The sequence below is a fragment of the Scyliorhinus torazame genome, chromosome 8 (assembly GCF_047496885.1).
Source record: "Scyliorhinus torazame isolate Kashiwa2021f chromosome 8, sScyTor2.1, whole genome shotgun sequence".
NCBI classification, from domain to species: Eukaryota; Metazoa; Chordata; class Chondrichthyes; order Carcharhiniformes; family Scyliorhinidae; genus Scyliorhinus; species Scyliorhinus torazame.
This window is the reverse complement of record NC_092714.1, coordinates 14,101,662-14,212,656: the sequence shown is the minus strand read 5'-3', so window position 1 is coordinate 14,212,656 and position 110,995 is coordinate 14,101,662. Positions and strand designations below refer to the sequence as shown.

Here is a 110,995-nt window from a genome sequence, read left to right as displayed (position 1 = left end):
AAATTTAAATTCACCATGTGAGAGAGATGTGCATTCGTCAATATACAACTGACAGGTTAGATGTACGCTATCATGGTTCCTTTATGTTGAAGCGAGTTTCCTGAGGCAAAGGCACCCGCAATAAACATTATGTCTAGATAAATATATATATTCACAACTAACTATCAGATGTTTGCATGGCATCGGAGAAGTTAGCTAACTGACTTGACCACATTCCTGATATGGGCTGTTTCACCAGAAGCAGCCACAACAAGGCACACTCAGCAAGGATGTTCCTCATCAGCAGTCCTCGGGCAGATGCTCTTGTGACATGGGGACAGTGGCACCAGCCTGTCACGAGATTAAGACAAGGGAACTCCGTAGGCATAAAGACCCAAGGACGGTGAATAAGGGGGTCTGGAAGATATCATAAGGCCATGAGTAAGCCGCCTAAGTGTCCATGAGATGATCACGCAGTTCCTTGCTGCCCAATAAACAATTTCATTGCTTCTAACAGTCAATATATGTCATCTATAATCATTAAGATTGAATTGTGTCCAGGTGGGATGGGCTGGGTAACTGTTTGAAATGGTATAAATATTGATGAATTTCTTTGTTCGGTGAAGTATCTGGATTGCCCAGAGACTTGCTCTCCGCCAGTGTAACTACAATAAACTGATTGACGATTGGAGCAGACCCGAGTGTCGAGTGATTCTTTTGGATTCATTCCTGCTAACACTTCACATAGTGTTCAACTTGTGTAATTGGCTCTCTGGCTCTAACTTGCTCCCTATATTAATGTATGACAATAATGTAAGGAAGGCAAGAGTAACCTTACCCTGGCAAGGGAATAAGAATATGTGAATAAATAAAGTCACCTCACCTACCTATCCTCTCACCCAACAAATACCGATGCGGTGAAGGGCTGGGAAGGAGGAGTCTTAAAACAGAAGGAAAGAAACCAACGCCAATTTTGTTTTCATCAGGCATTTTTTAAATTCAAGCTTAGTGAACCAGATTAAGATGGCTCCTTTAAGATACAGGGTAAATATTTGGCTTTCAGTCCTCCATCTTTGCTCGTCGCTTTGGCCTGGTGTGCTCAAGAACCATCATTCTAAGTTTTGGCACATTTCCGAGTGGACGATCCTTGTTTATCAGCCAGCGTGAATGGATTCAGGTGACAGTACTGGAGGTACAGAAGGAAAGAGTTTGTTGGAGTTAGAGACTGTGTAAAAACAAAACCCTGGTTATAAAGAACTCTGTTTTAATCTGAGGGAGGTCAATGTTAGTGGTTGAAATATCCCCTTGTGTTTTGTCATCCATCAGCAAGTTAATAGTTGCAGCTTTAATGGAATTATACAATCCTTTTTAACAATCAGACCACAGTTGCTCTTAGCATCCAAAGGATCTCAGTATCCCTTCTTCACCAACTAGTAATTCCAAGTGACTATCTACAGCACTTTACTCAGTTTCTGGAAAGTTTCTGAACAGAACCACCATTCTGGTTATTCTTTTCCTCCCGGCCATGCCTGAACAAATGCCCAGAATCCATCGAAGCCGACAGGATCCGCCTCTTCGACCAGACACCTCCCCCCTCCTGTATCGGTTGCGGTAGCTTGCAAAAGCACACCAGCCCTTTCTCCTCTTCTGTCAGCTGAGCAGAAAGAGCTGCTGTTTGTTTGTGGTAGTCACTGGTTTGTAAGGAAGCCTGTAACCTGATCTCAAAAATGGATTTCTCTTCCCCATGGCAACATGATATATATTAACCTTGCATCCAGATAGAAATGGTAATTATCTACCTTTAATCCTGAAACCTTTTAATCTTGAAAGTAAAATGACAGTTTACAGCACAGCAGTTCTCAGTGGCCAACCTGGTAACTTTAACACCTTTCTGGGACATTGAGTAACTCAAATTCTATTCATTGTAAACTCAGACACAGCTGCCATTGTCTCCATGTGCCTTGCAGGTTCTTCTGTGTAAAGCAACCTCAGCCTTCCTTTGATCTCTAATAATCAAAATACCTAGGTCTCCTGTTGGGCAGACATCACATGACCCCTTCATTTAGCATAAATTCAAAGCTACAATCCCAAAACGTAATAATCTTATAAACCTCATACTTGCAATGACATCGAGGAACAGTTAGTCATCAGTCTTTGAGTAAAGAAGGTTTTCTCAATAAATTAGCTGCTTTCAACACATTTTTCAGTTTTATGTTGATTAATTTCTCGCCCTGCAATACATATCACCCAGAACTGGAATTAATCGACGTAAACTGAATGAAACAGCCCTGTATATAACCAAGATCCAAGCTGTGAAAGACTAGCTCACGTCACCCTCCAATATTCTCATCAATGTTTCCAGCAAGAGTTCAGTCCATGGAGAATTAGCAACAAGAATTGGGACAAAGGAGAACAGACATTGGATGTGCGAGGGGAGGTCAAGAGAAACTGTTTATGCTGGTGGAGAAGTCCAGAACAAATGGGCGTAATGTTATAATCAGAGCCAGGCCATTCCTGAGTTATGTCACAAAGCACCTCTTCACACAAAGGGTAGTGGAAGACCTACCAAGAATGATAGAGTCTTGAAGGTTATGAAAACTAGGCAAGTTGATGGAGTTAAGAGACAGAGCAGCCATAAATAATACTGGATAAAAGCGAATTACTGCGGATGCTGGAATATGAAACGAAAGAGAAAATGCTGGAAAATCTCAGCAGGTCTGGCAGCATCTGTAGGGAGAGAAAAGAGCTAACGTTTCAAGCCCGATGACTCTTTGTCAAAGCTCCATGAGCACCCATGATCTAACTGAAGGGCGGAACAGGCTCAAGGGGCCGAATAGCCCTCTACTCTTTCGGGGCAGCACGGTGGCACAGTGGTTAGCACTGTTGCTTCACAGCGCCAGGGCCCCAGGTTCGATTCCTGGCTTGGGTCACTGTCTGTGCGGAGTCTGCACGTTCTCCCTGTGTCTGCGTGGGTTTCCTCCGGGTGCTCCGGTTTCCTCCCACAGCCCAAAGATGCTCAGGTTAGGTGGATTGGACATGCTAAATTGCCCTCAGTGTCCAAAAAAGGTTAGGCGGGGTTACGGGGATGGGTGGAGGTTTGGGGACAGGGTGGAGGTTTGGCCTTGGGTAGCGTGCTCTTTCTAAGGGCCGGTGCAGACTCGATTGACCGAATGGCCTCGGTCTGCACTGTAACTACTATGATCTTCCTGCGTATAATACCTCCACACCGCCAGAAAAGGTTTGAACAGCAACACCAATGCTGGAATATGTTAGTGCTGAATGACTGATTTGGGTTTCAACGGGCAACACAGTTGGATAGAGAGTGACATTTTTTCGCCAATGTGTCAAATGCAAAAGCAGTCAGAAGGAGAGATGCCTGGCAGATAGGAGGAGGAGAAAAACATGACAAAGCTCCAATGTACTTTGCTCCTCTCAGTCCACTGCAATTCATACAGAGAGGAGTGAGTACTACACCTGTCTTCTCAAAATTAATCTAGTAATTTTTAAAGGGCAAGCTCCTTGAAATAAATGTATCCAAAGACAGTTAACCATTTGGCCTTGAGTAAAGACTTGGGAATTTACGGGTAATTGTATTTAATCTTGGGACATGAGTGTTGCTGGCAAGACCAACATTTATTGCTCCTCCCCCTGATGGTGACCCTACTTCTTGAACTGGTGCAGTCTGTGTCACGGAGGCATTGACCATAAAAGAGGTTCCTCTCTCCAAAACTCACTGGGAGCCTACCAGGTCTCACCTGGCAGTCTTCCCAGTTTACACCCCACTTCCCAAAACCAATTTGAGTGTGCAAGGGGTCTATCTATGGAACAGTTATCGAGGGAGATGATGGAAGCAGATAGTGCTGATTCATTCAAATGCAAATCAGATAGATTTTTTTCAGAAATTAACATTTTGCAATTAGTTCACTAGCAATTTGAGACATGATGTGTGATTAGTGTAGCAGCTCAGCAGGGTCAGGTGCTAGCTTAGCATAGACCAAGATCAAATCCAAGACCTATGTATCTCAACGGTGCGTGCTCTCTGGATAACTTTTGGAACCGTGTACAGGTTTTTTGTTGTTGAGAGATCTAGACTGAAACTTTTCCCCTTACCTGCTGAATGCCATCATTTACTGGTGCCTCACACTCAGTGGGTTGAATAACAAAATGAGTGGCAAAGCGGGAGGTCTTCAGAACCATGGCCAGCTCCCCATCAACCTCCACTGCTTTGTCCTTCTGTAGAAACAAAGGAAAGAGACAATGGAAAATGAGGGATCTCAAGTAAAACTGAAAGACGGACGATCAATTTGTTGTCTTCATCTCTGTATTTGGAACCTCCTCTTTCGCGATGACCTAACTACGTTATTTAATTTTTCTAACTCCTGTGCCACATTCACTCTTAGCTGCCCTCTAGAATGCTCACTGAGTTGTATTGAACCGCCATTTGCAGTTCAAGAATTCGGCTCCCCACCTCTGCCCACAGTCAGGACAAATAGGGATGGATGATGCCAACGGTGCCCACATCCTGCAAATGAATTTGTCAAAAATATCGATAAGATGTACTCTCTGAAATAGGGTTTGACGATTGTGTGCTTGGGCCCCACTCTAGGCACTTGCAAAAACCCAGGCTGACAGTTTGGTGCTGAGGGAATGCTACACTGTCAGAGGTACTGGGCGGGATTCTCCACTCCCACGCCGAAGTGCCCACACCGTCATGAACGCCGCCGAGGTTCACGACGGCGCGAAATGGCTCCGATCCCGACCGATTCAGGCCCCGACAATGGGCTAGGATTGGGGCCGCGTCATCTACACGCGCCAGGCCTTGTCGCCACGTAAAGGCGGCGCCGCATAGATGACGTGGCCGGCGCCGCATAACTGGCGTCACCCGCGCATGTGTGGTTGCCGTCCTCTCTCAGTCCGCCCCGCAAGAAGATGGCAGATGGATCTTGCGGGGCCGCGGAAGGAAGGTGGTCCTCCTTCAGAGAGGACGGCCTGACGATCGGTGGGCACCGATCGCGGGCCATGCCACATTTGAGGTACCCCCCGGTGCAGGATCCCCCCCCCCCCGCAGGCCACCCCCCCCCCCCCCCCCAGTGTTCCCGCACTATTCCCGACGGCAGCGGCCAGGTGTGGACGGTGCCGGGGGGAACCCGCCATTATGGCCCGGCCGCTTGGCCCATCCGGGCCTGAGAATAGCGGGGGTGCCGGAGAATCGCCATTTTGGGTGTCTCTGGCGATTCTCCGGCCTGCGGCCCGCGAAACTCGACGGGGCCGTACTCGCCGCTGGGGAGAATCGCGGGAGGGTGTCGGACCGGTGTCCCGGGAAATTTTGGAGGCCCAGGCGATTCTCCCAACCGGAGCGGGAGTGGAGAATCTCGCCCACTGTCTTTTGGATGAGCTATTAAACCCTAAGTCCCCATCCACCCCTCCCAGGTAACCAAAAAATATTCCATGTTGTGGTTTTCTGTGGTTCGCTCTCACACTGACTGTAAAAAGGACTGTTATTCTTTTAAATTGATTTTTATTTTTTAATTTAGAGTACCCAATTCATTTTTTTCCAATTAAGGGGCAATTTAACGTGGCCAATCCACCTGTCCTGCACACCTTTGGGTTGTGGGGGCGAAACCCACGCAAACACGGGGCGAATGCGCAAACTCCACACGGACAGTGACCCAGAGTCGGGATCGAACCTGGGATCTCGGCGCTGTGAGGCAGCAGTGCTAACCACTGCGCCACCGTGCTGCCCTAAAGGACTGTAATAGCAGTAAGTTTATTCATTTAACTGCAGCTGTAAGAAAACACCTGCCTGAGTTTCTGGGGAAATCTGGTGCCTATCTGCCACGTGATGGTAGGCGTGACTGCATCATCATGTAGTCACGTGATGACCCGGTCTACATCCTCCCTGATTACTTTGGGCCTGTGGTGGTGGGCGGCGTAACAGTGTACACAGTGAAAACTATATACAGACCTGTGTGTTTTGTTTCGATTCGATCCAGCGTCGCTGGCTGGGCCAGCATTTATTACCCATCTCTAATTGCCTTTGAACGGAGTGGCTTACTGGGCCTGGGAGAGCAGTTAAGAGTCAACCGCATTGCTCTGTGGGTCTGGAGTCACATGTAGGCCAGACCAAGTAAGGATGGCAGATTTCCTTTCCTGAAGGACATTCGTGAACCAAATATTTATTTTTATGACAGTCAACAATGGTTTCATGGTCATCATTAGATTTTTAATTTTAGATTTTTATTAATTTCACATTTCACCACCTGCCATGGTGGGAATCAAACCCGGGTCCCCAGAGCGTTTTCCAGGGTCTCTGGTTTACTGGTCCAGTAACAACTGCACTGCCATCACCTCCCCTGTACAAAAGCAATTAGTTGTCCAACTGTGTGGAATGGTCTGTGTGTACAATGAAACACAGATTGGGCTCTTGCAAATTGATGCATATTCTCCCCCTTCTTGCAGCATGTGGTGGGAGGGAACAACAGAAAAGGCAAAACAGAACCACCTTCGCCAGCCCAACCAGTCGACCTGGTGATGGAATCCCAATATCGTGTGTTGGGCCTGCTCCGACGCCCAGAACTTGTGATAAGACGAGCTAGTGGAGGGGAGACAACATGCCTGTGTCCATGTTGCTGGACTCACAGGACACATCATGTGTGTGTTGTACAGACGTAGGTCCCGCCACAACAAACTCGGCTGGGGTCTGGACGAGCATGGGTGTGGAGAGCTTGCAGTCAGGGCAAGACCACTGAGTTGCAGCATTGGCTGCCGATGATGGCCCTGCCATTTGCCAGAGGTGACGGCGATTACATCTGTACTAGTTGCCATTGGAAGCAAGCAGGTAGCAGCTGGGTTGTGGGATCTGGCTGTTGAACACGGTCACCTGGTCATGGCCACGTGCAGTCTGGATCCGGAAAGTTTGGCCTGGTGCTCAGGGCTGTGAGCATGTCAATCGTAATGCGCCTTGTTGCGTAGTCTGTATGGCAACAGTGCACTTTGTACATTAGATTCAGGTTTGCACTGCAACAGAGCTTTGACAGTGGGAATCTTGGCCCTCGTGCGCCTCGAAAGGATTTGCTATGCGGACGAGGGCAGGCCCTCGCGGAAGAGTGCGCAGGATAAGGAATGCCAGGGGCAGCACGGTGGTGCAGTGGGTTAGCCCTGCTGCCTCACGGCGCCGAGGTCCCAGGTTCGATCCCGGCTCTGGGTCACTGTCCGTGTGGAGTTTGCACATTCTCCCCGTGTCTGCGTGAGTTTCGCCCCCACAACCCAAAGATGTGAAGGCTAGATGGATTGGCCATGCTAAATTACCCCTTAATTGGAAAAAATGGATTGGGTACTCTAAATTTTTTTTTTAAAGGATGAAGAATGCAGCATAGTAATCAGCGTGGTCCCGTGCACATTTTTTCAAGAGGTGTTTGGCTGAGCACATCACTCTTTCTGCTAACCTATTTGACTGTGGATGGGCGGGTGTTACGGATGCTTGGTCAGCTCTCAACAGTGGCTAAGAACCTGGACCAGAACCATAACATTTTAAAGTTTTATGGCGGTGCGGAAAGATCGATTCATTCCAGGAGTGATAACATAAGAAATAGGGCTTGGTTATTTTAGAAGCAAATTTTATTAAACAGAAGAAAAACAATATTTAAACTTTTAAACTTCAACCCTACCAATAACAGATTACAGGTAGTTTCTCTCTTAACCTTAACACATAAGTTCCCATTAAACATCACTTCAAATGAACATATAGCTCTCATTCCACTTCTTAAGCAGTCAAAGATGATCCTTGTATTTACGAAGCAATTTTCTGCTAAAACCCAAGTTCCTTTACAAACCCTTTCAAAAGTCTGTCTCTGGGGCAGTTTTTTCATGATCTCTCTCGGTGGCTTTTCAAATCCTCCTCTTCAACTGTTCAAAACAGAATTCTTTCGCTGTCTCTCAGAGCTCCGCCCATCCCCTAAAACAAAGGTTCCCCCCTGGGGAGCCTGCACTTGAACCCATCAACTTTATCTTGTCTGTTTGTGATTTCCCACCACCGTTTATACAAAAGAACAGAGCCATGCTATTGATATGCAACTAACCTCCCTTTGACGGACAAATAGGCCATCAGGCTCTGTAATGGGCTAATGGCTGGTCAGACAGGAATGGCCCGAAGAATAATGGATCTTGAATGACTCACTCTTTCTGAACAGGGACATACTATGTATTCCCTCTCATGAGTTTAAGTCTGAATGTGACAATGTAACTCAGGCCAGGTGTGGGCCTATCCCTCTGACTCCATGCTAACAGTTTTTTTCCCCTCAGTCTGTTTAACCCCTAACCCGGGCAGCATGGTAGCACAGTGGTTAGTACTGTTGCTGCACAGTGCCAGGGACCCGGGTTCGATTCCCGGCCTGGGCCACTCTCTGTGCAGAGTCTGCACGTTCTCCCCATGTCAGCGTGGGTTTCCTCCAGGCACTCCGGTTTCCTCCCACTAAAGTCCCAAAAGACGTGCTTGTTAGGTGAATTGGACATTCTGAATTCTCCCTCTCCGAACAGGCGCCGGAATGTGGTGACTAGGGGATTTTCACAGTAACTTCATTGCAATGTTAATGTAAGCCTTCTTGATTGATGTACTTCAACTTCATTGAAGCCTACTTGTGACAATAAGCAATTATTATTATTATTAATATTATTATTACTTGTGACAATAATAAAGATTATTATTATTGAAACACCATCACATTCAAGGATATGCAGCATTCATCCTCAGTTCGTCACATTTATCACCTGTTTTGGACCCCGCTTCTTTTGCTGTCTTGTGGAGTTTGGCCAAAAATAATTGCTAACAGCTGGTGCATTTGGACAGTATCAAACACCAGTTTTGCAGGTTGACAATTGGCTAAATATTCTGGCTACACTTGTACCAGCTCTTCAGCCCCCAGATTCCAGATTCCACCATGAAAAGCCCCTAGTCGCCACATTCCGGCGCCTGTTCGGGGAGGCCGGTACGGGAATTGAACCCGCGCTGCTGGCCTTGTTCTGCATTACAATGCCAGCTGTTTAGCCCACTGTGCTAAACCATCCCCTATGTCTTTTCTTTTTATTATGTTTTTTCTTTTGAGTTTCTTTTCCTTTCATGTATTAAATGATCTGTTGAGCTGCTCGCAGAACAAGACCTTTCACTGTACCTCGGTACATGTGACAATAAACCAATCCAATCCAATGCCACTTGATGAATCTTTGCCCATTTCTCATCTGCTTGAATATGCAAAGGCCTCCATTTTCTCATCAATACATTATTTCTAATGTAATGATATTCCGGTGTAACATCTGCTCCATCCACCAATCCACCACCTCCTCTGGTTCTTTACTACCCATCTGATCAAACATGGTTCCTGACAATTGAATCTCAGCCCATCTATCGGCATTCCTCAAGTTCTTTACCTCCCGTGTCAGCCTGTGGCTTTGTGATTGGGTTACCTCACAATCAGGAAACACTCCCGGATATACTCCTTGCAACATCTCAGTTCTTTCACTTTCCACTGGCTGTTCAACCTCAGTAGGCTGCACTCCCACCTGTGATCCGCTATATCATTACCCAGTATAAATTGTACCCCTGGTAATGGTATTCCTTCTATTATTCCTACTACCACTTCACCACTTTTCAACGGGCAGTCTAACCAGAGTGACACACTGCTTCTCACACTGGAAAGTAGCAAACGTGACACCACTGTTTAAAAAAGGAGGTCGGCAGAAAGCGGGTAATTATAGGCCGGTAAGCTTAACTTTGGTTGTAGGGAAAATGCTGGAATCTATCATTAAGGAGGAAATAGCGGGGCACCTGAAGGGAAATTGTCCCATTGCGCAGACGCAGCATGGGTTCATAAAGGGTAGGTCGTGTCTGACTAATTTGGTAGAATTCTTTGAGGATGTTACCAGTGCAGTAGATAACGGGGAGCCAATGGATGTGGTATATCTGGATTTCCAGAACGCTTTTGACAAGGTGCCACACTAAAGGTTGCTGCATAAACTAAAGATGCATGGCATTGAGGGTAAAGTGGTAGCATGGGTAGAGGATTGGTTAACTAACAGAAAGCAGAGAGTGGGGATAAATGGGTGTTTCTCTGGTTGGCAACCTGTAACTAGTGGGGTCCCTCAAGGATCAGTGTTGGGCCCGCAGTTGTTCACAATTTACATAGACGATTTGGAGTTGGGGACCAAGTGCAATGTGTCAACGTTTGCAGACGACACTAAGATGAGTGGTAAAGCAAAAAGTATAGAGGATACCGGAAGTCTGCAGAAGGATTTGGATAGGTTAGGTGAATGGGCTAGGGTCTGGCAGATGGAATTCAATGTTGCCAACTGTGAGGCTATCCATTTTGGGAGGAATAACAGCAGAATGGATTATTATTTAAACGGTAAGATGTTAAAACATGCTGCTGTGCAGAGGGACCTGGGTGTGCTGGTGCACGAGTCGCAAAAAGTTGGTGTGCAGGTGCAACAGGTGATTAAGAAGGCTAATCGAGTTTTGTCTTTCGTTGCTAGAGGGATGGAGTTCAAGACTAGGGAGGTTATGCTGCAATTGTATAGGGTGTTGGTGAGGCCGCATCTGGAGTATTGTGTTCAGTTTTGGTCTCCTTACCTGAGAAAGGACATATTGGCACTGGAGGGAGTGCAGAGGAGATTCACTAGGTTGATCCCAGAGTTGAGGGGATTAGATTATGACGAGAGGTTGAGTAGACTGGGACTGTACTCATTGGAGTTTAGAAGGATGCGGGGGGATCTTATTGAGACATATAAAATTATGAAGGGAATAGATAGGATAGATGCGGGCAGGTTGTTTCCACTGGTCGGGGAAAGCAGAACTAGGGGGCATAGCCTCAAAATAAGGGGAGGTAGATTTAGGACGGAGTGTAGGAGGAACTTCTTCACCCAAAGGGTTGTGAATCTCTGGAATTCCTTGCCCAGTGAAGCAGTTGAGGCTCCTTCTTTAAACGTTTTTAAGAAAAAGATAGATGCCTTTCTAAAGAATAATGGGATTTGGGGATATGGTGTACGGGCCGGAGAGTGGAGCTGAGTCCACGAAGATCAGCCATGATCTCATTAAATGGCGGAGCAGGCTCGAGGGGCCAGATGGCCTACTCCTGTTCCTAGTTCTTATGTTCTTTAACCCTGCTGGATACAGGGTTAAAGGCAGGATTCTTGGAAGTGTGGAGGAACAGAGGGATCTTGGCGTCCACGTACATAGATCCCTCAAAGTTGCCAGCCAGGCTGATAGGGTTGTTAAGAAAGCGTATGGTGTGCTGGCTTTCATTAACAGGGGTATTGAGTTTAAGAGCCGCGAGGTTTTGCTGCAGCTTTATAAAACCCTGGTTAGACCACACTTGGAATATTGTGTCCAGTTCTGGTCCCCTCATTATAGGAAGGATGTGGATGCTTTGGAGAGGGTACAGAGGAGATTTGCCAGGATGCTGCAGGTTGAGGGAGCTAGGGTTTTTCTCACTGGAGCAAAGAAGGAAGAGAGGTGACTTGATTGAGGTGGACAAGGTGATGAGAGGCATGGATAGAGTGGATAGCCAGAGACTTTCCCCCAGGGCGGAAATGGCTGTCACGAGGGGAAATAGTTTCAAAGTGATTGGAGGAAGGTATAGAGGAGATGTCAGAGGTAAGGGGTGAGATTCTCCGACCCCCCGCCGGGTCGGAGAATCGCCGGGGGCTGGCGTGAATCCCGCCCCCGCCGGTTGCCGAAGTCTCCGGCACCAGAGATTCGGCGGGGGCGGGAATCGCGCCGCGCCGGTTGGCGGGCCCCCCCACTCGATTTTCCGGCCCGGATGGGCCGAAGTCCCGCCGCTAAAATGCCTGTCCCACCGGCGTAAATTAAACCACCTACCTTACCGGCGGGACAAGGCGGCGCGGGCGGGCTCCGGGGTCCTGGGGGGGGGCGCGGGCCGATCTGGCCCCGGGGGGTGCCCCCACGGTGGCCTGGCCCGCGATCGGGGCACACCGATCCGCGGGCGGGCTTGTGCTGTGGGGGCACTCTTTCCCTTCCGCCTCCGCCACGGTCTCCACCATGGCGGAGGCAGAAGAGACTCCCTCCACTGCGCATGCGTGGGAAGCTGTCAGCGGCCGCTGACGCTCCCGCGCATGCGCCGCCCGGAGATGTAATTTCCGCGCCAGCTGGTGGGGCACCAAAGGCCTTTTCCTCCAGCTGGCGGGGTGGAAATTCATCCAGCACCGACCTAGCCCCTCAATGTTGGGGCTCGGCCCCCAAAGATGCAGAGCATTCCGCACGTTTGGGGCGGCGCGATGCCTATCTGATTTGCGCCGTTTTGGGCGCCAGTCGGCGGACATCGCGCCGTTTCCGGAGAATTTCGCCCAGGTTCTTTACACAGAGAGTGGTGGGTGTGTGGAATGCACTACCAGCAGAGGTGGTGGATTCAGAGTCATTCGGGACATTTAAGCGACTCTTGGACAGGCACATGGACAGCAGTAAATTGAAGGGGTGTAGGATAGGTTGACCTTAGATTAGGATAAATGGTCGGCACAACATCGTGGGCCGAAGGGCCTGTACTGAGCTGTACTGTTCTATGTTCTATGTTCTCTCACTATTAATCCCACATATTACCTTTTCCAACAATGTGCCTTCTAAACCTCTTGTCTCCTTATCTATCACCATTAAAAATTGATTTGCTCCTGTATCCCTTAAGATCTTAATTGCCTTCCCTACTCCACCTTATACACAAGTAAACTCTACCCTCACAAAAAGAAGTTAAAATTGATAGACACAAGCAGATCCTTCATACTGTACAGTAACGAACATGAACTGCAATGTATATAAAACTGGAAATGCCAATAGAAATATATGTTTTTTAACAATTGATTAAAAATTCTGATATCTGCTTATCCACCAACCTCTGAACAGTTTGCACATTCTGTGGCATCTCTTCCACTGGGAAAATGTTTTTCTCTGCCACTTTAATCAACTCCATTGACTTATTGTGCTTTACCCAGTCTTTCTTCCCAGTACTTCCCTTAAGCCACTAACACTGCAACGTCACATGACCAACTTTATTACAATGAAAACACTTGAGTTCTCTATCTCTCTACCACTATCATTTTTACTCTGGGAGACACCCTCCTCAACATCACCAACTACACCTCCTTTGCATGGACCCCCGTGAACTTCTCATGTCCCCAGTTTTCTGTCCTTCACAGATTGCAATTGACGTTGGACACCAGACTTTACTTTAGGACCAATTCAAAAGTGTCAGCCATTTTTGTGGCCTGTCTCGCTGTTTTAACTCTCTGCTCTTCCACACGAGTTCTCACTACTGTTGGAAGCGAATCTTCAAATTCCTCCAAAATAATTATCTCCCGAAGCACCTCATACATTTTGGTTATCTTTAGTGCTCTTGTCCACTTATTAAAATTAGCTTGTTTAATTCTTTCAAATGCTAGGTAGGTCTGACCTGGTTCTGTTCTTAGATCTCTAAACTTCTGTCAGTAGACTTCTAGCACTAGTTCATAGGAACTTAGTATGGCTTTCTTCACCACATCATAATCTCTAGGTACCTCCTCTGATTGTGATCCAAACACATTGCTAGCTCTACCTACCATATTTGTTTGAACCAACACCACCCACATGGTCTTTGGCCAATTCAATTGTTTAGCTACTTTCTCAAAGTATATAAAGTATGCTTCCACATCTTTCTCATCAAATCTCGACAAGGCTTGCATATATTTAAACATGTCCCTACTAAACCTTTGACTAGGGGGTATTTCTTCTTCCCCTAAAACTTCCTCAGCTCCTGTCTTTCCGCCTCCAGCACTTTACTTTGTTTCTCTCGCAGTGCCAGTTTCAGAATTTAACATTCTCTCGCTTCTCTCTCCTTTGCTATTCTTTCCGTTAACATTTCACTTTGAAAAACCCCTCTCTTTTTCTCTGGCTTCTGCCAGTGCCAATCTCTCTCTCTCTCTCCTTTTCTTTATCCCTTTCTTCATTTGCCATCTCCATTTCCCTCAGTTTTTGCTGCATTTCCAATTCTTCCGTTTTTAATTGGATTTGAGCAAATTCTTCTTTTTTTTAATAAAATCTTTTGATTCGCCATATTTTCAACATTTTCACCAGACAAACAGAAAGAAAAGAAAAAAAACCCAGAGAAACAACAACAAATCGACCCACCAATATTCAACCGAACACAAATAGCAAACAACGAACCAAACCCCCACTCCCTCCCACCCCCACTTCATCTCCAGCGGCAACCAACTCCCGAAAGTGAATGATAAACAAACCCCATGAATTGTAGAACCCCTTCTTCGCCCCCGTTAACTCAAACTTCATCTTCGCCAGGATCAAAAGTTCCAGCAGACCCCCCCCCCCCCCCCCCCCCCCCCCCGCCACGTCGAGAAGCTGACCTCCACCCCAACAGGACCTGCCTCCGAGCAATCAGTGAGGCGAAGGCTACAACGTCTGCCCCCGCACCCGCCTGCAACACGGGCTGATCCGACACCCCGAAGATGGCCTTTAGGGGAGCCGGCTCACAGTCCATGTGCAGCACTCCTGTGAGATGATGTTAAATACCTCCCTCCAAGACCTTTCCAGCTTTGGGCAGGACCTAAAACATACGCATATGATTTGTGGGGCTCCACCCACACTGCTCGCAGACATTCTCAACCCCCTCAAAGAGCTGGCTCATCCTTGCGTTCGTGAAGTGTGCCCTTGAAGGCAGCATGGTAGCATTGTGGATAGCACAATTGCTTCACAGCTCCAGGGTCCCAGGTTCGATTCCGGCTTGGGTCACTGTCTGTGCGGAGTCTGCACGCCCTCCCCGTGTGTGCGTGGGTTTCCTCCGGGTGCTCCGATTTCCTCCCACAGTCCAAAGATGTGCAGGTTAGGTGGATTGACCATGATAAATTGCCCTTAGTGTCCAAAATTGCCCTTAGTGTTGGGTGGGGTTACTGGGTTATGGGGATAGGGTGGAGGTGTTGACCTTGGGTAGGGTGCTCTTTCCAAGAGCCGGTGCAGACTCGATGGGCCGAATGGCCTCCTTCTGCACTGTAAATTCTATGATATCTATGATCCTAAATCTTTCCAAGACCACCATCAAATAACCCCACTCTACCCGATCAAATGCCTTCTCTGCATCTAGTGTCACCACCACCTCCATCTCCTTCCCATCCATCAGTGACACGATCACATTTAATAACCTTCTCACATTCAAGAACAGATACCGTCCCTTCACGTACCCTCCCTGACCCTCTCCTATCACCTTCGGGAGGCACCCCTCCAACCAAGTCACCAGCACCTTTGCCAGTATCTTGGCATCCACATTTAATAGGGATATGGGCCGATGCGACCCACACTCCCTGGATCCTTGTCCTTTTATAACAGCAGGGAAATCAAAGCCGGTCCCAATGTCTGCGGAAACCACCTATCGCCCCCTCAAACATTCCCACCATCAGCGGTGCCAACTTGTCCTTAAACTTATTATAACATTCCACTGGGAACCCATCTGTCCCTGTCGCCTTCCCAGACTGCATCATCCCGATTTCCTCTTTTACATCCTGTTCCCCCGCCGGCCCCTCCAGCCCTGCCCTATCTTCCTCCCCCAACTCCGGATACTCCAACCCAGCCAGAAACTCCCTCATCTCTCGCTCCTCTCCTGGTGGCTCTGACCAAGTCAACTTCTCATAAAACTCCTTTAAACTTTTTTTTTAAACTTTATTTTTTAATGCGGGAATCGGAAGTTCGACCAGCGGACTTCTGGGAAGGTTCCCCCCCTCACCAATAAATTCTGGTTGAGAGGAAACCCGAGACACTACACGTGTAGTGTCTCCCACCCGCCCTTCTCCTCTAACCTAATAATAAAACCCATTGGTGTGAGGTAAGTACCATATTATATTATTATTTTTTTATTAGCCAGATCTTGGTTGAAAGTTAGAGGGATGGCAGGGAAGGGAGTGCAATGTTCCTCCTGCAGGATGTTTGAGGTGAGGGATACCGTTAGTGTCCCTGCTGATTTTACCTGCAGGAAGTGCAGCCATCTCCAGCTCCTCCAAGACCGAGTTAGGGAACTGGAGCTGGAGTTGGATGAACTTCGGATCATTCGGGAGGCAGAGGGGGTCATAGATAGCAGCTTCAGGGAATTAGTTACACCAAAGATTGGAGATAGATGGGTAACTGTAAGAGGGACTGGGATGAAGCAGTCAGTGCAGGGATCCCCTGCGGTCGTTCCCCTGAGTAACAAGCATACCGCTTTGGATACTTGTGGGGGGGGGGGACTTACCAGGGGTAAGCCATGGGGTACGGGCCTCTGGCACGGAGTCTGTCCCTGTTGCTCAGAAGGGAAGGGGGGAGAGGAGCAGAACATTAGTAATTGGGGACTCGATAGTCAGGGGCACAGATAGGAGATTTTGTGGGAGCGAGAGAGACTCACGTTTGGTATGTTGCCTCCCAAGTGCAAGGGTACGTGATGTCTCGGATCGTGTTTTCCGGGTCCTTAAGGGGGAGGGGGAGCAGCCCCAAGTCATGGTCCACATTGGCACTAACGACATAGGTAGGAAAGGGGACAAGGATGTCAGGCAGGCTTTCAGGGAGCTAGGATGGAAGCTCAGAACGAGAACAAACAGAGTTATTATCTCTGGGTTGTTGCCCGTGCCACGTGATAATGAGATGAGGAATAGGGAGAGAGAGCAATTAAACACGTGGCGACAGGGCTGGTGCAGGCGGGAGGGATTCAGATTTCTGGATAACTGGGGCTCTTTCTGGGGAAGGTGGGACCTCTACAGACAGGATGGTCTACATCTGAACCTGAGGGGCACAAATATCCTGGGGGGGGAGATTTGTTAGTGCTCTTTGGGGGAGTTTAATCTAATGCAGCAGGGGCATGGGAACCTGGATTGTAGTTTTAGGGTACGGGAGAATGAGAGTATAGAGGTCAGGAGCACAGATTTGACGTCGCAGGAGGGGGCCAGTGTTTAGGTAAGTGGTTTGAAGTGTGTCTACTTCAATGCCAGGAGTATACGAAATAAGGTAGGGGAACTGGCAGCATGGGTTGGTACCTGGGACTTCGATGTTGTGGCCATTTTGGAGACATGGATAGAGCAGGGACAGGAATGGATGTTGCAGGTTCCGGGGTTTAGGTGTTTTAGTAAGCTCAGAGAAGGAGGCAAAAGAGGGGGAAGTGCGGCGCTGCTAGTCAAGAGCAGTATTACGGTGGCGGAGAGGATGCTAGATGGGGACTCTTCTTCCGAGGTAGTATGGGTTGAGGTTAGAAACAGGAAAGGAGAGGTCACCCTGTTGGGAGTTTTCTATAGGCCTCCAAATAGTTCTAGGGATGTAGAGGAAAGGATGGCGAAGATGATTCTGGATAAGAGCGAAAGTAACAGGGTAGTTATTATGGGAGACCTTAACTTTCCAAACATTGACTGGAAAAGATATAGTTCGAGTACAATAGATGGGTCCTTTTTTGTACAATGTGTGCAGGAGGGTTTCCTGACGCAATATGTTGACAAGCCAACAAGAGGCGAGGCCACTTTGGATTTGGTTTTGGGTAATGAACCAAGCCAGGTGTTGGATTTGGAGGTAGGAGAGCACTTTGAGGACAGTGACCACAATTCGGTGACGTTTACGTTAGTGATGGAAAGGGATAAGTATACACCGCAGGGCAAGAGTTATAGCTGGGGGAAGGGCAATTATGATGCCATTAGACATGACTTGGGGGGGATAGGTTGGAGAAGTAGGCTGCAAGTGTTGGGCACACTGGATAAGTGGAGCTTGGTCAAGGAACAGCTACTGCGTGTTCTTGATAAGTACGTACCGGTCAGGCAGGGAGGAAGGCGTCGAGCGAGGGAACCGTGGTTTACCAAAGAAGTGGAATCTCTTGTTAAGAGGAAGAAGGAGGCCTATGTGAAGATGAGGTGTGAAGTTTCAGTTGGGGTGAGGGATAGTTACAAGGTAGCGAGGAAGGATCTAAAGAGAGAGCTAAGACGAGCAAGGAGGGGACATGAGAAGTAATTGGCAGGTAGGATCAAGGAAAACCCAAAAGCTTTCTATAGGTATGTCAGGAATAAAAGAATGACTCGGGTAAGAGTAGGGCCAGTCAAGGACAGGGATGGGAAGTTGTGTGTGGAGTCTGAAGAGATAGGCGAGGTACTAAATGAATATTTTTCGTCAGTATTCACTCAGGAAAAAGATAATGTTGTGGAGGAGAATGCTGAGACCCAGGCTATTAGAATAGATGGCATTGAGGTACGTAGGGAAGAGGTGTTGGCAATTCTGGACAGGCTGAAAATAGATAAGTCCCCGGGGCCTGATGGGATTTATCCTAGGATTCTCTGGGAAGCCAGGGAAGAGATTGCTGGGCCTTTGGCTTTGATTTTTATGTCATCATTGGCTACAGGAATAGTGCCAGAGGACTGGAGGATAGCAAATGTGGTCCCTTTGTTCAAAAAGGGGAGTAGAGACAACCCCGGCAACTATAGACCGGTGAGCCTCACGTCTGTTTTGGGTAAAGTCTTGGAGGGGATTATAAGAGACAAGGTTTATAATCATCTAGATAGGAATAATATGATCAGGGATAGTCAGCATGGCTTTGTGAAGGGTAGGTCATGCCTCACAAACTTTATCGAGTTCTTTGAGAAGGTGACTGAACAGGTAGACGAGGGTAGAGCAGTTGATGTGGTGTATATGGATTTCAGTAAAGCGTTTGATAAGGTTCCCCACGGTAGGCAATTGCAGAAAATACGGAGGCTGGGGATTGAGGGTGATTTAGAGATGTGGATCAGAAATTGGCTAGCTGAAAGAAGATAGAGGGTGGTGGTTGATGGGAATGTTCAGAATGGAGTTCAGTTACAAGTGGCGTATCACAAGGATCTGTTCTGGGGCCGTTGCTGTTTGTCATTTTTATCAATGACCTAGAGGAGGGCGCAGAAGGGTGGGTGAGTAAATTTGCTGACGACACTAAAGTTGGTGGTGTTGTCGACAGTGCGGAAGGATGTAGCAGGTTACAGAGGGACATAGATAAGCTGCAGAGCTGGGCTGAGAGGTGGCAAATGGAGTTTAATGTAGAGAAGTGTGAGGTGATTCACTTTGGAAGGAATAACAGGAATGCGGAATATTTGGCTAATGGTAAAGTTCTTGGAAGTGTGGATGAGCAGAAGGATCTAGGTGTCCATGTACATAGATCCCTGAAAGTTGCCACCCAGGTTGATAGGGTTGTGAAGAAGGCCTATGGATTGTTGGCCTTTATTGGTAGAGGGATTGAGTTCCGGAGTCATGAGGTCATGTTGCAGCTGTACAAAACTCTGGTACGGCCGCATTTGGAGTATTGCGTACAGTTCTGGTCACCGCATTATAGGAAGGACGTGGAAGCTTTGAAGCGGGTGCAGAGGAGATTTACCAGGATGTTGCCTGGTATGGAGGGAAAATCTTATGAGGAAAGGCTGATGGACTTGAGGTTGTTTTCGTTAGAGAGAAGAAGGTTAAGAGGAGACTGAATAGAGGCATACAAAATGATCAGGGGGTTAGATAGGGTGGACAGTGAGAGCCTTCTCCCGCGGATGGAAATGGCTAGCACGAGGGAACATAGCTTTAAACTGAGGGGTACTAGATATAGGACAGAGGTCAGAGGTAGGTTCTTTACACAAAGAGTGGTGAGGCCGTGGAATGCCCTACCTGCTACAGTAGTGAACTCGCCAACATTGAGGGCATTTAAAAGTTTATTGGATAAGCATATGGATGATAATGGCATAGTGTAGGTTAGATGGCTTTTGTTTCGGTGCAACATCGTGGGCCGAAGGGCCTGTACTGTGCTGTATCGTGCTGGCGGGAGCGGAGGGGGTCCCACTGGCTCGATGGGCTGTGACACCTGCCCACTATCTCTGGTGGTCAGAATTCTTCTTTAGAAATGTAAAATGTATATCTTTGGAGTTTGATTGTCAGCAGTCGCAGAGAGAATGAGCACATTGGCATCTCTTCAAAGATAATGAGGTTCCTGATGGTTTTCCAAAAGTTAGCAATTCCTCTGGTATGTCATGGCTAGGCAGGGTAAAGCATTGTCCATTAAAAATAATCATAATTTTATAGAGTACCCTATTGATATATATATATATATATATATATATTCTTACTGCATGCAGCCTGGGCCAGTATTCTTAGAACCATTCAGCCCGTCGAGTCTGCATTGACCCTCCGAAAGAGCACCCTTCCTAAGTCCACTCCCTCTCCGAACCCCACATCACCTTTGGACACCAAGGGGCAGTTTTTATCATGGCCAATCCAACTAACCTGCACATCTTTGGACTGTGGGAGGAAACCGGAGCAACAGGGGGAAACCCACGCAGACACGTGGAGAACGTGCAAACTCTCCACAGACAGCCACCCAAAGTTGGAATTGAACCCGGGTCCCTGGCGCTGTGAGGCAGCAGTGCTAACCACTGTGCTGCCACCATGCCACTGCTATAATGCAGGAAATCCAGCAGGCAACTTACACAGCATTGAAACGAACGATCAATTAAAAGATATTAGTTGAGGAATAATACCCCTTTCTTCCTCCCCTTTGGGATCTCTTGCATTCGCCGCCGTAAAGGGGCGATGGAGCCGTGGTCTGTTGTTCCATTTGAAAGATGGCACTTGCAGTAGTGCAGGCCTTCCTCAGCATCGCACCAGGTGAGTCAGGTGAGATGTTCTTGTTCAGGTCTCAGTCTAGAGGGGGCTGTGAACCCAAGCCTCCTGACTTAAACCTTTGAGCCACACCCATTGAGACTTTGTCACCCTCTTGCTTCACCTTTAGGCCTAGTTTTTTCCCCCAGAGGTCTCAGGTAACGGTTGACCAGGGGCAGAGGTTGTGTGATTTGGTTCGGGTGCAGAGGGAATTTCCCCTGCACCTCCTCTGACACACAGATCATCTGTTCCAGGAGCCGACTGAAGCGGAGCTGCATTTGTGCGTGACATGTTTTTGTAAGGAACTGGTAAACCAGTTCAGTGACATGACACATAATATTTACAGCACAGAAACAAGGTCACTTAACCCAACATTCACGCCAGTCCAAACGAGCCTCCTCTCACCTGTCTTTCCATAACGTCGTGCCTCTATTCCTTCCCTTCCCCCCCGGTGTATCTGACTTCCTCTTAATGTTTTCTATCTTGGTCACTGCAACCTGGTATAAGCCTCACATTCTAGGTAAAGAGGTTTTTCCTGAGTTCTATGGGATTTAATAATGACCACCTCATACAATGACCACTAGTTGTCTGTGTCACATTAAAGTAGGAATGTATTCTCGATGCCTATCCTAATAAACCCTTTCATATTTATATTAGGCCACCTCCCCAGCCTTCTCTTTCTGAAAACCGGTGCTCCGGTTTTCTCCCACAAATCCCGAAAGCCGTGCTTGTTAGGTAATTTGGACATTCTGAATTCGCCCACTGTGTACCCGAACAGGCGCAGGCGTGTGGCGACTAAGGGATTTTCACATTAACTGTATCAGCACATGAAAGGGAAAGGAACAGAAAGAGATGTAGATTGTCTACATAGGAGGCTCATGTGGAAGATAAAGACCGATACCCAGCTGGAGGGGCTGAACGGGCCGTTTCTGTGCTGTGCGGTTCCATATATGACCAAAGCCCAAATTCAGCAAAGGCAGGAAGACATGAGACCGACAATCAGCAAAGAGAATTGGAAGCATCCATGTCCAAGTTTACTCTTGCCCACCACCTGCTGGCCAGCTGAAGCACAGGCTTGGGGAATAAGACCATAAGACATAGGAGGAGAATTAGGCCACTCGGCCCATCGAGTCTGCTCCGCCATTCAATCACGGCTGATATTTTTCTCATCCCCATTCTCCTGTATTCTCCCCGTAACCCCCGATCCCCTTGTTAATCAAGAACCTATCTATCTCTGTCTTAAAGACACTCAGTGATTTGGCCTCCACAGCCTTCTGCGGCAAAGAGTTCCACAGATTCACCACCCTCTGGCTGAAGAAATTCCTCCTCATCTCTGTTTTAAAGGATCGTCCCTTCAGTCTGAGATGGTGTTCTCTGGTTCTAGTTTTTCCTACAAGTGAAACATCCTCTCCACGTCCACTCTATCCAGGCCTCGCAGTATCCTGCAAGTTTCAATAAGATCCCCCCCTCATCCTTCTAAACTCCAACAAGTACAGAACCAGAGTCCTCAACAGTTCCTCATACGACAAGCTCTTCATTCTTGTAAACCTTCTCTGGACCCTTTCCAGGGCCAGCACACCCTTCCTTAGATACGGGGCCCAAAACTGCTCACAGTAGTCCAAATGGGGTCTGACCAGAGCCTCCTACAGCCTCAGAAATACATCCCTGGTCTTGTATTCTAGCCCTCTTGACATGAATGCTAACATTGCATTTGCCTTCCTAACTGCCGACTGAACCTGCACGTTAACCTTAAAAGAATCGTGAACAAGGACTCCCAAGTCCCTTTGTGCTTCTGATTTCCGAAGCATCTCCCCATTTAGAAAATAGAATGAATTGGCTAACTATGAATCTCTGTGTCCATGCCAAACCAGGGGCCATTAAGCTGTGAGGAGCAAAAGAACGGAGTGCAACCTCACAAAGAAATAGCTCAAGAAACTAAACAATCCCCGAAAACCTGTTTCTTAGAAAGAGTCCAGGAGGCCAAGGAAGGCCTGACCATCGTGTGACAGTCGACCTTGATTAGGGCAAAGTGTGGGGGGATGGAAATAGCTTTGTACGGTGGAATCGCTTTGTATGGAGCAATCTGGGGCAACTTGGTTCTGAGCGCATCTCGGTCAGCAGGCAATGGCTCCAGTCTTACAGCAGAAGGAGTGGTGGTTCGAAGCCCAGAGCCTGCCCATTGTGCCTGCTGCGACCCAATGGGCAGCACAATCACCTCTCAACCAGACCCTTGCGGGTTCGCAGACCCACTCCTGGAGTCCTGAGCACAAAACCCGACGCTGACTTTCGTGGTACTGCCACGTTCACCCAAGGGACGGCAGCTCCGGCAGTCAGACTGGATCCACGTGCTCAAATCCCGGGAGCGGGACACAAAATCACAGCCTTCTGACCCAGCAGAGAGAGTGACACTCATCGGAACAGGACTGGCCAAGGATGAGTATATCGATGTGGCAGGGCAAGGTCTGCCTGCTCCAAGGATATATCGCCGAGGTGGATGATGTGGAGATGTTGGGTGAAACCATTGCTAAGGGGTGCTCCATAAGACATAGAAGCAGAATTAGGCCACTCAGCCCATCGAGTCTGCTCCGCCATTCAATCATTAATCCAACTATTAATATATAAGAACGAGGGAAATGCAACAAGGACAGCCCCCCTGAGGAAAGAGTGGATGAGTACAGTGTGGCTGACTGATGGGTTATGAGAGTCACAGAGGATGTGTCTGAGTGCTGTAAAGGGATAACCTGATTGAAGCTGCATATTATTATTACGTGTCATACACAGCATTCCTGTAATGGGAGAGATAGAAGGATGAGGTCAAATCAATGTCTGGACGGGGGAAAGATCACTCACCCACAGATTAACTCAACAATCTAACTCAACGTCCATTCTGAGCTTTGATACATTTCCAGGTGCTGTGAGCTAACGGAATGCACATTATACAAATCTGTGCTTTCATTGACGCCATCTTACTTGGAAAGTGTGACTGGAATCAAACATCAGCTCGTCCTGGTGATCCGTCACTGTCCCTCTGTACGCGACACAGGCTTTCCTGGTTTCCCCATCAAAAGGCAGTTTGAAAAAGCGGTAAGTGCCAGATGCGTACTTCACAACTCCTGGGTAAAAGTATCGTCATAGAGGGTCAAAGGGCAATCCAACATAATAGGTAAGATTTCCAGAGAACAATGTGTGGTATTCTCGTAACTATCAGCATTGCCAGGGTTAATGTAGTGTCGAGAGTAGCCAGTAGTGGGAGCTACAGTTACTATATAAGGCAGTGATGCTAAACCTTAGGGGAGGAGTGTGTGCAGGAGTTAACGAGTGAAGGTCGGAAGAGCAGATAAGCTATTTTGTGGTCCTTGTTGACATTACGCCAACCATCCTGAAATAAGCAACACAAAGAACATCACACAATGGAGGGCTGAGAGCATCAGAGTGCAATAGAAAACTGAGAGTGTTACTGACATACTGGCAGCGAGTTCTTCACAGAGTAAGAGCAGAATGACGCTAACATAGACACTTACCAGTCTTTTGGAGAAGTTCATCCTTGTGGATTTTGATGTGGCTGGCCGTAACGAGATACGGTGTACTAAAACCACACTCCTTCACCAGGCCGATTAAATCCTTCCAGTAGAGAGCGCCTGCCAGCCCCTCTCCTGTCCACAACAAGATAGTGTCCTTGAGAACTGTCACCCCAGTCTCATGTCCCTCAGCCAGGGCCACAGTTTCTGGAGTAAGGATTCTTGCAACGTATCCCGTTAGTTAGAATTCTTCCCTCACCCTCCAGTTTGACAAATGTACACGCTCTAATTTGTAGAAGTGTGAGCTGATATTGGGGAACGTGGGACCTGAGTTCAAATCAGAACCGACAATCTCCTCAACCGCCGAGATAAACATTAAGGGCAAAACATAAAGAATGACTGAAAAGGAAATCAGGTGAATTTGAGTCAAGTTGGGGAAAGGGAAATATAGGGTGTCATTTAGTGGTGTCCCCCTGGAACGGTGGGAGCGCCGGGAGAATCAGGCCGGAATCCCCACATGTCTAATTCCTGATGGCATAAAAATGGTCTCGCTTTTAGTAGGGGAGCAGGTGGGCAGAGCTTGCCTCGTTAATCCTGTCCACTGCTGATGGGATGTCAATGGGATTCAGTAACTAGCCAACTGAGAGAAAATATCCCCTCACTGCGACCAGCACCCTGCCCAGGGATCTGGAAGTGCCGTTGGTGACCTCTGAAGGTCGGCAGCTCTCAAAGGCAGGATTCCAACCCGACTCTGGGAATTGATCAAGTGGGACGCCTGCTGCTGTCTCGGTGTGGCACAATCGATCACTCACGAGGCGAGATGAGAAGGAGTCGAACGATGGCTTTATTACGCAGACTTGTTCCCCAGCAGCACAGTTACAGAATGCGGCTGCTGGGAGAACCCGGGCTCTTATACTCTGCCTTGCTGGGTGGAGCCAGCAGGAGGCTGATCCAATCGGGATCCAGTGTCTATCCACCAATAGCCTCTCGGCATCTCAGGGTACCTTAATATCCCTAATACATACCACCACACTCGGTAAGTGCCCGGTTGCACTTAAATAGTGCAGGACCTCCTGGTGAAAAGCCACACAGCTTTCCCAACGTTTTCTAAACAGTAGACAGGACCCCCAAAAGAGATGGAAAGGAAGACTGAGTTAAGAGAGAAAGAAGAAAGAAAAGGAAAAGTAAGAAAAAAATTCAAACGTTTCAAATTTTAAATATCTCAAGCAACACTATACTACCTGCACGAATTAGACTGCAGTATCAGTTGTTCGCTTTCTGAGCTGAAGAGGTTGATTGGCATTGCAGGAACATAAAAGGGTCCTTCCGCTGTTAAATAGCAGCCCTATCTTTCTGTGACGAGTTCAATGGACAATCACCTTGTAAATACAGCGGTTTCCTGGCACTCGTGGGAAAATGTGTCTCCTGGCACAGAGGGGCAAATTATCCAGCAAATTCTGGTGATTTGTAACTCACAGCGTATCTCACCCCCGCCCACAATGCTGGAGACATTAAGAATGGAAAATGCCATTAAACTCTCCATCACCTTCCCAGCAAGCTCTGAACCTCGTAGAGATTATGGGCAACGGTGATAGGAAATAGCCAATGAAAGTTGGCTCCCCTTTACGCTGCATATGTTGCTGGGGTTTGGAGTCAGTATTGCCTTAGGATCAGTCTAACAAGCGACTCAGCCATGTGAGCTACACAGTGCATTGCACCTAGAGGGGAAAGTGATCTAGATAGAGAGAAAACAGTTACCCCAAAGCATTGAATCCTCCTTCAGTTTTTCATCCAGGGTTTCACTGGCATACATGTCGCTGAAATACATCTCTCCACCTTCCTGTAACAGACACGATAATGCTAAATAATTATTCTTTGCAGATATCTCCTCCTCTTTCTTCAATTATAATTCCCCATGAACCGGCAGTGTGAGAAGCAGGTAAATATTCATTCATTATTCTTTGTGTTCATTCATTTCTGGCTTGATAAAAATATAAATATTTATGGGACATGGGTGTCGCTGGTAAACCAGCGTTAAATTCCTCCTTGCCAACTTCTTCAACAGCTGCACTCTGTGTAGTAAATAGAAAAAATTCTGGAAAGATCTGGAAGCATGTGCGGAGGGAGAAACAGTTAACATTTTGAGTCCCTACGAATTTTCTTCCGAGCTAAAGAGAGGGCGAAATGTGATGGATTTTATACTGTTTAAGAGAGGCTGGAGGAGGTGGAGTGAAATAGAAGGTTAAAGATAGGCGTGGGCACAGGAGTCACCTGGCAATGATGTCATGGAACACAAGACAAAGGAAGTGTTAATGGTCATGTTCAAGACTAAAGAAGGTACTGAAGGTGGCATGGAGCTCAGACAGAAGAGTGTTGGGTGGGGTTACTGGGTTATGGGTGTTGGGTGGAGGTATTGACCTTGGGTAGGGTGCTCTTTCCGAGTGCCGGTGCAGACTCGATGGGCCGAATGGCCTCCTTCTGCACTGTAAATTCTATGATTCTATGATAAGAATGAGTTACTAGCAGAACAGGGGTCAGTGAAAGCAAAGAACAAGTGACAGATGGCCGAGTGGAGTGGTGGATATGGGGGGGAAAAATTGATTTTAAAAAGGGGCAGGATGGAGGAGAGGTTTCACAGTCTGAAGTTGTTAAACTCAATATTAAGAACAGAAGGCTGTGAAGTGCCCCATTGGAAGATGAGGTGCTGCTCCTGCAGTTTGCGTTGGGCTTCATAGCTGCAATGTTGCAGTGAAGTCTGACCTTCTTTACTTGGTCCAGCAGCTCCAACCTAAGGATTTGAAACGTTAACTCTGGTCCTCTCTCCACAGATGCTGCCAGACCTGCTGAGTCATGTGTCCCCCCCCCCCCCCCCCCCCCCCCCCCCCCCCCCCCCACCCACCAAAAGCACTTTCTGTTTTTATTTCAGATTTGCAGCATCTGCAGTATTTTGCCTTTAATTCCAATCTGGGTTGTGTTGGTACATCCACAGGGAGTTCCGAGATAGGGGATGATGGTGGCATAGTGTCAATGGAGTGCGACTGGTGTCAGAAGACTGGTAACTGATGCACCATCAATTACTACAAAGACGAGAGTAGTAAATAATCGAGGCTTTATTGAGCAAAGATGTGTGGCCTCCTGTAGCTGCTCCCAGAATGGGAGCAGCCCCGGCGAGCACACACAATTATACTCCGCCTACTGGGCGGAGCCAGCAGGCAGGGATTTGCCCATGTACCTCTAGTACAGGAACCTTACCATACTACATCTATATACAGTTAGTGGTGACTACCACAGTAACCTAGAGGCCCAGCCTAATGGTCTGGGAAAGCGGGTTCAAATCTCGCCACGGCAGCTGGTGGGATTTAAATTTAATTAATAAATCTGGGATTAAAGGCTCGTCTCAGCGATGGTGACCATGACAACTATCATTGAGTGATGTAAAAGTTTAATGTCCTTTGGGGAAGGAAGTTTGCCGTCCTTACCCAGCCTGGCCTTAGGTGTGTCCCTAGGGCCATAATAACATGGTTGATTCTTAGATGCCTCTGAAGTGGCTTAGCAAGTTACTCGGTTCAAGGGCAAGTAAGGATGAGCAACAAGTGCTGGCCCAGCCAGCAACGCCCGCATCTCACGAACAGATAAATGTAAGAAATTGCGGAGATATATATTCCTGCTTTGTGAGTTTCTGCTAGGATGGCTGTTAATGGGGTTAGATGTAGAAAGGTGGGAGGATGTTTGCGTTAAAGATAAACCTGGGCATGGATGTGTTGGGACAATTCTTTGAGGTTGGGCCCCTTTTCTTTCTTGAAGTGATAAGGCAGAGAGGTGGTCCAATAGAGATATTTAAAACGGTGAAAGAATTTGATGGAGTGGATACGAAGAGACAATGGGTGGAATTCGCCGTCGGCCGACGCAGGAATCACAAAAAGATTCGGAAACTCGGTTCCGACACCGAAACCACGGAGGGCACCAATTTCAAGGCAAATTGCAATTCTCCGTCGACTCGACAGTGGTGTCAATGCATTCCAGAATGCACGTACAGTAAACGCCGTTGGCACATCATTAGAGGCGCCGACCCGGTATTCCCCGGGGCCGCTGCGATTCTCCTCCTCCGGTGGGCCGAGTTCCCAACAGCGAGGTTCACTCGTGCTTTAAAAAGCTTGAAACAGGTGTTGTGGCTGCTGAGGGAGAGAGAGGGGGTACATTAAGCGCCCGACATTCCCATAGTGTGTTGACAGTTGTGCCGCTGGCCCGGGGGCACCTGCCCAGGGCTGTGGGGGAGTAGCGGGGAGTGGCCAGGAGGTGGGTTGTGGGGTCAGGGTGGACGGGCACGGAGCACCATTGCCGCGGCCTGCAAGGCAGCCATGCAGCTGCGCATGCCGCTAACTGCCCACTGTGAACTTTGGGCCACAGGTTGTATGGGTGTCCCCCCAGGGCACTCCCCCAGGTGCCCTCTGGCCCCAGCCGGCCCATCAGCTGTATGGGCGTGCCCCAGCACAACCAGTGCCATCCTGTTGGCTGGGATGAGTGTGTGTGGGGAGTGTAATGTGTATGTGCAGCTGCAGCTTGTCAGCCTCCCAGTGTCAATCACGGACCCGGCGATTCCCGCACCGTTTTTCATTGGAATCAATTGCGTTCCATGTGGCGTCGATGCTAGCCCCTCCGCAGTCCCTGAATCAGTCCAGGTGCGGTGCCAGTTTTGCTGTGGTGGAAGTCCATGAATCCTGCCCCGGCGTCAACACTTAGTCACAGGAACGAAGAACCCGGCCCAATGTTTTTGCTTGTGTAGAATAGCAAAAGAGGACATCGGTGGAAGCCAGGCACCAAGAAACATCGATGGAGTATAAATTCTGGCATTGGGGTGATTGGACTGAATGGCTTGTTTCTGTGATGTATATTTCAACTGGTTCTGTGAGGTAAATACTTCATAATATTTTGTGAGGCTGTAAATGTCAGTTTCAGTTTTGCTTCTAGTGAAATGAAACCTAATGACAGTACTTCATCTGATAACGAGATTGTGCGGAGCCCACAAACCCTCGTTGTCTGTGTAGCCTTTGAGAGCTTCACAAATCTCTTGCAGTGGAATCGCTATGAACATGTTTTGACAATCAGGTTGAGAAGCTATGGTTCCACATGCTAACTCCTCTGAGGGTAGTTGTGTTGCGACCCTCTGTGAAAGGTTTTGTCCCCTGTCCTCAGTTGAAACACGCAATTGACAATTCAGTCAAGGGAAAAGCTAGGGGTGCTATTCTTGTTCAAAGGAATTAATCTCTTTGAGCCCTATTACTGTGAAAAATTACTTCAAGTTTGTAAGTAAGAAGGTCTGGTTATGAACATGCAGCCCACTTGTAGCCACTAAAACCCTTGTCTAGCCACATGTGGGTGGGCAACACTGACAACTTGTTTGATCATGGAGATGGAGACAGGTATCTAGTTGAGTGTAATTCTCTCTTATAGATGCCCTTATGGTGTTTCGCAGCATAGTGGTCAAGTTACTGGACTAGGAATCGAGAAGACATGACTATTTACTCAGACTGTGGGTTCAAGTCCCACTTTGGCAACTGGGGAATTTAAATTCAGCTAATTTAAAAAGCCTGGAATTAAAATGCTCGTGTCAGCATTGGTGACCATTAAACTGCTGGATTGCTGTGTACTCCCAATTGATTCATTATTATTCCTTTGTGGAATAAAATCTGCTGTCGTTATCTGGTCTGGCCGACAGACACACAGCAATATAGGTGAGTCTTAACTGCCCCCTAAATGAAATGAAAATGAAAATCGTTTATTGTCACAAGTCGGCTTCAATGAAGTGAAAAGCCCCTAGTCGCCACATTCCGGCGCCTGTTCGGGGAGGCTGGTACGGGAATTGAACCGTGCTGCTGGCCTGCCTTGGTCTGCTTTAAAAGCCAGTGATTTAGCCCAGTGCTAAACCAGCCCCTAAAATGGGCCAGCATGGAGCTGTATTCAATGTGGAAGATTACCGCCTTCTGAGGAAAATTTAGCTATGGGCAATAAACTTGGAGAGGGAAACAGAGTTAACATTTCGTGTCCATATGACCCTTATACAGAACTGAAGAGAGATAGAAATATATATATATATTATATAGCTGGAGAGGGAGAAGGGGCAGGGATAGAGGATCAGGGATAGATTGGAGTGAAGGAATGATTGACAAAGATGTCATGGACATAAGACAAAGGGAGCGCTAATGGTAGCATTAAGGACTGAAGAAGTGCTAATGGTGACCTAAAGGTAAGATTGCAGAATATGTTAACAGGAGAACAATGGTCAGTGCTCAGTGGGAGCAGAACTGAAAAACTAGGGACCCTATGGGGGAGGGATGGCATATTGGGGCAAAGTAAAAAAACAAAAGCAGGGGGTCGCAATGGAGGGGAAAGTTCACAGTCTAAGTCGTTGAACTCAGTATTGAGTCCGGAAGGCTGTAATGTGCCAAATCGGATGGTGAGGTGCTGTTCCTCCAGTTTGCGCTGGGCTTCAATGGAACATTGCAGTCGGCCAAGGACAGACATGTGGCCATGAGAGCTGGACTGCGAGCTGAAATGGGAAGTGACTGGAAGGTTGGGGTCATGCCAGACGGAGCGAAGATGTTACGCAAAGCGATCATCCAGTCTTCCCAATGTAGAGGCGACCGTATTGGGAGCAGCGAATGCAGTCGACCAAGTTTAAGGAGGTGCAAGTGAAACGCTGCTTAACCTGAAAGGGGTGTTTGAGGCCTTGGATAGTGAGGAGGGAGGAGGTAAAGGGGCAGATGTTACATCTTCTGCGATTGCAGGGGAAGACACCATGGAAAGTGGGTGAGGGGATGGGAGCAATGGAGGAATGTATTCGGATGTCACGGAAGGAGTGGTCCCTGTGGAATGCTGACAGGGGTGATGGGGGGGATGGGTAGGGTTGAAGGGAAGACGTGTTTAGTGGTGGCATTTTGCTGGATTGGGAGAAATGGCTGGGAGATGATCCTTTGAATGTGGAGGCTGCTGGGGTGGAGGGTGAGGGGAAGAGGGACCCTATTTTCTGTTTTTATTTCAGGTTTCCAGCGTCTGCAGTATTTTGCTTATTTTGGGCAATAAATGCTGGTCTTCAGAATAATGTGCAAATCTGATGAATGAATAAAATTAATGCCCAGGTACTGTTTTCAAATTCATTTACGGGATGTGGGCATCGCTGGTGAGGCCAGCATTTATTGTCCATCCCTAGTTGCCCTCCAGAAGGGAGTGGGAAATTGCCTTCTTGAGCCACTTTATTTCTTGAGGTGTAGGTACTCACCCAGTGCTGTTAGAGAGGGGGTTCCAAGGTTTTGACCCAGGGACAGTGAAGGGACGGCGATATATTTCCAAGGAGGGGTGATGAGTGACTTGGAGGGAAACCTCCAGGCGGTGGGGCTCCCAGGTATCTGTTGCTCTTATCCTCCTAGATGGGAGAGGTCGTGGGTTTGGAAGGTGCTGCCTAAGGAACCTTGGTGAGTTACTGCAGTGCATCTTGTAGATGGCACACACAGCTGCCACTGCATCGGTGGTGGTGTTTGAATGTTTGTGGAAGGGGCATCAATCAAGCGGGGCTGCTTTGTCCTGGATGGTGTTGAGCTTCTTGAATGTTGTTGGAGCTGCACTCATCCAGGCAAGTGGAGAGTATTCCTTACTCTCCTGGCTTGTGCCTTGTGTACAGGCTTTGGCCGGGGGTGGGGAGGAGCGGGGGGCTGGGGGGGGGGGGGGGGGGGGGGGGAGCGTCAGGAGGTGAGTTACTCTCCGCAGGATTCCCAGCCTTTGATCTGCCCTGGTAGCCACAGTATTTATATGGCTAGTCCAGTTCAGTTTCTGATCAATGGTAACCCCCAGGATGTTGATTGTGGGGGATTCAGTGATGGTAATGCCATTGAATGTCAAGGGGTGATGGTTAGATCCTCTCTTTCAGAAGATGGTCATTGCCTGCCACTTGAGTGGAGCAAATGTAACTTGCTATTTGTCAGCCCAAACCTGGATATTGTCCAGATCTTTCTGCATTTGGACATGGGCTGCTTCATTGTATGAGGATTCGCGAATGGTGCTGACAACCACTTTGAGAACAAACCCCACTTCTAATCTTATGATGGAAGGAGGTCATTGATGGAGCAGCTGAAGATGGTTGGGCCTAGGACACTACTGAGGAACTCCTGCAGTGATGTCCTGGAGTTGAGATGGTTGACTTCCAACCACCACAACCACCGCCCTAGCTAGCGACACTGACTTTTCCCCTCCCTCACCCCAACACCATGGAGACTCATAACTGCTTCTCTAATGTTGACTCACCTTCCTTAGACATAGCGCCCCAAACCTTTGCAAACCAGAGAGTTACACTGGTGGGAATATAACTCACGGTAGGACAATCCCAAGCCAGGCAGGTTGGAAAGTCAAAGCTAAGCTCATATAATGAATGCAACAATGGTTTATTTGACTGATTCTTGGAATGAGAGGGCCGTCCGATGAGGAGGGTTTGATGGGAATGGCCCTCATATTAAAAGGATGAGTGGTGATCGCATTGATTCGCATAAAATTCTTAAATGACTGAGTAGATGCTGAGAGACTGCATCTCCTGGAGAATTAGGGACCATAGGCAGGATAAAGGGAGTCAGCCATTTGGGACTGAGGTGAGGTGAGTTTCTTTACTCAAATGTTTGTGAATCTTTGCCATTTTCTGGTTCAGAGGAATGTGGGTCACAGAACATACAACATACAGGGCAGAAGGAGGCCATTCGGCCCATTGAGTCCGAACCGACCTACTTAAGCCCTCACTTCCACCCTATCCCCGTAACCCAATCACTCCTGCTAACCTTTTCTTTGGTCACTAAGAGCAATTTATCATGGCCAATCCACCTAACCTGCACGTCTTTGGACCGTGGGAGGAAACCGGAGCACCCGGAGGAAACCCACACACACACGGGGAGAACGTGCAGATTCCACACAGGCAGTGACCCAGCGGGGAATCGAACCTGGGACCCTGGCTCTGTGAGGCCACAGTGCTAACCACTTGCGCTACCTGGGTCAGTCATTGAATTGATAGGGCTTTGAGTACTAAGAGATTGGACTGGATTGGATTGGATTGGTTTATTGTCACGTGTACCGAGGTGCAGTGAAAAGTATTTTTCTGTGAGCAGCTCAACAGATCATTTAGTACATGAAAATAAAATAAAATAAAAATAAAATACATAATAGGGCAAAACAAGGTCCACAATGTAAATACATAGGCACCGGCATCGGTGAAGCATACAGGAGTGTAGTACTAACAGGTCAGTTCATAAGAGGGTGGTTTAGGAGTCTGGTAACAGTGGGGAAGAAGCTGTTTTTGAGTCTGTTCGTGCGTGTTCTCAGACTTCTGTAACTGCTGCCCGATTGAAGAAGTTGGAAAAGTGAGAAAGCCGGGTGGGAGGGATCTTCGATTATGGGAAAAAGAGGGGGCAAGTGGAGTTGGGGTAGCAGATTAGCCATGATTTTATTAAATGAGAGAACAGGTATTGTGTATTAATGTTTGTTCTCAGTTGGAACAAGGTCATGTTAAAAGTTTGATCACGTGATGTACTGATGACGCCGTTGGCAGTTTGGGCAGGCTAACAGTCATTGTACACTAGTGTCCATGTGACATCACCTTCCCAATAAAGCTCTTGTTTGTTTTGTACCTTCGTGGTCTGCAAGCTTCTCTTTTGAAATAACAACATGGGGCGGCACAGTGGTTAGCACTGCTGCCTCACTACTCCAGGGTCCTGGGTTAAATTCCGGCCTCGGGTGACTGTCTGTGTGGAGTCTGCACGTTCTCCCCGTGTCTGTGCGGGTTTCCTCCGGGTGCTCCGGTTTCCTCCCACAGTCCAAAGATGTGCAGGTTAGATGGGTTGGCTGTGCTAAATTGCCCCTTAGTGGCCAAAAGGTTGGGTTGGGTTACGGGGATGGGGTAGGGGCATGGGCTTAAGTGGGGTTCTCTCTCAAGGGCCGGTGCAGGCTCGATGGGCCGAATGGCCTCCTTCTGCACTGTGAATGCTATGATTCTATGAAAACCGGTGACGAGGTGGTCGGAATTCACACTGCACGTTCTCCCCGTGTCTGCGTGGGTTTCCTCCGAGTGCTCCGGTTTCCTCCCACAGTCCAAAGATGTGCAGGTTAGGTGGGTTGGCCATGCTAAATTGCCCTTAGTGACTAAAAAAGGTTGGGAGGGGTTATTGGGTTACAGGGATAGAGTGGAAGTGAGGGCTTAAGTGGGTCGGCGCAGACCCGATGGGCCGAATGGCCTCCTTCTGCACTGTATGTTCTATGTTCTATGAATGATGGTCTCAATAGTGGAGCGTTTTGTACACCAGCATCTCAGAGCCTCAGCACACAAGGCATCTAATTCTAAAAACACTATTAATTCTAGCCTCCAGCGACAGCGCAGTACCAACCTTAAGGACCCGATAGGCCTCTTCAAAGACTGCCTTTTTGTCTGGGCACAGGCAGATGACGCAGTTTGAGCTGAAAAAAGTACCAGCAAAGATGTTTGATTAAAACTTTAAGATCCTGAGGGGTCTTGACAGGGTGGATGTGGAGAGGATGTTTCCTCTTGCGGGAGAATCTGGAACTACGGGACACTGTTTAAAAATAAGGGGTTGCTCAGTTAAGACAGAGATGAGGGGAATTTCTTTCTCTCAGAGGATCGTGAGTCTTTGGAACTCTCGTCCTCAAAAGGCAATGGAAGCAGAGTTTCAATATTTCAAAGGTAGAGGTAGTTAGGTTCTTGATAAGCCAGGGAGTGAAAGGTTATTGGAGGTAAGCGCGAGGCGACAAATAGATCAGTCGTGACCTTATTGAATGATGGAGCAGGCTTTCTGTGTGGTCTATTCCTGCTCCTAATTCATATGTTCATATGTTTGCCTCTGTAATGGCTCATCAGATCAAGGGGAGGCCATTCAGCCCCTAGAACCTGTTCTGCCGTCCAAGTAATATATGACTGATTTGTATCATGACTCAATTTTTCTGCCTTAGCATTTATCCATAGATGCCCAGACTCAATAAAAATCTATTGATCTCAGTTTTCATAGAATCATAGAATTCACAGTGCAGAAGGAGGCCATTCGGCCCATCGAGTCTGCACCGGCCCTTGGAAAGAGCACCCTACTCAAGCCCACACCTCCACCCTATCCCCATAACCCAGTAACCCCTCCTAACCTTTTTGGACACTAAGGGGTAATTTAACACGGCCAATCCACCTAACCCGCACATTTTTGGACTGCGGGAGGAAACCAGAGCACCCGGAGGAAACCCACGCAGACACGGGGAGAACGTGCAGACACCGCACAGACAGTGACCCAAGCTGGGAATCAAACCTGGGACCCTGATGCTGTGAAGCAACAGTGCTAACCACTGTGCTACCGTGCCGCCCATGTCCTCAATCCTCAATCTGGAAAGCTCAATGGAATACAAGCCAAGTTTATGGAAGCTCTCCACCCGAAATACATGAGCAATAGGAGCAGGAGTTGTCTTTGCAGCCTCAATACAATCATGTCTATTCTGCTATCTCAACTCCACTTTCCCACCCTATCCCCTTATCCCTTTATTCCCTTAGAGTCCAAAAATACATCAATCTCAGTTTTGAGTTTACCCAATGACTGAGATTCCACACCTCTCCACTCCTTTTGATGTGGTGAGGAGCTGTCAGTCATAGCAAGAGTGTTTACAAACATTGTGGTTAGCATCAAAGCAGGGTAATGAAGATGCATTCAAGCGTGAAGGGAAAGATAGATAAATTATCCACCATGCATTTGTCTCTGGACCAGTAAAACTGTCAATCACTGGCTTGTGCAATGTAGTACTGTGTGAAATTGAATGGGAGGTTTGCGTTTCAAAGGCCGCCAGGGGATTTGAAGCCCTTTCAAGTATCCTTGCAAGGAAGCTTCTGACACTTGTATCAGCTGCTATTCTAAACACGAGTCTGAGGCAGCAGATGTAAGGGAAGGGTAAGCTAAAATGCAGTGATTTTTCACCGTACTGCCTGGACTGCTCTTCCGCTTGCAGGCAGAGTGACTGATGGAGTCTCTGATGCGATGGCTGATGTGGGATCTGATGGGGGGGCTGAAGGAGGCTGGTGGGGGAGGGGGACTAGCCACCGCTGTGCATGCTGTAGGGGGGGGGTGGAGTGGGGGAGGGTGATCCTTTATATCCGTGTTGGGGTGGATGATGCCCTTATTGTCAGTGAAGGGGCAGTATTTGCATGGTCGGGCGGAGGAGTGGCTTTCTGATGGACTTTGTGGGGGGGGGGGGATCTCAGTTAGCACTGAACCCCTTGGCCCATCTCGGGGGTCACTGTGTCAGGGCCAAGCTTAGAAAACTTGCACCATTGCCCGCCCAGAGGATTTGCCGCTGCGAAGGATCAGCCCGTCAATCAAATGGAAGTGGAGGAAAATCACTGATATGGGGCGAAATTCTCCTACCCGCCCCGCCACATTTCTGCCCCGACCGGCCGGCGGGAGTCTCCGTAACACCGGCCTGTCAATGGGGTTTCCCATTGTGGGGCAGCCCCACGCCGTCGGGAAACCCCCGGGCGCAGGCAAAACGGAGACTCCCGCCGGCGGAGAATGACGCCCATGTTTCCTCCAGCCAGTGCAAGGTGGGTAGCTCGCTGAGGCCCACGCGGTAGATCGGAGCATCACAGGCGCCAAACCTGTTTTGGGGGAATACTCCAGACTCCGCCCAATCGGGGATCCCGATCACGGCTTCAGGCAACGGTGAATCCACCCCCTGGTTTTCTATTCTTCCCACTGAGGCAAATAACCTCACATTTCTCTCCATTTTTATTACAGCTTCGCTGTGTCCTCCTCACAGACTGGTGTCTCAGCCAGCATTGTACCATCAGCAAACTTTGGCAAGTCATTAATGTAGTTTGTAAAAGCTGAGGCCCAGCATTGATCCTTTCAACGCTCCACTCGGGAGTCTGCTAATTTGAATGCTGCTTTTATCCTTATTCTCTACTTTCTGTTCATTAACCAATTCTCTCTCCATGCTAACAGATGTCCCTAACTCCATGAGCCCTCGCCTTGTCCAATAAGCCATCATGCACAACATTAGCGGAATGCCTTTAGAAAATCCAAATATGCCACGTCAGTTAGAACAGAATAGAATAGAATCCCTGCAGTGCAGAAGGAGGCCATTTGGCCCATCGAGTCTGCACCGCCACTTTGCAAGATCACCCTCCCTAGGCCCAATCCCCCGTCCTGTTCCACCCTAACGTGGCAGTTTAGCGCGGCCAATCCACCAAACCTGCATTTCTTTGGACTGTGGGAGGAAACCGGAGCCCCCGGAGTAAACCCACGCAGACACGGGGAGGATGTACAGACTCCGCAAAGAGTCATCCGAGGTCGGAATCGAACCCGGGTCCCTGGTGCGGTGAGGCCGCCGTGCTAACCACTGTGCCACCCTGGCTGCACTGGATTGGATTGGATTGGATTTGTTTATTGTCACGTGTACCGAGGTACAGTGAAAAGTATTTTTCTGCGAGCAGCTCAACAGATCATTAAATACATGGGAAGAAAAGGGAATAAAAGAAAATACATAATAGGGCAACACAAGGTATACAATGTAGTCTTAGAATTAAATTTTAAGGAACTTCTGGGTGCGGCGATGACCAGCTAAGTCGCACGTTTCGGCAGCTCCCGGTGGAACGGACCTTTGGGCTCTTAATAACAGCCCCAACGGCAATTTTAACGGCTAAAAGCACTGTGCGGTAAACCAGAAGGGAATCCCCCCTGGATACGGATGGAAAAAGGAGAGGAAAGTGGCCGGATTGCGGTGGATCCTTTAGAGCAGCGGCAAGGAAGGCAAGCAAAAACCAAGATGGCATTGGAAGGTGGCAGTTTAATATGGGGCCCTGAACAACACGAGTTTTTGAAACGCTGCGTGGAAGAGCTTAAAAAGGAGATGAAGAAAGAGCTGTTGGCCCCGATATTACAGGCGATTGAAGGGCTAAAAGATGAGCAAAAGACCCAGGAGCGGGTGCTTCGGGTTGTGAAGGCAAAGGCTGCCGAGAATGAGGGCGATATACAGGGCCTGGTGGTGAAGACGGAGATACACGAGGCACACCATAAACGATGTGTGGAAAGGCTGGAGGTGCTGGAGAATAATGCGAGGAGGAATAATTTAAGGATTCTTGGTCTTCCTGAAGGTGCAGAAGGGGCGGACGTCGGGGCATATGTGAGCACGATGCTGCACTCGTTAATGGGATCGGAGGCCCCGACGGGTCCGCTGGAGGTGGAGGGAGCATACCGAGTGATGGCGCGGGGACCGAGAGCAGGAGAAATTCCCAGAGCCATAGTGGTGAGATTCCTCCGTTTTAAGGACAGAGAGATGGTCCTCAGATGGGCAAAGAAAACTCGGAGCAATAGATGGGAGAACGCGGTGATCCGCGTATATCAAGACTGGAGTGCGGAGGTGGCGAGAAGGAGGGCGAGCTTTAATCAGGCCAAGGCGGTGCTTCATAAAAAGAAGATTAAATTTGGAATGCTGCAGCCGGCAAGACTGTGGGTCACATATCAAGGGAAGCACCACTAGTTTGAGACGGCGGATGAGGCGTGGACTTTTATTGTTGAAGAGAAATTGGAATAAGCGGGTTATTTAAAAAAAAAAAGAACGTTTGAAACAAAGTGGTGGGGTGAATATGGGGGGCGAAGAGGGGGGGGAAAAGGGGGGAAAGATGAGTTTTATGTTGTTAATCCTGCGACCCGGTAAATTTTCTCTCTTCCACAGGTTGTGGGGGAGGGAGGAAGGGAGGTGGAGGAGATGGGGCGTTGGCCATTGGGGGCGGGGCCAAAAGGGAAGCGCGGGCTTTGTTCCCGCGCCATGATAATTATGGCGGGAATAGGGAAGCAGGAAGGAGGGGGCGTCACACGGTGCGAGCCGAGGTCACGGGGGGAAGCCGAGGTCGGCCAGAGTTTGCTGACTTCTGGGAGCAACATGGGGGGTGTAACTACGCTAGTGGGGGATCTAGCGGGGGGGGTGGGAGGGGGATTTACTGGGTTGCTGCTGCTGGGGAGAGGGGGGAGCTGGTATGGGGTGGGGTGGGCGGGGGGGCACCGCCTGGGGGGACACAGCTGCGTGGGAACCGGGTGAGGAGCTGGATAAAAGGGGATGGCTAATCGACAAGGGGGGGGGTAAAGAGCCCCCCAACCCGGCTGATCACGTGGAATGTGAGAGGGCTGAACGGGCCGATAAAGAGGGCACGGGTACTCGCACACCTTAAGAAACTTAAGGCAGATGTGGTTATGTTACAGGAGACGCATTTGAAACTGATAGACCAGGTTAGACTACGCAAGGGATGGGTGGGGCAGGTGTTTCATTCGGGGCTAGATGCGAAAAACAGGGGGGTGGCTATACTAGTGGGGAAGCGGGTAATGTTTGAGGCAAAGACCATAGTGGCGGATAGTGGGGGCAGATACGTGATGGTGAGTGGCAAATTACAGGGCGAGGCGGTGGTCTTGGTGAACGTATATGCCCCGAACTGGGATGATGCCAATTTTATGAGGCGCATGTTAGGACGTATCCCGGACCTAGAGGTGGGGAAGTTGGTAATGGATGGAGATTTTAACACGGTGCTGGAACCAGGGCTGGACAGATCGAGGTCCAGGACTGGAAGGAGGCCGGCAGCAGCCAAGGTGCTTAAAGACTTTATGGAGCAGATGGGAGGAGTAGACCCATGGAGATTTAGCAGACCTAGGAGTAAAGAGTTTTCGTTTTTCTCCTATGTCCACAAAGTTTATTCACGAATAGACTTTTTTGTTTTGGGAAGGGCGTTGATCCCGAAGGTGAGGGGGACGGAGTATACGGCTATAGCCATTTCGGATCACGCTCCACATTGGGTGGACTTGGAGATAGGGGAGGAAAAAGAACGGCGTCCACCCTGGAGAATGGACATGGGACTAATGGCGGATGAGGGTGTGTGTCTAAGGGTGAGAGGGTGCACTGAAAAGTACTTGGCACTCAATGATAGTGGGGAGGTCCAGGTGGGAGTGGTCTGGGAGGCGCTGAAGGCAGTGGTTAGAGGGGAGCTGATATCAGTAAGGGCACATAAAGGAAAGCAGGAGAGTAGGGAACGGGAGCGGTTGCTGCAAGAACTTCTGAGGGTGGACAGGCAATATGCGGAGGCACCGGAGGAGGGACTGTACAGGGAAAGGCAAAGGCTACACGTAGAATTTGATTTGCTGACAACGGGTACTGCAGAGGCACAGTGGAGGAAGGCACAGGGTGTACAGTACGAATATGGGGACAAGGCGAGCAGGTTGCTGGCCCACCAATTGAGGAAAAGGGGAGCAGCGAGGGAAATAGGGGGAGTGAGGGATGAGGAGGGAGAGATGGAGCGGGGAGCGGAGAGAGTGAATGGAGTATTCAAGGCATTTTATGAAAGATTATATGAAGCTCAGCCCCCGGATGGGAAGGAGAGAATGATGTGTTTTCTGGACCAGCTGGAATTTCCTAAGGTGGAGGAGCAGGAGAGGGTGGGACTGGGAGCACAGATCGAAATGGAGGAAGTAATGAAAGGAATTAGGAGCATGCAGGCGGGGAAGGCTCCGGGACCGGATGGATTCCCAGTTGAATTTTACAGGAAATATGTGGACTTGTTCGCCCCGCTACTGATGAGAACCTTTAATGAGGCGAGGGAAAGGGGACAGCTGCCCCCGACTATGTCGGAGGCAACGATATCGCTTCTCCTAAAGAAAGAAAAAGACCCGCTGCAATGCGGGTCCTATAGACCTATTTCCCTCCTGAACGTAGACGCTAAGATTCTGGCCAAGGTAATGGCAATGAGGATAGAGGATTGTGTCCCGGGGGTGGTCCATGAGGACCAAACTGGGTTTGTGAAGGGGAGACAGCTGAATACGAATATACGGAGGCTACAAGGGGTAATGATGATGCCCCCACCAGAGGGGGAAGCGGAGATAGTGGTGGCGATGGATGCCGAGAAAGCATTTGATAGAGTGGAGTGGGATTATTTGTGGGAGGTGTTGAGGAGATTTGGTTTTGGAGATGAGTATATTAGATGGGTACAGCTGCTGTATAGGGCCCCGATGGCGAGCGTGGTCACGAATGGACGGGGGTCTGCGTACTTTCGGCTCCATAGAGGGACGAGGCAGGGATGTCCTCTGTCCCCATTATTGTTTGCACTGGCGATTGAGCCCCTGGCAATAGCATTGAGGGGTTCCAGGAAGTGGAGGGGAGTACTCAGGGGAGGAGAAGAACACCGGGTATCTCTGTATGCGGACGATCTGTTGTTGTATGTGGCGGACCCGGCGGAGGGGATGCCAGAGATAATGCGGATACTTCGGGAGTTTGAAGAATTCTCAGGATATAAACTGAACATGGGGAAAAGCGAGTTGTTTGTGGTGCATCCAGGGGAGCAGAGCAGAGAAATAGAGGACCTACCGCTGAGGAAGGTAACAAGGGACTTTCGCTACTTGGGGATCCAGATAGCCAAGAATTGGGGTACATTGCATAGGTTAAATTTAACGCGGTTGGTGGAACAGATGGAGGAGGACTTCAAGAGATGGGACATGGTATCCCTGTCACTGGCAGGGAGGGTGCAGGCGGTTAAAATGGTGGTCCTCCCGAGATTCCTCTTTGTGTTTCAGTGCCTCCCGGTGGTGATCACGAAGGCTTTTTTCAAAAGGATAGAGAAGAGTATCATGAGTTTTGTGTGGGCCGGGAAGACCCCGAGAGTGAGGAAGGGATTTTTGCAGCGTAGTAGGGAAAGGGGGGGGCTGGCACTACCGAGCCTAAGTGAGTACTACTGGGCCGCCAATATCTCAATGGTATGTAAGTGGATGGGAGAAGAGGAGGGAGCGGCGTGGAAGAGATTGGAGAGGGCGTCCTGCAGGGGGACTAGCCTACAAGCTATGGTGACGGCGCCGTTGCCGTTCTCACCGAAGAAATACACCACAAGCCCGGTGGTGGTGGCTACTCTGAAAATTTGGGGGCAGTGGAGACGGCATAGGGGAAAGACGGGAGCCTCGGTGTAGTCCCCGATAAGAAATAACCATAGGTTTGCTCCGGGGAGAATGGGTGGGGGATTTGGAACATGGCAAAGAGCAGGAGTAACACAATTGAGAGATCTGTTTGTAGATGGGACGTTTGCAAGTCTGGGAGCGCTGACCGAAAAATATGGGTTGCCCCAAGGGATTGCATTCCGGTATATGCAACTGAGGGCTTTTGCGAGGCAACAGGTGAGGGAATTCCCGCAGCTCCCGACGCAGGAGGTGCAGGACAGAGTGATCTCAAAGATATGAGTGGGGCATGGTAAGGTATCAGACATATATAGGGAAATGAGGGACGAGGGGGAGATCATGGTAGATGAGCTGAAAGGGAAATGGGAAGAAGAGCTGGGGGAGGAGATTGAGGAGGGGCTGTGGGCTGATGCCCTAAGTAGGGTAAACTCATCGTCCTCGTGTGCCAGGCTAAGCCTGATACAATTTAAGGTGTTACACAGGGTGCATATGACTGGAGCACGGCTCAGCAAATTTTTTGGAGTAGAGGATAGGTGTGCGAGATGCTCGAGAAGCCCAGCGAATCACACCCACATGTTCTGGTCATGTCCGGCACGACAGGGGTTTTGGGTGGGAGGGAGGAACCAGAAAGACTCTCAGGGATGTTAGTGTATAAGTATGATATGTATAGGTTGTTGTCATAGGTAATTGTATATTGGACTGTTGAATTGTATTTTTGGAGAGTATTTATTTGGGACAAGGCAGTTGCTATTTAGTTTTTTTAAATTTTGATGTTGTTTATATATTATTTATTTCTTGTTTAAAAAACTGGCCATTGTTATTTATATTGTTATATTACTGTGTAAAAGATACACAATGTACTGTTATGTTTGGCCAAAAATTTTGAATAAAATATATTTTTTTAAAAATAATTAAATTTTAAAAGATTAGAACGAGTATAAGTTAAGTAAAAAGTGGATCTGTTGGGGAGAGCTCACAGAGAGCCGCCTCGCTCAGGCGCCATCTTCTTTTCAGTTACATTCTCAAAAAACATGAATAGTTTTGTAAAGTGCAAATTCCCTTTCAGAAAATCATGTTGACTGCCTGATCAGATTATGATTTTCTAAGTTCACACTTCCATAGCAATGGATTCCGGCATTTTCACAGAGACGATGTCAGGCTAACTGGCCTTTAGCTCTCCATTTTTTTCTCTCCCTCCTTTATTGAATAGCAGGGTTATCTTTACTATGTCGGCCTCTCGCCCCCTCGTATCCTTATGGTGAACCTGCGCTGCAGCGTCTCTAAGGAGACCATGGCCAGTGTTTAACTGAGGCCTCCGGAGTGAGAATGATGGCGAGTGGGGGAGGATGGGAGAATTGTTCGGGAATATCTGCATCAAAGCATCGGGAAAGCTGACCCCAATTAAGTAGGGGGCAGAGAGGCCCAAAGTGACATTGACAGGATGTCAACTCGGCTCAGTAATGTGTGACTTGACACCAATTATCCCTGAGCCCACAGGATTCAGTGGCGGCTCAGGGATTTAATCGGACTTAGGTGGGCCACCCAATCTCCTGAAGGCCGGCTTGGCTTTCTCCTGGCCTCCTCCCCAACTCGGCCCCATCTCTCCAGTGTATACCTCCCCACCACACCCGTCCCACCCACACTAACCTGTCTCCACCAATCCCTAGTGAAGTCCTTGGATCAATACCAGTGGCGGCCACAGCTTTTGGTGGCGCTGCTGGCAACGGGAAGCTGCTGGCCTCTGATTGGTCTGCAGCTCTCCCAGGCGGCAAGATTTCCCCTGGCGTTCCAAATCCCATTGGGAGTCGGTTAAGGCAACTTAAATGAGTTGGTCCACCCTGCCTCCTGGATGAAATACAGGGTTCCCATTGGTCCTCCAGCTGGTAAGTGGGTGGGGGGAAATCCCCTGTCACAAAATTCCGCCCTGATCTTTCCTGAGGTGTGTTGTCCAGAGCTGAATGTAACTTTTCTCCAAGGTATGAATAAACTGGAATTACTCAATGTGAAGATCCCATTGGACTGGAGGGAATTGCTTTCCTCCAATGAGCATTGGGACATCAAGTGCCTCGGTTGAATTTGGTTGTGACACCTGTTGTAGTGGAATACTTGCCCGCACTTATGGCCGAGGCATACCCATGATGAATGGTCACTTGGTGGAAGTTACAGGAGATGCAGCCCATGATTGGCAAAACCATCAAAAGTAACAGTCAGGTCCCTGAGAGAATTGGCCAAAATAATCATCAGTCAAGATTTTTTTAAACAGTATCATCCAAATCAGCAAGATTTTTCCTTGACTTACATAAGAACATCAAATTTGTTGTTCTGAATCCCAGCAGCTCCCAGCATCTCAATGTATCCCTGGATAAATTCTATGTTTGCTTCCTTGTAACTAAACTTCTCCTGATGATATGAGATGAACTTTCGTGAGACTTCGATCTGGAGTAGAAACAGAGGGGAGTAAGGAAACAGGCTCTCATTCACAGCACGGGGTTAGATACAGAGTGAAGCTCCCTCTACACTGTCCCCAACAAACACTCCCAGGACAGACACAACATGGAGTTAGATACAGAGTAAAGCTCCCTCTACACTGTCCCCATCAAACACTCCCAGGACAGGTACAGCACGGGGTTAGACACAGAGTAAAACTCCTTCTACACTGTCCTCATCAAACACTCCCAGGACAGGTACTGCACGGGGTTAGATACTGAGTAAAACTCCTTCTACACTGTCCCCATCAAACACTCCCAGGACAGGTACAGCACGGGGTTAGACACAGAGTAAAACTCCTTCTACACTGTCCTCATCAAACACTCCCAGGACAGGTACAGCACGGGGTTAGACACAGAGTAAAACTCCTTCTACACTGTCCCCATCAAACACTCCCAGGACAGGTACAGCACGGGGTTAGATACTGAGTAAAGCTCCCTCTACACTGTCCCCATCAAACACTCCCAGGACAGGTTCAGCACGGGGTTAGATACAGAGTAAAGCTCCCTCTACACTGTCCCCATCAAACACTCTTAGGACAGGCACAACACGGGGTTAGATACAGAGTGAAGCTCCCTCTACACTGTCCCCATCAAACACTCCCAGGACAGGTACAGCACGGGGTTAGATACAGAGTAAAGCTCCCTCTACACTGTCCCCATCAAACACTCCCAGGACAGGTACAGCACGGGGTTAGATACAGAGTGAAGCTCCCTCTACACTGTCCCCATCAAACACTCCCAGGACAGGTACAGCACGGAGTTAGATACAGAGTGAAGCTCCCTCTACACTGGCCCCATCAAACACTCCCAGGACAGGTACAGCATGGGGTTAGATACAGAGTAAAGCTCCCTCTACACTGGCCCCATCAAACACTCCCAGGACAGGTACAGCATGGGGTTAGATACAGAGTAAAGCTCCCTCTACACTGTCCCCATCAAACACTCCCAGGACAGGTACAGCACGGGGTTAAATACAGAGTAAAGCTCCCTCCACACTCTCCCCATCAAACACTCCCAGGACAGGTACAGCACGGGGTTAGATACAGAGTAAAGCTCCCTCTACACTGTCCCCATCAAACACTCCCAGGACAGGTACAGCACGGGGTTAGATACAGAGTGAAGCTCCCTCTACACTGTCCCCATCAAACACTCCCAGGAACAGGTACATCATGGAGACGGTAGCAAAGATGATGGTACAGTGGTAATGTCACTGGAGCAGTAATCCCGAGACCCAGGCTAATGGGAACATCGGTTCAAAACCCACCATGGCTACTGGTGGAATTTAGGTTCTGTTAATAAACCTGGAATTGAAATCTGGTCTAGTACTGATGGCCACAAAGATATCATCGATTGGTGTAAAAATCTGGTTCACTAAAGTCCTTCAGGGAAGGAAACCTGTCGTCCTTACCCAGTCAATTGTGTGACTCCAGATCTGAGCATTGTCGGGAGTGAAGGAGGAGTAGAGGGGGACTGATCACTCAGAACAGAGCAGTGACCTGTGATGAGGCAGCAGGACATACTTGGCCAACCCAAAAACAAAATAACCCCTTGGGGTAGTGATACAGGACAGTGGTTCGGTGAGCGCTGTTATTGTTTTCTGCACTCTACGTTCAGTTGGTGGGTTAAGGAATTTCTTCAGGAGGCTGGTAAGTGACCTCAAGACCGGGTTCAGGTGATCATGGTATCCACAGTCAAATAAATTTATATTGTTGATTACTTTGTCTCACAAATAAAGAATGGGACCAGAGAGTGACTCCAGAAGTGAATTAATACACAAACGTTCACAAAATATAGAGAATAAATTCGAAGAAGTATTTACGCTGGGGTCTAGCCGAGAGGACAACAATTACAACATTAATACTTCTTCCATTGCCTTACCAGCTCGTCTGTCATGTCCACTCCAGTTACATGACCATTGGGCCCCACCAGCTTGCTCAGGATATAGCTGTCTCGACCCGAACCACTTCCCAGATCCAACACATTGCATCCTTCCAGTCCCTCTGGGACTACGAGCCCACATCCAAAATATCTGGAAAACAATTGGAAAAATGAATAGGGGGCGGAGAGAAAGAGAGTGAGCGATTGAGAAAGGCAGGCCAGAAACAGCGAGATTAAGAGAGAGACACACACGCACGCACATGCACACACACACGCAAAGAAATAGACAGAAACAGAGTGGAAGACAGAAAAAGGAAGAGAGAAAGAGATAGAGACAGAGAAAAAAGAGTCAGAGGCCAGGATTTTGTTCCCGTGTGTGTCGCAAATGGTGGTGTGGGCGCAAAATAAAGAATCTCGCAGGCGAGATCTGGCGACACGATAATCCCCACCCCCTGCCAGTGACGTCACACCCAGGAAAGTTGGGAACCTCATGTAAATACATTACCATGCCATTAACGCGCTTCCCTGCGGTCTTGTTCCTCCACATTTGGATTTCCCACATCACGTCGACGAGGTTTACAACAGGTCTGCAGCAAAGTGAGCCAGGTGAAGAGACCACGCTGGGGGCACAGAGGTAGGTGCAGCCCCCAGGGGGAGAGGGACATGCCTGGGTAATACCTTGGCTGTATCCTGGCACTGCCTCCTGGTACACTGTCAAGGGGCAGTCCCAGGGAGTAGTGCCAAGAGGCATTGCCAGGGTACTGTCGGGCAGGGCTTCTTCTGGGGGGCCCATGGGGCGGAAGTTCCCCGTGAGCATGGTGGGCAGTGGTTGGTTCTTTGTTTTTAGTTTCAGTGCTGGGGCTTGGGATCCGGGCACCCTTTAAAAACAGTGCCCCGATCTCTGGAAAGCTGATGTTGCCAGAGTGGTGGGCTCTTTCAATTCCCCTCACAATAAATAATAACATTCTATGAGCTTTCCTAATTACTTGCTGTACCTGTATACTAGTCTTTTGCGACTCATGCACTAGGACACCCAGATCCCTCTGCACCTCAGAGCTCTGCAATCTCTCACCACTTAGAGAACATGCTTTCTTACCCCTCCTGCAAAAATAGACAATTGACAATTTCCCACATTATATTCCATATGCCAGAACTTTGCCCATTCACTTAACCTTTTAATATTTCTTTGTAGCCTCCTAACGTCCCCTTCACAACTTACTTTTGTTGTGTTTGGTGTTTGATGTCTTGCAAGGAATCCACAGACTAGTCTGTTACTTGTCCAAACCAGGATCTTTATTAAATCACACGTGGTAAGATAACAATCTGTTACAGAGCAAGTTATCATGGAGTTTCTGTGTACTCCCCTGGAACTACCCCTATGCACGACTATCCTCATGTACATCTTATAACCATCTCCTGATCTCCGGTCTGCCCGTATATATATCTGAGGGCCTTGTCACATGACCACTGTCTCAGGATCGCATGGTGGGTCTGTACCACCACCTGCTGGTTGGAGGTCACACCACCAGCTATCTACAATATTGCTTACAGGCAACTACAACTTTCCGACTTTTTTTATCATCATTGAAAAACCCTTTCCAAGAGTTTTAGTCAACTGTGTTGGACCAGTTTCAAAAATGTGAAGTGGAAATCAAACCTTGTTAACTATTATGGATATATACACTAGATTTCCTGAAGTCATACCAATGAGAAACATCACAGCCAAGAGAATGGCAAAGGAATTAACCAAGTTCTTTAAGTGCGGGCAAGTATTCCACTACAAGAGATACAATCTCAGGTCACGATTATTTTAAAAAATCATGAATAGCTCGGAAATAAAACAATACAAATCATCGGCGTATTACCCAGAGTCGTAGGAAGCATTAGAGAGGTGGCATCAAACTTTGAAAAGAATGATGAGAGCGTACAGTCGAGATTACCCTCATGATTGGGTCAAAGGCATTCATTTTTTATTATTTGCCATTAGGGATGCACCAAATGATTCTACAAGATTTAGTCCTTTTTAAGTGGTTTATGGACATGAAGTTCGAGGACCAATGAAATTAATCCGAGAAAAGTTACTGAGTAAAAACAATTAGAGGCGACTCTTTTGGGCAATGTACCAAGTTTCACAGAAGGACTGAATGGGGCTTGTGTGGTGGCAAGGATGTATTTGAAGATAGCACAGCAGGGAATGAAAACAATGGCTGATTAGAGCGCACAGACTCATAGTTTTGTAGTAGGGGAGAAAGGGCTAGTGTTATTAACGGTGGCGGGTGAATCACTGAAAGGTAGATTTAGTGGGCCACATCAGAGTGAAATAAAACGGAGTGAAGTAAATGATCTGGCACACACACCAGGTAGACTAAATCCCACAGAATATGTAATATTAACATCTTTAAAGAGGTTTTGGTGTGGAAAAGATGAGGACAAGCGTGAGGTTTTGGCAGGAATGAAACAGGGAGAAGAGGGAGGGTTAAAGCTTGAGCGTGATTTTCCTCTAATTCATTTGGATAAAGAGGAAGTACTGGAAAATGTAAACAATGAGCGAAACTATTTTTGAGATCAGAGATGGGGCAAATTGAAAGAGTGTCTGCAGACTTAGGAATGCATTTGTGGGAATAAATTAGGTAGAACAGAGATGGCGATGCATGATGTAGATGTGAGCAAAGGGATTATCTTGGAGGAATTCCTGCAGTCGTGATAACTAGTGTGGAAGAGCAAAAGGTTAAAACTGCTGGAGTGACAGCGGAAATGGCAGATGAATTTGAATTAGCTCACAAAGCAAAGTCTGGTTTTAGACATCGATTTCAATCTGTGAAGGATAGAAACTGGGGAAATGAGAAGTTAGTCAAGGCAAAGGAGGTCTGGTTGGTGATGGTAAGGAGAGTTTGACTCATGTTAAAAAGGAAACCTGTGATAGTGGAAGAGAGATGAGAAAACGTCCATGCCCATGCCCACAGGCCTGTCCTTGGCCTGCTGCAATGTTCCAGTGAAGCTCAACGCAAACTGGAGGAACAACACCTCATCTTCCGGTTAGGCACGCGACAGCCTTCCGGTCTCAACATCGAATTCAACAACTTCAGATGATTAGCTCTACCCCACCTCAACCTTTGTTTTGATCCCATTTCATTTTAACTGTCTTTTACCATTTCTTTCTCTCTTGATTTCTTTATATACATTTAACCGCCCCCCCCACCCCCCCATCTTATCCACCTTTCCTTCCCCTTTGCTTCCCCCTTCAAAATTTCCAGCACATCCTCCTTCTTAATATCAACCTGTTTGAGTTTATTAACCTGGTTCACGCTGTTCTCATGAGCAACAAGGTCCCCCTCTCTAGTGAATACTGAAGCAAAATATTCATTTAGGGCCTTCCCTACTTCCTCAGACTCTAGGCACAAGTTCCCTTCACTATCTCTGATCGGTCCCACTCTCACTCTGATCATCCTCTTATTTCTCACATAAGTGTAGAACGCCTTGGGGTTTTCCCCAATCCTTCCCGCCAGGGCTTCCATTAACAGGGGGATTGAGTTTAAGAGCCGCGAGGTTTTGCTGCAGCTTTATAAAACCCTAGTTAGACCACACTTGGAATATTGTGACCAGTTCTGGTCACCTCATTGTAGGAAGGATGTGGATGCTTTGGAAAAGGTGCAGAGGGGATTTACCAGGATGCTGCCTGGACTGGAGGGCATGTCTTATGAAGAAAGGTTGAGGGAGCTAGGGCATTTCTCACTGGAGCAAAGAAGGCAGAGAGGTGACTTGATAGAGGTGTACAAGGTGATGAGAGGCATGGATAGAGTGGATAGCCAGAGACTTTTCCCCAGGGCGGAAATGGCTGTCACGAGGGGACATAATTTTAAGGTGATTGGGGGAAGGTATAGGAGAGGTGTCAGAGGTAGGTTCTTTACACAGAGAGTGGTGGGTGTGTGGAATGCACTGCCAGCAGAGGTGGTGGAGTCAGTCATTCGGGACATTTAAGCATCACATGGACAGCAGTAAATTGAAGGGGTGTAGGTTAGGTTAATCTTAGATTAGGATAAATGGTTGGCACAACATCGTGGGTTGAAGGGCCGGTACTGTGCTGTACGGTTCTATGTTCTATGTTCCCCTCCCCCCCCCACATCAACATCTGTCACAGTTTACCCACTGATGTTAGTTTCTCTGCTGTTTGGCTTTTCACACCTTTTTTTCTCTCTGGGGACTGCCATGAACACTCTTTCCCCTTGGTTTCTGTGGCTATTAGCACCCGGTTTCCCTGGGTTTCTGTGGCTATGACTCATCTTTCATTCTCACTCCACAATATGAATATTTTCCACTTCCTCTGTCTTATAGTTTTGACAAAGGGTCATCTGAACAAAGAACAAAGGAATGTCCAGCACAGGAACAGGCCTTTTGGCCCTCCAAGCCCGTGCCAACCATGCTGCCCGTCTAAACTAAAATCTTCTACACTTCCGGGGTCCGGATCCCTCTATTCCCATCCTATTCATGTATTTGTCAAGATGCCCCTTTAACGTCACTATTGTCCCTGCTTCCACCACCTCCTCCGGCAGCGAGTTCCAGGCACCCACTACCCGCTGTGTAAAAAACTTGCCTCGTAAATCTCCTCTAAACCTTGCCCCTCGCACCTTAAACCTATGCCCCTAGTAATTGACCCCTCTACCCTGGGAAAAAGCCTCTGACTATCCACTCTGTCTATGCCCCTCATAATTTTGTACACCTCTTTCAGGTCGCCCCTCAACCTCCGTTGTTCCAGTGAGAACAAATCAAGTTTATTCAACCGCTCCTCATAACTAATGCCCTCCATACCAGGCAACATCCTGGTAAATCTCTTCTGCACCCTCTCTAAAGCCTCCACATCCTTCTGGTAGTGTGGCGATCAGAATTGAACACTATACTCCAAGTGTGGCCTAACTAAGGTTCTATACAGCTGCAACATGACTTGCTAATTTTTATACTCAATGCCCCGGCCAATGAAGGCAAGCATGCCGTATGCCTTCTTGACTACCTTCTCCACCTGTGTTGCCCCTTTCAGTGACCTGTGGACCTGTACACCTAGATCTCTCTGACTTTCAATACTCTTGAGGGTTCTACCATTCACTGTATATTCCCTACCTGTATTAGACGTTCCAAAATGCATTACCTCACATTTGTCCGGATTTAACTCCATCTGCCATCTCTCTGCCCAAGTCTCCAAACAATCTAAATCCTGCTGTATCCTCTGACAGTCCTCATCTGGACTGGAAATGTTAGCTCTTTTCTCTCCCTACAGATGCTGCCAGACCTGCTGAGATTTTCCAGCTTTTTCTCTTTAGTTTGTGATGAGAAAACATAACTGTTTTCATTTTAATAAATTTGGACACAGGAAATCACAGTGTTGGTAGCTGAAGAAAAATCCTGGGAAGACAGACTTGTTAAAACAGATACGCCAGTGGCTTTTACTAAAGTGGAAAGAAAAACCTTTCCTTAAGAGCGTCATATGTTTGGTCTAGTTTTAATGCTCTTACCAACGTATCTAAATAATTTTGTTTAATACTTTCAAATTCTATATATGTCTGACCTGGTTCTTTCCATAGATTTCTAAACTTCGGCCTGTAGGGCTTCTGCCTCTAATTCATATGCACTTAAATCCTCACCTCATCATAATCCGTAGATACCTCCTTTGATAGTGATGCAAACACTTCACTAGCTCTACCTACCAACGTTGTTTGAACCAACTCTACCCACATGGTCATTGGCCAATTCAATTTCTTAGTCAGTTTCTCAAATGAGATTAAAAAGGGCTTCCACGTCTTTCTCATCAAACCTTGATGTGGAGATGCCGGCATTGGACTGGGGAGGGCACAGTAAGAAGTCTTACAACAATAGATTAAAATCCAACAGGTTTGTTTCAAATCACTAGCTTTCAGAGCACTGCTCCTTCCTCAGGTGAATGAAGAGGTAGGTTCCAGAAACATATATATAGACAAAGTCAAGGATGCAAGACGACACTTTGAATGCGAGCAATTGCAGGTCATTAGGTCTTTACAGAGCCAGAGAGAGGGGTAACCCCAACCTTGGGTTAAAATGCTCCCTCACCAGTTTGGCCATGAGGCCAAAGGACTTCGAGTCAGGTGACTCAGGGGATGTCAGATTCCGAATCAAGTGGTAGGTTTGACGTCCACAGATTGTCAGAAAGGTTACCTTCTGTTTATCTTCACCAGTGGTTTCATCTGCAGTGAAGAAGTAACGGAGTTGTGTGTCCTGACTCCAATCCTCAGCCCAATGGTTAAACCGTTCCTATTTACCGATGGTAGGTATTTTGACTCACTTTTTCTTCTATGATCTGCTGTTTTCCGACTTGGCAACTGACATTTCTGGGCCGCCTTTTCTTCCCCCCTCAATTCCGCAGCACTTCACTACGGACAAAGTTTTTACCTCATCGCCAACGTGGTGGTTCGAGTTCTACACACTGGAGCCCGTATGGTGTAAACCAAAAGGGGTTTATTAAGGAAGACAAAGGCAAGTGCAATACTGGCACGGAGTAACTATGTTTAAATGTTCACTCCCTAGCTCCGGAGTTTACTCTGCCCAGCCCCTTCGCTCCCTAGCCCCGCGCTGGTGCACCATTGTTCGGGATTCATGAGCCCCCGAGCGATTGGCTTAGACCTCATTGCACGGACCCATGAGCCCGCCCCTTTAAAGGGACTATGCTGCCACATGCTCCTTGAAATCTATGTTTACATTCCACCTCCCTATACATTTAGATATCATCCAGCTGGTTGCACTTTTGTTTCCCGTCTGGTGGATTAAACTGATCCCAGCTGAAGTAAAATAACTGATTAAGGGGAACGAAAGGATATCTTGTGGTCATATTCCTAAATGTTATCTACTGGAAATGTTGGGCGCGATTCTCCGAGCCCCGCTCCGGGCCGGAGAATCGCCGCAACCGCGCCACGCCGCCCTGACGCTGGCGCGCGATTCTCCGAGGTGCGGAGAATCGGCGCCATTTGCGCAGGTGCGTTTGGTGCGGCGCCGGTCGCGGGCCGCTGTCCGTGGCCGGGCCACCGATTCTCCGGCCCGGTTGGGCTGAGCGGCTGCGCGGATACGACAGAGTCCCGCCCGCGCCGTTCACCCCTGGTCGCTGCCGGCGGGAACTCTGCGTGAAGGGTCGGGGGAGGGTGGGGGGAGCCTCCGATGGGATCTGGCCCACGATCGGGGCCCACCGATCGGCGGGACGGCCTCTCTCCCCCCCCCCCGGGCCTACATTGATGTGCGGCCGGCCTCTGAACCCCCACGCCATGTTGTGTAGGGGCCGGCGCGCTGAAGAAGTCCCCCGTGCATGCGCGGGTCGGCGCGGAGCCCATTTGGCACCGGGAAGGGAGGTTGGAGCGGCGTGAACTGCTCCAGCGCCGTACTGGCCCCCTGTGGGGGACAGAATCGGTAGTTTCGCGCCATCGTGAAATACGACGGCATTCACGACGGCGCGAACACTTACTCTCTATTTTGGAGAATCGTGCCCGTTATGTTCAGACACAAGGCTGGGATAGGCTTGGATTGTGCGATGCCTTCCACAATCAAATAGTTCACGGTCACTCACTGCCCCTGCTCATTGCTGGAGAATGGCCATGTAAATGATAAAACAAAGGCTGGTCTGCTCCCTTTCGAACTGTGACTCAACAAGATGGGGTGTCTGCAGGAGACAGGTTGCTGAAGGTTAATGGACAGGGACGAGAAAATGATTCAAAATATGAACAGAATGTTAGCCTTTTCCTCAAGGGGCTGGGTGAAAAGGTGTGGAGGTTTGTAAGGTTTTCGGGCAATTCGGCCCTTTTGGAGAAACTCAGAGACTGTAAACTGACTTTCCAGGCAAGGGAACAGAACCAGTTTTCCCAGCAGGCTTGGCCCGCTGAGCTGAGTGGGAAGATAAGCACATAAATATTTACAAACACCCCCCTAGGAGCTACAAGGAAGAAGGAGCCAGACAACAAGATAACATCAAGACACAGACAAAGGGGCACGGGAATACACAGGAGGCTTGCATGCAAGCAGGACAATGGGATGGTCATAGCCCCATGCAAATGTAAATGACCTGGCCTCCACCAGAGCAGAATCCAATCAACACCCCATCAACATAGCAGCATCTCCGGAGCAGATGGAAGTCTTTGAAAATCTTCAAGGGAGCTCAACCTCGTTATCTCAAAAAAACAGACTGGAGGCGGACCTAGGGGAGGTACTCCCATCTCGACAGGTCTGACCGGCTCAAAGGGGGCGGGACCAGCGGGAACTTTAAAACTTACCTTTTCAATGCAAAAGGGGCTGGCCGATGACAGAACAAAGCCAGGTATAACTATATAAAAGGGGCTGTGTTTTCGAGTAGGGGTCTCTTCGTTCCTGGCTCGACCTCTGCACCCCTGACTTGACCTCTGCAGCCTGTGACCGTAAGTAACCCGCAGCAGCTTGCGAAACTCCCTTGATTTTAATAGTGGTTGAGGCTTTGGGGAAGGGAACTTGTTTTGTGCCTTGTGATTTTGCTAAAACCTGTGTAACCGTAAGAATTTTCGTTGTGTCCGCTATATTACCTTTTGAATAGACTTAGTTGTATTAGAGCATAAGATTTTATTGTGTTTCTTCTGTTGATGATTTTGACCTGGGTTTTACAATAAACCTTGATTTGATGCTAATTGGAGTCGTTTAAATTCTTCAATCCTTCACCAGCGATCTCTGACCAAGTCATTGTTAAAAATACTCCTCACCTTAATTCCGGGTTCAAGAATCGAGGGTCATCTTGAGCGATTCACTCAGGACAGACTGCTGGTTAGGAAATAAACAGCAGTGTCCTATTCTCTCTCTTGGGAAAGCTACTCTAGTGGAGTAGGAACCGGGTGGGTGTTGCCCCACCGGCAAGAGAGAGAATCACCTGGGTATTGGTAGGGGTCTGGAGATCTGTGTGATATAAGTCTCAGGCTGTCGGTTAGGAATAAACGGCAGGCTTGAATCAGTGCTCTCTTCAGTGGAAGTGTCCCAGTGCGACATCCCCTGGCCTCTGAAGTTTCAGTGCCAGCTGGAGAGAGACACACACAGATATTCAAACCCCAGATATCGGCCCAGTAGTGGAGTAGTGGAGATGGCACCCTCTACAGGTTACAGTTATGTAAAGCTCTTGTCCGACCTCCTGGAGTAACCATCTTCGGTTTTGGGCAACACCCCTCAAAGACTAAACGCTGGCAATCGAAGGGCAGCAGCACAGATTCACCAGTAAGATACCGATGCTAAAAGAGTGAAGAAAGCAAGTTGCTTAGATTGGGCTTGTGTTCCCTCAGGGCGGACTTTGCGGTGCCCCATCCCCTCCAGCCAGAAGCTCAGAAGGGAGCCGGGCCATGAACCCGGCATCTGCCCCGCAGAAAATTAACGCTGGGAGACGCACCCCTTTCTCGTGACCATGTGGCTGCCTGGAGAGCTGTGCAGCCAATTGAATGGCTGGCAACCTTTTACACCCAACAGCGCTCGTGGGAGAGGTGGCCACTGATGGAACTACAGGCGGTCCCAAGATACTGAGGGACCCAGTTATATCTGGGATTCCGGGCATCTCAGATTGGGGAGGGGTGTGGCGATAGTATTGGTGCTTCTCAGCGCCGGGGTCCCGGGTTGCATTCCTGGCTTGGGTCACTGTCTGTGCGGAGTCCGCACGTTCTCCCCCTGTCTGCGTGGGTTTACTCCGGGTGTTCCGGCTTCCTCCAACAAGCCCCGAAAGGCGCGCTTGTTAAGTGAATTGGACATTCTGAATTCTCCCTCTGTGTACCCTCTGTGTACCCCGAACACTGCAATGAAGTTCCTATTCTCGCGCCTGTTCGGGTACACGGAGGGAGAATTCAGAATGTACAAATTACCTAACAAGCACGTCTTTCGGGACTTGTGGGAGGAAACCGGAGCACCCGGAGGAAACCCACGCAGACACAGGGTGAACGTGCAGACTCCACAGAGACAGTGGCCCAAGCCGGAATCGAACCTGGGACCCTGGCGCTGTGAAGGAACAGGGTTAACCACTGTGCCTCTGTGTGTGTGAGTGTTCACAATGCACTCCTTGCTCATTTCTGGCTGAGGAAATTGAGCGGTTCTGAGGAATTCCTGCCTTAGGCACATTAGCATAGTGGTTAGCATTGTTGTTTCACAGCGCCAGGGTCCCAGATTCAATTCCCGGCTTGGGTCACTGTCTGTGCGGAGTCTGCACGTTCTCCCCGTGTCTGCGTGCGTTTCCTCCGGGTGCTCCGGTTTCCTCCCACAAGTCCCGAAAGACATGCTGGTTAGATAATTTGGACATTCTGAATTCTCCCTCTGTGTACCCGAACAGGCGCTGGAGTATGGCGACTAGGGGCTTTTCACTGTAACTTCACTGCAGTTTTGGGCAGCATGGTGGCTCAGTGGTTAGCATTGCTGCTTCACGGCGCCGAGGTCCCAGGTTCGATCCCGGCTCTGGGTCACTGTCCACGTGGAGTTTGCACATTCTCCCCGTGTTTGCGTGGGTTTCACCCCCACAACCCAAAAGATGTGCAGGGTAGGTGGATTGGCCACGCTAAATTGCCCCTTAATTGGATAAAATAAATTGGGTACACCAAATTTATAAAATAAAAACCTCACTGCAGTGTTACTGTAAGCCTACTTATGACAATAACGATTATTATTAAGTGGCCATTAATTAGTAACTCCAAAGCTTAGGTAGTGGGTGGGCTACCCAAAACCTAACACCCCCACCCCCTGTTACATTTCAGAAGGGTTCGGAATGGTCAGACAGGCATTCCCCTGTTTTCAAATCCTTTAGCAGGGAGCATCAAACCTGGCTGCTTGAGTGTAGAAATTAATTGGGAGGGGGGGGAGGAATCTTTAGGGTTGATCAAATTATTTACTTTCATGGTGGAAGTCCAGGACAAGATGGCTTGACCTTAAAAAGGAGTAAAGCTAGTGAGAAATTTAGTCTGGGATCAGTTGTTGTAATGATATGCAGACATGCACATAATGAGATACAAACAGGCAGCTAATGAATACAGAGAACAGGACATAACCAATCAGCAGGCAGAACACTTGGGGGTGGTTTCCCCACTATAAAAGGCACGAGGGACTCACACTCCGCCTCTTTTCCGCTGGTGACATCTACAGTGTGAGTCAGGGTGTACATTTCATATAACTCCTACAGCACGTGTCTAAGAGCTAGTCTGGTTCAGTCAGACAGATTAATCACACCAGGTGGGCATGGAGTCGAACTCACAGAGGATTGAGCTAACTGTGTGACAGGTTCAATAAATCATATTGAAGTAACTTCAAGGTGTGGAGTATCTCTCAGGTAAAGCTGCATCCAGTTGCAGCCCGTGTTATCTTACTGTGCTTAACGCGAGAGTTGTGATTTTCAAAATTGGGCTGGGTTGATATTTATTAGGCAAAAGGTTACGGACACAGAGTGACAGCCAGAGTCATGATACAGATTAACCTGGATCGCGCTGAATGGCGGAACAGGTGTGAGGCGCTGAACAGCTCGCTTCTGTTCCTTTGTGTGGAATGACCTGCCAAATGTTCACCCATCTTCCCATCAGCATGTCAAACCAGCCCCCGAATGAATACTCGGCAAGTCCTGGAAAAATCGTACCTTTCAGTAACCTCTGGGTGGATGAGTGTCATGGCATCACGAGCTGATTTACTTAAGGGGGTGCAATGTTTAGAGCAGGACACGTTGCTCTGTAGGTCTTCAGATCTCTTCAGCCGTTTCCCATAGTAACTCTGAAAGCAATAAGAGAAGAGAATTAATAAGATTTTTGCTCTACTTCCACGGTCAGTGATCCTGACTGATGCTGAGGAAAGCTCCCTCTACACTGTCCCCATCAAACACTCCCAGGACAGGTACAGCACAGGGTTAGATACAGAGTAAAGCTCCCTCTACACTGTCCCCATCAAACACTCCCAGGACAGGTACAGCACGGGGTTAGATACAGAGTAAAGCTCCCTGTACACTGTCCCCATCAAACACTCCCAGGACAGGTACAGCACAGGGTTAGATACAGAGTAAAGCTCCCTCTACACTGTCCCCATCAAACACTCCCAGGACAGGTACAGCACGGGGTTAGATACAGTGTGAAGCTCCCTCTACATTGTCCCTATCAAACACTCCCAGGACAGTTACAGTATGGGGTTAGATACAGAGTAAAGCTCCCTCTACAGTGTCCCCATCAAACACCCCCAGGACAGGGACAGCACAGCGTTAGATACAGAGTAAAGCTCCCGCTACACTGTCCCCATCAAACACTCCCAGCCCAGGTACAGGACAGGGTTAGATACAGAGCAAAGCTCCCTCTACACTGTCCCCATCAAACACTCCCAGGACAGGGACAGCACAGAGTTAGATACAGAGTAAAGCTCCCGCTACACTGTCCCCATCAAACACTCCCAGCACAGGTACAGAACAGGGTTAGATACAGTGTGAAGCTCCCTCTACATTGTTCCTATCAAACACTCCCAGGACAGGTACAGTATGGGGTTATATACAGAGTAAAGCTCCCTCTACACTGTCCCCATCAAACACTCCCAGGACGGGTACAGCACGGGGTTAGATACAGAGTAAAGCTCCCTCTACACTGTCCCCATCAAACACTCCCAGGACAGGTACAGAATGGGGTTAGATACAAAGTAAATCTCCCTCTACACTGTCCCCATCAAACACTCCAAGGACAGATACAGCACGGGGTTAGATACAGAGTAAAGCTCCCTGTACACTGTCCCCATCAAACACTCCCAGGACGGGTACAGCACGGAGTTAGATACAGAGTAAAGCTCCCTCTACACTGTCCCCATCAAGCACTACCAGGACAGACACAGCACGGGGTTAGATACAGAGTAAAGCTCCCTCTGATAACTTTCGAAAAGAGATTTGAATTCCCGGTATGATGTCTTTAAGGAGTTGCACAAGAGTTCAAGTTTTGTGACTTTTACTTTAAGAAACAAATGAAAAGAAACATTGATTCAGCATTCCTTAGTTAGAAAATAATATTTCAAACTATAGAAGAGAGAATCCTCTTTAATATTTGATTGCGACCAATAGCCCCAAGATGTATATTGTTACGCTACCCTGGGTTAGTGTGCAGTCAATTCCAGCCCTACAGGCCCCAGGGTTCCAATGTAAGTGAATTAGCCAATAATTTGTATATAGTTTCTGAGCTCTTGAACCCTTGACTGCTCCAATGACTTACAGCCACCAAATTTGTAAGTAAAATTCAATAACTGCTTATTTATAACAAGAAAAAAGATAAACATCTCATAGTGATACCAGAACAATGGCCAGCTAATCTAATTAATCTCCCTTTTACCATCCCACCCTCTACCCAAACACACACAAGACAGACACACATAGAGGGGAAGGGAAAGGGTAAAAATATAATGGGGATGAAAAACAGAAGAAAGAGAGATGTGTCCTTGCTGCTGATGTTGAAGTCTTTGTAGATGGCTATGTGCCCAGGATGAGGAGTGTTGCAAACCACCAGTTGGATTGGTTCTTCTGGCATGTGCAGTCAATCAGAATTCGCAGGCTGTAAGATGTCCTCTGGGGAATCACTTTCACTTTTGTTCACCTTATCCCCCTCAGTTATGTTACATCCTGACTGGCCTCCAGTTCCACCAGATTAACCCTCAGCGTTACTGCAGTAAGATTCAAGTTCTCCACATGAGAGTTTAAAAGAAGGTTTTCAAACAATCCAGTCTACCTGCAGCTGACCTGGATCTTCCGGTAGGTTTAATTGGCTGTGGTGCCGAGAGAGAGAAAGGCCTTTCCTTCAAGTCTTTAGAGAGGTCATCAGGAGAGAGAGAGAGAACTGTGTCACTCCAAGCCTCTTAGTCAAAATATAAACTAACTCTGCATAGTGGCACCTGTCTGTGTCTTGCTGAATGTTCTGGAACAGCCCATCCCAATCAGCATTGGGTGCCAGTTAAGTCCTGGGAAACTAAAATACCCAATCGTCTGCCAGCCAAGTCCATCAAAATACACCATCACTGGACCGAACCAAATAGCACAACTCACCGGGGGTGTCCTGTAGTCAGACCAAATAGCACCTCTGCTGAGCCAGGGTGGGGAAGTGGGAGGGAATGTCTTGTTTCATTTTAAAAATAAAAGTAGTCCATCTGAAAAGCATAACTTGATCCAACTGTCCGGGCATGCAAGTTATTAAGGCAAAGAATAACAGAAAGTAAAGAATCAATACCAGCAGGAAGGCCCATTCAGTGATTTCTGATCCCGCCCACAGTAGGCCAAATCTTCCAGAGACTTGCTTTGGAATGTGTTTCTTGACCAGAGACTGTCTGGCCTCCATATTTTGTCCGGTAGCTCACAGATAACGTGCAGGTGTTATCTCACTATTGACCTCACTGGCTGCAACTTTTTGTCTCTGTTAGAGGGTCAGTACTGAGGGAGTGCCGCACTGTCAGAGGGTCAGTACTGAGGGAGTGCTGCACTGTCTGAGGGTCAGCACTGAGGGAACACCGCATTGTCAGAGAGTCAGTACTGAGGGAGTGCCGCACTGTCAGAGGGTCAGTACTGAGGGAGCGCTGCGCTGTCAGAGGGTGAGTACTGAGGGAGTGCTGCACTGTCTGAGGGTCAGCACTGAGGGAACACCGCATTGTCAGAGGGTCAGTACTGAGGGAGTGCTGCACTGTCAGAGGGTCAGTAATGAGGGAGTGCTGCACTGTCAGAGGGTCAGTACTGAGGGGGCGCTGCACTGTCAGAGGGTCAGTACTGAAGGAGTGCTGCACTGTCAGAGGGTCAGTACTGAGGGAGTGCTGCACTATCAGAGGGTCAGTACTGAGGGGGTGCCGCAATGTCAGAGGGTCAGTACTGAGGGAGTGCTGCACTGTCAGAGGGTCAGTGCTGAGGGAGTGCTGCACTGTCAGAGGGTCCGTACTGAGGGAGTTCTGCACTATCAGAGGGTCAGTACTGAGGGAGTGCTGCACTATCAGAGGGTCCGTACTGAGGGAGTGCTGCACTGTCAGAGGGTCAGTACTGAGGGAGTGCTGCACTGTCAGAGGGTCAGTAATGAGGGAGTGCTGCACTGTCAGAGGGTCAGTACTGATGGAGTGCCGCACTGTCAGAGGGTCAGTACTGAGGGGGCGCTGCACTGTCAGAGGGTCAGTACTGAAGGAGTGCTGCACTGTCAGAGGGTCAGTACTGAGGGAGTGCTGCACTATCAGAGGGTCAGTACTGAGGGGGTGCCGCAATGTCAGAGGGTCAGTACTGAGGGAGTGCTGCACTGTCAGAGGGTCAGTACTGAGGGAGTGCTGCACTATCAGAGGGTCCATACTGAGGGAGTGCTGCATTGTCAGAGTCAGTACTGAGGGAGTGCTGCACTGTCAGAGGGTCAGTACTGAGGAAGCACTGCACTGTCAGAGGGTCAGTACTGAGGGAGTTCTGCACTATCAGAGGGTCAGTACTGAGGGAGTGCTGCACTATCAGAGGGTCCGTACTGAGGGAGTGCTGCATTGTCAGAGTCAGTACTGAGGGAGTGCTGCACTGTCAGAGGGTCAGTACTGAGGAAGCACTGCACTGTCAGAGGGTCAGTACTGAGGGAGTGCTGCACTGTCAGAGGGTCAGTACTGAGGGAGTGCTGCATGGTCAGAGTCAGTACTGAGGGAGCGCTGCACTGTCAGAGGGTCAGTACTGAGGGAGCGCCGCACTGTCAGAGGGTCAGTACTGAGGGAGTGCTGCACTGTCAGAGGGTCAGTACTGAGGGAGTGCTGCACTGTCAGAGGGTCAGTACTGAGGGAGTGCTGCACTGTCAGAGGGTCAGTACTAAGGGAGTGCTGCACTGTCAGAAGGTCAGTACTGAGGGAGTGCTGCACTGTCAGAGGGTCAGTACTAAGGGAGTGCTGCACTGTCAGAGAGTCAGTACTGAGGGAGCGCCGCACTGTCAGAGGGTCAGTACTGAGGGAGTGCTGCACTGTCAGAGGGTCAGTACTAAGGGAGTGCTGCACTGTCAGAGGGTCAATACTGAGGGAGTGCCGCACTGTCAGAGGGTCAGTACTGAGGGAGTGCTGCACTGTCAGAGGGTCAGTACTGAGAGAGTGCTGCACTGTCAGAGGGTCAGTACTGAGGGAGTGCTGCACTGTCAGAGGGTCAGTACTGAGGGAGTGCTGCACTGTCAGAGGGTCAGTACTGAGGGAGCGCTGCACTGTCAGAGGGTCAGTACTGAGGGAGTGCTGCACTGTCAGAGGGTCAGTACTGAGAGAGTGCTGCACTGTCAGATTTTAGTTTTAACCTTCTCCCTGGACCTTGAGCCTCAATCTTATTCTATTTATAGCCTTTGGAAGGAATGTAATCAAAGATGTGTGGGTTAGGTGGAATGCCTGTGCTAAATTGCCACTCCGTGTCCAGGAATGTGCAGCTGAGGGGGTGGGGTGACAGGGGGAGTGGGCTTGGGTATTCTACTTTCAGAGAGTCGATGCAGAACCAATGGGCCGAATGGTAGAACCCTCAAGAGTATTGAAAGTCAGAGAGATCTAGGTGTACAGGTCCACAGGTCATTGAAAGGGGCAACACAGGTGGAGAAGGTAGTCAAGAAGGCATACGGCATGTTTGCCTTCATTGGCCGGGGCATTGAGTATAAGAATTGGCAAGTCATGTTGCAGCTGTATAGAACCTTAGTTAGGCCACACTTGGAGTATAGTATTCAATTCTGGTCGCCATACTACCAGAAGGATGTGGAGGCTTTAGAGAGGGTGCAGAAGAGATTTACCAGAATGTTGCCTGGTATGGAGGGCATTAGCTATGAGGAGCGGTTGAATAAACTCGGTTTGTTCTCACTGGAACGACGGAGGTTGAGGGGCGACCTGATAGAGGTCTACAAAATTATGAGGGGCATAGACAGAGTGGATAGTCAATTACTCGGGGGCATAGGTTTAAGGTGCGAGGTGCAAGGTTTAGAGTAGATGTACGAGGCACGTTTTTTACGCAGAGGGTAGTGGGTGCCTGGAACTCGCTGCCGGAGGAGGTGGTGGGAGCAGGGACGATAGTGACGTTTAAGGGGCAGCTTGACAAATACATGAATAGGATGAGAAGAGAGGGATACGGACCCAGGAAGTGTAGAAGATTTTAGTTTAGACGGGCAGCATGGTCGGCGCAGGCTTGGAGGGCCGAAGGGCCTGTTCCTGTGCTGTACTTTTCTTTGCTCTTTGTACTTTGAATGGCTTCCTTCTGCACTTGCGTCTCAGCTTGTGTCAAATATATACTGGTTTGGAGAAAAAAGTAACTCCGTTAACAAAAAAAAAGTACTTTGCAAATTTTATTCTAATCTTTCCAGAAGTTAATGCATTGTTTGTAAGATGCCAAAATTCACTTTTCACTTTTAAAACCACTGGCGAAACAGTACACTGGGGTGCGAATGATGTTGAAGACGTTAATCGTCCAACACAACTCCCAACTGCAACGGGTGGCTAATCAGGAAAAATTCAACAGGTCCGGCAGCATCCCGATGGAGAGCAAACAAAGTTTACACTTCGAGTCCTCATGACACTTCTTCAGAACTACAGAGAGGGTAAAATGTGATTATGTACAAGAGGGAGTAGAACAGAGCTGGAGCAGTGATTAGTGGGAACAGGGAGAGAGTTCAACAAAGATGCAGCTAAACTGAAGAACAAGTGACAGATGGCCCGGCGGGGGAGGGGAAGAGAGCGTTTGTCTTTTTGAGTTAACTCACTCGTGCTGCCCGACCGGTTGAGTTTTTTTCCCCAGCCTTCTCTGTTTTCGTTTCAGATTCCAGCATCATTTATTGCGTACAGTTCTGGTCACCGCATTATAGGAAGGACGTGGAGGCTTTGGAGCGGGTGCAGAGGAGATTTACCAGGATGTTGCCTGGTATGGAGGGAAAATCTTATGAGGAAAGGCTGATGGACTTGAGGTTGTTTTCGTTGGAGAGAAGAAGGTTAAGAGGAGACTTAATAGAGGCATACAAAATGATCAGGGGGTTGGATAGGGTGGACAGTGAGAGCCTTCTCCCGCGGATGGAAATGGCTGGCACGAGGGGACATAGCTTTAAACTGAGGGGTAATAGATATAGGACAGAGGTCAGAGGTAGGTTCTTTACGCAAAGAGTAGTGAGGCCGTGGAATGCCCTACCTGCTACAGTAGTGAACTCGCCAACATTGAGGGCATTTAAAAGGTTATTGGATAAACATATGGATGATAATGGCATAGTGTAGGTTAGATGGCTTTTGTTTCGGTGCAACATGGTGGGCCGAAGGGCCTGTACTGCGCTGTATCGTTCTATGTTCTATCCGGTGTGTTTTGCTGTTTTGGTGGCTTCAGTATTGCAGATCACAAAGTTCTTCAACCTTGAGCAGAACTTCAGAGTCCACACCCCAGTCCATCAGCACCTGCTCACTAATTCTAGCTCCACGTTAACCAGGCCTGCAATGGGGGGAACAGACGATGGAAGAATTGCTTGAGCTGTGTTAGAAAGTTGGGTTGTGAGGGAGTGTTCTGAAGCTGGAAGGCAAGAGAGAGAGAGAGTCAGCGATAGAGAGAGGGAGAGGGTGTGATAGCCAAGACGAGGATCTCAGAGTACAGAGGTTGCATGTGGATGTGGGTCCCACTGCTCCTTATGACTCCGGGTCACAGCTGACTGTACATAAAGAACAAACCTGATCTTAGTTGAGATTACAGCCCAGCAGTGAAAATGATTTAAAACCCCCAACTCTCGTGGACTGGGCTATGGATAAACATTGGGCGGGATTCTCTGTTCCGTCGCGCCAGGCATCCCCCCCCCCCCACCCCCCCTGGCGGGGGGGGTCCCATTGTGGGACGCTCCGCCCCGTCGGGAAATCCCCCACCGTGGGTGCGCTGCCAGCGCAACGGAGAATATCGCCAGTGGAAAATCCAGCCCACATTGGCCGGCTGGCGGGATGGAGAATGCCGCCCAATGTTTATCCAGGTTTAGCATGCTATTTCTTCTATCAATCATGGTCAGTCCTTAATTACTCTGTATGATTCACTGTCAGCCTCTAATAGTGTGTGTGTGTGTGTGTGTGTGTATTATCGAAGGCTCTGGTTCACATAGGGTTAATGTGGGACTGAGCCTAGTGATGTCAGACAGCACATGACCCACACCTAGTTTTGGACAGAGCGGTGTGTACCAGCCAGCACGGAGACAGCTCCCCAGCTTGTACCCTTGACCGTATATTGTAAATAGTTCTAAGAGTCGATAAAGACTTGGACTTAACCTGCGGGGGACTATGAAGTCTTCTTCCTAGCCACGGAACTGTAACCAATGCTCGACAACATTTGTGTTTGTGTGAGTGCGTGTGTTTGTGTGTGTGAGTGTCAGTTTATCTGTGTTTGTGTATGTGCTTATAACGGTCTGTGTAATTCTGTATATTTGTGTGTCTGTGTTTGTGTGTGTGTCCTTGTGTATGTATGTTTGTGTGTCTGAGTGTGTGCCTGTGTGTCTTTGTGTGTGTGAGTGTGTGTCTGGTGTGCGTGTGTACATGTTTGTGTGCAAGTGTATGTACGTCTCTGTATGTGTGTACGTGTGCGAGTGTTTGTGCATGTATTTGTATATGTGTGTGTCTGTGTGCATGTGTGTGTGCGCGTGTGTGTGTGTGCCTGTGTGTGAGTGCCCGTGTGTGTGTGTGTGCCTGTGTGTGAGTGCCCGTGTGTGTGTGTGTGTGTGTGTGTGTGTGAATGTGTGTGTGCCTGTGTGTCTTTGTGTGTTTGAGTGTGTGTGAGTGTCCATGTGTGAGTGCCTTTTGTAAGGGCCCCGAAGAATCCAGCACGAGTTTTAAGGATACAACATAATAACGTTTATTTACTATAACAATATATACATAACAGTAGCAGTAACTTCCCTTGCTACCTTCTCCTTCCTCCTGGTTCCTGGACTGGCCAGCTTATTTATAGTAGGGGATTCTCCGCCCCCCTCATTGGGGAAGTTCATACTCCCATAGGAATGTGGGATAGTCATTAGTCCCCAGCCAATCATCAGTAGGCCGGTTATAACAGTGCCCATGTGTGTGTGCATTCATATGGCTGGTTTAGCTCACTGGGCTAAATCGCTGGCTTTTAAAGCAGACCAAGGCAGGCCAGCAGCACGGTTCAATTCCCGTACCAGCCTCCCTGAACAGGTGCCGGAATGTGGCGACTAGGGGCTTTTCACAGTAACTTAATTGAAGCCTACTTGTGACAATAAGCAATTTTCATTTCATTCATGTGTGTGTATTTGTCAGCGTCTGTGCCTGTGTGTGAACGTCTGTGTGTGAGTGTAACTCAGTGGGCGTTAGGACCTAGGGGAACTATAGAAACGCAAGCAGCCTCGCAGGAGATTTAAGCAATGTGCAACATCGTTCCCAGATTGAATTGAAATGTGATCCTTTCTAAAGTGTGTTCTCCTCTTACATTAGCACTGATGCTCCTCATGCAGTTGCTGCTCCCTTGCATTGCAAGGGGTGTGTGCTGTGTGTCACAAATGAAACTAAACAGTTTGAATAATGTCACAGAAATGCCCAAATTCTCTTACTTTAACCTGATCCTGAATGGCGGTGTCCTTCAAGCTCATATCCGTGCAGAGAGAGTGGATTGCGGCCTCGAATTGGCACTAAATCCTTGCCTTAAATAGGGCCTCTCTGCAAAGTTCAACACAAGGTATTTACAGCGTCTTCCACTCTGTAATCACAGTCTGACTGGGCAACGTACGCTCAGCGGCATCACACTAAGTCCGATCTGTTCAGGATATGAGTTTTGCGACAGCAATTAGAGATGGACGACAAGTGCTAGCCTTGCCAGTGGGGCATGCGCAACTGCTCCTGGCACCTCCCCGCCGGCAGAAAGCACCAGGAACTTTGAGGAACAGATGGCAAGCCAATCATTTCATTTTAACAAAAAAAGTCAGCCGATTAGACCAATCCACAGCTTGTCCAGGGAAAGTGCAAATCATGTGAGCGAAGTGATATAATGACATTGTTTGCTTTGTAATGGGCTTTTTATCTAATGTACTGCGATTGTAATTATAGCTGTCCTCGGACTGGCAAAATAAAAGACTTTATCCTCCAATTCGTCGCTTAGTCATTTCTTTGGAATTTTTATGATTCTCCTTCTTTCTGGAAGTGTAAGAATTCAGTCTTTCAGAACAAGGCCAAAGCTGCAACATGAAGGCAGACACACAGGGCGGCACGGTAGCACAGTGGTTAGCACCGTGGCTTCACAGCTCCAGAGTCCCAGGTTCGATTCCCGGCTTGGGTCACTGTCTGTGCGGAGTCTGCACGTTCTCCCCGTGTGTGCGTGGGTTTCCTCCGGGCGCTCCGGTTTTCCTCCCACAAGTCCCGAAAGACATGCTTGTTAGGTGAATTGGACATTCTGAATTCTCCCTCCGCGTCACCGAACAGGCGCCGGAGTGTGGCGACTACGGGATTTTCACAGTAACTTCATTGCAGTGTTAATGTAAGCCTACTTGTGACAATAAAGATTATTATTATACAAAATTATGAGGGACCCAGACAGGGTGGACAGGAAAGACTTGTTTCCCCTAGCTTCGGGGTCAATTACTAGATTTAAAGTGATTGATGAAAGGATTATAAGGACAAGAGGGAAACCTGTTTCGCCTGGAGGATGGTGGGCGTCTGGAATTCACTGCCTAATTTGGTAATTGGGGCTGAAATGGTCAACCCATTTAATAGGTATCTGGGGCGTCATTCTCCGCCGGCGGGAGTCTCCGTTCTGCCGGCACCGGGGGGTTTCCCGACGGCGTGGGGCTGCCCCACAATGGGAAACCCCATTGACCGGCCGGTGTTACGGAGACTCCCGCCGGCCGGTCGGCGCAGAAATGTGGCGGGGCGGGTAGGAGAATTTCGCCCCTGGATCTGCACCTGAGGAGCTGTATTCCGGGTTACGGACCATTGTCTCCCCTTTTGGATGACGGTCACTGCTGACACATCACACAAACTACTCAGGCAAGTATTCTTCAATCAAGTTTACTTTATTCGAATCAAATGTGTCACATGGGCTCTGATGCAGTTAATTATTATCACACAGACTGATACTTAACCCTTAGTAAAACCACCACGCAGACTTTAACTCAATAAGTGATAACTGTTACTCAACTCACGTGTCGAACTCAAATATCACCTCCATCAGAACAGCTGGCCAAGCTTTCTGGAAGGATGCTTTTCTCCAACCTCTGGAAGGTTCGATGATGAGTTTTATTACCCTCTAGCTGCTGAGGTTGTGTTTTACAAATCCAGTGAACAAGATCCATTTGTTCCATTATGCCAGTTTCTGTGACTACAAAGGTCACATAGAATTTACAGTGCAGAAGGAGGCCATTCGGCCCATCGAGTCTACACCGCCCTTGAAAAAGCACCCAAACCGGAGCACCCGGAGGAAACCCACGCAGACACGGGGACGACGTGCAGACTCCGCACAGACAGTGACCCAAGCCGGGAACCGAACCTGGGTCCCTGGAGCTGTGAAGCAACAGTGCTAACCACTGTGCTACCGTGCCGCCCCGTGCCGTCAGGTGGCCTGTTTTTCAATGTCTCCAGCCATCTAGATGCAATCATCCTCCAGCATTCTTCGTCACGCAGCTGTTACCTTTTGCCTCATCACGTAGCTGCTAAAGGTCTCCTTTTGATGCCAGCAGTGTTAATCTTCCCGTTGAGGAAACGGTATTTCCAGACCTCTTGAATAACTTGTTACTTGACCATATTTCCCAGAATCCTAGCACCAGGGTTACACCAGGTGTTGGAAAATGGGATTTAAATGAGTGGCTAGTTTCTATTTCTCTCTCTTTTCGACTGGCATGGACACGATGGGCTGAATGGCCTCTTTCTATCACCTTGCTATGATTTGACGGTTACTTCCAGGTCACGGCCTTTGATCTTGGTGCACGGGCACACCACACTCCACCTCCAATTGGGCAAGCTAAGGTTTGGCGCAACATTGATTGAACATGAATTTTTGAAAAAACGACATCAAAGCAATAAATTGATCATTTAGAAGAAAGTGACTAATAAAAATGACCAGCAAAAAATGTCAAGCAGCAGAGTTAACCCACATGTTGCACCTTTTCGGGTAGGAAGCATTTCTGGAGAAGAAAGGAAGTGTTGAAAGCACATGACCAGGAAGATTCTTGAATGAGCAGTTGGGAGGGAGTACATCCAGAGTCAGACACAGCCAGAGCAAATATGTGTATTTGGAAATTTGGAGCAAGGTGGGAATTGAACTGGGAGTGGTCTTGTCCTGCCGCAGGAGTAGAGGCTACAAGAGAGAGGGCTGATTGGTACATAGAACATACAGTGCAGAAGGAGGCCACCCAGCCCATCGAGTCTGCTGCAACCCACCCAAGCCCTCACTTCCACCCCATCCCCGTAACCCAATAACCCCTCCTAACCTTTTTTTTTATATTAAAGGCAATTTATCACGGCCAGTCCACCTAACCTGCACGTCTTTGGACTGTGGGAGGAAACCGGAGCACCCAGAGGAAACCCACGCAGATACGGGGAGAACGTGCAGACTCCGCACAGACAGTGACCCAGACCCAGCGGGGAATCGAACCTGGGACCCTGGCGCTGCGAAGCCACAGTGCTAGCCACTTGTGCTACCATGCTGCCCAAGTAGTGGTAAGTAGTGGATAAGTTATTTTTTCCAATTTAGAACTACACTAAGGAAAGGAAAGAGTTCTGGCTTTTAAAAACATAACTTAAATAGTTTTCTAATTGGCACAAATTTAAGAGCCTTTTAACTAAAAGTATGATTGGGAGGCTCAGTCCCGTGTTTTGCATGGCCTGCAGTATGTGGGAATGCTGAGACACTCTTTGCGGTCTGGATGGCCACCTGTGCGGGAAGTGCCACCGCGGTGTTTGACCAGCTTGACAGCCGGGTTTCGGAGCTTGAGCGTCGGCTGGAAGCACAGTGGTGAATCCGCGAGACTGAGCGTTACGTTGGTAGACCGCGCAGTCAGTGCAGTCAGAGAGGGAATGATTGACCAGCAATCCGATGTAGGGGAGGGCAGACAGGTAGTCACGTAAGCCCAGATTGGATCTCACTCAAGTACCGTTTTTCTGTTTTGGAAAACGTGATGATATGCATAAAGCAATTCGGTACATAATGTTATACGTGACCTCTGACCACCAGGTGACAGTGTAACCAAACCACGCGACCCTGTGGCTGGAAGTAGGTCGTGTCGGGGGACAGACGTATTTTGCAGTAGCTCTGCAATAGTTAATTAGTGTTATAGTTTATTATTTTATGTATCCTAGTTATCTTTACCATGCAGTTGTTTCATAATAAATTATTTAAACTAGATATTCTATAGTGCATCATTCATATCGGCCAATCTACAGAACAGGACAGAAAACAGTGAGAGTGATGGTTCCTCTGGGGAGTTCTGTCAGAGTCGGGTTCACGGCACTGTGGGGGGCTCAGCTGTACAAGGGGGGGAAGAGTAAGCGTGGAATAGCAGTAGCGTTCGGAGACTCAATCGTGAGGGGTGTCGACAGGCGTTTCTGTGGCCGCATATGTGTTGGTGTGTTGCTTTACTGGTGCCAGGGTCAAGGATGTCACTGAACGGCTGCGGAGCATTCTGAAGGGAGAGGGTGAACAGTCAGAGATTGTGGTTGATATTGCGACCGACGACATGGATAGAAAGAGGGACGAGTTCCTGCAGCAAGAATTTAGGGAGCTAGGTGGCCGATTGAAAAGCAGGACCTCAAAGGTTGTAATCTCTGGACTACTCCCAGTGCCACGTGCTACTGAGTGTAGTAATGGGAGGATAGTGCAGATCAATGCGTGGCTGAAGAGATGGTGCAGGGAGGGCTTTAGTTTCTGGGATCACTGGGTCTGTCTCTGGGGAAGGTGGGATCTGTACAAGTCAGATGGGTTGCACCTGAACCGGAATGGGACCAACATCCTTGCGGGGAGATTTGCTTGTGCTATTGGAGGGGGTTTAAACTAATTTGACGGGGCGATGGGTCACAATATGGAGATACAGTGGGAGCTGAAGCACAGCCAAATATAGAAGTCAAACTAAGTCAGTCTGGAAGGCAGAGTGAAGATAGTCGTGTAATGGCACAAGGTTTTATGGCAAGGCTGGATGGCATGTAGAGGGACTGGGGGACAGCTAATGTGGTAGGCAGCATTATTCAAGAAGGGAAATAGGGAAAAACCAGGTAATTAGAGGCCAGTGAGGGGGACCTCATCAAGGTGCGCATAATGATGAGGGATATAGATCGGATAGATAGGAAGAAACCTTTTCGCTTGGTAGAGGGGTCAATACGGACACTTCCGGGTGCGGCGATGACCAGCTGAGTCGCACGTTTCGGCAGTTCCCTGTGAAACGGACTTTTGGGCTCTTGATAGGAGCCCCAACGGCAATTTTGACGGCTAAAAACACTGTGCGGTAAACCAGAAGGGAATCCCCCCTGGATACGGATGGAAAAAGGAGAGGGAAGTGGCCAGATTGCAGTGGATCCTTTAGAACAGCGGCAAGGAAGGCAAGCAAAAACCAAGATGGCGTCGGAAGGTGGCAGTTTAACATGGGGCCCTGAACAACAAGAGTTCTTGAAATGCTGTGTGGAAGAGATCAAAAAGGAAATGAAGAAAGAGCTGTTGGCCCCGATACTACAGGCGATCGAAGGGCTAAAGGAGGAACAAAAGACCCAGGAGCGGGAGCTTCGGGTCGTGAAGGCAAAGGCAGCCGAGAATGAGGACGATATACAGGGCCTGGTGGTGAAGACGGAGACGCAGGAGGCACATCAGAAACGATGTGTGGAAAGGTTGGAGGCACTGGAAAACAACGCAAGGAGGAACAACCTGAGGATTCTTGGTCTTCCTGAAGGTGTGGAGGGAGCGGACGTCGGGGCATATGTGAGCACGATGCTGCACTCGTTAATGGGAGCGGAGGCCCCGGCGGGTCCGTTGGAGGTGGAGGGAGCATACCGAGTGATGGCGCGAGGACCGAGAGCAGGAGAAATTCCCAGAGCCATAGTGGTGAGATTCCTCCGTTTTAAGGATAGAGAAATGGTCCTTAGATGGGCGAAGAAAACTCGGAGCAGTAAATGGGAGAACGCGGTGATCCGCGTTTATCAAGACTGGAGTGCGGAGGTGGCGAGAAGGAGGGCGAGCTTTAATCGGGCCAAGGCGGTGCTTCATAAAAAGAAGATAAAATTTGGAATGCTGCAACCGGCAAGACTGTGGGTCACATATCGAGAGAGGCACCACTACTTTGAGACGGCGGATGAAGCGTGGACTTTTATTGTGGAAGAAAAACTGGAATGAGCGGGTTATTAAAAAGAACGTTCGAACAAAGTGGTGGGGCGAATGTGGGGGGCAAAGAGGGGTTTTATGTACTAATCCTGCGATGTGGTAACTTTTCTCTCTCCCACAGGTGGTGATGGGGGGAGGAGGGGAGGTGGAGGAGATGGGGCGTTGGCCATTGGGGGCGGGGCCAAGGGAGAAGCGCGGGCTTGGTTCCCGCGCTATGATAATCATGGCGGGAATAGAGAAGCAGGAAGGAGGGGGCGTCGCACGGTGCGAGCCGAGGTCACGGGGGGAAGCCGAGGTCAGCCAGAGTTTGCTGACTTCTGGGAGCAACATGGGGGGAGTAATTACGCTAGCGGGGGATCTAGCGGGGGGGGTGGGAGGGGGGAATTACTGGGTTGCTGCTGCTGGGGAGAGGGGGGAGCTGGTATGGGAGAGGATGGGCGGGGGGGCACCGCCTGGGGGAGATACAGCTGCGTGGGAACCGGGTGAGGAGCTGGAAAAAGGTGATGGCTAATCGACAAGGGGGGGGGGTAGGAAGCCCCCCAACTCGGCTGATCACGTGGAACGTGAGAGGGCTGAACGGGCCGATAAAGAGGGCACGGGTACTCGCACACCTTAAGAAACTTAAGGCAGATGTGGTTATGTTACAGGAAACGCACCTGAAACTGATAGACCAGGTTAGGCTACGCAAAGGATGGGTGGGGCAGGTGTTCCATTCGGGGCTAGATGCGAAAAACAGGGGGGTGGCTATATTAGTGGGGAAGCGGGTAATGTTCGAGGCAAAGACTATAGTGGCGGATAACGGGGGCAGATACGTGATGGTGAGTGGCAAACTACAGGGGGAGACGGTGGTTTTGGTAAACGTATATGCCCCGAACTGGGATGATGCCAATTTTATGAGGCGGATGCTAGGACGCATTCCGGACCTAGAGATGGGAAAGCTGATAATGGGGGGAGATTTTAATACGGTGTTGGAACCAGGGCTGGATAGGTCGAAGTCCAGGACTGGAAGGAGGCCGATAGCAGCCAAGGTACTTAAAGATTTTATGGAGCAGATGGGAGGTGTAGACCCGTGGAGATTTAGCAGACCTAGGAGTAAGGAGTTCTCGTTTTTCTCCTCTGTCCATAAAGTCTACTTGCGAATAGACTTTTTTGTGGTGGGTAGGGCATTGATCCCGAAGGTGAGGGGAACGGAGTATACGGCTATAGCCATTTCGGATCACGCTCCACACTGGGTGGACTTGGAGATAGGGGAGGAAACAGGAGGGCGCCCACCCTGGAGAATGGACATGGGACTAATGGCAGATGAGGGGGTGTGTCTAAGGGTGAGGGGGTGCATTGAAAAGTACTTGGAACTCAATGATAATGGGGAGGTCCAGGTGGGAGTGGTCTGGGAGGCGTTGAAGGCGGTGGTTAGAGGGGAGCTGATATCAATAAGGGCACATAAAGGGAAGCAGGAGAGTAAGGAACGGGAGCGGTTGCTGCAAGAACTTTTGAGGGTGGACAGACAATATGCGGAAGCACCGGAGGAGGGACTGTACAGGGAAAGGCAAAGGCTACATGTAGAATTTGACTTGCTGACTACAGGCACTGCAGAGGCACAATGGAGGAAGGCACAGGGTGTACAGTACGAATATGGGGAGAAGGCGAGCAGGTTGCCAAGGAAAAGGGGAGCAGCGAGGGAAATAGGGGGAGTGAGGGATGAGGAAGGAGAGATGGAGCGGGGAGCGGAGAGAGTGAATGGAGTGTTCAAGACATTTTATAAAAAATTATATGAAGCTCAACCCCCGGATGGGAGGGAGAGAATGCTGGGCTTCTTGGATCGGCTGGAATTTCCCAAGGTGGAAGAGCAGGAAAGGGTGGGACTGGGAGCACAGATCGAGGTAGAAGAAGTGGTGAAAGGAATTAGGAGCATGCAGGCGGGAAAGGCCCCGGGACCGGATGGATTCCCAGTCGAATTCTATAGAAAATATATGGACTTGCTCGCCCCGGTACTGACGAGGACCTTTAATGAGGCAAAGGAAAGGGGACAACTGCCCCCGACTATGTCTGAAGCAACGATATCGCTTCTCTTAAAGAAGGAAAAGGACCCGCTACAATGCGGGTCCTATAGACCTATTTCCCTCCTAAATGTAGATGCCAAGGTCCTGGCCAAGTTAATGGCAATGAGAATAGAGGAATGTGTCCCGGGGGTGGTCCACGAGGACCAAACTGGGTTTGTGAAGGGGAGACAGCTGAACACGAATATACGGAGGTTGTTAGGGGTAATGATGATGGCCCCACCAGAGGGAGAAACGGAGATAGTAGTGGCGATGGATGCCGAGAAAGCATTTGATAGAGCGGAGTGGGATTATTTGTGGGAGGTGTTGAGGAGATTTGGTTTTGGAGAGGGGTATGTTAGATGGGTGCAGCTGTTGTATAGGGCCCCAGTGGCGAGCGTGGTCACGAATGGACGGGGATCTGCATATTTTCGGCTCCATAGAGGGACAAGGCAGGGATGCCCTCTGTCCCCATTATTGTTTGCACTGGCGATTGAGCCCCTGGCGATAGCGTTGAGGGGTTCCAAGAAGTGGAGGGGAGTACTTAGGGGAGGAGAAGAGCACCGGGTATCTTTGTATGCGGACGATTTGCTACTATACGTGGCGGACCCGGCGGAGGGGATGCCAGAAATAATGCGGATACTTGGGGAGTTTGGGGCTTTTTCAGGGTATAAATTGAACATGGGGAAAAGTGAGTTGTTTGTGGTGCATCCAGGGGAGCAGAGTAGAGAAATAGAGGACCTACCGTTGAGGAAGGTAACAAGGGACTTTCGTTACCTGGGGATCCACATAGCTAAGAATTGGGGCACATTGCATAGGTTAAATTTAACGCGGTTGGTGGAACAGATGGAGGAGGATTTCAAGAGATGGGATATGGTATCCCTGTCAATGGCAGGGATGGTGCAGGCGGTTAAGATGGTGGTCCTCCCGAGATTCCTCTTTGTGTTTCAGTGCCTCCCGGTGGTGATTACGAAGGCTTTTTTTAAAAGGATTGAAAAGAGCATCATGGGTTTTGTGTGGGCCGGGAAGACCCCGAGAGTGAGGAAGGGATTCTTACAGCGTAGCAGGGATAGGGGGGGGCTGGCACTACCGAGCCTAAGTGAGTATTATTGGGCCGCTAATATTTCAATGGTGAGTAAGTGGATGGGAGAGGAGGAGGGAGCGGCGTGGAAGAGATTAGAGAGGGCGTCCTGTCGGGGGACTAGCCTACAGGCTATGGTGACAGCCCCATTGCCGTTCTCACCGAGGAACTACACCACAAGCCCGGTGGTGGTGGCTACACAGAAGATTTGGGGACAGTGGAGACGGCATAGGGGAAAGACTGGAGTCTTGGGGGGGTCCCCGATAAGAAACAACCATAGGTTTGCCCCGGGGGGAATGGATGGGGGATATGGAATGTGGCAAAGAGCAGGAATAACGCAACTGAAAGATCTGTTTGTGGATGGGAAGTTCGCGAGTCTGGGAGCGCTGACCGAGAAATATGGGTTGCCCCAAGGGAATGCATTCAGGTATATGCAACTGAGGGCTTTTGCGAGGCAACAGGTGAGGGAATTCCCGCAGCTCCCGACACAAGAGGTGCAGGACAGAGTGATCTCAAAGACATGGGTGCGGGATGGTAAGGTGTCAGATATATATAGGGAAATGAGGGACGAAGGGGAGACTATGGTAGATGAACTAAAAGGGAAATGGAAAGAAGAGCTGGGGGAGGAGATCGAGGAGGGGCTGTGGGCAGATGCCCTAAGCAGGGTAAACTCGTCGTCCTCGTGTGCCAGGCTAAGCCTGATTCAGTTTAAGGTATTACACAGGGCACATATGACTGGAGCACGGCTCAGTACATTTTTTGGGGTGGAGGATAGGTGTGCGAGGTGCTCGAGAAGCCCAGCGAATCATACCCATATGTTTTGGTCATGCCCGGCACTACAGGGGTTTTGGATGGGGGTGACAAAGGTGCTTTCAAAAGTAGTAGGAGTCCGGGTCGAACCAAGCTGGGGGTTGGCTATATTTGGGGTTGCACAAGAGCCGGGAGTGCAGGAGGCGAGAGAGGCCGATGTTTTGGCCTTTGCGTCCCTAGTAGCCCGGCGCAGGATATTGCTAATGTGGAAAGAAGCCAAGCCCCCGGGGGTAGAGACCGGGATAAATGACATGGCGGGGTTTATAAAGCTAGAGCGGATTAAGTTCGTCCTAAGGGGGTCGGCTCAAGGGTTCACCAGGCGGTGGCAACCGTTCGTCGAATACCTCGCAGAAAGATAGACGGAATGGGAAAAAGAAGGCAGCAGCAGCAGCCCAGGATCGGGGGGGGGGGGGGGGGGGGGGGGGAGGGAGGGGCGGGGGGGGGGGGGAGGAGGAACCAGAAGGACTCTCAGGGTTGTTAATATATACTGTATAGTATGTATAGGTCGTTGCTACAGATAATTATATATTGGACTGTTAAATTATATTTTTGGAGAGTGTTACTTGTGACAAGGCAGTTGCCAATTAGGGCTAGTTTTCATTTTTGTTATTTATTATTTATTCATTTTTTGTTTATAAAATAGGTCATTGTTATTTGTGTTGTTATAATATTGTGTAAAGGATGCACAATGTACTGTGTTGGTTGACCAAAAATTTTCAATAAAATATTTAATAAAAAAAAAAGAGGGGTCAATACGCAGGGAACATAGTGGTACGGTAAGGAGCAGGGGGTTTAGAGGGGATGTGAGGGAAAACTTTTTCACCCAGAGGTGGGGATTTGGAACTCGCTGCCTGAAAGGGTGGGAGAGGCGGGAACCCTCCCAACATTTAAGAATCATTTAGATGAGCACTTTAAAAGCCAGAGCAACGGGTCAAGAGCTGGAAAATAGGAATAGAATAGATAGGTGCTTGATGGCCAATGCAGACGTGATGGGCTGAAGGTCCTCTTTCTGTGCTGTAAAACTCTCCATGAGAGCGAGAGAGAGAGAGAGTCGGATGAGACCTTAATTCCTGATCACCAGAGAACGGGGTGGGGACCAGGGCCCAGCCAAGGAGTTGGTTGCTGATACTGTGACTCTGCTGTTCCTTGTGGACCCCCCCCCCCCACCCCCCCCATTCCACTCTGATATTCTGACTGCTGTGCTCCTTTAGGGACCAGCGCAGTAGGGCTGGAGAGAAAGAGAGAGAAAAGGGGGGAGAGAGAGAAAGGGAGCAACCAATGATAGAGAGAGTCACACTGTGGAAAGACAACAAAAACCATTCATTCTCCCACTGTTCACTGCTCCTCCAATCAGACACTAGTATTCTCCTGAGTTTGCTGTGATAGGCTATCCAGTGAGCCTATTGTTAAGAACCCCGCTGATATTAAATGTGAGAGTATCCCAAAACCCGGAAGGGAAACCTGGAACACCGGTTCTTAATTGTGTAGATGTTCAATTTGGTACACTCGGAGAAAAGGTATGCAAACTAGGTGGGAATAGTCCATTCTTTTTGTGATCAATGAATGAAGAACATTTAATAATTTAAAAGGAAAACACACAACAAGAAGGATTATTATACAACAACTGTACCCTTACCTGCACCAAAAGTTATACACACACAGTATTGCAGGAAGTTACCCCTTTGTTCCCGATTACCTTTGTTTACTGAGCTCTGAGACACCCCTTGTTCCCAAACAACATCCAATATTATATAACTCGGAGTTAAAAACAGCGTATAATTACCATGCACAAGTTATTTGTCCCCATTTGGGAAAACTGTCTTCAGTTTCAGCAAAGGCGTAATCCTGTCGGTTGAAGTTCTGGATTTTAATTGGCTGACCTTTTAGCAATAACTTGTTTTCAGGGGCGATGTTTTCTGCAGCTGGGTATGACTGTGATGCTAGCTGCTGCTACTGTGTCCCCTTCTCCAGTTATTGTGCTATGGATATATCATTATATCCCTTTGATGTTACCCACCCTGTGGACCCGGCTGTTATCTCTCCACTTTGAGGTTATGTTACTGTTTTCCTCTAGTCACAGAGGTAAACACTTGCTTTTCCCACTGGTAATTCGCAGAACCCCTTCAGCCAGCTGCCCTTATCAATTCCCCTTTTTCTTTTCTTTTATCCCAATTTTATTTTTTAATCTGAATTTTCCCCAATTCTTAACACTATCACCAGCGAGCCTATCAGCTGCAGACGCGTGAAAGATCCTGCATGTGATTGGAGGAGCACCTCTTTGCAGAATATTTAATTAAATACTTGTTCCGGGGGTCGGGTTCAGAGGCTTCAAACCCCGGATGATGGGTTAGACACGGACGCCCCACACAATTGTAGTAAGATTTCCATTACTCTTAAAGTCCAATCCCTTTGTAACAAAAGCTTCATTGCTCACTCCTAATTGCCCACAATTAACTTTATGTGATTAGTGTACGAGGACAGCCAAACCCATCGAATATTTCCCAGTGTCTCGTCATTTAAAAATTCTTTCTTTTTATTTTACTCTCTTCACACTTCACCGCATTGCATTCCATCTGCTATATTCTTGCCCACGGTTCAATTCCCGTAACAGCCTCCCCGAACAGGCGCCGGAATGTGGCGACTAGGGGCTTTTCACAGTAACTTCATTTGAAGCCTACTTGTGACAATAAGCGATTTTCATTTCATTTCATTTCATTTCAGCCTGTCCCTACCCTCAGTCAAGCATAATCCAATTGGGTAATGAGTCCTTTTTGCTTTCCAATTGGTGTGGGAAAGCAGCGAACACAAGGATGGATGGATTGGCTCGTGGCCGGAGCATGGGGAAAATCGTGACAAAGCATTTAATCACAGTCGGTACCCTTTTCTTTGGTGTACATAAAGGATCATGCAGCACTATTCAAAGAGCAGTAGAGTTCACCATCGTGTCTTGGCCAAGATTTACTTCTTAGCCAACTAAAGATGTTTATCTGGTCATGTTCACATTGCTATTTTTGGGAGCTCATTGTATCCAAATTGGCAACCACCTTTCTTACATTATACTAATGACTACGTTTCAATATGTATTCCTTTAAAGCGCTTTGGGACATTAATAGAATAGAACAGATGGAATGGAATAGAATGGGATGGAATGGAATGGAATGGAATAGTATAGAATTGAATAGAATTGAATAGAATTGAATAGAATTGAATAGAATAGAATCCCTACAGTCCAAAAGGAGGCCATTTGGCCCAACAAGTCGGCACCAACACGCCGAAAGAGCACCCTACCTAGGCTCGAGCCCCACCCTATCAATTGCAAGGCAATTTAGCATGGCCAATCCACCTACCTGCACATCTTTGGACTGTGGGAGGAAACCGGAGCGCCCGGAGGAAACCCACGCAGACACGGGGAGGAAGTGCAAACTCCGCACAGACAGTCACCCGAGGCCGGAATTAAACCTGGAACCCTGGCGCTGTGAGGTAGCAGTGCTAACCACTGTGCTAACGTGCTGCCCAGGTTATGAAATCTGAGGTTATAAAAGGTGTGACAGAAATTCCTTCTCTCAATTGATTGTGAAAAAGCAGACAAACATTGCCTTCATCTTTCCCCATGACCCTCCTCACCTCTAAGGTACACTTTCGTCCTGCTCCCCATCTTTCCTCTGACTGATCAACTGTTGATCTGGTAGAATCCCTCACCCAACCGTCTGTCTCTACATTTGATCATTAAAAAATTGTTAAAGTGAAGTCCATTTTTAATGCTGCATTAATAAAATAATTTCCCACCAACCTCTGGACTAAGCCAATAGTGGCCTCTGTATCTCTTCATCTGTAGGTACTAAGTGTTGTTTGACGTATGGTTCCATCCAAGTATTCATTCTTCAAATAACAGTGAATGTTAGCAAGCTATTCGAGTATGAAGTGCATCACTGAGGAGCCCAATTCTGCCCTCACACGACCTGCACACACCCAAACTGCCCTTGAATTGAGTGGCTTGCAAGGCCATTTCAGAGGGCAGTTAAGAGTCATATGTGGCCAGATTTCCTTCACCAAACGACATTAATGGATCAGGTAGGTTTTTAAAAGAATCAACAATGGTTTCATGATCAACATTAAACTTTTAATGCTTGATATTGTCACGGGAGTGTCCCTTTAAAAAATGTTTTTGACTTATCACATGGCTTCAGTGATGTCATTGTGTGGGTGGAGCTGGGCTGTGGCTCTGTGAGTTTTTACTTTCGCTTTGAGTTTTGGACTGTTTTGAGCTGCACTGGTTGAAAGAAGTGCTTTTCTCTATCTTCATTTTAAAAGCTGTTTCCAGACTGTAACTTAAAAGAGACAATTGCTTTCTGGCAGGAACTCAAACCATGGGCGTCATTCTCCGACCCCCCGCCTGGTCGGAGAATGGCCGTTGGCCGCCGTGAATCCCGCCCCCGCCCCCGCCGAAGTCTCCGGTACCGGAGATTGGGCGGGGGCAGGAATCGGGCCGCGCCGGTTGGCGGGACCCCCCGCTCAATTCTCCGGCCCGGATGGGCCGAAGTCCCGCCCAGAAATTGCCTGTCCCGCCGGCGTAAGTCAAAGCTGGTATTTACCGGCGGGACCAGGCCGCGTGGGCGGGCTCCGGGGTCCTGGGGGGGGGGCGTGGGGCGATCTGACCCCGGGGGGTGCCCCCACGGTGGCCTGGCCCGCGATCGGGGCCCACCAATCCGTGGGCGGGCCTGTGCCGTGGAGGCACTCTTTCCCTTCCGCCTCCGCCACGGCCTCCACCATGGCGGAGGCAGAAGAGACTCTCCCCACTGCGCATGCGCGGGAAACTGTCGGCAGCCGCTGATGCTCCCGCGCATGCGCCGCATTTCCACCCCAGATCGCGGGGCACCAAACGCCATTTCCGCCAGCTGGCGGGGTGGAAATCCCTCCGGCGTCGGCCTAGCCCCTCAATGTTGGGGCTCCACCCCCAAAGATGCGGAGCATTCCGCACCTTTGGGCCGGTGCGATGCCCGTTTGATTGGCGCCGTTTTTGGCGCCAGTCGGCGGACATCGCGCCGTTGGGGGAGAATTTTGCCCCTGCTGTTTGAGAAGAGGAACAGAGTATCAATAACAAGTATCAATAACCAGTGAGAGTGCCGTGGGCTGGGCCACGACTTTGAAAAGGGGTTTCTGGTTTTACTTGGATTTTGTTATTGAATTGGAACAGTTAAGGGGGAATTCATTTGTAGAAGTCAATATCTTCCTGCTTCTTTGACTGTGGTAAAGACTCAACAATAGATTGTTATGGTAAAATAACAAGGCTTTATTTACGAAACGACCGCATGCAGTTTTGGCTGAAAGTTGAGGTCGGAGAGCAGTTCCTACCACTGCTGATTCCTTCTCAAGTCCGCGCTTTTACAGAAAATCAGTTCAGTATTTACACATTATCATTATCAAAATTGCGTGACTACAGCTTAGTCAGGAATTCGATGGGAAGTAGAAACGGAAGCAATGTCATAAACCTGCTGACCTGTTGATCTTCTCGGACTCTTTGTCTCATCCCTCATACCATTATCTTGTCCTTTGATAGAACATTAAAAGGTCGGAGGAGACTCATCCATTCCTTATCTTGTCTTATTCGTACCGCCCTGGGTTATGACGAGTTAGCCTTATCAGAAATTACAGAGGTCAGGCATTTTGGAATAGCTTCACCTTCTCTGATGCTAATCATGCTTTAGGTTATGCGGAGTCAGCCTTATTGGTCTTACAAAGGGGTCTGGAACCTTGAAATGGCTAGGTCAGCTTTTCTTACATTGTACCGAATAGTTGACCAGTTTTCCCATCATGCCATTACTTAATTCGTACAACATCACACATTAAGGGATATACATAGATTACTGTAGCTGTGTGGGCTCTTTGTGTTTGTAGTTGATGAAGGTTCTTGCTATGTGTGCTTATACCAATGTTAACTAAATTCTGAGAACAAAACTTGAGACGTCCGTTGAATAACACCTGAAAAGCTCTTGTGCTCATCCCAGCCAAATTCAACAAACAGTTATAGATCAGGTGAACTCCGTAATATACTTTGGAATTTTCTAAACCCCGGCCCGTAACAATATGCCAGGTGGGATTTGAATTCGGGTCCCCAGAGCATGCCCCTGGTCCAGTGACAATGCCACGACATCACCACCAGTTGAAGCCCAGAAATGCTCTGATCAGCTCATTCCTTACAGAACAGGAATCAATGGCTGAGATTGTCAGGAATAAAGTGCTGATGCCAAGCCCCCTGCCCCCCGCAGGCTCCCTCCATAAAGGGAATCGGCAGAAGCCGAGAGGGTTATGTGCTGGACATGCTTCTATACTCGTGCCCCCCCCCCCTATTTATTTCAATAAGGGGATCAGGCGTTATGGAGAGAAGTCAGGAGAATGGGGATGAGACCGGTGTGCTGAAATCGAAGACGCAAAAGAGGCTAGAATTGGAGGCGCACCAAAATCTCAGAGGTTGGCAGTGTGGTGATGTGCCTGTGGTGGTGTTGCATGTGCTCAGCCGTGTGACCCCCCCACCAGCAGGTGGCGTCAGATATCAGTCAGGTGACATGCAGCTACCGGCAGAAGGTTGTTGGTCATACATGAGGACAATCGCATATAAGGATAGTGCCAAGAGAGTCTAATGTGACTCTAAGATAACTTGGCCTGTATCCGATCGTTACCTTACCACCTGTGTCATTATGTAGAATGTCTAGAATATAAAGGGTTAATGTAATATCATAATTGATGACTTGATGAAGCAAGATGGAGAACTATATAAAGCACTGACTCTCAGGCTTCTGGGAGAGGGCTGGTGAGAGTGCAGAGGAGAGGTCTAGAGAGCGCAGAGTACAGTTATAGATAGAGTGTAGAGACTAGTGTTAGTAGAGTATAAATTGTAAATTACTAGATTATTGCTTGCTGTAGGAGTAAGTGGTGGAGTTTTAATAAGTAGTGTAATAAATGTTAGCTTTGTTACTGAACTTAGCTTGTGTGGTCTTTGTGAACACTATGATATTCATCCTGATAAGCAGAATCACAAAGAACACCATGATGTGCACATGAATAAATCATAGTCCTGGCTACGTCACCAGCAGTTCTGTCGAATCATTACAAGACAAGATCACGGAACAGAACAGGTAGGGTTGGTGAAGGTTACAGAGATGGGAAAGGGTGAGGCCAGAGAAGTATTTGAAAACAAGGAGGAGAAAAGATCAGCTTGTTCGACGAATACTTTCCATTCGGACACGGAGCAGTTCAGTCATAGCCACCAACACATAACCCCATTTTTCAATGCCATGAAACCCCTTGCGAGAGACAAACAAAAGTCACAGCTAATCATTGAGTGGCATTGCACAGGAGAAGTGCATTAGAGCCATCACGTCTGTGCCAGCTCTTTGAAACATCTATCCACTCAATCCCATTCCACTTTCCCCATCAAATCTTTCCCCTTCCGGTAGTTTTTCCCCTTCCTTTTCAAAGGCTGCTATTGAATTTGCTTCCACTCCCTTTCCACATTGTATACACTCGCTGTACAAATGTCTTCCTCAATGCTCTTGCCAGGAAAATGCCTGGGGGTCAATTCAGGGATAAACGTGAAAATTCCTCACTGCTGTCCAGGTTCATCAGTGGCTCAGTGGATAGAATTCTCACACCTGAGGCTGCGGGTTCAAGAGCACAGAATCTCGGCTGCCATGTCGGTACTGAGGGAGTGCTACACCGTTGAAAGTGCTGTCATTTTGGGTGCCATGTTAAACTGAGAGCCCGCCTGCCCTCAGATTGATATAACAGATCATTATTCAGAAGAAGAGCGGGGGCTTACTCACCAACAACCTGGTCAACATTTATTCTTCATCCAGAATCATTAAAACCGATTGGCTGTTTTCCTCGCCGATGCTTGTGGAGTCTTGCTGTGCACAATTTGACTGCCTCGTTTCTTATGTTGCAGCACTACAAAAGGATTTAATTGGTTGTAAAGCTCTTTGTGACAATGTGAGACTGTGAATGGTGCTATAGAACATAGAGCGCAGAAGGAGGCCATTCGGCCCATCGAGTCTGCACCGACCCACTTAAGCCCTCACTTCCACCCTATCCCCAAAACCCAATAACCCCTCCTCGCCTTTTTTTGGACACTAAGGGCGATTTAGCATGCCCAATCCACCTAATCTGCATGTCTTTAGACTGTGGGAGGAAACCGGAGCACCCGGAGGAAACCCCACGCACACACGGGGAGAACGTGCAGACTCCGCACAGGCGGTGTCCCAGCGGGGAATCGAACCTGGGACCCTGCCGCTGTGAAGCCACAGTGCTAGCCACTTGTGCTACCATGCTGCCCGTATAGCAATGCGAGTCTTTGTTTTTACTCAAGCTTGATCCAAACAGCAGAGTGATTAACGCCGAGTGGCCCCGGGAGCACTAGATGGAGCCATTGAGCTTACCTTGCCTCGCCTGGGCATTTCTTTGCATCAGGAAGATCGCAGCTTTAAAAGCTGCAGCGCTTACAAATGACATTCTTAATCCGTCGGACGTGATACTTCACAGGGCCTGCAGGGGCTTAATGCAGAACGCTGACAACACAGAGCATTAACCAGTGAAAAATAGATCCAAATCTCCATCTCGGTGCATTATCAGGGTCAGGTAGCAATGCCAGAATGTGACTGCTCTGTGGCCAGCTTAATGAGGCACCTGCCAGGCTGGTGTTTAGCTGCTTTGCCAGCTTATACAGCTCCCATCTCAGTGTGGAAGGGATCATAGGGATCTGTGCTACAGACATTGATTGAGAGATTTCACCGATCAAACCTTCCAGCACCATCCACCCCGTCGGAACCGCTTACTGGAGATACATAGTTATTTACATTGTTGGTGTGACAAACCCCTTTCTCTGTAACGCAACAAGATCTTGTTGTTTTCTAAGAGGGTGACTTCTCTCATTCTCTGTCCTCTTTGCGATGCAGAAATGGGTCAGCAGTGAAACCAAGTGGAACGTCGATTAGCTGCCGTTTCCACACCCGTTCCCATTTTCCAGCAGCCTTGGATCCTGCTGACCGTAATTCCCACCGGAACAAGCAGCTCTCTCATGCAAGCAAAATATCCATCAGGGGCTGGTTTAGCACAGTGGGCTAAATAGCTGACTTCTAATGCAGAACAATGTCAGCAGCGCGGGTTCAACTTCCGTACCGGTCTCCCCGAACAGGCGCCAGAATGTGGCGACTAGGGGCTTTTCACAGTAACTTCATTGAAGCCTACTTGTGACAATAAGCGATTATTATTATCATTAAGTTATGTCATTTAGGCCCAGGCGCCACGTTTCCCTCCGTCGATCTGACTACAATGAACAACAACATGAACTTGCATTTGAACAGCACCTTTAATGTAGCAAATCGCCCCGAGGCATTTCCCAGGAATATAATCAGGCAAAACTTCACACTGAGACACACAAAGAGCTGGTAGGAGGAGGCATTGGAGAGGCTGTCTGCACTTAAAGTGGATAAGGCACCAGGACCAGATGAGATGTATCCAAGGATACTGAGGGAAGCGAGAGTGAAAATTGCCAGGCACTAGCCATAATTGTTCAGCCTTCCTTAAACTCCGAGGCGGTTCCGGAGGACTGGAGAATTGCAAGTGTTATCCCCTTGGTCATAAAAGTGTTTAAGAATAAGCCTAGCTCAGCTCAGTAGTTGATCCTCAAAGGTAGGGAAGCTTTTAAAAATGACAATTCGGGACAAAATTAATAGTATAGGGCGGCATGGTGGAGCAGTGGTTAGCACTGCTGCTTCATGGCGCCGAGGACCCGGGTTCGATCCCGGCCCCAGGTCACTGTCCGTGTGGAGTTTGCACATTCTCCCCCGTGTCTGCGTGGGTCTCACCCCCACTACCCAAAGATATGCATGGCAGGTGGATTGGCCAGGCTAATTTGCCCCTTAATTGGAAAACAAATAATTGGATATTCTAAATATTAAAAAAATTATAGTCAGGTGGATAAATGCAGGTTAATTATGGAAAGCCAGGAGGTACTTGGTTAAGGGCATTTTTTTCAACTAGCTAGAGTTTTTTTTTTTAAATTTAGAGTACCCAATTCATTGTTTTCCAATTAAGGGACAATTTAGCACGGCCAATCCACCTACCCTGCACATCTTTGGGTTGTGGGGGAGAAACCCACGCAGACACGGGGAGAATGTGCAAACTCCACACGGACAGTGTCCCAGAGCCGGGATCGAACCTGGGACCTCGGCGCCGTGAGGCAGCAGGGCTAACCCACTGCACCACCGTGCTGCCCTAGCTAGAGTTTTTTGAAGAGCGAACAGAGAGGGTTGATGAGGGGACGCCGTTGATGTGGTATACATGGACTTCCAAATGGTGTTTGATACAGTGTCACACAACCAATCCATGGGTTGAATTATAGCTCATGGATTATGGAATTGGCTGAGTGAAAGGAAACTGAGAGTTGTGAATAGATTCTTCAGGATGAACAAAGGTTTGAAGTGAAGATACCCAGGGGTCAATGTTGGAATCCTTGCTTTGCCTGATATATATATTAATGACCTAGACACTGGTGTACAGGAGGTAATTTCAAAACTTACGGGTGGTACGAAACTTGGAAGCATCGTGAACCATGAAGAGGATAGTGTAGAACTTCAGAAGAACATAGACAGGTGATGGAATCAGCGGAGAAGTGGCAGATGAAATTTAATGCAGAGAAGTGTGAGGTGATTTATTTTGCCAGGAAGAACATGGAGAGGCAATAGAAAATAAAGGGTACAATTATTAAATTGTTCAATTATTAGGGGTGGCATGGTGGCTCAGTGGTTAGCACTGCTGCCTCACAATGCCAGGGATCCGGGTTTAATTCCAGCCTCAGGTGACTGTGCGGAGTCCGCACGTCCTCCCCGTGTGTGCGTGGGTTTCCTCTGGGTGCTCCAGTTTCCTCTCACAGTCCAAAGATGTGCAGGTTAGGTGGATTGGCCATGCTAAATTGCCCCTTAGCGTCCAAAGGTTGGATGGGGTGGCCCCACCTCACACAGTGCATTCCAGATCTGAGCCACTCGCTGCAAGTTTCTCATGTTGCGATTGTTTCTTCTGCCAATCACCTTAAATCCCAGTCTAGCTCTCCACCCTTCCGCCAAGTTATTTAAAAATGGTGTGCCTTTAACAAATCCATGCTGGCTTTCATTAGTTAATTAATTAATTTTTAAATTGTTAATATTGTCCCAGATTATCTAAAAGGTTTCTCAGCACGGAGGTGAAGGGGAGGCCAAAGCTACGATCCCATGGGGTTACAGGGATAGAACATAGAACGATACAGCGCAGTACAGGCCCTTCGGCCCACGATGTTGCACCGAAACAAAAGCCATCTAACCTACACTATGCCATTATCATCCATATGCTTATCCAATAAACTTTTAAATGCCCTCAATGTTGGCGAGTTCACTACTGTTGCAGGTAGGGCATTCCACGGCCTCACCACTCTTTGCGTAAAGAACCTACCTCTGACCTCTGTCCTATATCTATTACCCCTCAGTTTAAAGCTATGTCCCCTCGTGCCAGCCATTTCCATCCGCGGGAGAAGGCTCTCACTGTCCACCCTATCTAACCCCCTGATAGGGTGGGGGAGTGAACCTGGGTGGGGTGCTTGTTCAGAATGTCGGTGTCGACTCGATGGGCCGAATGGCTTCCTTCTGCACTGTAGGGATTCCATGATTGTAAAGGGGGTCAGGAGGTCAGGGATCATGATGTATTTGTACATAAATAATTAAAGGTGCAGCTCTGTTTAAAAGGCTGTTTAATAAAGAATAACGCATCATAGACTTTAATAATAGGGTTGGAGAGTACAGAAGCAATAAAGATTCTGAATAAAGACTCTCAGTTTTCTTTCACTCAGCCAATTCCATAATCCATGAGCTATAATTCAACCCATGGATTGGTTGTGTGACACTGTATCAAACACCATTTGGAAGTCCATGTATACCACATCAACGGCGTCCCCTCATCAACCCTCTCTGTTCGCTCTTCAAAAAACTCTAGCTAGGGCAGCACGGCGGTGCAGTGGGTTAGCCCTGCTGCCTCACGGCACCGAGGTCCCAGGTTCGATCCCGGCTCTGGGACACTGTCCGTGTGGAGTTTGAACATTCTCCCCGTGTCTGCGTGGGTTTCGCCCCCACAACCCAAAGATGTGCAGGGTAGGTGGATTGGCCAAGCTAAATTTATTGTCACAAGTAGGCTTACGTTAACACTGCAATGAAGTTACTGTGAAAATCCCCTCGTCGCCACATTCCAGCGTCTGTTCAGATACACAGAGGGAGAATTCAGAATATCCAAATTACCTCACAAGCTCGTCTTTCGGGAGCTGTGGGAGGAAACCGTAACACCCGGCGGAAACCCACGCAAACACAGGGACTCCGCACAGACAGTGACCCAAGCAGGGAATCGAACCTGGGACCCTGGCGCTGTGAAATGACAGTGCTAACCACTGTGCTACCGTGCTGCCCTTAAAGGGAAGTAAGGTTTCCTTTGAGCCGGTATTGAACCAGCAACCTAAGGAGGTTAGCTTTAACCATCTACAGTCCACTGCTCTACCCCAGATGAGCTATCGAAGGATAGAAAGGAAGTTATATTACATTTGCTTGGAACACTGACTTGGCCTCAGGTGGAGTATTGCATCTAATTCTGGGCGTGGACTTTAGGCAGGATGTGAAGGCATTGGTGTGGGTGCAGAAAAGATTGTTTCCGGGGATGAGAGACTTCAGTTCGGCAGGTAGATTGGAGAAGATAGGGCTGTTTTCCTTGGAGAAGAGGAGGTTTAGAGGAGACTTGACTGAGGGATTCAAAATCCTGAGGGGGGTTCTGGATATAGACACAAAGGAATATCTGTTCCTAATAGCAGAAGAATCGATTTAAGGCGATTGACAAAGGAACCAATAGCGACACAGGGAAAAACGTTCTTACACAACGAGTGGTTAGGATGTGCTACCTGGGGGTGTGGCAGAGCCAGAGTCAATCAATCCTTGCAAAAGAAAATGGAGTGATTGCCTGAAGTAAAAAGACTGGTCGAGTTGCAGGGATTGGGCAAGGAAATAGTATTAGGGCGAAACGCATATGCAGAGAACCAGAATGGACATTAAAGCTATGTTATTATACATAGAACATGCAGTGCAGAAGGAGGCCATTCAGCCCATCGAGTCTGCACCGACCCACTTAAGCCCTCACTTCCACCCTATCCCCGTAACTCAATAACCCCTCCCAACCTTTTTGGTCACTCAGGGCAATTTATCATGGCCAATCCACCTAACCCGCACATCTTTGGACTGTGGGAGGAAACCGGAGCACCCGGAGGAAACCCACGCAGACGCGGGGAGAACGTGCAGACCGCGCAGACAGTGACCCAGCCGGGAATCGAAACTGGGACCCTGGCACTGTGAATCCACAGTGCTAGCACATGTGCTACTGTGCTGCTCTGAGGGGTCAAATGGCCTCTTTTTGTACTGTAACCATTCTGTGATTCAATGATTCTGTACGTTGCCTATCAGTCACCCCCAGGGCAATCACAGTAGCATTAGGTACAGGAGAAAGCTCCTTGTACAATGTCCCATCAATCACAACCAGGGCAGGTACGGCACGGGCTAGATGCAGAATAAATACAGACTAAAACTATTTCTCTTGTGTTGGGAGTTCAGAACAAGGAGTAATAATCGTAAAATTACAGCTAAGTTGTTCAGGGGTCATGTCAGGAAGTGCTTCTTCACACAAAGGATAGTGGGAACTTTGCAACTCTCTCACCGAGCTGTTGAAGGTGGGGCTCAATAGAAAATTTCAAAATTGAGATTGATAGTTTTTTTGTACAGTATGGGTGCAAAGGCTCTTGGAACCAAGGTGGGTAGTTGGAGTTCAGATACAGATCAGTCATGGTCTAATTGAATAGCAGAACAGGCTGTTCTCGTGATCTCGACACAAGGGGCTAGTTTTTTCTTGGAATCCTTAAAGGGAAAATTGCATGCAGGTGATCTCGCCACTAATCATTGTCCGGCGTTTGTTCCTGGGATGTCAACGTGTGTGGGCAGTGCTTCAGGAAGCGTTTTTGGGTGGCTTCGACAACAGGTTGCATTTGCATAGCACCTCTATGGTAGTAAAACATCCCAAGGTGCTACACAGGAGTGATACTGAGCAAAACTGGGCATGAACCACCACACAGGGCGGCACGGTAGCACAGTGGTTAGCACAGTTGTTTCACAGCTCCAGGGTCCCAGGTTCCATTCCTGGCTTGGGTCACTGTCTGTGCGGAGTCTGCACGTTCTCCCTGTGTCTGCGAGAGTTTCCTCCGGGTGCTCCGTTTTCCTCCCACAGTCCAAAGATGTGCAGGTTAGGTGGATTGGCCATGATAAATTGCCCTAGTGTCCAAAAAGGTTAGGTGGGGTTACTGGGTTGCGGGGATAGGGTGGAGGGGTGGGCTTAGATAGGGTGATCTTTCCATGGGCCGGTGCAGACCCGATGGGCCGAATGGCCTCCTTCTGCACTGTCAATTCTATAATCTATGAGCCGTTGTTCGGACAGGTTGACCATTAGCTTGGCCAAAGTGGTAGGCGTTTTGAGGAGAATATTAAAAGGGGGAGGGAGAGTCGGAATGTTTTAGGGAAGAAATTCCAAAGTTTTGGGCTTTGGCTGCTGAAGGCGTAGCCACTGTAGGTGAGGTGACTGAAATCGGCAAGCCCAAGATTCCAGAATTAAAGGAACACAGATACCTCGGAAGGTTGTAGGACATGAGGAGATTACAGAGAGAGGGAGGGGCGCGTGCATGGAGAGATTCGAAAACAAAAAGAGAATTTAAAAACTGAGGCATTGCTCAACTGCGAGTAAATGTCAGTCAGCGAGCACAGGGGATGATTGTTGAATGGAAATTGGTGCGACTTCGGACACAAGTAGCAGAGCTTTGGATTAACTTCATTGGTCGGCTGAATAGTCCGCTTGCTCCCAAAATGCATGTACCCATCGGAGTTTAGAAAAATGAGAGGTGACCTTATTGAGAAATATAGGATTCTCAGGGGGCTTGACAGGGGTGATGTTGAGAGGATGTTTCCCCTTGTGGGAGAGTCCAGGACCAGAGGGCATAATCTCAGAGTAAGAGGTAATCCATTGAAGACAGAGATGAAGAAGAATTTATTCTCTTGGCGTATGTGTGGAATTCTCTCGTAGAGGCTGGGTCGTTAATTAGGTTCAAGGCTGAGGCGGACAGATTTTTAATCAGTAAGGTGGCAAAGTGGAGTTGAAGATTATCATATCAGATCAGTTACGATCTCATTGAATGGCCTATTTCTACACCTACGTCTTATAGTCTTAAGGACTTCCCTCTAAGATGTACTTTACCGGCTGGAAAGTGCTTTGGAATATCCTGAGCTGGTGAAATGTGCTGCATGATTGCAAGATGAGTGGCCATGGACGCACAGTGGGTAGCACTGTTGCTTCGAGGGTCCTAGGTTCGGTTCCCGGCTTGGGTCTGTGCGGAGTCTGCACGGTCTCCCCATGTCTGCGTGGGTTTCCTCCGGGTGCTCCGGTTTCCTCCCACAAGTCCAAAAGACATGCTGTTGGGTAATTTGGACATTCTGAATTCTCCCTCTGTGCACCCGAACAGGTGCTGGAATGTGGCGACTAGGGGCTTTTCACAGTAACTTCATTGCGGTGTTAATGTAAGCCTACTTGTGACAATAAAGATTATTATTATTATAAAGATTATTATAATTATTATAAGATGTTTATTTCCTGAAAGAAAATTGAAGATGCACCTGTTAGCTTTTGTGTTCAGCGTTAGAACGCAAACAAAAAAATCGGTTCCCCCCCCTCGCACCCTCAACCCCTTTAACTTGGACAAGTCAAATTTAAAATATCTCCCTCAGTGCAAAATCACTAATTATTTTATGGATTATTTATGCACAGAATCAATAGATGAGTAACTTGTGGCTTGAACAAATTGCCCCAACTTCCCATCAGAGTGCCCTGACTGACAGTCTGTGCACTGCCAGAGTGCATTCCTCTCAGCATGTGGACACTGAATTATTCATCACAAAATCTCCCCACAACTGTTATCGCTGGCTTCCCACTCCCTTCACGAGTTTGTTGTTGTCATCATTGGAGTGGGGGGGGGGGGGGGGCATTTGGAGGGGGAGGCGTTGGGGGGAGGGGGACGCAGTGGTGGTAGCGTCGCAGGCCTCCTTCTGAGAAAGTTCGGTCTGAGGTCAAAAAGAATCCGCCTTGCTGAGGGAACACGCGAAACTCCGACGTCAATCCAAACGGCCTGGTCACCGGGAATGGGGGCCTGGGGTGGCCCCTTTGGTCTGAAGTGGGGAACTTTGGAGGAGGAGGCAGATGTGACGCATCGGGGAATTCCCTGACACCTGCTCAGTCCCCACAGTCGTCAACTCTCTGTGAGTGCACTTAAACATCCACTCCTGATAATAATAATCTTTATTAGTGTCACAGGTAGGCTTACATTAACACTGCAATGAAGTTACTGTTCTAGCGCCTGTTCAGGTACACAGAGGGAGAATTCAGAATGTACAAATTACCTAACAAGCATGTCTTTTGGGACTTGTGGGAGGAAACCAGAGCACCCGGAGGAAACCCACGCAGACACGGGGAGAACGTGCGGACTCTGCATAGACAGTGACCCAAGCCAGGAATTGAACCTGGGATCCTGGTGCTGTGAAACAACAGTGCTAACCACTGTGCTACCATGAGAAGACCATTCCTTCTCCTCCAAGGAACAATAGGGGCAGCCTGTGGCCATTCGGCCTCTTAAGCCTGTTCTGCCATACAATTCAACCGTGGTTGATCTGCCCCTCAACTCTATATTCCTGCTGTCCCCCTTTGAAGATCTTAATCGAACAAAAATCACGGAGCAACGGTCTTCAAAGCTCCAATTGTCCCCCAGCATTCATGGCCTTTTTGGGATTTTGTTGACCTCCTGCCTGAAAAGGTGCTTTCTGAACTAACTTCAAAACGGTCTGGCTCTAATTACGAGATCATTTATCCAGCTGGGCATAAAAGATCCCATGAAAAGCAACGACATTCACTCCAGTGTCCAGGCCATTCTTTATCCCCCCCCAACCAACATCAGTAAAAGGGATTACCTGGTAAAATATTTCAATGCTATTTATGAGATTTTGTCTCGACACATTGGTAAATGGATTTCCTATGTTTCAACAGTGACTACACTGTGCAAGTACCATATTGGCTCCGGAGAACCTTGGAATGTCGAGAGGTGTTAGACGTTTTTAGTTGCTGTGATATGAAGAGTCTAAAGTTCTGTTCCTTTTTCACCAACACACATTTATTTCATTCCAACAGCCTTTGCACAAAACTCTAACTATCCATCACCTGACAGAGGCCACCTGAAGTCCCTTTACATATCAGTGTCAATTAATGGATACTTAACATAAATGAGACAACTAATTGCAATGTCTCTTAACCCATTACTTAACAGTCTCCCCTTACTTGGAGAAAAAATATAATTAGGTGAAAACAAAATTTTAAGAAACTGAAACACACACATGATTTCCCCCCCCTTTTTTCCCCAGTTTTTTTTTGTTTGGACGAGAAAGAAAAAAAACAGTCACAGAAACAACCCCCCCTTCATTAACAATATCCAAAAGTTTCTGTGAACTCGCCCCTCTTTTCATAAAACAGTCTGACAGTTGATATCTACTGTCGACCCATTTAATTTTTGTTATTTCCCCTCTGTCCAACATCTGCTTCAAACTTGCGATGTCTATCCGTAACCTCTTTTCATTGGCACTTTTTATAGAGTGCACATTTTCCCACAGGGATTTATTGTCAATGTGACAGTCAATAGGTATATTACCCAAATCCCCTAATCCCAAAATTTCTGTCAATATCATACTTGTATAAAAGGCCATATCCACCGCCTCTACAAGGCTTAACGTCTCAGCAGCCAAAGTGCTTTTTACCACTCTCCTTATTTTCTTTGTTTCCCACACAAGCTGGCAACATTTACCATTGTTCCCCAAAAGGAAAATTATAAAACCTCCTGCGCTTGAAACCCCATCACATAAATTTGTGTAGGACGCATCACTATAAACTATGAGTTTCAGGTGCCTACGGTCACCTAAAACCGGGAACTTCAAAACATACTCCTGCATTTTTAGTTTGGCCAACGCTTTATTTGCTCTTATTATGTCTTCCACTTTGGGATCATTCATTTTGTACTCAACTCTAAGACATCAAAACTCACGTCCGGTCTAGTCTGTCTACCTAACCAGTTCAGTTGCCCAATTAAACTTTGCAGTTGCTCTTTTTCTATCTTTGAAACCATTGCGTCTTTTTGTGAAACTCGGCCACGACTAATTACTATTGGGCTGATGCTTTCCAAATAAGATTGCTGATGTAAAGTTGCCCCTAACTTAGTCTGACCAATTTCCAGTCCAATATATTTAAATGCACCGGAAGCCTGACTTCCAACCCTGGATTCTTTCCTCAAACCAGAGATTACAATAGCTTCAAAATCACTAATCCCACCCCACAAAAAATCATCGACATGCATCATAAAGATGCCGGAAAGATTTCCTTTATAGTGCCAGTAAAACATTGCAGGATCTGCTTTCAACTGGCAACAGCCTAACTTTAACAAAACTGACCTTACCGAAAAATACCAGACTCTAGATGCATCATTTAATCCATATACACATTTGTTCAACTTCCAGAGTACCCCTTCTGTGTTAGCTGCTTCTTTAGGAGGACGGAGAAAAATGTATCTCTGGAGCTGATGCCCCTGCAAAAAGGCAGTTTTTATATCTATAGCTGTGCATTCCCATGCCTTTGTGGCTAATAGAGCCAAGAAGATTTTAAAAATAACCTTTCCTGCTGTAGGTGAATCTACCCTTAAATCCTGGTCTTCTAAGTTTTCTTCAAATCCCTTTGCCACAAACCTGGCCTTTGCCTTATAAGTTCCACCCGGAAGAACCTTTTCCGTGCAAATCCATCTGTGGGATAGAGCTCTTTGTCCCCTATCCGGCACTTCCGTGTATACCCCAAATTCACTCCAATTATGCAATTCTTGCTGTTTAGCATCTTTGATAACTTTTTCATCTAATTTATTTGAAGCCACCAAAATCTCACGTGCATGTGGGCTTCTACTCCTATTTGTATTCGTAGTCTTCCTCATGTTCCGAGATCTTGGTAAACTACGCCCCCTCTCCCGCCTGGTATCTCGTTCTGTACTGCTACTGCTTGATCTTTCCCTTCTGCTGTGGGATGTCCTTTCAATAGTTCTCGACCTTTTCCTGCAGACCTGTTCACTATCTGATGTACTATGTGAACTGGCACTGCGTTTCTATGCCCTCCATTTTTGAACTTCGTTTTCCCAATCCATTGTCTTGCCTCCTTCCCCTGAATGCTGTACATTCAACCAATGTTTATACTTTCCAGTGGCCTTCCCTGCTCTACTAATAACAGTTGCATCCTTCCATTGACTAGACCCTTCAGGCAAGTATTTCACTTTTGTCCCAACTTTTGGCAGTTGCCCTTTCGGAAAAATGGCCTGTTCTAATTCATCAGAAGTGTTGTGTTCCTCTACAGAAACCCTGTCTATATCAGTTAACTGGTCCTCATAGTTCTGTAACACATGCATACCAGATGACTCTGGTTCCTCGTCATGTCTGTCTGTTCTGTCTAAATTTGAAAATTTGTCATCTGTACCCATTATCCTTGATGAATGTACCCTAACAGTTTGATTACCATGTTGCAAAATAATTGTTTTGCCATCTATGCCTATGATCTTCCCTGGGCCTTTCCATTCATTAGAATTGTCTCTCTTATAGTATACCATGCCTCCTTGCTGAAAAACACATCTGATGGCCGTACGTTATGTCTTAAAGCTCTGTGAATTTTTTCAGAGACTTCTGCTTCCAAAAAAGCTTTTCTACTGCTATGTAATGCATTTAAATGTTCAGCAAAACCAGAGCTAATTGTAGTCCCCTCCCAAGCTGAAGGCTGGTCATCCAAAATGGACGGAATTTTAGGATTTCTACCAAACACTAATTGATAAGGACTATGGCCCTCAAACATCTGCAATTAACTCTTTGCATGTACTGCCCATGCTAAAGCTGAATTTAGCCTGCAATTTGGTCGATCTGCCAAAATTTTCCAAAGCATGTCATCGATGACAGCATGATTTCTTTCACAGACACCATTACTAAATGGGCTTTCTGCAGCCGTAATCATAACTCTGATATTCACATTTTCACACATATCCCTAAACTCATCATTCGCAAATTCTCCCCCATTGTCCGTAAGGAATTTTGCCGGTGGACCCATTCCTGTCCCTATCCATTTTTCCACGATTTGACCCAGAATTACTCTCTTTTTTTTACTTCGTACAATCGTTGATTGACTAAATCTGGTTGCTAAATCTACAAAATGCAAAGTAAATATATTATTTGCTTTATCCCAGATCTTAAGGTCCAGGGCCACAATGTTGTTAAAATCCCTGGCCAAAGGTAGGGTTGCTATCGGTCGTGCTGGTGTCCTTCTGTACTTCCTACAAACTTCACAGTGGTCACTAACCTGTTCTATCAGTTTAGTATAGTCTCATCCCTTACCCCTGCATCCTTTAATACATTTTTCAGCCTCCGAGGAGACAGTTGTGCAAATTGCCTATGCAGTTTTAATACCACAAGCTTTTTATCAGCTAAAGTCCCATTTTCAACTGCCATTAACACATCCTTAACCACTCTACTTGAAATATTATTTGTCAGTAATGGAATAAATAGTGTCCCGACTGTGTAAATTGTAAGTCCACCGTCTTTCCAAAAACTGTTGCCTTATCCTGTTCCATATCCAGTTTCATGTGTGCTTTCTTCATCGATGGTCTGCTCAGAAGCAAATTTATCTCACTTGATACAACATCCGTGCTAATGAAATGATTCACTCCGGCAATATTGCAAGGGATCACCACTCTTTTCAGCGACTTCAGAGAATTATCATCCCCAAACCTGAAACTTGTGGAACTTTCAAATTCCTTAACCTTGTTATGATTTTCAGCATTCAAGGAGTCCAAATAACATTTTAACCAGTCAATTCCACACACAGTAGATGTGCAGCCACTGTCCAATACAGCACAGTTGAAGGATTCTGCAACCAACAGCCTCATTACCGGCGTAAAACTGCTTGTCAATAGGGCAATGTCTTCTTTCTAGTCACTATCTTTTTCCTCTACTGACTCTTCCGTGTCATGTGTCGCTTCAAACACTCTATCATAACGAGTTGGACAGTTGAAAGCATAATGGTATTGAGAGTCACATCGAAAACATCGATTTATCATGCCCCGTGCATTTCTGGGGTTCATCTTCCTATTGTAGGTTCAAACTGTGTTTCTGTCTGAATTATTTCCTTGTCTCGGTCTCCTTCTATAATCTTGAGCCCTGTTCGTAGCCATACGATTTCGCCATCCTGTTGGTAGTGTATCTTCCATATTCTGCCTTAATGCAGGCTGACCTATTTGGGTCATCAGAGCCATCGGAATCGAATGTTTCCCCAGATACTTTTGTAAAGCTTTTGTCATCTGTTCGAATAAGGTATCCTTATCAGTAAACTGAACTCCTGTCAAAACCAGGAGCCTATCCATGTTGCTCACTCTAGCACAGTCAAGTAATTTAAAGTCCAACACAGACTTTGGAAATTCCAGGTTGTGTTTCTGCAGCCTTTTACTCTGCCAAATTCCATTATATAGTCTTCCATGGAGATATCCTCCATTTTCCGGAACTTATCAAAATCCGACCATGCTTCATACGCACTTAACAAGTCATCTTTCTTATAAATATTATCCATATAATGTAATAAAGTCTCCAGACCTTCTTCTGAGTCTAACTCTTCCAATTCCAGCTCAGAAAGCACTTTGTTTTGGATTGTACTGCCATAAGGTAGAGAAAGAGCCAATGCCATACCTTGTTTTCTCTTTCCCAAAGCAGTTACCTTAGTCCACATAACTACTGCACTTCTCCATTGGTCGTACGATTCCCTTTCAGAAAATAAGGGAGGATAGTCATATCCAGCCATCTTTATCCTCGGTTCAGCCATATATCCCTTTTTTTCTTTTCTCACTCATTCCTTGGTTTGATCTGGAAAAGTTGTATCTTGCAACCCTTCACATTTACACAGCAACCATCCTCTGCTACCAAGTGTTAGACATTTTAGTTGCTGTGATATGAAGAGTCTAAAGTTCTGTTCCTTTTTCACCAACACACATTTATTTCATTCCAACAGCCTTTGCACAAAACTCTAACTATCCATCACCTGACAGAGGCCACCTGAAGCCCCTTTACATATCAGTGTCAATTAATGGCTACTTAACATAAATGAGACAACTAATTGCAATGTCTCTTAATCCATTACTTAATATGAGGTCATTTAAGATTCTGTATAAATGCTTGTTTTCTTTGAGGTTTTTTAAATTCATTGTTATGGGATGTGGGCGTCGCTGGTTTGACCAACATTTATCGCCCATCCCTAGTTGCCTTTCAGAAGGTGGTGATGAGCTGCCTTCTTGAACCGCTGCAGTCCTTGAGGTGTAGGTACACCCGCTGTGCTGTTAGGGAGGGATTCCAGGATGTTGCCCCAGTGACAGTGAAGGAACGACAATATATTTCCAAGTCAGGGTGATGAGTGACTTGGAGGGAAACCTCCAGGTGGTCGGGTTCGCATGTACCTGCTGCTCTTGTCCTTCTAGATGGTAGAGGTCATGAATTTGGAAGGTTCTGCCTAAGGAACCTTGGTGAGTTACTGCAGTGCATCTTGTAGGTGATACACACGGCTGCCACTGTTCGTCGGTGTGGAGGGTTTGAATGTTTGTGGAATGTTTATTCGTATCCTGCACCTTAGCTCAGGGTGGATGTGATTATTGTGCTATTGCAATATATTTATGAAGATAAGTGATCTGCAAGGCTGTCCTCCCAATATGGGGTCCAGGCTGCCAAGAGTGAGGATTAGAAGATTAAGCCAAATTTGTGCTGCTCTGTATTTTCCTGATTCTCTGGTAAATATTTCTGACAAGTGGATGTCTACATTGGGAATCACAGCCTCTCACAACCTCCCCTATCTTGTACAGTATCAGAGACATTACAGCATATATGAACAGGAGTAGGCTATTCATCTCCTCACATCTATTCCACTGCTCAATTAGATCATGGTTAATTTATATCTTAACTTCATATACCTGCCTTGGCGCTAAATGTCTTACCCAACAAAAATTTATCATCTCAATTTTGGTATTTTCAATTGACCCCTCATTCTCAACGAGTCTTTGGGGGAAGACTTCCAGATCTCCACTGGCTTTTGTGTGAATAAGTACTTTCTGGCATTCCTCCTGAATGTTGTTGTCATTTTCCTTCCCACACCTAGTGGTGACACTATCACCTGTTTCCTTAGCGAGGTTTTTCCTGGAGCTGGTCGCTGGCCTGTCGTCAGAGGCTTATAGCTTGAGGGGCATCACTTCACATCAAGCATGGCTGACCAGAGCTCTCTTACCACCTGCCAGTAGCATCATGGAAGGATTTTGCAGGTTGAAACTCAACCTGTTTGGCAGGGATGCACCACAAGACCTCTCCAACCCCGAATGGCCTGCCTTTCATTTTAAGATGATGCCCTAATGGGAATATATGAGTCGTTCAACCTGACTCCGTTCCAAGGAAGAGGTCACAATCCCCATCTTGGAATCATAGAACCAGCGAATACCTACAGTGCAGAGGGAGGCCATTTGGCCCATCCAGTCTACACCGACCCTCCGTAAGGACACTTGACCCAGGTGCATTCCCTGCCTACCCTGCGCTATTGTTGAATCCAACACAAAACAAATGTGGAATTAAAAAGTCTGGTTAAATGTTCTCTTGATGGAGATGGTCACTTGTGTGGCATGAATTTTACTGCACTACCAAGTGACTGTTTGCAAAACCGAGAGCCATGAATCCAAGATAATCGCTAATAAATCCAGCCGGGATTTTAGGATACACTTCTTTACCCCGGGAGTGATGGGAATCTGAAACTCAGTATCGCAGGAGTAATTAAGACAAATAACAAACGAGATGCATTTTCAAGGAAATTAAATATATATCGAGGGAGGGAAAAAGGATGAGAAGGGTTGGGTTAAGTAGGATAAGAAAATGTTTCTGTGGCTCAACAACAGACCTGTTGGGCTGAGGGGCCTTTTGGGCTGTATATTCTGTAGTAGAATCGTCCAGTCCCATTGCAATGGGGGCAACACCAGGAATTGCAGCAAGTTGTTCAAATCTCTATTGGATTCGGCCGGACCGGAAAATTCTGCCGTTTGGAGGGGCTGGAAGATTGCACCCAATATAATTCTCTCCAATTCATCCCGATTTCTCATGTGATCAGGGAAGATGCAGGGGTTATTACACTTACCGAATGGTTTTGGCCCAGCCAGGATGGCTAAGTTATTGCAATGGTTTAAATGCATCATACTTCCCATCAGTCATTCAACTATGTACCTCATAGCTTCCAGGGCGGGATTCTCCGGCGGCCGACGCCAGAATCTGTCGTTGATTGCTCCAGGACCGGCGCCAATTGTGCTGTTGTAGAACACCACCGATTCAGTCTCGGTGTCAGCACTTAGTCGCTGCAATGGAGAATCCCGCCCCTTGCGTCTGGGGCGGCACGGGGTCACCGTGGGTAGCACTGCTGCCTCACAGCTCCAGGGTCCCAGGTTCGATTCCCGGCTTGGGTCACTGTCTGTGCGGAGTCTTCACGTTCCCCCCGTGTGTGCGTGGGTTTCCTCCGGGTGCTCCGGTTTCATCCCACAGCCCAAAGATGTGCAGGTTAAGTGGATTGGCCATGTTAAATTGCCCTTAATGTTCAAAGGTGGGTTACGGGGATAGGGTGGAGGCGTGGGCTTAAGTAGGGTGCTCTTTCCAAAGGCCGATGCAGACTCAATGGGCCGAATGGCCTCCTTCGGCACTGTTGGGATTCTATGGTCATTAAATGCAATTAGCCATGTAGAAGCTTTCTTGCCTCAGCCAAATGAGAGCACATTCCAATCTTAATACTGAAATAGGTACCGTTTCTCATCATTTTAAAATTGGGCATCATTTCTGGGAATGGGATGGGAGATGGTAAATTTCTACAGGGATTTTCCCACTTGTCTGCTGGAATGTGGGTGCAGCAGAAGCAGAGATCCTGCAGAAGTGGATGTTTCCCAGGATAGGCGTCACCATGGAAATGATGGCAAAGATCCACCTTCCTCTCTCTTTATTCCAGTAGCAGCATTTCTGGTCAATGAGACCCAAAGAGATTTATTTTAAATGAAAGTGAAGGTGTCTATACCAAAGAATTTCTATACAATGGGAGTGAATGGGAATGTGACCCTCTTAGGGACTGAACTGATCTCTCCACGCATCTTCTCTACTGTGTAGCACTATACTCCGTAAGCTTCACCTGATATCTATGTCTATGTATTTACAATGTGTATTTATCATACGTCCAAAAGGCGGGTTTCTCCGTCCCGCCGTGCCACATTTCTGTTTCACCCCGCCGGCGGGATGCTCCGTTTCGCCGGCTGGTCAATGGGGTTTCCCATTGTGGGGCAGCCCCATGGCGTTGGGAAACGCCCGAGCTGCCGGCAAAACGGAGCACCCCGCCGGCGGGAGAATTCAGCCCGATGTTTTTCATGGATGGAACAATCTGCTTGGACTGTACGCAGAACAAAACTTTTCACTGTACCTCGATGCATGTAGAATAGAATTTGCAGGGCAGAAGGAGGCCATTCGGCCCATCGAGTCTGCACCGGCCCCTTGGAAAGAGCACCCCACTTAAGCCCATGCCTCCACCCTATCCCCGTAACCCAGTAACCCCACCTAACCTTTTTGGACACTAAGGGCAATTTAGCATGGCCAATCCACCTAACCCGCACATCTTTGGACTGTGGGAGGAAACCGGAGCACCCGGAGGAAACCCACGCAGACACGGGGAGAACGTGCAGACGACGTGTGACAATAAAAATAAATCTAAATCTAAATGTGTTTGATCCATTGGGAATCTATAAAATGGGGGTGAATGTGAATGAGTTTGTACCATTGGGAATCTATACACTGGGAATGAATGGGAATGATTTGGTGAATTGACATTCTATACAATGAAAGCAAATGGGAATTGCATTGGAATTGTGTAAAATAGCAAGAGTTTTCTCCACTGGAAGTTTATATCATGGGAATGAATGAGATGGGAGGTCTCCATTGCAATTGCATTCAATGGGATTAATTGAGAAAACGTTTCATTTATTGAAATGCTATGCATTAGAAATTAAAGGGAATTCTATACAGTGGGACACAATGGGAGAATTTGTGTTCTTGGGTTCCTTAATGGAAGCGAATGGGAAGGGCTTTGGTCCAACATGATCGTATATATTGGGAGTGAATGGGAAGAGGTTTGCTCCTTCAGCATTTTATACATTAGGTGTGAATGGAATGGTCTTTGCTCCCTTGCCAATCAATATAATAGTAGTGAATAGGATGAAGTTTGATGCATTAAGATTGTGTACAGTGGGAGTGAACAAGATGAGGTTTGGTCCATTCCGACTGTACACGGTGAGAGTGAAGTAGGTGGAGATTGGTAGATTAGAATTCAATATATAAGGAAATGAATAAGAAGTTTGAATTCCGTGCTTGGGGGAGTTTCCAATGAGCTAAATTTGATTGATCTGATTTTGAAGTATAACACAAACACACACTCTGCTGTCTAGCAAATTATTTTCAAGGCGAAGGAAATGGGCTCAGGAATTATTCACAATCGAAAAAGATCAATTGATTATTTGACTGCACTGAGTTAACACAGGGTCACAGTTTACCAAGCAAATGAAGCTTTCTGACTGCATCACTTCAAACAATTAGCACGCTGTCTAATCAGAAACACCGACACCAATGATCCTTAAAGGAGCAGAGATGTCTACCAGGGCACGCTTATCTAACCTCTCAACGATAGAAAGGAAAAGCGCTAGGAAACCATGTTGATTCTTTGTCCATAAGACCATAAGAAATAGGAACAGTAGCCGGTCTTACGGCCCCTCCAGCCTGCTCCGCCATCCAATAGGATCATGACTGACCCGGCATTCCTCAAGTCCACTTTCCTGCCCTTTCCCTGTGGTCCTTGAATCCCTTCCTGATCAAGAATCTATCTCAATCTTAAATATACACAAGGACACTGCCCTCACAGCACTCTGTGACAAGGATTTCCAAAAACTCACCACCCTCGGAGAGAAGAAATTCATTCTCGCTTCAGTCTTAAATTGGCACCCCTTTATTCTGAGACCTGTCTTAAAATCCTCTGATGTGACATGTGGCTCATGTTGGTTTTGTTAATGAGAAAACTGTTTGGTATAAAATATTGGGGGGCAGGGCAGCTCAGTGGTTAGCACTGTTGCTTCACAGCGCCAGGGTCCCAGGTTCGATTCCCGGCTTGGGTCACTGTCTGTGTGGAGTCTGCAAATTCTCCCTGTGTCTGCGTGGGTTTCCTCCGGGGGCTCCGGTTTCCTCCCACAGTCCAAAGATGTGCAGGTTAGGTGGATTGGCCATGCTAAATTGCCCCTTTCCAAGGGGCGGCAGACTCGATGGGCCGAATGGCCTCCTTCTGCGTTGTGGCTAGCACCGCTGCCTCACGGCACCGAGGACACGGGTTCAATCCTGGCCCCGGGTCACTGTCCGTGTGGAGTTTGCACATTCTCCCCGTGTTTGCGTGGGTCTCACCCCCACAACCAAAAATGATGTGCAGGGTAGGTGGATTGGTCACGCTAAATTGCCCTTTAATTGGAAAAAATGAATTGGCTATTCTAAGTTTATAAAAAAAGACTTATATCATGAGGTATTCAGAAGCTGAAGCTGAAGAGAAAAAAGACAAGAATCATTCTTGGAAGGAATTACAGGGTTTAATGGGCAGTATTGCAGGGCGCACATTATGGTAAACAGGCAGAAAACAAACATCAAGTTAAACACTGACTTAGGAGTTCCACTTCTTTCAGACACAGACAGTCGCTAAAACTAGACTTCCTCCAGCTATTGACCAGATGATTACAAGGTCCAGGGGGCATTCAACTGAAGGTCAAAGGACAGCTGACTGTTAAACTCCAGTACAAAGGAAGGGAAATGACAGAATCCCTGTATGCGACCCAAAACCACAAGTGTTCACTATGAAGTTGAAAATCTGGCACAGACTTGCAGGAGCCCTGAAAGACAGATAAATTTGGGGATTGCATTATTGTGGAGGAGACTTTATCAGATTTGACCCAATTGCAGGCTGTGTAGTTAACAAGACAGGTCGGAGTTAGAAAGCAAAATTATCCGCCCCATGTTCCAGCCTGCCCCCCGATCAATTGGAAAGCCAAGAAAAACGGGAAGAACTCAGGACAGAGTTTCCAGAATTATTCCGAGGTCTGCCGAATTCTCCGGCGCTGGTTTACAGGCGGGGGGCGGGATCACGGCGCGCCGGTCGGGGGCCGTTGGCAGCGCCCCCCCCCTGGCAATTCTCCTGGCCCCGATGGGCTAAGCGGCCACCCGTTTACGGCCGGGTCCGCCGGCGCGAAATGGACATGGTCTATCACGGCGGGATCTGGCTTGTAGGCCGGGTAGGTGAGTCCTCGGGTGGGGAGTGTGGGGGGATCTGGCCCCGGGGGGGGGGGGGGGCCACAGTGGCCTGGCCCGCAATCGGGACCCACCGATCTTTGGGTGGGCCTGTGCCGTGGGGGCACGCTTTCCTTCCCCGCCGGCCCCTGTAGGGCTCTGCCATGGCCGGCAGGGAGATAAACCCCCTGCGCATGCACAGGAACATACCGGCCGGTCTGCGCATGCGCGGAACCACACCGGTGGTTCTGCACATGCGTCAACTCGCGTTGGCCCTTTGGCGCCGGCCTAGCCCCCGGAAGTGCGGAGGATTCCGCAACATCCGGTCGGCCCGACGCTGGAGTTGTTCGTGCCGCTCTTGGCGCCGTCATCGGACCATCCGGCCAGTTGCGGGAGAATCCCGCCCCAGATGTTCATTCCACGGAAGAACAGCTTGGAAAGCAAGAAACTGACAGACAAACCTGAGCAAGGAAATGAGCAAACAACAGCAGACACCATTTGTCATATCTCCAAGGTAATCGATTACATTGAACACAAAATCTCAACTTTTCAAAAAGTTTTTCTTGGGAGATGGGAGTCGCTGAGTTGGGCCAGCATTTGTTGCCCATCCTGAATTGCCGTTGAACTGAGTGGCTAGCTGGATAATTTCAGTGGGGGGCAGTTAAGAGTCAACTGCATCGTTGTGTGGGTCTGGAGTCACATGTAGGCCAGACCGGGTAAGGACGGCAGATTTCCTTCCTGGAAGGGCATTAGTGAGCCAGATGGGTGTTTACACAAACGGCAATCATTTAATGGTCATCGTTAGACTTTTAATTCCAGATTTTTATTGAATTCAAATTTCAACATCTGCCTTGGTGGGGTTTGACCCCAGGAACCCAGAGAATTGCCCAGAGACAATACCACAATCCGTCACCTCTATTTTATACTGAAGCAATAGCAAGACCTGGACAGCATTCCGGCCAAAGCTGGCAAGTGGCAATTAACATTCATGCCACACAGGCAATGGTCACCTCCAACAAGAGAGAATCTAACCACCACCCCTTGACATTCAATGGCATTTTTGGGGGGGGGGGGGGGTGGGTAGTGGTATTGTCGCTGAAATCCAGAGATCCAGAGTCATGCTCTGGGGACCCGGGTTCGAATCCCCCCAGGTGGTGAAGTTTGAATTCAATGAAAATCGAGAATTAAAGTCTAATGATGGCCATGAAGCCATTGTCGATTGTCGTAAAAAAAAACAACATCTGGTTCACTAATGTCCCTGAGGGAAGGAAATCTGTCGTCCTCACCTGGCCTGGTCTACATGTGACTCGAGCCCAACAGCGAATTGCTTGACTCTTAAATGCCCTCAGGGATGGGCAATAAACAACGTTGCTCCTCGCGGAGAACTTGCAACCAAGCGTGCAGATCCAACCGTTCAGGCCACCCCGCCCCCGCAACAAGAGAGTGGGGACGAAGAAAAACCCGGACTCCAAAGCTCATTAGAGCAGGAGAACTGGGCGCTCGGGAGCAGAGCGATCCGGCGGCAATACCCCCCCCCCCCCCCCCACGCGCACGACAGCAGAGCGCAGGGCAGGACGAGTGGCGGACCGGACCAAAGTGGGACCGACCCCCCCCCCCCCCCCCCCCCCGCAACCCCGGCGGCGACCACCACGACGCAGGAACAAAGATGGACTCCCGGCCAGAAGCACCTCCCTCTCTCTCTCGACCCTGGGTGAGTGAGGGAAAAGAAAAAAGAACTTCCCCTTTTGCAAAAACAAAACTCTGAGATGAAAACTTTGAAAGAGAAAGACAATTTTTTTCACTTTTTTTTTTCCACCTTTATTTTAAAAAAAGAACAAATTCTCCTGAATTTTAAAAAGTGGGAAAGGAGAGACGGGAGGGGAGAAGAAAAAGGGGGAGGGGAAAAGGGGTAAAAGGAAGGGGGAAAAAAAGGAGGGGGGGAAAAATGCCAGAAGGGAGCCAAAGCAGAGGGAGAAGGGCACCAAAAGCAGATGGGGCAATGGGCGGAGTCTGTACATCCTCCCCGTGTGTGCGTGGGTTTCCTCTGGGTGCTCCGGTTTCCTCCCACAGTCCAAAGATGTGCAGGTTAGGTGGATTGGCCATGATAAATTGCCCTTAGTGTCCAAAATTGCCCTTAGTGTTGGGTGGGGTTACTGGGTTATGGGGATGGGGTGGAGGTGTTGATCTTGGGTAGTGTGCTCTTTCCAAGAGCCGGTGCAGACTCGATGGGCCGAATGGCCTCCTTCTGCACTGTAAATTCTATGATCTATGATCTATGAATGTGCAAGCCCATTCAGACGAGCTAATCAGCGCACAAAGCGGCGGAACGGAAGGTTCGCCGCAACAAAAAGAGTTGGGCAGACATGAGCATTTTCCCCCTGGGCCAGGGGGGAATTGGAACTGGAAGGCAGCCTTTGCCGAGGTGCTGAGGGAACATCATCAGGAAAACAAGGCAGAGGCTAGGACAGGCATAGAGGCCGCAGTGCAGGCAGCAATGGCCAAGGCCCTGGCGGAGCAGAGGAGAAACTGGAAGCCCAAGAGGCGACCCCCCCCCCCGAGGGAGAGACCGGGACACACACACACAGGGAAGGAGGGACAAACAAGGCCAGAAAAGGAATAGCAATAGGGCTACAAAGTGCCACAACTAAGGGCTCGAAACAAGGAATCGCTGCAAGCACCCACCCAGTACGGTCTCTGGGCGAAGGGAGACCCCAGAGTGCAGGGGACTACCCGCATGGCGACGCACAGTGGGCGGCCATGTCGGGTGCCCCCGGGACAAAGTGAAACCCTGGAGCGCAGGGACCCGACCGCATGGAGAGAGCAGTGACAGCGGCCATCCTGGACGGCCCCCTAACAAAGGGAAACCCCGGAGGGCAGGGGCCCGTCCACCAGGTAAGTATGGTTAATCCCACAGGAGCGAGGGGGCAGCAGCCCCCCACCAGGATAGTCACCCAGAACGTAAGGGGACTCAAAGGCCCAGTGAAAAGATCCAGAGTCCTCACCCACCTAAGAAATATGAGGGCCGACATAGTCTTCCTCCAAGAGACACACCTGAGAGAGCAGGACCGACTGCGGGTAAGAAAGGGTTGGGTGGGACAAACCTACCATTCCTGCTATGGGACGAGGGCCAGGGGGGGGTGGCGATATTGATCGGCAAGAGGACGATGTTTAGGGCGACAAAGACGGTTACAGACCCAGGGGGACGGTACGTCATGGTCAGCGGGGCCCTGGATGGGGCACCGGTAGTACTAGTTAACTTGTACGCACCCAACTGGGACGACACGAGCTTCATCAAGAAGACCATGGCAGAAATCCCTGACATAGCGACGCATCGACGAATCATGGGGGGTGGGGGGGACTTCAACTGTGTACAGGATCCAACGACAGACAAATCAAACCCCAAAACGGGGAAAACCTCAAACACGGCAAAGGAACTCAGTCACTTTATGGAGCAGATGGGAGCGGTGGACCCCTGGAGGTTGGCCCTGCCGGGGAGAAGGAATTCTCCTTCTTCTCCCCAGTACACAACACATACACCAGAATTGACTTCTTTGTGGTGGAGAAAACGGTGCTTCCGGGGATAGACAAAGTGGAATACTCCACAATTGTGATATCAGACCATGCTCCACATTACATGGACGTGAGGCTGGAGACGGGCAGGGCCCAACGCCCCACATGGAGGTTGGACATTGCCCTCCTAGCTGACAAGGCCTTCAAAACGAAATATATCGCGGGCCATAGCAGAGCACACGGAGAACAACCAGAATGGGGAGGTCTCACCCTCCACGTTCTGGGAAGCGCTAAAGGCCGTACTAAGAGGGAAATCATCGCTTTCAAAGTGCGAAGAGAGAGCGGTTCGGGCTTGGAACAGGGTTCACCTCTTGGGTAAAGCTCCTATACAACGCACCCATGGCGATCGTACGGACCAACAACACCAACTCCCGATACTACCAGCTGCACAGGGGCACCAGACAAGGATGCCCACTGTCCCCGCTGCTGTTCGCTCTGGCGATCGAGCCACTAGCAATTGCGCTCAGAGCAGCAAAAAGCTGGAGGGGGATCCGAAGGGGCGGCAGGAGAGCACAGAGTCTCACTCTGTGCAGATGACCTGCTCCTCTACATTTCGATCCACAGAGCAGCAGGGACGGAATCATCGCGCTCCTGAAAGAGTTTGGCGCCTTCCTCGGGCTACAAACTCAACATGAGCAAAAGCGAGATCTTCCCAGTACACCCACAAGTAGGGGGGAGGGCAGCACTAATGGGACTGGCGTTTTAAACAAGCCCGACTCAAATTCCGCTACCTGGGAATCCAAATCATCCATGACTGGAAAGGGATCCACAAATGGAAACCTCACCAGTCTGACGGAGGAAGTAAAAAAGGACCTGCAAAGATGGAACACACTCTCTCCCTCGCGGGGAGAGCCCAGACGATCAAAATGAACGTGCTGCCCAGGTACCTCTTCCTACTTAGATCCATCCCGATCTACATCCCCAAGGCCTTTTTTCAAAGCACTGGACAAACTAATCATGGCGTTCGTATTGGGGGGTGGGGGGGGGGGAAAGAATGCTAGGATCCCAAAGAAGGTCCTACAAAAAATGAAATCCAGGAGGGTGCTAGCCCTCCCAAACCTACATCTCTACCACTGGGCGGCGACGGCCGAGCGGATAAGGGGATGGATCAAGGAGCCAGAAGCCGAGTGGGTGCACGCAGAGGAAGCCTCCTGCAAGGGGACCTCCCTCTGGGCCCTCGCCACGGCGGCACTCCCGTCCCCACCCAAAAAACACTCCAGCAGCCCGGTGGTGATAGCCACCCTTCAGTCTGGAACCAACTATGGCAGCAATTTGGCCTGACCAGAATGTCGGGTAAAGCTCCCATCTGCAATAACCATAGGGTCACACCAGCGCTGACTGACACCACCTTCAAAAGGTGGGGACAGGACGGAGGGACACTGACAGTCAGGGACCTATTCACGGATGGCAGGATCGCAACACTGAACGAACTGACAGAGTAATTCCAGCTAGCCAGGGGGAACGTGCTAAGGTATCTACAACTCAAAAATTTCCCACGAAAGGAGACAGGGACATACCCACAACCGCCACAACAGACATTACTGGAAGAGTTACTGGACGCAAGCATACTAGATAAAGGAAACTGTAGTGAGGGTTTAAACTAGTATGGCAGGGGGGTGGGCACGGGAGCAATAGGTCAGAAGGTGAGAGCATTGAGGGAGAACTAGGGAATAGGGACAGTGTGGCTCTGAGGCAGAGCAGACGGGGAGAAGTTGCTGAACACAGCGGGTCTGGTGGCCTGAAGTGCATATGTTTTAATGCAAGGAGCATTACGGGTATGGCAGATGAACTTAGAGCTTGGATTACTACTTGGAACTATGATGTTGTTGCCATTACAGAGACCTGGTTGAGGGAAGGGCAGGATTGGCAGCTAAACGTTCCAGGATTTAGATGTTTCAGGCGGGATAGAGGGGGATGTAAAAGGGGAGGCGGAGTTGCGCTACTTGTTCGGGAGAATATCACAGCGATACTGCGAGAGGACACCTCAGAGGGCAGTGAGGCTATATGGGTAGAGATCAGGAATAAGAAGGGTGCAGTCACAATGTTGGGGGTATACTACAGGCCTCCCAACAGCCAGCGGGAGGTCGGGGGGAAGGGGGGGGGGGGGGGGAAGGGGGGGGGGGGGGAAGGGGGGGGGGG

General features: G+C 48.4%; 1 protein-coding gene across 1 annotated transcript; it reads right to left on the bottom strand.

Annotated features, from left to right (window-relative positions):
* Window positions 1-950: 950 nt before the first annotated feature.
* Window positions 951-67,293, bottom strand: LOC140427654 (arsenite methyltransferase). Its single transcript, XM_072513111.1, has 10 exons — window positions 67,009-67,293; window positions 58,113-58,243; window positions 46,499-46,649; window positions 44,431-44,567; window positions 34,551-34,620; window positions 25,897-25,978; window positions 24,142-24,273; window positions 23,591-23,733; window positions 4,090-4,212; window positions 951-1,165 (listed from the first exon to the last, which is right to left on the bottom strand). The coding sequence occupies exons 1-10, from the start codon at window positions 67,045-67,047 to the stop codon at window positions 1,094-1,096; spliced, it is 1,080 nt and encodes a 359-aa protein (XP_072369212.1). The 5' UTR covers window positions 67,048-67,293; the 3' UTR covers window positions 951-1,093.
* Window positions 67,294-110,995: the final 43,702 nt, after the last annotated feature.

Coding starts and splice junctions, on each gene's coding strand:
- LOC140427654 (XM_072513111.1), bottom strand. CDS start 67,047: ATGAGCTTGAAGGACACCGCCATTCAGGATCAGGTTAAA. Junction 44,568..46,498: donor TGGACATGACAGACGAGCTG/GTAAGGCAATGG, acceptor TTTCTACTCCAG/ATCGAAGTCTCACGAAAGTT. Junction 24,274..25,896: donor GGAGGATTCAATGCTTTGGG/GTAACTGTTTTC, acceptor TGTTGTGGACAG/GAGAGGGGCTGGCAGGCGCT.